The sequence below is a fragment of the Ictidomys tridecemlineatus genome, chromosome 10 (assembly GCF_052094955.1).
Source record: "Ictidomys tridecemlineatus isolate mIctTri1 chromosome 10, mIctTri1.hap1, whole genome shotgun sequence".
Taxonomy (NCBI): domain Eukaryota; kingdom Metazoa; phylum Chordata; class Mammalia; order Rodentia; family Sciuridae; genus Ictidomys; species Ictidomys tridecemlineatus.
In genome coordinates, this window is record NC_135486.1 from 10,799,844 (window position 1) to 10,921,739 (window position 121,896).

At 45.2% G+C, this 121,896-nt stretch overlaps 2 protein-coding genes and 2 long non-coding RNA genes across 8 annotated transcripts; 2 read left to right on the forward strand and 2 right to left on the reverse strand.

Annotated features, from left to right (window-relative positions):
• Positions 1 to 6,675: 6,675 nt before the first annotated feature.
• On the reverse strand, positions 6,676 to 52,152 carry Sec16b (SEC16 homolog B, endoplasmic reticulum export factor). Of its 2 annotated transcripts, XM_005319768.5 has the most exons (26): positions 52,046 to 52,152; positions 49,361 to 49,693; positions 47,632 to 47,744; positions 46,700 to 46,823; positions 45,711 to 45,819; positions 44,418 to 44,562; positions 43,247 to 43,398; positions 42,809 to 42,870; positions 41,364 to 41,499; positions 40,671 to 40,895; positions 36,494 to 36,591; positions 34,586 to 34,667; positions 30,983 to 31,100; positions 29,804 to 29,915; positions 20,276 to 20,381; positions 16,193 to 16,333; positions 14,987 to 15,100; positions 14,150 to 14,225; positions 12,296 to 12,607; positions 11,456 to 11,523; positions 10,392 to 10,544; positions 10,107 to 10,205; positions 9,552 to 9,651; positions 9,351 to 9,430; positions 8,334 to 8,429; positions 6,676 to 7,773 (listed from the first exon to the last, which is right to left on the reverse strand). In XM_005319768.5, the coding sequence occupies exons 1-26, from the start codon at positions 52,072 to 52,074 to the stop codon at positions 7,702 to 7,704; spliced, it is 3,255 nt and encodes a 1,084-aa protein (XP_005319825.3). In that variant the 5' UTR covers positions 52,075 to 52,152; the 3' UTR covers positions 6,676 to 7,701. The 2 variants fall into 2 exon arrangements, with proteins under 2 accessions (XP_005319825.3, XP_040132757.2); XM_040276823.2 differs by lacking the exons at positions 49,361 to 49,693; positions 52,046 to 52,152 and having other exon boundaries at positions 46,700 to 46,830.
• LOC144367122 (uncharacterized) lies at positions 50,588 to 59,484 on the forward strand. Its single transcript, XR_013426390.1, has 3 exons — positions 50,588 to 51,189; positions 52,109 to 52,227; positions 58,639 to 59,484. It is a non-coding gene; the product is annotated as an uncharacterized LOC144367122 (long non-coding RNA).
• LOC101956422 (quinone oxidoreductase-like protein 2) lies at positions 52,065 to 109,502 on the reverse strand. 4 transcript variants are annotated; one of them, XM_040276825.2, is made up of 11 exons: positions 109,363 to 109,502; positions 109,167 to 109,275; positions 106,969 to 107,065; positions 105,650 to 105,708; positions 105,093 to 105,158; positions 104,253 to 104,362; positions 103,313 to 103,394; positions 99,417 to 99,598; positions 96,157 to 96,385; positions 52,536 to 52,607; positions 52,065 to 52,147 (listed from the first exon to the last, which is right to left on the reverse strand). In XM_040276825.2, exons 1-10 carry the CDS (start codon positions 109,410 to 109,412, stop codon positions 52,572 to 52,574), a joined length of 1,020 nt encoding a protein of 339 aa, XP_040132759.2. In that variant the 5' UTR covers positions 109,413 to 109,502; the 3' UTR covers positions 52,065 to 52,147; positions 52,536 to 52,571. The 4 variants fall into 4 exon arrangements, with proteins under 4 accessions (XP_040132759.2, XP_040132760.2, XP_040132758.2 ...); XM_040276826.2 differs by having other exon boundaries at positions 52,065 to 52,168; XM_040276824.2 differs by lacking the exons at positions 52,065 to 52,147; positions 52,536 to 52,607 and adding an exon at positions 82,370 to 82,458 and having other exon boundaries at positions 109,363 to 109,501.
• Positions 109,503 to 112,437: 2,935 nt separating this feature from the next.
• Positions 112,438 to 117,678, forward strand: LOC144367123 (uncharacterized). Its single transcript, XR_013426391.1, has 3 exons — positions 112,438 to 112,619; positions 113,415 to 113,581; positions 114,647 to 117,678. It is a non-coding gene; the product is annotated as an uncharacterized LOC144367123 (long non-coding RNA).
• The last annotated feature ends 4,218 nt before the right edge of the window (positions 117,679 to 121,896 follow it).

A 121,896-nucleotide genomic window follows, 5' to 3' on the forward strand; every position in this document is an offset into this window, starting at 1 on the left:
TGTTTTCTTGGCAGATGGCTCACTTCTCCTTATTGGGGTGGCATGATGGGGAGGGAAGGGTGTAGCCCTAGGGGTACATTCTGCTAGATAAAAGTCAGATAATGGAAAGGTGGAGTTGTTGTTTTTTTAACACAGAGAGAGCAAAACTATATAATTTAAATGTGAAGAGACTTGGATCCTGCAATTATCCACGCAGTGCTTGAAAAAGAGTAGGATTTTCCTTCTAGAAGCTTTTCGATGACTCTTTTGGTGCACAAATCTCCTTTGGTCCAGTTCTGCTGAACCCCATCCCTACCCCATCCCCTAAAAGAGTGTCCATACAAGCTCTGGATGTCAATGTCTTGACCTTTAGAAATATGGAAGTTTCCTGGCAGAGCTGATAGTAGGGGGCCTCAGAATTGCAAATACAGCATTAAGTTAAAGCCACTGGTATAAAATGTGACCTAATGAAGACACTATGGGGCGAAGCATTCCAATAGCAATTACACAGGTTGTAAAGGGGTAAAGCACCTTTTAAAACCAAGAAATGCCTCTGCCAGAAGTAAGCACCCTGGAGAGTCAAATGAGGGGCTGTAAATGCAGACATCTTTTGTCTTGACCTTAAACAGGGTGCTTCTGTCACCTGCCACACAGGCTGCTGGCCTGGGATCGCTATGGTGAGCACAGGGCCCCCACTCCACAAGACCCCTCTTACTCCCTGTGGATATTTTCTCAGAAGCTTCTACAATCTTCTCAATCCTCTCCCTCTCCCTGTCCTCCCTTACCAAGCCATTTATTCATTTACATATTTTGTTTGAGCTTACTATATGCCTAGACCTATATCAGCTTCTAAAGATGCAGAGAAAGATCAACTTATAACGAGATGCACCCACTTGACCATCTCTAGGCCAGACGTCGTCTGTAGACTTTTTCCTGCAAGTAGCTGTGAGGCTCTCATTTGGCCAGATCGTTCACTGTCTTGACTGCTGAGCCCTCAGGAGGCACAGGCCCTGTGTGGTGGGGTTCTGGAAACACCGAGATGAGTGAGTTGTCATATCTCCCCCAGAAGTCACAAGTCTGGCAAAATATTAAATATATGCACAAACCCTCAAGATGACGAGCAGCATCCCTCGATAGCAGAAGGAAAAGAGGCACAGAGAACAGTCCTCCCTGAGATGGGGATAAGGCCAGGGGCCTGCTCCCACTGCAGACCAAGTGCACCCACCTGAGGAGGTAAAGGGTCAGCCTCAGAGGCCAAATTGGACAGGTCAGATCCCGGTCCTCCAGTTCCTGTGTAAGCTTGGGGAGGTCCTTAAATCCCTGAGCCTCCATGTCCCCACCTGCTAATTGAGGCTAAAATGCTTCAAGTTGTTCTCAGGATTAAGACGTCTGCACGTCACCTCACATGGGCTCCCCCAGCTCCATGGTTCGCCGTGCGGCGTTGGGAAAGCTATTTGAACCCTGTGTCTACGCGCCTTCAAAACATTTCACGGACTCTTTAAAAGAACTGAACAAGTAAACTTGTGAACTCTGGAAACAATACCTGGTGCAAAATCTTAGGGACTGTTACCGATGTTTTTATGACCACAAACACACTCTCAACATTATAATAAAATAATGTTTTACAATAAATCATGTTCTCACATTCAAAGAAAAAGACCATCAGCTTGGAAATCAAAACTTTAATTAAGGAGATTCAGGAAAATGGACTAACCTCTCAAGGCCAATTTTTTTTTTTTCATTGATAAATTTGCATGGTCCAGAATCCTCCAGATAGTCTCCCTCCCAGTTAGGCAGAGTTAGGGGCACATGACACACCAACAGCACCTGGGACAGCAGACTTGGTGGCTCTGTCACTTACTAGTCTCCCAGTTCATCTGTGAGCTCTTTCTCAAAGAGCTACGACTTTGTTCTCACCTATCAAGCCCCTGGGAGGTCCTTAAAAAAAAAAAAAAAAAAAAGTTGGATGACAGAATCCCCAGAATTTACCTGGGAAGTAAGGGGCACTAAGAGGGTCAATTAACTTAGAGTCACCAGGAGGAGTTGAGTATCTGGCACTGAAGTTCTTCCCAAGTAGTCCGCTTCTGCAGAGTGAGAAATTGGGAGTGATTGTTTTCCGTGTGTTTCAAATAATTCTTTGTTTTAAGGGCTTCACATCAATTACCTTTAAATTGCAAGCTATTCCGGTACATTCAAAAATTAATTTGATTTAGCAAATCTCAACGTATCTGCAACTTGTCAGTAATAGATCTGCTGCACAGAGCTGGATTCTGACTCGAGGTTTTAATTGATGTTCATCGTGAGGATGACTAACGCCATCTGTGGGCCGGGTTTGTTGTTGTTCTTATTTGCAAAATGCAGTTTAAAAATTAAGAGGCCATGACTGTGAGGCTCCAGGTTGTTTTTAAGTCATGGGTATTTATCTAAAATATCCAAAGGAGTAAGAATAAAATCTTGAGGCCCCAAACTCCAATAATTTCTATTCCTATACTTCGAGGTTTTCTCATGATCCCAAACGATGATTGTAGAACACAAAAGCAAGAGAGAAGCCACGATTATCTCTTGCATTGCAAAATGGCTCTGAAAACTCAAGACACCAGTTTTAAAAGCCAAGGCTGCTGGTTTCCAAGAACTCGGTGTGAGAAAATATAAAAAAAAGGAAATTAGCCAAAAGTTGGATTTATTGACATAGGATCTGATCCATCCTATTCTGCTAAGGGGGACTCCATGGGTGTGACTATCATTTGCAAGTAGTTTAAGTGTGTCCCCAAGGGTCTGGGTGTTGGAATCTGGGTCCCCTGTGTGGCAAAGAGGAAGCTGACGAAACCTTTAGAAGGTGGACACTCATAGGGGACGGTTCAGTCATTGGGAGCACTGCTCTGGGAACAGATTTAGGTGGTTCTCATGGACAAAGAGCAAGATGGGCCCCTCCTCTCTGATTTCCTGTATTGCCATGTGATCTCTTCTTATTACGTCACCATAGTTAATGCAACCACCAGATGGGGCCTTCACCAAAAGCCAAATAGGGGTATCTGATATTACATTTTTTGGTCTCCAAAAGTGTGAAATAAGGAAACCTCTTTAGACTTTATCCAGCCTCAGCTATTTTGTTATAGCAATGGAAGATAAACTAATACAGATGTCTTCATAGTAATAGCCATTTGGAAGATGTCTCACAGAGAGGATGTCCTCTGGATGCTCCTCTCTTGGGAGTAAAAAGTGATTGTGAGGAAAGGGAAATAAAAGAGGTCAGGGGTGGAGATGAGGTGAAAAGAGATACAATCTGAAGAGTGCCTTATGGGATGGTACTACATAAGTGAATAAAACCAAAATCACTCCCCATCTTGACCTCCCCCCTTCGGAGGAGCTCCATGGCTATATTCGTGATTTTTTTGCCACCTCCAAATGCTATAAAGGATAGGTTTAATGCAGGAAGGAATTCTGTGATGGCCGTTTGGCAAGTCTAAATCAGATTGTCCAGGAAAAAATTGTACTGCCTGACATACCATTCAATTATTTGATGAATAAGTGAACAAATGAACATATGTCCAGGCACAATATGGCTAAAGGCCCAGATTCTAAAGTCAGGCTGCATGGACTACAATTCCAGCTCCGTCCCTACCAACCGAGCAACCTTGGACCAGATAGGTACCCTCTGTCTTCACCCTGATTCCTCAGATGTAACATGCTGAAATAACGAGACTGTTTACCTCTCAAAATGCATACCGTGGGTCAATATTACCATTCTTATGGACATTCAGAATATCTGATCACCACAGCTTCCAAAAGACTCCAAGAATGTATCAGCTCAGTCCCCAACTCTCCTGACGAGAACCCCACTTGGCAGGACTTCACTTTAGGAGCTGAGGCATGAGTCAGGGGCCTTCCAAAGTGTGACGGAGTTCCAGGCACAGGTGGTGGGAAGCCGCTGAGAGTCTTAAAGAGCCACATGAGCCATTTGGGTACAAAGTATCAGGCACAGCTCCTTAATGTCTCAAGATGTGGCACCCAACCGCTAAACCTCCAGGAGAGCCGCGGAACCCCCTCCCAAGATACTTTCAAAGTTTGAATAGTTAAATTTGAGTGGTCTCTTCCTAAGATGGGCAGGGGCCAGGAAAGCATCTCACATTAAAATAACAAGCAGTTCTCACAGGTCAAATTGTGACCTTGTTCCAGAGAAGCACTATTACCTAGAGACGGAGATACCCGAGCGGAGGAAAGGGTGGAGAGCAGATTCCACAAAGTGAGAGCATTTTAACACGCTATTAATCTTCGTTGAAAATAACTGTACGTCTCACTAGGAAGCCATGTCTGAGGGGCCTGCGTGAGTGATGGCCAGGTGTGTCCTGAGAGCGGGCAGGATTCAAGGCCATATTTAGGGACAACCTCAGCTGAGTGCTGTCACTCGCAGACCACACCACCCGATATGCGATTTCCAGCCTAAAGCGAAAAGCAGAAAAGGGAAAAAGTCACTTCCACTCCTTGTGAGAATGGGTGGCGGGGAGTCAGGAAGCCTCATGAGACTGGAGAGGCCCAAAGAACATGTTTATTCTTCTTTTCAAGCAGAAGAGCATTGTGCATATTCCCTCTTGGGTAGAAAATATTCTGGCTTTAGTGAAGAGGTGGATGTAGTGTCTTGCTCTTCTTCTTGGTCACTCACAGGAAGGACCAAAAGGAAAGCCCCTGGAGGGTGGGGGGACGGGATGGCTAGCAGCGGCTTCCACGCTAGGCAACCTGAAGCCGAGCCAGGCCCGAAAGGGGCGCATGTGCCGGGGACTGAAGAATCGCGAGGCTCATTCAGAGTTTTATAGCCACTCACAGGGATTAGACAGAGGGCTGGAATGGTGGTGTGTGATAAAGACACTTAAATGGAATTTAACGGTTTGTTCTCTTTCAAATTATTGAACATTAAATTTAAATGTTTTCATATAAATATTACGTTATATGTATGTAGCAGAATGGCAAATTCGCACACTAGTGCTCGGGTTTTGTAAGGAAACCGTGGCTTCTCTATTTCCCATCACTGGTCTATTCTTCCTCCCAGTTCAAATTCCACTTAGAAGCACAGGAAAAAGCAAACTTGCCAACTAATAATATCTTATCTTCCCCTTGAAACAGAGTTTTAGGTGGTCCTTTTGTTTAGAGAGAGGGAATTCTATTCTCTATCCATTCCCTCCTGCAATGGCTTTTGGTGATGGGAAGGAGGACCTGGGCACCACAGCAGTGTGCTCTGTTCCTGGCTGGGGCTGGTCTGGCCCAGACCTCACCTGTTGCCTTCTGGGCCACTGCTTATCCATCAGGCCTTTTGGGACACTGTGCGGTTACTCCCTTCTGGAGTCCACACCACACCAGGCTGCAGGGAGCTGGGGCTCTGCCTCAGATCGTGGCCCTGGCCATCCCCCAAGACCAAGTGGCTGTGGCTCTCAGAACACATGGGACAGGTCCCCAAGCCAACATCAACTTCTCCCCAAGCCCTGCAGCCTCTCCCAGGATGTGGAAGAGCAGAGATGGGGCCTCTAACCCCAGCACATTCCCATTCCCTCTCTCTGCCTCAGCTTCCACCATACAAAGGCAGAGAGGGGAAGCACTTTTCTCTGACAGCTGCACATGCTTCATTTCACCATGACTGGGTTTTACCAGCTGAAGCTGTAAAATGACCATGACCTTTAGCAATGCAGGCACCAGCACCCAGCCAAAGATGATAAACAGCCAAGAACTTTATCAGACCCTTACCGGACCTAACGTGCCTGACCAATGACCAATGGAATTTGTTTTAACCAAGCATCTACAAATTAATGGCCACATTCTGACTTTGCCAGAGTGAAAACTCCTGAGGACAGATTAGCATAAACACCAGGAACCTGCTGCCTCTCCCGCAGAAACAGCCTACCTTTCCCTTCGTGGAAAACATGTTCACTGCCAGGTATTCTTTGCCTGGGAAGTGAGCGTGCTCAGAGCCTGCTGTGCTAAGCACTACAGCAGCCCCTTGCATGAGTCCTCCTGAGGAGGAGGAAGTGAGCTCCCAGGCATCTGATAGCTTTGTCCTGTTGGTCTTCACTCCCCTCCTTTGACGTGAGTGCTCTTTCTAGTGGGTAGGACTTGATTTGGTTAATCCTTGCAATGTCCTATTGCAGGTACTATTACTATTATCATCCTCTTTTACAGGTAAGACAAGTAAAGCATGGGACAGTGAGGTAGCCTTCCCCAAGGTTACAAGTGAACTGCATGTGACAGGATTCAAGTCTAGGCAGTTTGGCTCCTGTGAAACTCCACGCTACTGCCACAGAACTGCCACTAGGTGTCAGGATACCAAACAGAAGCAGCTGCAGCCTTTTTAAGGAAGAACAGGCACAGGCATTTACTGAGAGCCTTCTAGATGCAAAACACTTGGGCATGCATTTTCTAATTTAAGAGGTGACAAACTTTTTAAGGAGCAGAACATGCAACATTTAGTTAGTGAAGTGACTTGGTTTGTGTCAAAGGAGCTTTTGTCCATATTTTTTGAATTGAAAAAAAAATGATAATACTCGAGTAGACTTGGAAGTTTAAGAGGGCCAGTCCCTGGGTTCTTTGTTAACAAAAGGCTCTTTCCAGCTATTCACACCTGGCCACACAATAAGACCATTATTAGAAAGACTCAGGGAAGAGCCCATCAATGTATTTTCTCCCTCTGCAAAAATCAGCTAGAGACAAGCATTTTCTATAAAATTATCTGGGTTTAATTGCTATCAACATCAGAACTGTAGTACATTAAAGTACAAAACCTGTATGTACAATTACACACACAAAAAAAAACTGTTCTTTGTGAGGAGAAATTGTCAGCAAGTCTGACAAACAGCAAGAATCATTCCTATTTTGGGTCTGAAAGGAGAAATGGAAATTTCCAAGATATCCCCCCCACTCTCTGGCCCCAATGAACCTCCGAACATCAATTTGCAAAAGGCTGAGGTAGGAAGGGAGAATTAACAGTATCAGACACTCATTCCTCCCCTCTCATGGAGAGGATGAATTTTTAGGAAACGTTTTCCATCATTTATTATACTGATGTTCCATCCATCTGCATCATTAGGTTCAGTAGTTACCATGACAATATGATGCCTACAGCAATCTAACTTGATAGCCAGATGCCAGAATGTGAAAAAATAGGACCAGCTAAGAAAGTGAGAGGAAATATAATTAATCTGAACCACAGAGAAAATATGCAGAAAACTAGGACCAGGAGGAAAATTGCTGAAATGTCATTGAAGAGGGAATCCTTGAAGGGCAGCAGTGATCCAGTTGCAGTATAAAAACTTTGCAAACTGGAACACTGCACCCTCTATAACTAAGCCTGGGGAGGGGGTCAATGTGCTCTTGGAATGTTGCTCGGAGCCCCTGCTGCAGCACCCAGCGGGGTCACCAACGATGTGGGCCACAGGATTCTTGGGGACCTAACTTTTCCTGAGGTTCTCAAGGGCAGCTGCCATGACACTCTGCTCACTTCCCAGCTCCTCTTATACCCAGATTTTCCATCTGAGTTTCCACCGTGCTGAAGCTAGACTTAAGCCTGGAGTGAGCGGTCCCTTGGGGATCCTGTTCCCTTGCCACTAAGTGCCAGTGGAGGCAACAGGCTGGCATGGCTATCTTGAGGGCCTGGACGTGGCAGAGCGGATGGGGACCGAGGAAGGCAGAGCAATAGAAAAGCTGTGCTCCTGAGAGAGGAGCTGGAGACGAAGCTCCTTCTCAGCAAGGCTGAGTTGGGTAGCGGCGCTGAGCTAGGCGGCTGGGCTGACTCAGGCTGGGAGCCCTGGGGAGCTGAAAAAGAAGAACACACATTAGGCCAGAGCACAGCTCCCAGCACGACTCTGCTCAGGTCTGACACACAGGCACACACCCCGTGTCTATCTAGAATGTTCTGGCCGCAGGTGGCTTCCTAAGGTTGTATTCTCATGAACTACCCTCACCTCCCAAATACAGTGAAAAGAAATTTGATTGTATAAAGAGGGAGGCCAAATGCCACATTAGCATGAGTTAAGTCGATCCCAAGTCCCTAAGGAGCAGGGAGCTTGGCTTCCGTTACCCCAGGATGGAGGGATGGTATGCGCACACCACTGCTACCAGCACCAACTGTGGCTCTCACAAATTAAGCCCATTAAAGGTCAAGAGCAGTATTTCTAATGCCCTCATTTATTGAGCATCTTCTAGGTGCAAAGCACTTCACACTCACACCTGTGAGGTAGCTACTAATAATCCCCTACCTCAGACGCAGTAGCTGAGACGTAGGTCCCCACAGTAAGTGGTACAGCCGAAGAGAAACCCAGGCCTCCTGCATGCAAAACCTGTGCTCCTGACCCTCCTGCTGAGGGCGTCCTTACCTGGGGAACCTGAGATGGGTTGTAGAGCGGAACAGCCCCTTTCAAGGCAGGTGGAGGAAGAACGCCAGGTCTGGAATAGAGCTCAGAAGAGACACCCTGGGAAGGAACACAACGGAAACCCAGTGAGTGGCCCAAGTCGAGAACACCAAAGCCTTCCCTCAGCATCGACTTGGCATGAGACAACTGGAGAGGAAGGTTTCTCCTAAAACTCAAGAAATTGACAGCAAACAAACATGGCTCAAGTGGGCACAACCCACCCCCAGATCCGGCCAGCAATGCAGAGGCTCAGGTGCTGCTGTACCTGCAGCGAGCAGGCAGACAGAGCCAGAGTCAAAAGCACACCGCATCCTGCAGAAGGCCTAAAACACTCCAAAATGCTCTAATCAGGCTTCAAGGAACAAAACTGCTTTCCTAGCAACAGGCAGGAAATCCCTAGTGATGTGGAGGACTCATGAAGAACTGGTCACAGCCCTAGCCAAGGGCACCCGTGGATTCCAGCCCCAACCCTGGCAGGGAGAGAGGTGTCCTCCAGAACCCACCTAAGGAAACTGCATGAGCTATGTCCCTCCAAAGAGTCATGACAAAGCCCTGTCCCTGATATCTCAGAATGTGACTGTGCTGGAGAAGGCATCTTTAAAGGGGCCATGTGGCTGCCTAGCCCAGCATGACTGGGATCCTTAGAAAGAAAGGATTTTGAACACAGGCACACACAGGAGAGATCACGAGAAGACACGCGGAGAAGGCGGCCATCACCAAGCCAAGCAGCAAGGCTGCCCAAGAGCCGACACCTTGATCTTGTACTTCTAGTCTTCAGAACTGTGAGAAATCGATTCTGCTGTTTACGCCCTCCTGTCCGTGGGGCTTTGTCATATCAACCCAAGAAACTAATGCAGACTCTCTCTCACACTCCCCACAGGCCAGCCCGACGCAGGCGGCACACCCCCAGGCCACGCTGAAAGCCCAGGCTCACCCCCACACACAGCCCTGCGGAGGCCTCGGCTCCAGGGGGCTGCTCACCTCAAGCTCCGAGAACCCTCCAGTCCCAGTGCCCTCGGCTGTTGCCCCCCTGGACGAGGATCTTCCAAGGTCTCCCCCACCTAGAAGGCAAAGAGTCAGAGCCGTTCCCTGTGCTCAGGACTGGGGAGTCCCCACGCCCTGAAGGCACCTCCACCCCCAAGAGCACCATGACCCCACAGGCAGCCCAGAGGTCATAGGTACCTGTGCCCCTGGAGGAGGCGCCAGCACCAGGCAGAGGTGGAGACTCGAGAAGAGGCATGGGTGAGAGTCCCTGGTGGGGAGAGGACGCTCTGGGGGGCTCCTGCTTGGTGGAGAAAGGCAGCACTGAGGACACTGGTGGTTAACAAATTCAGGCAATGCGTCCCACACCAGCAACAGTGGTCACCACCTGCACCTGCCACTGGGTGCCCTCCCCAAAGGGCCACTCAGTAATTCAGATCAACTCCCTCCTGGGAGCTAGGACAGGTAGAGCAGGACAAACAGTCCCTCCTGCCCTCTCCTGGACCACACAGTCTCCAGGGAGCCACTGCAGGGCAGAGAAGTTAAAATCCTTTGTCCTGATCATGAAGACTTTTTGAAATCTGCCCTTGCCCTGCCAGAACCAATTTCTTTCCTACAATCACCTCCCAATGCAAAGACTCTGTTTCGTCCAGGCTGGGGTGGAGTCGGATGCAGCCCACAGCTCCACAGAGCTGGAGAGACGTCCTCTGGAAGGCCCACAGGGAGGGGACTCCCTTCCCCTCCCACGGAGGTTACCTCCGAGTCAGTGCTGTCTGAGGTGTCCTCCTCTCCAGAGGGCGACACGTTGCTCGCGGGCTTGGACCTAAACCAGCTGAACCAGCCAAATCCTGAGCTCTGGAAGGCAAAGAGGGATCTTTATGGCCTGTAGATTCCTTTCCCCCCAGTGGCTGTGAGATTAACTGCCCCCAGTGAGAGACAAAGGCTGGAAGGAAGGGGACACCAGACTCCTGTTCTGCCCACGATTCGGGAAGGAAGCAGAAGAGGAAGGAAGGATGGGAAGAGAAGGTCGAGCCCCTCCACCTTCGCGTTCTCCTTCACGTCCCCCGGCTTCTCTCTCTCTGCGGCACTGGGGGAAGGTTTCTGATCTGCTTCCTCAGAGGGCTCTTCCTGGTCTTCCTGGCCCACGTTGGTGGAACTCTCCGAGAAACTGTGCGCTCTGGGGGCCGGTGGGGCCTGGGTTTTGATAAAGACCCGGACTTCGCATAAGCACTTGGCAGGTCACACAGCATATTTCCACACACGCTCTCTCGCCCCACCTACTCAGTAAATCCAAGGGACAGTGTCTCGGGGGGTCGTATCTTACTGAGGAGGAAGCAAGCCTTAGCCATGAAAATACAAATGACTTGCTGAAGGTCTGGGGCCAGGCGGGTGTCAAATCCAGCCTTCGTGTCCCCCCACCCTGGGAGTCTGGGCTGCTCTGCTTCTGCTCTAGAACCACGCCAAGGCCTGCTGCAGGAGTCAGGGAAGCTACTACTGAAGACGAAGAGGGCCTGGAAACACCCACAGAGACCCCCAAGCCCAAGAAACGTGGCAACCAGAGAACCTGAGGCACTTAGAGCTCACTTCCTGACACAGCATCTGCAGTTTGTACCAAAGCTGCCCAATGCCCAGCGAAGGGGCACATTCAACCAGCAGCTGGATGGGATGATCAATTAGACATGGCCGCCTCCGTCACCCCCCAGACCCACCAAGGAGAAAAGACATCACAGGCACTGTCACAGCTGCCATAGGTCTTTCTTTGATATAAAGCAGGGTACAAATTAAAATAAGGAAATAGAAATCAAAGTCTCCTACAGGGGCGCAGGTTCTGAGAGCTTTGGGGAGGATGAGGCAGGAAAGGGACAGAGGTCCCAGGACAGAACTAAGCCAGCTGAGCTGCTCCCTCCTCCAGAGCACAGGTGGGTGGGGCTGAGCATAAGCAAGAACTCAGCCTCCCTCCAATGCCAGGACTGGGTGGAAAGAAACAGAAGAGACCAGGTGTGACGCGGAAGAGAACGTTCCCCTGGCCAGGGAGGAGCTGGAGTGTGGCCAAGCCCCAGGGCCATTGAGTAGGCATCGTCCTCACTCATGCTTCGTTCTTTCACCTGAGGTTTGGAAATGTCCTTTGGATCATCGAGTTGCCAAGAGGTGTCTTGGGATGCTGCGCTCTCTCCTGTAGCACCAAACAGAAACAAGGAGAGTGAGCCGCATTAGTGCTACCCACCCCCATCCTGAAGAAGGGAGATGATTTTCCCAGCAGAGCAACAAGGAGGTCGCCGGAAATGCAAAGCCCACTTGTGTGGCCAGCCACCCCAGGACACCCTGATCAACCTAACTCTACCCCACTGAACTCCAAGGCCGTTCCTTAGGGATTTGGGAAATCAGAGCAACGGGGAGCTAGAGACAGGGATCCCCCAGTCTCCGCTCCTTGGAAATCTCCATCTTGGCCAGGGTCTTATTTTAGAAGGTTCAAGAATCTCATCCTCCCCCGTGGCTCCCAGCACTGTGCGGGCATGACCCAGCATCGATCCCCCACACTCAGCCCCTGCTGTCCAAGGTCTCCTGGACCTGAAGAAACAGACTGGGACAGGGGCACAGGTCCCTGCCACAGTCCCTACCATGAGCTCTTGGGTGCAGGAGGACTCAGGGAGAGGGTCCGGCCTGGCCTGCCCTGTGGTGCCATGTGAAGGAGGCACGGGCGGCATTTTCCTTATTCTCTACCCTGCAGTGGCTCCGTGGAGACTCTGTGGTCCAGGAGAGGGCAGGAGGGACTATGTGTCCTGCTCTACCTGTCCCAGGGGAGAGGCAGCCTGGGATACATGCACACCCACACCCCTGCCTTCCCCAGCTCCAAGCCCACCTCCTCCCAGGCCCTGCGCCCCCTCACCAGCTTCCTCCCACCATAGCTGTGCTCCCAAGGCATCCACCTGGCCAGCAGGCCTTACCAGAGGGAGGGTGTGTCTGCAGTGCTTCCTCCCAGACCCTTCCTCCAGGAGCCCCTGTCACTGCCACACTGTCTCCGCCACTGTCACTGCTGGGCCCTTGGAGATGGGTCTCAGGAACCGAGTAGAGAGGCACCGGCGCCTCCGTGTGCCCTGAACCTCCTCCCACTGGGTAGGGGCCCTGATGCAGGGGGAAGGGCTGCTGTGGGCTGGGCTCGGGGAGGCCCGTCTGCTCAGGTGTTGGCCACAGAGCTGAGTGGTACCCAGGGACTTCTGAGTGGCCTTGATGTCCCAAAAGATCCTGGCAGGAAGTGTCTAAGGATGAAAGGCAAAGAAACGGTGAGACCTGAGAGCGGCATCTGCAGACGGATCACATCAGAAACTCCCCTGCCCTGTCCTCTGAGAATGCAGTCCCAAGGACCAGCCCTTGGCGTGGCTTCAGTGATGACTAGCAAAGCACAGAATGACTGTTCCACCTCTTGGTGCTGCTTAAAGGACTATCCTCCCCACTTCCTGGAAGGATCTCTGAGTCCTTAACCCAGGGATCAGGAGGAAAAAATGACCATCCCATCTAATGCCACACCTTTTAATTTTGGGATAAACTCTCTCCACTAAGGAGTTCCTAATGGACTTGGGTTTTGGAAACCCAGGAAACTTCTAGTTAAAAACCCAAATTTGGGGCCAGAAGTTGTAGCTCAGTGGTAGAGAGTTTGCCTCGCACGTATGAGGCCCTGAGTTTGATCCTCAGCACCACTTAAAAATATATATAGTGTCCATCTACAAAGTATAAAAAATATTTTTTAAAAACAAATTGGACCTTAGAAACCCCAACCTTACTTTTAAAGAATCAGAGCACATTTGCCCTGGAAGGGACCCTGCTGATAAGATACACCCCTAAGGTGTGGATGTGGGAAGTGAATGGGCCAAGGTCGGGGTCTGGGGTAGGCTGCTAGCCCACTGCTCCACTAGGCATCAGCAGACAGGGCTGCAGGAAGCAGCCATCCTCAGACACCAGCCTGGCTCTCCCCAGCCTGCACCTCCGCAGCCCTGTGGCTCATGGCAAATCCCAGAAGCAGAAAGCAAGGCCCTCCTCTCTCCCTCTTCCTCTCTCCCCACCCTCTGCTCTTCCCTGAAGGAAATGCCAAAGGCTGGACATGGCCAGGAGGGAAGCCACGAGAGCCCGTGCCTGACCCCACCAGGGTGGTAACTGGGGAAAAGGATATGGAGGTAACTGAGGGCATAACGCCTGCTGACCAGCCCTTCAGAGGCATCCTGAAGGAGGAACAGGGGTGACTTCCTTTGAAACACACTTATTTCATGGTGAGATGGCAACCAAGAGCTCCAAAATCTCCAGAGCGTCCAACGTCCCAGCAATCACCTTCGACACAGGTAACTATGATTTCTGGCCCCAAGAAACTACCCAGGTAGGAGAAGGCACTAATATAGGTGAAGCAACACGCATAAGAGGCACTTAAAAGCCTGACTGTGGGCTGGGCACAGTGGCAGGTGCCCGTGATCCCAAAGGCTTAGGAGGCTGAGGCGGTCACAAGTTCAAAGCCAGCCCCAGCCACTTAGTGAGGCCCTAAACAACCTAGTGAAGCCTGGTCCCAAAATAAAAAGGCCTGGGGATGGGGCTCAGGGGTGAAGCATCCCTGGGTTCAATCCCTGGTACCAGAATAAAGAAGCCTGACTATGAGACAGAAACGCTCTCAGTGCAGGGATTTAGAAGTGTCCGAGTATGAGACCCACAGAAGCCTATGGGGGAGCAGCTGGAGCCATGGGGACGCAAGGGTGGCACTTCCTAAGCTACCTCACCTACTACAGTCCCATCCAGTGTCCGTGCACCGTTTTGGATACCTGTGATTCTTCCTCTGGCTCCCGAAATATCTGAGCGAGCAGAAGGAGGATCTCCAATGTCTCCTGCTGCCTTTTGCTATTCAAAATAAAGTAAAATCCTTTTAAGCGGCCTAAGAACAACAAGGACAGGGGACAAGATCGTTGAAAAATTAAGTCAACAAGAAAATTCCAGTGGAAGTGATAAGGAAAGGGGACTACTGCGTGCTCAGGGCCCAGGACACTCGCTCCCAGGTCTCCCAACGCGGCTAGAGCAGCAGAGATGGCCGCAAACCAACACATCCATTCTCCCCAGAGTGAGGGGCAGACCGAAAGAACTAAATTGTAGGCCTCAGAGTCCGCAGCAGAAGGAGGAGGGAGAAAAGGCTGCATGCTTTTAAAAATCCACTTTGTCCTTTCTTCAGAGCAGAGTGGAAGAAAGAAAATGGGGGAGGCCCTGCTCCAATTACGGGTGTGATTACGGCCAGCAGCTTTTGCAATTGTCAGAACAAAGAGAAAAGGCCCGGAAGTCTTTTAAGCAATTGCCCTACATTACATGAAAGTGACACAGGTCCACTGTGATCCATTGTTCCTAGCAGAGATGGGGAAGCTTTGATGGTCACGAAACATTCTTTGGGACCTCAGAGAAGGGTGGCAAGAGTGGTTTGGAAGTGCGCCCCCTTGTGTCACATGCAGACATAGTTCAGACCAGGAAGAGAAGCAGCCACAGGTCCCTGGGAGTCCCACCCTTCCCAGAACACAGTCTGGGCAGCAGGGACGGTGGGAGGCTCCGCAGGCCCTTGGTGAGCTTACTCTATTTCTAGGGGAGTGAAGAGGGAAACTCAGCTCTTTCCTCCTCACCTCCAGCTCCCTGTGCCTCCTCCGCAGTTGAAGTAGCCAATCTGGCTCCTGGTCCCTGTCCCCACGGCGTCTTTCTAAAGCCAGAGGATCTGACAGCTTCAGTTTCTCCGCCAGCTGTGCCGGGTTTCCAGAAGGCCAGAAGGGCCAAGAAGAGAGGGGAAAATAGAAGACAGGGAAGAGGGTGGGAAAGGGGCGGAAAGGAGAAAGAGCCGTAAGTAACTTGCAAGTTCTGGTTTGAAAGAACAAGAAACAGGAAATCCAGCAGATGCCCTCCCAAAATGGCAGCACACTTAAAACAAGTGGCCCATGCTGGTGTTGGATACAACACAAGATATGATGAGAAACGGCTTCTGGACGCTTCTCTGTAAGAGGGCCTCTAAACTTCAGGGCCCACAGGAGTCACCCAGGACCTTGTTACAAAGGCTAATTCTGATTCCAGCCGCCTGGTGGGCCTGGGCCTGCACTTTAACCGCTCCCAGGTGACTGAGGTCACTGAGAGGCTTCATTCCATGACCGTGTCCCCAAACCCCAATCATCCATCCTGGGTCCCGAAGCCCCTTGCAATCAGAAACCTGTTGCCCAGAAACTTCGGGGAACAGGAAGTCAGCACCACAAGGTTTACCTGTTACAGAATCCAAAACGTGGGCCTCCTCTAAGCCAAAGCAAAACCTTAAGGACAAGCTGCCTTTTTTGCTCTACAGCTAATGGATTTTTCTTCAATTAATTGGAACAACTATTTGCCTGATTGTTGTTTACTTCCCCGGGAACTCAGGGTTGATATGTTTTTTTGTTTTCTTTTTAAATGTATCCCATATGTGATAAAATATTCCATGCGTTGAAAAGCATTTTAATAAGGATCATTTCCTGTTTTAATCAACTAAAATATATTTTCTAATGCTGGCTTTTGTGATTAGAACGACTCACAATGGCACACGGTTTTACTGTACCAGAAAAGCAGATGCAAGAATGAATTTCTCAAGGAGCACATGCCTGGTTTCCAGTCCCCATATCTCACCACCCCCCACCCAGCACATCCTTCTCTGCGCTTATCACATCGGGGCACGCTTATGTGGTCAAAGACAGCTGTGGGTTCCAATTTTGCAGCATGTTCAAAGAAGATGAAATGTGAAGTCTAAGCTGCTCAACAATAGCTTTCTCTGAACACTGAAGATAAAACTCCTGCAGAGGACCCTTTGAGACACTCACCTTGATGAGCTCCACTAATAGCACAGGGTGACTACTCTCTCCCTGGCTCAGGACAGCTGCGCAGATGGCTTCACAGTAATGCAGGGCCTGGGAGGCCAGGCCATAATCTGCCAGACGGGAAGCATAAAGGAGCTTATATACCTGTGAAGAGAAGGGGCTGGGGGTGAGTCCATCCAGGCAGGGACAGAGAGAAACGCAGATAAGACTTCTTGGAAGTCAGCTGATTGCTGGTTCTGCTAGCTCTGGCATCCAGATATCAAGGGCCCTGTGCCATCTGGGGCATTTTGTCTGTGCACGGGCACAGCTCCAAATCCAGCCAGTAGCTCCTACATTATAGAGCAAGAGATGGGGTCACCTCGGCTCACCCTCCCAGGCCCTGGTCGCTGGGGAAAGACACGGGAGGACAGACTTCTTCCCCAGCAGCCCACATCCCAGAGAGCCTAACACCAAGCTCAGGATACACAGGAAGAGGCAAAAACAGACCTCAGCACAATGGGCTTAGAGCCCACAGGTGCAGACAAGACAGGTGAGCTCTCACACAAGCACGAGGGCCAAGCAGGACCAAGCCCAAAGACTGGGTGCTAGAAGACCCAATCACAGCCAAGCTTGACGCAGGTGTGGAGCTTGGGCCTAGTTACCTACCATTTCCTTACTGCAGCATGGGGTTCGTCATGCCACCTACCCCTTTGGTCATTGTGAAAATTCAGTGAGATCACCCATATAAAGCCTTGCAACACACGGTATGTGAGAGAAGAGCATCGATAACATGTAATCCCTCTGCACCTCAGTTTCCTCTTTTGTAAACGGAGTGGGAGGGAGTTAACCTTGCCTTCCCCATAAGGTTAGAGATCACGCACAAGAAGCACCGTAGCAGGATGCCAGGCAGCTGGGACACCCAGGGCAACCAGCTGCTCTCATCACTATCAGCCCAGAGCAGAACCAAAACCACTGAGCACTGGGACAAATAAACAAGGGAAAGAAAAGAGGACAGAGAGCCCCCCCCCGCCTCCCCCCAACAGGGGAGTCATGGGAAGAGCTGATGGCAAGGTCTGCTGGGAGGGGTCGGTCTCTGGCAAGACTCTGAACAAAGAGGCAATACCCAAAGCATCATTTCTTTATAATAATACAGTCATTTGTTGCAAGGTTGTGTGTGTGTGTGTGTGTGTGTGTGTGCTGTTATTGTTGCTGTGCACACTCTCAATACCCAGCACTGAAGGAGACACAAGGAGTCAGCAGAAAAAGTTTCAATTCTTCCCTACCCACCCCGCACTGTGAATTAGCAGCCACATATCAGAGAAAACATTCAGCGTTTGCTTTTTGGAGATTGGCTTATTTCCCTTAGCATGATATTCTCCAGCTGCATCCATTAACCAGCAAATACCATAATTTCATTCTTTTTTAAAGCTGAGTAATAGTCCATCGTGTGTGTGTGTGTGTGTGTGTGTGCGTGTGTGTAAAACATTTTTTATCCATTCATCTATTGAGGACACCTAGGTTGTTCCATAGTTTAGCTATTGTGAGTTGAGCTCCTATAAACATTGATGTAGCTGCATCACTGTAGTTTACAGATTCTAAGTCCTTTGGGTATAAACTGAGAAGTGGGATAGCTGGTCAAAGGGTGGTGCCCTTCCAAGTTTTCTGAGGAATCTCCATACCGCTTTGCATAATGGTTGCACCAATTTGCAGTCCCACCAGCAGGGAGTGAAGCGAGGGGAGGGGGACAGGGGTAGGAAGGATAATAAAATGAATCAGACCTTATTACCCTACCTACATATATTCCTATGTGACAGTGGGATTCTACATAATGCATAACCAGAAGAATGAATATTTCATTATTTATGAGGTATCAAAGTGCATTCTACTATCATGTGTAACTAATTGAAACAAATATTTTTAAAAATTAAGAAAAGAAATAGTCTCTGCCTAAAGAAGACAATTCCAGCAGGGAAATTAGGTAGCTGCCATGTAAAGAAAATGAAGGCAAGGTGAGTTCAAGGTCAAAGGGAGGGGCTGGGGTGTGGCTCAGCGGCAGAGCCCTTGCCTCACAGGTGAGGCCTGGGTTCGATCCTCAGCACTGCATAAAAATAAATAAGTGAAATAAAGGTGTTGTGTCCAACTACAACTAAAAAAAAAAATGTTTAAAAAAAATGTCAAAGGGGGCCCTGGCTGTGGCTGCCATCGTCTGGACAGTGAGAGCAGTCCCTCTGGGTCCAGCACCGTTCCAGTGCACTACAGAAATGAACCAGCTCCAGCTCAGACCAGCTCCAGAGTGCAGGCACCATTGCACCCAAGCCACAGCCAAGGCCACGGAGGGCTGCACTACAGTCCACCAGCAGGAGGAAGAGAGGAAGCTTCATGGACCTGGGAGCACAGGAGGATGCGATTATCGTCTTTAGTCACCATGAATATAAGTGACGATGGACACCAAGTAGAGAAGGGGAGAAGAGAGAACAGAACCTCAGCATGGACCCCACCTGCCCACTGAAGCCCTCAGAGGGGAGAAGAAGGTTGAGGGCCAAGGACAGAGTGGGGAAGGAGGGCCAAGGGGCAGTGTAAGAAGGAGGGGAAGGGCAAGTGCCCTGGGTGGGCATCCAACTCCCTGGGCCTCCCTCTGGGCAGGTTGCTATGGAGGTGAGAAGGAGGAGGAGGAGGAGGAGAAGGAAGAAGAGGAGAAGGAGGAGGAGAACAAGGAGGAAGAAGAGGAGGAGGAGGAGGAGGAGAAGGAGGAGGAGGAGGAGGAGGAGGAGAAGGAGGAGGAAGGGAAGGAGGAGGAGTAGAAAGAGAAGGAGAAGGAGAAGGAAAAGGAGGAGGAGGAGAAGGAGGAGGAGGAGGGGAAGGAGGAGGAGGAGTAGAAAGAGAAGGAGAAGGAGAAGGGGGAAGAGAAGGAGGAGGAGAAAGAGGAGGAGGAGGAGGGGAGGAGGAGGAAGAGGATGAGGAGAAGGAGGAGGGGGAAGGAGGAGGAGGGGGGAAGGAAGAGGAGGAGGGGAAGGAGGAAGAGGAGTAGAAAGAGAAGGAGAAGGAAAAGGAGAAGGAGGAGGGGAAGGAGGAGGAGGAGTAGAAAGAGAAGGAGGAAGAGAAAGAGGAGGAGAAAGGAGGAGAAAGAGGAGGAGGAGGAGGAGGAGGGGGGAGGAAGAGGAGGAGGGGAAGGAGGAGGAGTAGTAGAAAGAGAAGGAGGAAGAGAAGGAGGAGGAGGAAAAAGAGGAGAAGGAGGAAGAGGAGGAGGAGGAGGGGAGGAGGAGGAAGAGGAGGAGGAGGAAGAGGAGGAGGAGAAAGAGGAGGAGGAGGAGAAAGAGGAGGAGAAGGAGAAAGGAGGAGGAGGAGAAAGAGGAGGAGGAGAAAGAGGAGGAGGAGGAGGAGAAAGAGGAGGAGGAGGAGGAGGAGTAGTAGAAAGAGAAGGAAGAGGAGGAGTAGAAAGAGAAGGAGGAGAAGAAAGAGGAGGAGGAGGAGAAGAAAGAGGAGGAGGAGGAGAAGAAAGGAGGAGGAGGAGGAGAAGAAAGAGGAAGAGGAGGAGAAGGAGGAGGAAGAGGAGGAGGAGGAGGGGGAAGGAGGAGGAGGAGGGGAAGGAAGAAGAGGAGTAGAAAGAGAAGGAGAAGGAGGAGTAGAAAGAGAAGGAGGAGGAGGAGTAGAAAGAGAAGGAGGAGGAGGAGAAGAAAGAGGAGGAGGAGAAGAAAGAGGAGGAGGAGAAGAAGAAAGAGGAGGAGGAGGAGAAGAAAGAGGAGGAGGAGGAGAAGAAAGAGGAGGAGGAGGAGAAGAAAGAGGAGGAGGAGGAGGAGGCAGCAAGAGAAGAGGAGAGAGGGCTGATGTGGGAGGAGGCGGGCCCAGAACTGCAAGCAGGATTCTCTTGTGCCTGGAGTGAGGCAGGAGCCTCCAGCAGAGAGGCATCTGCCAGGTTTCGCTTTCATATTGTAAAATGTAGACCTTTAGGGGACATGAAAAGAAATCCTAACCTCCCCATTCTCACACTAATGAGGAGAAACACAGTCGATGCCTTAGCCCCGGGAAGTATGTGCCAAACGCAAAGCTGGAAATCCAGCTGCCCAGAGCCTGCACAGCTCAGCTGTGCCCTCCACTGGGTTCCGTTACCTGAAAAGAAGGGATGAAGGACTTGGGGCGGCCCAGCATCTGGCAGTACTCGAAGATTTCCGTCCTCTGGATAGCCTCGGTTGTTGCGAATTTCAAAAACTCTTGGCTAAAACCAGAGAATAATAATAAAAGAGATTGGGGAGTGAGGGACAGAGCTAAGTCCTAGTAGACCCCAAACCAGCTGCATCCTCTGGTGGCAGAGCCTCGTCTGTTGAGAGCCACAGCCAAAGGGGCCCCAGCAAACTTCCAGCTGCCAGCAAGCTTCAGACTGCCCCAGCAACATCTAGCTGATTGGCTCCTCTGCGGTGATGTTCATTGGGCTGTTTCCCTGCCCTTCAGACTGCCAGCTGATGATTGGCTCACAGCTGCCCCAGCAACATCTAGCTGATTGGCTCCTCCACGGAGCTGCTCATTGGGTGACTTCTTTGGCTCTGCCCACGCAACCCAGCCAATCGGCCTCAAGAGGGGGAGGATTGTGGGAGGAAAAGGCTGGTGTGGGGGAGAGAGGCTTGTGGAAGCCGGTGGTGGCAGTTGGGCTCTGAGGGTTTTTCCCTGGAGCTGTTTTGTTTGGCGTTTGTAGTTCTAGAAATAAAGTTAGTTTCTTTTTGACAAGTGGCTCCTGATTTGTGCCAAGCCAGACTTCGGCATTTGGTGGCTCGCACGGGGAGCAACTGAGGGTAAGTAAACTGCTCGCCCCTGAGGGCAGGGCGAGAGGATGGGTAGCCATTCTAAGTTTACTCTTTTGTTTTGCTTCGTTTTTGTTTTAACTTGCCTGTCCCTGGAGATGAGTGAGAGGGAAGAAAAACCACTCACATCTGAGGAAAAACTATTTGCGTTTGAGGAACAGATAGGGAGAAAGGACGGATACATATGTCAGGAGGATAGAAAGGCTGTTATAATGATTTTGTGTGGTTCCCTTTTTATTGGATTCTGTCTCGGTTTTGTTTGGCGTCATCTTGTTGGGTTGTATTATAGTAGAAATACGGGATCAGCAATTAGTAAAAAACAAACCGAAAGAGTGTTAAGTAAATTGTTAGAGGAAGGAAGCTTCCCAGTAAAATCAAGAGCAGTCAGGGCATACGTTGATGTAATACAAGAATATAGCCCATGGCTTTTTAAGGAGGAGCTGTTAGATATATCACAATGGAACCATCACGGTGAAGATTTAAAAAGAATAGAAAAGAACAACCCAGGGACTCTGCCAGTTGGCACATTGTCATTGTGGACGTTGGTATCTAGTTTGCTTAGTCCAAAGCCTTCAGTTCAGACAGAGGTAGAGGAAGAAGAAGACATATTGATTCAAGTAGAAGAGGAAGTCTCTCAAGTTAGTCAGACAGAGGAAAAGATTCAAGTAAAAGCTCGAGCTAGTCAGAAAGAGGAAAAGATTCAAGTAAAAGAGAAGGTCTTTCGAGATAGTGAGACAGAGGAAGGAAGTTTAGAGCAGAAAAATCTATCAGGGGAAAAGTTAAAACAGGTGACTGCTAATAAGACCCTTTTATTAGAGAGCGTAAGTGTCCAACCAACAGCACCGCCTCTACAGGAGACTGCTACTAACAGCATTCTATCACCAGAGGGCGTAAGTGTTCAACCAACAGCGCCACCTCTACAGGAGACTGCTACTAACAGCACTCTATCACCAGAGGGCATAAGTGTCCAATCAACAGCACCACCTCCATATGCTAAGAGACTCCCAACCCCCGCAGTTGATAGTTTGGATCCTGAGACAGGATCTCAAGTATGCCCTGTATTTGAGGTAGGAGGGCAGCGAACTTACCAGGGTTTAAATTTCAAATCAGTGAAGGAGCTAAAAGAGGCTGTAACAACCTATGGTCCTCAAGCACCCTTCACTGTAAGCTTGGTCGAATCCATTACCAACTTAAGCATGACGCCAGCAGATTGGGCTAGTTTGTGTAAAGCTGTGCTAAATGGAGGACAATACCTGTTATGGAAGGTTGCCAATGAGGAATTTTGCAAGGAGACGGCTAGTCGAAATGCAGCAGCTGGTTATCCTCAGAGAAATCTAGATATGTTGTTAGGAAAGGGACCTTATGAGGATCGGCAGCAACAACTTGCATATGATCCTGGTGTATATTTACAAATTGCTGTAGATGCAGTTAGGGCATGGAAGTCTTTACAAGAACCTGGAGGTTTACAAGGTCAATTATCTAAGATAATACAAGGAGCTAATGAACCTTACGCTGAATTTGTAGATAGGCTTATTCAAACAGCTACCAGAGTTTTTGGGAATACAGAACAAGCAATGCCATTTATAAAACAACTGGCTTATGACCAAGCGAATCGTTGGTGTAGAGATATCATTAGACCATGGAAACATGAAGATTTAAACACATATATTAAATTATGTAGAGACATTAATGAACAAGGGCAAATTGTGGCAGCTGCAGTAAAACAAGCTTTAGATGCCAGAGACATTAATGAACAAGGGCAAATTGTGGCAGCTGCAGTAAAACAGGCTTTAGATGCCAGAGACATTAATGAACAAGGGCAAATTGTGGCAGCTGCAGTAAAACAGGTTTTGGATGCCAGAGACATTAATGAACAAGGGCAAATTGTGGCAGCTGCAGTAAAACAGGCTTTAGATGCCAGGCCAAGAACATGCTACAATTGTCAACAAACAGGACATTTTAAAAGGAATTGCCCCATAGGAGGAGGGTTTAACAAAACTAGGTATCAAACAAGTAGAATACCGGGTATTTGCCCACGATGCCGTAGAGGGAGACATTGGGCTAATGAATGCCGTTCTCAAACCACCATAGAGGGTACTCCATTATATTGGGCTAATGAATACCGTCCTCAAACCACCATAGAGGGTACTCCATTATCAAAAAACGAACAAGGACAAGGTGTTTATCCACAATATCGTGGACAAAGGCATCGGGCTCCGTTGCCAAAAAATGGACAGGGGGCCCCAATGCTCCGGGGCCCCAAACCACAAATATACGGAGCACTGGAGGAACCCAGCAACCCCAGCAACCCCATCAGGGTAGTGCCCAGCACATCAGATCCCTCATCAGACAAACCAGAGGGAGCGCAGGGTTGGACATCTGCGCCTCCACCAAATCAGTACTAACTCCAGAGATGGGAGTTCAAATCATTCCCACAGGGGTAAAAGGACCTCTTCCCAAAGGAACAGTAGGCTTATTATTGGGACGCAGCTCTTCTACTCTAAAAGGACTTTTGATAAGTCCTGGGGTAATTGATTCCAATTATGAAGGTGAAATAAAAATTATAGCCAGTTCTCCAAAGGGTATATCAGTAATTTCACCAGGAGATAGAATAGCACAGTTACTAATAATACCAAGCCTACATGATAAATTTTCCAGTCATGTTGTAGAAAGAGGTTCCAAGGGATTAGGCTCCACAGGTGTAGATTGGGCTATGCTTTCTTTAAATTTAGATTCTCGCCCCATGCTAAAACTAAATATTCAAGGACATGAATTTAATGGGCTACTGGATACAGGTGCAGATCTTAGCATCATCTCTCGTCAAGAATGGCCAAAACATTGGCCATTACAACAAGCCACTCAATCGCTTCGAGGCCTAGGAGTGGCGACTAATCCCGATAGAAGTGCAATGCTATTAGATTGGAAGGATCCTGAAGGATGTGAAGGAACTATACAGCCATATGTATTGGATCATCTTCCCGTAAATTTATGGGGACGAGATGTCTTAGATCAATTAGGTTTGACATTAACAAATAATATCAATCAAAATGCACCCACTATTATGGCTAGACAAGGTTTTAGGAAAGGAAAAAGATTAGAAAGACAAGAACAATGTATAGCAGCACCAATACAAATAGATCAAGGAACAGACAGACATGGGTTGGATTTTCACAAAGGGCCACTGAGACAATAAAAATTACATGGAAATCAGAAAGACCAGTATGGGTTCCTCAGTGGCCCTTGACTAAAGAAAAGACACAAGTAGCCCATGATCTGGTCAAACAACAATTAGCGGAAGGACATATACAACCTTCTGTATCTCCCCATAATACTCCCATTTTTGTCATCAAAAAGAAATCTGGTAAATGGAGATTACTGCAAGATTTAAGAGCCATTAACAATGAAATGGTCATTATGGGACCTGCTCAATCGGGGATTCCTCAATTGTCTGCTTTGCCAAAAACTTGGTATGTTTTAGTTATAGATATTAAAGATTGTTTTTTTTCAATTCCAATTCATCCTGAGGATAGTCCACGTTTTGCATTTACTATCCCTGCACTAAATCATGAAGGTCCTGATCAGAGATATGAATGGAAAGTACTCCCTCAAGGGATGGCTAACAGCCCAACTATGTGTCAAATTTATGTTAACAAAGTAATCCAGCCACTTAGAAATCAAAATCCTGAACTACAAATATTTCACTATATGGATGATGTGTTATTGGCACACAAAGCTAAAAACACATTGCTAGAATGTTATGCCACACTTACAAACTTATTAAAAAATTATAATCTAGAGATAGCAATAGATAAAGTGCAATTAAATTTTCCAATTAATTATTTAGGAGTTCTATTATCCTCAACCATGGTCCGTCCACCAAAAATTCAAATACGAGTAGATCAACTCAAATCACTTAATGACTTTCAAAAGTTATTAGGAGACATAAATTGGATAAGGCCTTATCTAGGTATTCCAACAGGAGAATTGGGACCTTTATTTGATATCCTAAAAGGTCCATCAGATCCAAATTCACCCCGAATGTTAACGCCTGAAGCAAGAAAGGCATTAAAAATCATTGAAACATATATGGAAAATATGCATTTGGATAGAATTGATATAAGTTTGCCTTTATTATTTATTGTATTACCAACAAAAAATATTCCTACAGGAGTATTTTGGCAAGAAGGTCATTATTATGGATACATTTATCTTATTCTCCTAACACTATTCTTACTAGATATCCTGAGGCTGTAGGACAATTAATACTCAAAGGAATAAAAACAGCAAAGGCAGTGTTTGGAATTTCTCCCCATAAAATTATTACTCCATATACTATGAATCAAATTGATGAATTAGCTAATGAGTTAAATACTTGGGCAATAATAATGTGCAAATCTAATGTTTCATTTGATAACCACTTACCATCTAATCCTTTATTGTCTTTTTGGTCATTGCATCCTGTAATTTTTCCAAAAATGACAAGAAAAACACCTATCATGAATGCTCCAAATATATTCACTGATGGGTCAAATAATGGTACAGCAGCAATAGTTACACCTGATCAAACTTTTACATTTTTAGTACCCAAACAATCAGCTCAAAAGGTAGAGCTTAATGCAGTATTACAAACTTTTGTGATGTTTAAAGATTCTGTATTTAATTTATTTTCTGATAGCCAGTATATAGTTAATGCTATAGTATCCCTTGAAGATGCTGGTAGAATTTCCCCTTCTTCTACTGTTTTCTCTTTGTTTTCCACTATACAAAGTTTAATCTGGGACAGAAAAGATCCATTCTTTATAGGACATATCAGGGCACATACAGGATTGCCTGGAGCCCTTAGTTTAGGCAATGATTTAGCAGATAAAACTACACGTGACATACATATTTTCTCTGTACTAGAAGAAGCTATAAATTTTCATGAAAGATTCCATGTCAATGCTAATACTTTACAAAAGCGTTTTAAAATAACTAAGGAACAAGCTAGACAAATAATAAAACAATGTCAAAATTGTGTGACCTTTTTACCACAAGTTAATCTTGGAGTCAATCCTAGAGGATTGATGCCTAACCATATTTGGCAGATGGACGTCACACACTTGCCAGAATTTGGAAAATTAAAATATTTGCATGTTACAGTTGATACTTCTTCTGGATTTTTGATGGGCTCCCTTCATGCCGGCGAAAAAACTAAAGATGTTATAGCTCATTGCTTACAAAATTTTGCCACTGTGGGCATTCCAAAACAGTTAAAAACAGATAATGCCCCTGGTTATACGTCTACTTCTTTTAAACAATTTTGCTCATCATTTGGCATTACTCATATAACAGGAATCCCATACAATCCACAGGGTCAAGGCATAGTTGAAAGAGCTCATCAAACTATTAAAATGTACTTATTAAAGCAAAAAGACGGAATTGGGAAGGGGTATATATTCCCCAAAGATAAACTTAAAATAACTCTTTTTACTCTAAACTTTTTAAATTTGGATTCATCAGGACTTAGTGCTGCAGAAAGGCATATGTGTCCAAAAAATGTACATAAGCCCAAGGTACTTTGGAAAGATATTCTAACAGGACAATGGAAAGGTCCTGACCCAGTAATTGTCTGGAATCGGGGGTCTGTTTGTGTGTTTCCACAGGAAGAACAGCAGCCGATTTGGATTCCAGAGAGATTAACCAAGGTTCTGACCCAGAACAGCAGCCGATTTGGATTTCAGAGAGATTAACCAAGGTTCTGACCCAGTGATTGTCTGGAGTCGGGGGCCTGTTTGTGTGTTTCCACAGGGAGAACAGCAGCTGATTTGGATTCCGGAGAGATTAACTAAAATCCTGACCCAGTGATTGTCTGGAGTCGGGGGTCTGTTTTTGTGTTTCCACAGAGAGAACAGCAGCCGATTTGGATTCCAGAGAGATTAACTAAAGCAATTTCTACAGACCAAAAAGAAGATGATTTAGCTCAAATCCATAATAGCTGATATCCAAAACTCCAATTTGGCTATCCTTACATCTGCGACAGAACCAGGATGCTTTTTTCAATATCTATTTTATTATTGCCCTTTCCCATATCATGAAGTTCTATTTTATTTTTTTTGAGCTCATACAGACCTAGGTTAATGTTTTGCTGATCAGTTCTATTTTTTTTTTTTTTTTTTTGACTATAGAGTTTTTAAACATTGCAATAGAGATTTTACCTGTAAAAAGTTATAAGGCCTTTACTATTGTGTTATGTGTTGTATGTATTATATTATGTGTGCACACTTGTGTTTTGTGTTATATGTTTGAATGTACGTATGTCCAATGTACATATTTCTATATATCATATATGATGAGCGCTCATGAAAAGATGGATCCAAATATTTTTTTTTTATTCACGTGATTTAAATGGTTTAATTTAAATTGGGTAAATAACTGTTAAGAATTGTTTTAATATGTAAACAAAAAGGAGGTTAACAGATCTGTTTGTTTACTCTCACCTTTAGTTTTCATTATATTTAATAATTCTCTTCACTATAATATAAATTGTTAAGAAAATTGTTTTCTTTTAAGAAAATTGTTTTCTTTTAGTGTCTTCTGGAATGTTACCTAATTTTTTCTTTAGTCATTATTGCCAGAATTCCTATCTTCATCCCTGTGCCGGTGAAGACAAAGATAAAACTAATCTACAGTTTCTGCAATAGCCATCACTGAACTGCTTACAGAACTTACACTGAACTGCTTACAGAACCGTCAATTGACTTGGTATATCTTCCTCCCTTCTGCTTGTCATGATCATTCAGCTAAAATTTGGGGGTCAACAGAGGTGAGGCAAAGAACCTCACCCCCCCCCCCCCGAGACCTCTCCACAGGTGTGGCTGTACTGGACCGGTAGTCAATGACGGGTAAGATCCAATTACAATGGTACCAACCTAAGACAGGAGGCTGACGCCCTGAGGTCAGCTCATCCGAAGACGGGTAAGGACCATATGTATTGGACAACCTAAGGCAGGCACGGTCCATAAGCCACATGCTTGTTGTTTAAACAGAGAGGGGGAGATGTTGAGAGCCACAGCCAAAGGGGCCCCAGCAAACTTCCAGCTGCCAGCAAGCTTCAGACTGCCCCAGCAACATCTAGCTGATTGGCTCCTCTGCGGTGATGTTCATTGGGCTGTTTCCCTGCCCTTCAGACTGCCAGCTGATGATTGGCTCACAGCTGCCCCAGCAACATCTAGCTGATTGGCTCCTCCACGGAGCTGCTCATTGGGTGACTTCTTTGGCTCTGCCCACGCAACCCAGCCAATCGGCCTCAAGAGGGGGAGGATTGTGGGAGGAAAAGGCTGGTGTGGGGGAGAGAGGCTTGTGGAAGCCGGTGGTGGCAGTTGGGCTCTGAGGGTTTTTCCCTGGAGCTGTTTTGTTTGGCGTTTGTAGTTCTAGAAATAAAGTTAGTTTCTTTTTGACAAGTGGCTCCTGATTTGTGCCAAGCCAGACTTCGGCACTCGTCCTGGGCTGATCCCAGGGCAGCTCCAAGAGATTGCAGGTCTGCTCTGGGATACAGAGCAGAGCTCTGCACCTGGACAGTAGGAGGCAGAGGCTGAGAGAGGAGGTCCTCCTCAGCCTTCTTTGCTGGAGAATAAGGTCCTGAGTCCTCTTCTTAAACCTACCAAGCACTGGTCTTTGTGCCCCAAACCCTGGCATGTCCCAGGAAAGTCACCCCAGCCTGCGCACAGGGGCACAGAAGAGGGAGCCATGGGGCCCTCCAGGTGCACTCAGGGAAGAAGGCCTGCCAGAGGACGGGGACAGCTGAGCCAGAGAGCAATGGCAGCCCTGCACTGGATGCTCATTCAGCGAGGAGGAGGACATGGTGAGTGTAATCTGAGGGGCCACCAGTGTCCCACATGCCCCTCAGATCACTCTTCCCTGAACAGCTTGCCATGGTGTCTGAAATCACAGTCACCAGGGTTATTCCTGGCGGTTAGAACATTGCCTCCAGAAATGTCCTCATTTATCATGAATATGGAAGGGGACATGTTAGTCCAAACACCCTTGTTGTCACATCTGGCCCTCTGATGAGCTAACTGTGCGTGGAGACCAGGGTCCCGAGAAACAGGCTATGATGTGGTTGCCGCTAAGGTGGCAGCAGCTGGGGGCAAGTGTCACAAGAGCAGACTTCGCAGCTGGCTGCCTGGACCCCACATCCAGCCTGGCATAGTGGCTGGGGCCAGCTCTTTAACTCCTTTGTGCCTTGGTTTCCCTCCTCCGTGAGACTGAAAATATACCCTCCTCTAGTGTAGATCTGTAACATGGGAAATAGTGCCCCAAGAGCTTCAGAAATCCTAACTGTTACTGCTAGGAACTCTAAGCTTGTCTGTCTGTCCATCTACTCATTCTCTAAAGGCTTGCTGAGGTTCCCCTGTGTGAAAAACCTGGTGTCACAGCCAACAGAGAATAATAAGCCCCCCAGTGGGCTCTGAGGGACAGTCATGGTAGGGGTGCTGGGGCTCCAAGGAGGGAACGTCAACTTCTTCCACTTCCCTATTTTTCCTGGGGTGGCCTCCTAGAAGCAGCCCAGGGGGGTTGTGGGTTGGGGTTTTGCTGTGGTTGAGTTTTCTTTAGAGAGGATCTCTGGTTGTGGAACCAGCGTGCCACCTAGTGTCCAGAGTGGCACAATACAACTCAAAGGCACCAGCTCGCCCTTTTCGCAGAGCAGCAGGACCTGAGGTCTGAGGCCCCCTGGTGGTGAGCCAGCTCAGCAGCAGCTAAAGTTCACAGGAAAAATCAACAGTGGCACCTTGAAACCCAGCAAGGGCTAAAACAGTCCCGCGGCAAACATCTTTGCGGTTCCCTTTCCCACGACGTCACATACCTGTGACTGCTGCCCAGCAAGGCCAGATGGTCTGTCTTCACGGTATAGTGGCCAAAGGGCACGTGAGCCACGAGATAGCAGAAGTGAGCGGCCTCCACCAGCCCTTTCCCCGCTGTGGGAGGAGCAGAACAAGACCCAGTCATGGAGCCCGCCGTGTGGGGTCCCGCCGTGTGGGTGGGAGAGAGAGAGAGATGCAAGAGTGGACTTGGGGGTCAGGGGAGAAGCCTCACGGGAGTAAATCAACAAGCTTCTCAGGCCAAGTCACAGCCCCTGCAGCGCCCCCCCCCCCTTCACTGACCCTGCTTCATGACCTCAGGTGTTACATTTCAGTTCTCTTCAGCCAGAATAAGGCCCTATTCTCATTCTCCCTAATGGATTTTCCATAGGAATTTTCTAAACACTTTAGTCCTTCATGATGATGTGGGGTGAGTAGGGATGTCTACACCTGAGCAAAGAAGTGGCCCTATGTAAGAAGCAATTCTTAAACCAGATGGAATGAATTCCAGTCCATCAAGTCCCTAGCAAGGTGCCTGGCTCAGGAGGGCCTCCACAAACATGGGTACCTCTCTTCCAGGGCGCTGAACAACCCCACCTCTTGGCAGCACCTGACGCGTGACTACTTCAGGTTTAACAGAGCAGCGTTCACAGAGTTCCACACTGAACACCAGGGTTTCTAGATGTTCTGCCCCTTGAGCAAATTAAAGAACCATTCATCTGGAACATTCACTAGCCTCTAAGTGCTCGCAAGGCTGTGTTTAGACAGAGATGACAGAAGTAAAGACTTCAGAGTAAAGACTAAAGGCTGCTATTATTATCGTGATTTTTAAAAGTAGTTCAGGCAAAAACAGAATTTCCTCACTGACTGAGCTGGGTCACTGAAGGACTAACAGCAGCAAGGAACATCGTCCTCTGTGCTTCTCCATGTACAGGGGGGTCACTAGGGACAAAGAAGAGACTGCAGAGAGGAGAGTCTGCAGCATCAGAACACCAAGTGTCGGGCTGGCCTGCTCTGGCTTGCCGTGGAAATTCTGGGGAACAGAGATGCAGGGAAGAACTGCAAAGCTCCTGAGCCTGCGACATAGACTGGCCTTCACAGAATCTCAGAATCTAGGGACAGGTATTTAAAGCAGGCCTGGAGATACCCTAGAGGAGCAGGGGGCAGCGCAGGCGTCCACTTACCCAAGGTGTCCCCCATGGTGACAATAGCACGTTGGTGCAGCTCCGGATCCCCAGCCTGATTTGACAGAATCACAGCCAAGTGGGGCCTCCAGTCCCCCCACTGCTTGTCCCCACAACACTGAAAAAGGGCAGAAGAATAATGAAGGCTTCCAGAGTCATTTAGTGCTGCCCAAAGTACAGGTTAACACAAAAGGCTGCTGTCTGTCTTTTGGTTTGGAGGAATTCAGGGGACACTCAGGATACTGACTGCCGTGCTACCAAATGTTGATCTAGAGTTCTCATTAAAAATAAATAAGAAGACAAAACTGCTAGAAAGATAGCCAGGCAGACAGACACACATAGACAATACATACAAGAATATGCATGTGCCCAAGAATATCAGGAGATAAACAAAATGACATTAGTCATTCACTAATTTTTAAATTCTTCCCAGGGCCTTACTTTCACCCCAAATAGCAGAAAACAAAACAAAACAAAACAGAAAAGAAAAACAAACTTTGATGTTTGCGTGGGAGAAGGAAAATCAAACATCTTTTTCTTATGAGTAGAAGAGACTGCATTAGCCTGTCACAGATGTCAGGGGGAACACTAGGCCACCTGATGTCTCACCACTGCTAATGTTTTCTGGTTTTACTAAGCCCCTTGACACACGTCATCATATCTAACCTTTGCAACAATCCTGTGAGGTGGGATTCTTACTACCGCTTTAGGGATATGAATAGCCAGTCCACCCGGCCAGTACTCAATCCCCAGTCACTTCCCTCCTGCCTTGGGAGGCTAAGGACTCCACCAGGGGGCAGCAGAGAAGTAGAAACGTGGGGAAAACCAACAGAAATGGTGCTTTCCCTGCGAGCTAGCCCAAGGGCCACTCTTCTCCCAAATGAGGGAAAAATTCAGGGAAGAAACTGTCGATAAACAATATGATGGTCCTAGAAAGAACACAGGCCCTGGATTTGACTTGATTCCTGCCTCATACTAGCTGTGACCCCGAGCAAGACTATTAATGTCTTTTAACCTTTGTTTCCTCATCTCTAAAATGGAGATCATAATTTCCACCTAACTGCATTATTGTTGATAATAAAATAAGGTAATATCCATATAAAGCATATAGCATAGTTGCTTCACTCTTGGTTCTTTTGTTGTTTGTACTGAGGATTGAACTAAGGAGGCACTTTAACACTGAACTACATCACCAGCCCTTTTAAAAAAAACAAACAAACAGGATCTCACTAAGTTGCTGAGGCTACCTCAGCTTACTGAAGTGCTAAGATTACAGGTGTGCATCACTGTGCCACTTTGGTTTTTACTTTATAAATTCCATAATCAGTATTAATACACACACACATACACACACACACAATGGTAAAAAAAAAAAAAAAAAAAAAAGCAAAGAGGCCAGTCCAACTCTAATTTGTTGCACAGATGAGTAGAGCAGATTGACAGTAATAACTAAGATTTGGACCTCAAAACTATTCACATTATTTGGTGTTTGTAATTATCCCAAGGAATAAAAGATGGTTTTATCCAACTCTATGTTATTCTTTCTCCCTGCTTATTTGGGCAATGCAATATAATACATTGATGATGAAAAATCAAAATAATAATAGTAGTTCTCATTTACCACCCTGGCTCAGGTATTGAATCATATCCTACACTAAGCATTTTCCTGCCAACAATCGTATGTGATAGGAATTATTATTGCCTAGAGTCAGGCCTCTTTTGCTGGATGTAAAGGAACCAGCAGAAAAGAAGAAAATCCCTTACTAAAAATAAGGGGGAAGGGAGAAAATTTGAATTCATTCTTCTGTCTATTCCTGTATGGTTTGTAACACATCTCTGCCAAGCAGATCTATGGAGTAAAGGGGAAAAGAAGAAACATTATTAACTAATTTCAATGGGCCAGGCATGGTGGATGATAGGTTCACAAATTCTCTCTTCTTCATTTTTCACAATAATCCTATTGGCTAGGTAACAAAATCACCACAAGGGTGAAAAACTGAGGCTTTGTGGGATTGTGTAATCAGACCAGGCTTGCACAGAGGTAACAGCAAAGTCAAGGTTAAACCTGTGATGAAACCTCATTTGCATGTCCCATTACCATGCCATTGCCTAAGCCACTCATCACATGTCACTCAATTCAGGCATTTCATGAGGATGCCAAGAAACTTCCACACTCCCAGAGCAAACCCTGCACCCACCCATCACCTCTCATGCCTCAGTTTTCTCACCCATGAGTAGGGAAAAGTAGCTAACTCTACTGCTGCAGTGAGACCCAGAGGACCCTAAGTTGATTCTACCATGTTCTGTAACAGTGCTCTTGTGGAGATGCGACTGCATTGCAGGGCACAGGCCATTCAGCTGAACTGAGAGGCACACTGCTCCAAAACAGTCTGTTGGTTTAACAATAGGTCACGGAAGTCATTGGGTCTCTTTTATTTTCTTAGAATTATCCACAGCAATAAGGACAAAAAAGTAAAAGTGTGATGTCCATTTTCCTTAAAACTGTTGTCAGGAAAAAACTCCAAGCTTCAAAATACAATAAAAGGTGTCAAAATTAATGGAGATTGAATGTAGATGCACCAGAAAGAAGCAGAGGGAAATCATGAAACAGTTGTTTCTATGAAGCAAGAGCATAAAGCTGAGTTACAAGAGCTCAGGAGAGAAATAGTGGGCAACGGAGACCTGCAGAAGTGGAGGGAAACATCAAAGAAATAAAGACAAAGATGGAAGGACACAAGAGCAAGAGACACTGGTGAAAGCACAGCAGGCAGAAATAGGAACGAAGGGACGGAGGGTGGGTGGGAGAGAAGAGTCTTAATTAAAGAGAAAATCATATACATTTATATACACATATATATCATGTACTTATATAGCTTATGCATTTGAGATGTATATACATGGAATTCCTGAAAACAAAACCATAGTAATGGAATGAGCAAATATAAATGAATAAACTTCAAGGAAATTCCCAGACTCTAATTTATGAATGGACATATTTAAAGGGTGTGCTAGGCCCCAAGGGGGAAGAAAACTGACCTAGACAGTCAACACTAGGATACATCCTAGTAGTTACTGGGCTTCGAAGCTAAGGATACTTTGGGGCAAAAAAATCAAGTCTATTATCATGGGAAAACGCGCAGGTAGGCCTCAGACTTCTCAGCCACATTCTGCTCCAAGAGAAGCGAAGTGCAGTGTGTCGGATCTGAGGACTGGTGCCCGGGGAAGAGCTTGCCCAGGGTAGGGAAGCACAGCCCAGCATGAGAGCCTGGAGAACTGCAGTGTGGGCTTTACTGCAAAGCAGGCAGCCGTAACATGGCGGGAAGGGCAAGGTCTTTAGGGTCAGACAGACCTGGGCCAAGAGTGACCCCACCATCTCTGTGACCCTGAGCCATGTACACCTTTGCACCTCAGTTTCCACATCCACAAAACAGAGATAACTCCTACCTCCACGCATTAAATGAAATAATATGCACCAAAGGGCTTAGCACAGGGCCAATAACTAACAGACTGTCATTGGTCCTGTCTCATCTAGAAAGCCATCGCTGCATTCCGGAGCCAGCAGTCCCCACCCACCCTGACCCTGGCAATGCTAAGGAACGGTACCGTGGCTGCTTGTGGAATCCTCCCCGACATGAGCTGGAAGAGGGTCTGCAGGGGGTCGTTGAGCGCCAGTGTGCTGGTGAAGCTGCAGGAGAGAAAGGTCAGTTGGGGGACCAGGCCCAGAAGTATTGGCCCATGGCCAAGTGCAAGGCCTCTCCGCTGGGTTTCAGTAGGTTCTTCTGGAGTGCGAGCATCTCTGCTCTGCTGGGCCTTCCCGTCCTCCTTTTGGGGGTGACAGAAACATCTTCATTGCCACACACACACACCCATAGACTTCCTGTGTAGGGATGCTTTCTGCACTTGGGCCCTAGCCCTCTAACTCTAGAGTGACCACTGTTATGGGCCTTCTTCTGTCAACAATATATCCCACCCTCACCTCAAGGGCCCCCAGAGAGCTGCAGAGTGACCTGGAAGCTCTTCCCTTCTCGTGGGCTCCTCTTCCCGGCCATCCTCCTCCACACCAAGCCCACGGCTCCGTGACATTTTTCTGATTCGCCCCAAGCCTGGGTCTGTATGGCTTTTACTCACAAGCACTAAATAGCCATTTTCAATAACCAAAGAGGCGTGGAACAGGGACCAGAAATGATCCTGCTCATGACAATCCATGGGATCTGCTTAACAAGGACATAATGAGCTCTACAGCCGATCTGAGACTTAAGCACACTCCGTAAGATATTTTTCACAATTCACTTGGCCCGATCAAAAATCAATGGCCCAAGGAAAAATAAAATCTGTAGCAGAAATATATGCCACAATGTGGGGTTGTGGGACGTTCATTTTCAAAACCCAGAGGAAAACTGTCCCTGCGAACACCGTCTTCTCCCCACAGCACCCTTGCCGCAGGAGCGCGGAGCACATTTCATAATTACCCCAGAGCTCTCCGACATTCCAGTGCTCAGCAGTATGACCTGTCCCCCAGGGAGACTGAGGCCGTGGTGGAGAACGGCTCCCGGCAGAGTGGCAGCCACGAGGAACACAGATTGAACTTAGAGTGGAGGGGTCCATCCACTCATCCAACCTGGCCCAACAGGATTTGTGGCCAATTCAAGCACAAACCAGGTTGGAGGCAGCTTCACAGCCTCAGCCAACAGTAGAAGATAAACACTAAAAGTGCCATCTTCTCACCAAGCCTGCTCCTTACAGACCCTCTCACCCCCAACCCCCGCCGCCCCAATGCCAGCTGGAGCCTGCAGGACCTATTCAGAAAGCCACCCCCACGCCACCACCTCCTCCCGATACTGATCCTCTTTTGCTATTTCGTCACCCTCGTTCCAGAAGGCCGGCCGTGCACCTTTCCCCCAATCCCTCTCCCATTCTGGTGTGGTTGTCCTTCCTGGTGCCCCTGGCCCCTGGGTGGGTCTCCGTTGCTGGTGTGACTTCTGACTGAGCACCTCCGCAGTCTCGGCAGCACCACTGCTGCAGATGTCGACTTGTGGATCTGACTCCCAGTCCCACGGGATCTTTTCCTGGTATCATGGTCCTGCTGCCCTAATACCTAGCCTACCTCTTGTCACCCACCTCCCCACTCAACACTTACCTGCATCAAAACCCTTGGTCCTATGGTTTTCTCAGTTAAGCTTAAGTCATATCTGTTCCCTCCCTAATGGAACTATCTAGAATAGCCCCTTCTCAGAGAAGACTACAGCAATGTAGAAACTACTTAATTTTTGGAAACTCAAAAATATGACTAAAATGTTTCATTCCACTCAACAGATAGAAAGAGCATCTCTGTGCCTGGGTTCTAAGATTCTGGAGAAAAGATGTGCTCAGGAAAAAAAAAAAAAAAAACGGAGGCTGCTTGGAGCATGGTCCTTCCCAGTGCCTTTGGCACTTCTCCCCACCCCCATCCCCACCCAGCCCTGGAGGGGAGGCCTCTCTGTGCCACTGGCCTCCTTTGTCAGCTGGACTCACCCACTCATGACCCAGTTGTAGGTCCGTGGGTCCATCTTGCTGGAGAGGAACAAAGCATGACCCCACAAGTGGTTCTTCATGGCCCACTCCAAGGCCTCCTGAAAACCAAAACGTCACATTCAGCAGTGCCTCGGCCACAGAAATAACACATTCCCACAGTGGGCACTGCTGCACCCTGAACCGTAGAGGCTGGGCCTCCAGAAACTCTTGGGCCTCATTATAAATGAGAAGAAGGAAGCGGGGAGGGAGGGGAGGGGGGCCTCTAATCAGCTTGGTATTTTCTCTAGATTGTCCACTTCTCCAGCCACCCATTATGCCATTTCCTTGACTTCTCTCAAACATGGTCACCAGGTAGCCATATCTTATTAGCAAGTTACAAAATACTTGTAAGAATCTACGTAACAAGATGTTACATAGATGTTACTTTGTCACCCAAAGAAAAGTCTCAAAATGCAAATAGCATAACAAGTATTCATGTTCGAGCCTGTTGAAGAACAGTGGCCTTTTCAACAGCTCAAGATCCATGCTCTCCTTCCTCTGTGAAGAGCTGGACTCAGTGAAGAGCTGGGGCCCGGGTGTGGCTGAGTCTACACCATGTAAAGGAAATGGAAGTGTTCTGGACCATAAAACCACCCACACCCGATCCTCCACCCCATCTGGCTGCTGGAATGCAGAGGACTCCCTGGTTGAGGAGGGAAGAGCTTCCTGCATCCTGAGTCCAACTGCAGGGAGAGGGGCTGCCCCATGGGTCCATCAACCTGTCCAGAGCTCTCAATGAACCAGAATAAACTGCTATAAGTTTAATCCAGTAAACACAGAAGTTAACCTACCTTCTAATGCTAAAAGCAATTGCTTGTTAACTGTCAAATGACTTCTCAGGCCAAAATAATACACAGACACATGTCTACTAACCTTTACATTCAGTTTTCCAGAAATATTTAGTAAGGAACTACCTCATATAGGAGGTTTTGAACTGGTATTAGTAACTTCCTACTGCCACAAGATGTGGTTTGGGGACAGGAATTCACTAATGAGGTAATTCTATCTCCAAGTTCTTTAATCGGCTCAACATCCCTCCATGATATCTTCTTGGGGGAGAAGGATAGCAAATTTAAATAGCCACAATTAGGGAAACCAGCCTCTCATACAGGGCAAGTGAAAAATGACATTAAAGGTCACTGTCTGTGTATATATTGATAATTTTGAAACCTTTTTTTTTTTTTTTTGTAAGGAAAGGAGTTACTAATGCTTGACTGGGAATTACAGATGATTCAAAAATCTGCCCGTCCAAAAATATAATTTAAGAACAAGTGAAAAGCCAGGCACGGTGGTGCACACCTGCAATCCCAGCAGCTCCGGAGGCTAAGGCAGGAGGACACGAGTTCAAAGCCAGCCTCAGCATCTTAAAGAGGCCCTAAGCAACTCATCAAGACCCTGTCTCTAAATAAAATATAAAAAGGGCTGAGGATGAGGTTCAGTGGTTAATTGTCCCTTGATTCAATCCCCAGTACCCAAAAAAAAACAGAACTAGTGAAGAAACTGAGAATTTATATCAAGGACACAAGTCTCACCCAATGCCAGAAATAAGACCCAGGCAAATATGAACAAGGGTTCTAAAGATGCTCTCCCTCCCGGCGCCTCGTCCATCACTCACATTCCATGAGTACCGCATCTCCCCCTCGCTTCCTCTCAGGTCCAGGTGTGAGGGAGGTTAGAAGCCCAGGTTCAGGCCCCTGCTCAACCCTCACTCTACCACTTACTAACATTTCTAATCCAAAAATACATAAAGCAAGGAGGGAAGCTAATGTAGTGTTTCTATGGCAATAAAGAAGACAATGCATGTAGGATGTTAAGCAATTGCCTGGAAGGTAGAAAATATTTTTTAAATCTGCTTTTGTTATTATAGTTGCTATGCTCGCTGCTTATCTTTCTTAAAGGAAGAGTTCGTATTTCATTTATCTCTGTACGCCTCACTGGGTTCAACGCCTTAGAAGTAGTAGCCGCTAATAAATGTTTATTGAATAAATGAATCACTGGGGAAACTCTCACTCCCTACTCCACAGGGAATAGACAGGGAATGGCTGCGACTTGATCCCACTGATTTTTACTGGGCATCATTGTCAAGCACTCACTTATAACCTCATACACCAAAATCCCAAGAGGTTAAATATTTAAATGTGAAAATGAAGTTACCAAAGTACTCCAACCTCATTTTTAGGAATTAATTTCAAAATAGGAAAAGGCTTCGGGAATATGATCCCTCAAAAGTTGTGATTTGGGACACATAGTCCAAAAACAAGGAAGAACTCCAACACATCAACTTGTGGTGATAAAAGACTGAAAGATGTGGAAAACCCTTGACCAGAAAACGCACAGATTAAAAGATAATCAACTTCACTCCTAATAACAGAAATGCAAATTAATAGTAAATGGTATTTCTTTACCTCTCTGATTGGCACATATCAAAAGTCTGCAAACACTTTTGGCTGGTGACATGGGGAGAATGTGGGGAGACACAAACTCTCATACATTGCTGAGGGGGTGAACTGATTTACAGCTCTAATGAGATTTTTCAACACCTATCAAAATTGTAAACCATTTACCCTTTGACCCAAGGCTTCCACTTCTGGAAATTTATCTTACATGTATTTTCTCACATTAGGCAAAATAACAATTTTAGCATTGTTTGTAATAGCAAAAGAAATAATCTAGATGTCAATCTATAGGAGCTTAGCTGAATTAATTATAAAATCCATAGAAAACTATGCAGCCATAAAAAATAATGAGGCAGTTATAATCAAAGAAGGTGATATATGTGCTATGAGAAAGAGAGCATGATAAAGGGGTAAGAGGTAGCAAATACACCAAAGGCCAAATCCAGTGTACTGCGTGTTCGGCATGGCCCAGTGCACAGCCTACAAGTTCAAAGAGTTTTTATCTTGTTTAATTATTTGAAAAAAATCAAAACAAAAATAATATTTCATTACACATGAAAATTATATATGATTCAAATTGCTATGTCCATAAATAAAGTTTGAAATGCAGCCATTCGTTCATTTATACATTGTCTGCGGCTGCTTTCATGCTCCAAGGGCTAAACTGAATACTGCAGCAAGACCTGAAGGCAGACAAAGCCAAAAATATATACTGCCTATCCCTTTATGGAAAAGGTTTACCAACTCCAAAGTTGTTTTCTAAATATTTAGAAAGGAAAGCACAGGCCTGACCCACAGTATGCTATAAGAAAAAAGAGAGAGAGAGAGAGGAAAATTATTATATATGCAAAAATATGTTTGGATGTTTCAGGGAAGAAATTGGGTGATTGGAGGGGGGAGGGGAATCATTCCTTCCTTACATTCCTTATTGTTTTATTTCATTAAATTGATTTTCAAAAAGATTCAAACATTTGAACTTATGACTTTTATAAAACACAAACACAGTTTCAAAATTAGACAAGACATCTCCCTCCATCTGCTAAATCACAGCATTCAATATTGGTAGGCAGAACTGTTACTTGTAAATGACGGTTCTAAAACTAATTTGGTGTGTATACGAAGAACCGCCTGGAAGGGCTTACTCTTGAACCCAGTAATCCCACATCTAGGAATCTATCCTAAAAAATAAACCAAGGATCAGCAGTGACATGTCATAAATGTTCAAATGGCATACTTTACAAGATGACACAATTGTAAATAGCCTATATATTCAAAAAATAGTTGAGTGATTAAACAAAGTAAGACTTTATTTCATGGTGCTATTGGCAAGTGGTAGGAAACTTGCCTGTGCCCCTGAGCTTAGTCTCCAGCACCACAAAAATAAATAAAATGGTGCTGTCAGTTTAATGCCATATGGTATTTCACCATGTGATCTTAAATGGAAAAAGAGAAACAATTGTATATGTAATTTGACTTCATTTTAATATACACATGGGAAAATTCTGGAGGTAAATTTATCTAGATGCTAACAGGTATTATCTTTAATAACAAGACTACACTCCCATCGTAGGTGTTAATGGTTAAAACTTATATTGGTGTTTTTATTTTCTTTGCCGTGCCTTTCTGAACTTCTCACTGGCTCTAAAATCAGTGTATGCCATTCATGTAATTGGAGGCAGGGTGTCAGAGGCGGGGACAGTGGTCACCCTTCTACAGGACGCCTGGGAGAAGGGCAGACTTGCCTTCTTCCTCCCATAGTACAGCAGCTTGGTGAATTTCTCCACGATCTGCGCAGGTGTCTCCACCGTCGGGGGGACCTCCCCAGTGAGCAGGTTGCGGGGCCCGGAGTTCACCGGCCAGGCCTCGTCGGTCAGGTTGATGAGGTTGGCCACGGGGGGCTGCTTCTTGTACTTCTCCAGCTTACAGTTTTGCATCAGCAGCTCAGCTATGTCAGACCCCACCATGGACTGCAAGGCAAAGAGGGTCATCCTGGGGGAGAAGGCCCTTGGTCCTCAAGCAGGCTGCCCAAGCTACAGAGAGCAGGCTCCAGGCACTTGCCCTCTGCACAAGGTACTTCACCACTCATGCACACACAGGCAGTCCCTCCTCAGATTACTGAATTTCAAACGTCAACTTCATTATCATGGATATTTTCTGGCTGTCAGGAGCCATGAAGCTTGCTGGAGCCAGTCCTAATTTCACAGGTGTTTAATCGGGCTGGTGCAGTAACCCCACAAGAGCACTGCGTTTCCCGTCCAGGGCAGGAGAGCATCAGAGGGAAAGTCTGCATTAGCAACCTGGTGCTAACACGTGAGCAGTGTTTCCCATAATGAGCAGTGCTTCTCATAATCACACCATACAGCAAACCTCATCTCTCTATGGCCTGAAACTCCACCCCGGCCTGCACCTGCCCGAGCATCCAAGCCATGACTTACCCCATTCTGGCGACAGAGGAGAACTAACAGTTGCCACAGTAGAGCTGAGTCTCTGCTTCCTGGGGTCTCGGACTTGAGCCTCTGAGCTGCTTTCTGCTGGCAAAATGTCATGATATCGACCTTGTGAACATCTTCCCTGCGAGAGATTTCAGGAAGCAAAGAGTGAGCAGGCAGACTTCTCCCACACTCAGGATGATCCTTGCTCTGCCTGTAGTATGTGGGCACCAGCAAGGTGAGGTTGGGCTTGAAGGCTGACAACCCAGGGTGGGGTAATAGTCTGTAGCCACAGGATGGTCATTTCCTTATAGAACAGGAAGGGACTTCAGAGACTCTCTTTTACACCCCTTCCACTTTACAGATGAGGAAGCTGAGGCCAGAGGCCTCGGTGAAGTGACAAAATACCAGCTAAGAGCACAGACTTTCAAGTCAGACGGTTCTGAGTCTAAATCTGGTCTGTCACTCTCAGTTTGGACAAGTTTCTGATCTCTTCTAAACCTGTTTTCCCCCTCCCTAAAATAAGGATAATGAAAGTAAATGCATGCATACGAAAAGAAACAAGCAGATTCTGTGGCATATACTAAGTTCTCGATAAATGGTTATTATTATTTGCTCCATATTATCCAACAAATTGAAGCCAAGTTGGGACTGATACCTAGAGTTTAATAGCCAACTCAGTTCTCTACTCTCATCTGTAGACCTGTGTGTAAGACATAGAGACAGCACTCATTTCACTTGAAGGAGCTGTCAGGAATAATAAGGGGATTTTCTTGGGCAGGGTAGCTTCAGGACAAGAATACATTTGAATAGTAGCAATGCTATTTAAAGGGCTTATACTGCGTAATCTCCCTTGAGGCTCACAGTCACCACCTGAACTGGCAGAGTGAGTATAACATCATTTCTCAGAGGAAAAAGTAATATGCAGAGGGTTAATTGGCCTGCCCACCATGGTACCCTTACTTAGTAGGATGCCTGAACCCAGGTCCTCTGACACCCAGCCAGGTCTTTCTGCACAACAAATGTACCCTGAATATTTATCAGCAACATGAATGGCGACTTGAAGGCAGTTCCAATTCAGGCCTGCAGAGGGCAGACCTGCACACTGTCCAGTAACTGGAACCCTGACAACATTCTTTGAGAAGTCACTTTTGGTAGTTTTTCCCTTGCGATCCACTTGAGGGTGACTTCCCAGTGCTCCACTTTTTTACTAACATCTATAAAGTATACAGAATGCTAAAACATCCTACCACGGAATATCTACAAAATGGAACTGATTGTTAAATTGTGAAGCTATTTTTTCTGTCTGTCCTTCAACTATCCAGTGGCTTATCAAAATGACTCAGGTCATATATATGGTTATATCTAGTAGAGAAACATTTTCTTCCAAAGACACCAAAACAAAGCCCCCAAATGCAAAAGTCCTTACTCAGTCTCTTAAAGTAATTTACCGGATCAGGGGTCCTGAGAAACTTCTCATTTCCTCTTGGTCTTCAGAATCATTAAGAATAACCTGGAACAGAAAGTCAGATTTGGTCTTTGAGACTTCCACCAAGTGCCCCCATTGGTCAAGTTTAGTGTCAGACCCCAGGGCTGTGGTCCATGGAGGTGGCTTAGGGCCTTGGGGAGGAAACAGAAGAATAAATGTGTTCTTCTTATTAAGATGAGCCCTAGCACCTAAGGGGAAACATAAGTCTAGCATGACTTCTTCCAGAGAAGAGCCCAGCCATTCCTGTGCCTCCTGTTCCAGGGGCCACATGGCCCAGTTCCTCACAAGCGTACCCCCCTTGGAGATGCCCAGGCTCAGGCAAAGGGAAGAGGGCAAGTATGCGGAGAGCAGTTTGGGGGTGCAGTGCGCCAGCATACCAGAGACACGGGATCCCGCTTACCTCCATGCTGTGTAGCTCCACAAGGGCCGTCTGCCCATCAGGGGGAGAGTTGGGACACACACACACCAGCTGACCTCCTGGACCAAAACTCACAGACACATGAGGGATGTAGAACTTCACGGGTGTGTTGGGACCTGCTGCTGAGACATCCCCTGACCAAGAGAACACAGATGGACCCTGTTAGCACTTCTTTTGCAGCTTTTCTTTAATTTAGAAATATGCCACAGACATATTCTGTCCAAATTTCACCTGGGACCAAGCTCAGATTCTGGGTGGGCTACGTAATTGGAAGAAGCCCATACTCCTTGCACCAGTCCAAGTTAAGCCTCTGAGAATATGTCAGAATAGAATGTAAGAATGTGTTAATTTGGTCCAAATGATAGTGCAGCCCAACCCAGATTCTCAGCCATAGTAAGAGGCCAGGAGCCTGTGGCTTCTATGCCCAGGGCAAGACTCCTACAATCAACAAAGCAATTATGCTTTGTGTCCTGCTTTTGCTTTTACCCCATTCTCTCTGTTTGTTCTTCACTTCTTTTTTTTTTCCCTGTAGAAAATCACCTCTTTATTACTTCATAAAACAGACAGATTAGAATACTGCAATTTTATCTTAATAATCTGCAGACTTTTATCTAATGTGTACTCATGTAGAGATTATTAAAAAACTTAAAACATAACTAATTAATAGGCATTTGATTACTCTTTTGATTTATTTCATTAAAATTTCTATTTCTATTTCTATTCTAATCATTTTTAAACTTGAGAAAACTGATTGAATCTTGGTTTTCCTGAATGTATTTTTAAGATCTATCTTCACAGTAGCCTGTAAACATTGCACATATCTGTTTTATTTTTAAATGTTTTTGCATTTAAAAATCTTGTGTATTTTTTTTTATTTTTATGTGTTTATTTATTTACATGAGCTCTCTTCTGATCTTCACTTCTTCATCTATTACTTGAAAACACTCCTGAGTGCCTTCTGGCCCAGTCTGCCCATGGCTAGGAGCAGTGTTCACTTCTAAGGGCCAGCCAGGATGCAATTTCCATTTCAATAGAAAAGGTGAGAAAAGAAGCCCATGCAGCCGACAAGGATTCATTTCTGGAAACACAGGCTAGGTGCAGCTTTCCAAGAGGCTCGCACCCACCTTTCAACAGTGCTCCCTCGAGTACCCACCTGCCTGACCTGGACTCCAAACTGCTGTCGCCCTAGGATCATACTGCTCAGGGGCATCCGCCATGTACTGACTGAGCTCATAGCTGCTGGAGCTGAGACCAGACTCGTGCTGCTGGACAAGGTTGGACTTGCTGGTCAGTGATGGCTGAAAGTCAAGAACCAGGAGACACGTGGGAAGGAATTTCAGGGAGCTGGGCTTCCCGAGGGTTCCTTCAAAGAAGCAAAATTCAAACTTTCCCAGAAATACAGAGAACGTGGCTATGTTGAAAGGAGAAGGGAGCATACCATCAACAGGTATTTGCTAAAGGGTGCATTATGACCCTGGGGTCAGGGGGACCCTGAAGTCAAGCCTCAGTTTTGATTCTAGTGCCCTGCTGCTGTGACCTCAGACAAGTGACTTTGGCCTTCTGAGATCAATAGCCTCATGTATGATAGAGATAAATGTACCCTCCCTGTACACTTCAACTACTTACCCACATATTTATTTACCTGCTGTTTAATGAACTCCTACTAAGCTCCAGGTGCAAGAGGATACATGAGAACAAGAAATTCATGGAACTACATTCTGGGCAAATATGAGTGAAATAATGGATTCAGAAGCTCTTTGTATGCTGTCGTGTGCTGTATACATGTGAGTGGCTGCAGTTATTGTGGTAGGGTTAGTCACAAAAACATATACCCTGCCCTGTTAAGCACTAAGTATGCAGAGAAGCTATTCTCAGGACTTACACAAAGTTAGTCAAGAAGACAAAATTAATACAAGACCATCAAAACGTAAGAGCTCATCTCTAGAGTATCTTTGCAACTTTTCCACAAATCTAAAATTATTCCAAAATAAAAAGGGTTATTAAAAAAAATTAAGAGCTCCATTTTGTGGCCCAGGAAGTACACTTTTAAGATTTTAGAGGAAAGAGATGAAAGTGTCAGGAAAGATTTCAAGCCCCGCTTTTCAAACCTGAGTTAAAAGATTCTAGCAACTTCCCATTTCTTGGGTAAACCAAATTGCTAGTGCCCTGAGGTGTCAGCCTCTTTCCTTCCCAGCACCTCAGAGTGACTTGGATGCTTCCAGTGTGACAAAAATACAAAGGGGCCAGATCAGGGTCTCCGATAGAGTGAAGCAGGAAGGCAGGCAGAGGAGGTGCGTGAGTAGGGCCCTGCTGTGGGAAGAGGAACAGGCCCTGCACGTGTCTGGCTGTTGGAGGCCCCCACCCCTAAGGGCTGGCCTGCCACTGCTGACAGGGTCATCTGTGATGCATGGCCATGGGCCTCCAGCCCCACGTCACTTGGAGTTACCTTATTCTTGCAGACACCAGTTAACCGACTCTCCGAAAACAGCTCCCCAGGCCGCTCCTGTGCAGAGCTGGAAGCAGGACTGTCTTTATAAGGGCTCCGGCTGATGGATCTGCAGTGAAATGACAGCAGGGCTGAGACGGGTCCTGGACAGGCCAAATAGGCCGAGGGGCCTCTTCTGGAGGTGTCCTGAATCTACGTGTGGCAGGTGGCAGGTCAGCCTGGGTGCCACAGAGAAAAGCACTTTCCTCCCGTGCCCCACCTCAGGTGCACTAGTACCAGGAAAACAGGAATGCTCGGTTCCACGCACCGCGGCAGGAAGTGGCCTCCGACCCAACAGAGGAGGTTGGCCTCCAGCCTGCGGTCCTGGAAGGCCTGGAGCAGAGCACTTGGGTTGCTGAATTCCAGGGCTAAGGGCACCAGGACAGAGGCCTGGGTGAAAGTCTCTTTCCTGCTCTGCTTCATGCCAGAGGAGTATCCCACTCTCAAGGTCCAGGAGTGGGCAGAGGAGCAGCTCTGCGCCCCAGGCAGGACCCAAGCATCAGAACTTCTGCTGGGCATGACAGCACATGCCTATAATCCCAGTGACTCGGGAGGCCAAGCAGGAGAATCACAAGTTCAAAGCCAGCCTCAGCAATTTAGCAAGGCCCTAAGCAACTTAGTGAGATCCTGTGTCAAAATTAAAAATAAAAATGTGCCAGGATTGTGGCTCAAGGGTCAAGTGCCCTGGGTTCAATCCCCAGTACCCTGCCCCCCCAAAAAAGAGTCTCTTCTCCCCAGGGCTTCCAGAGGTAGAGGACAACCACCAGAACCAGATGCCATAAGATTGACACCAAAATTCTATGTATAATTTATAATGCTCTAATAAAAGTAACTAAATAAATAAAAATAAAAGTACTCTATAATATTCTGTAAAAGAAAAGAAAAAGCTGGATCTAATGTAGACTGAGTGTGACCCAGTCCTGTGGGGTGGCCTCTCCCTTCACACTTACTGAAACTGGGTCTCACTGTTCATCCCAAATGAACTGTTCTGGTTTTCGCGATGGCGATCCCCACCGAGGTACTTCTGATCTCCATAGTCTTCATGCCAGATGTAAGGAGTCCCTTGCCTTGGCACTGCTCCCTCAGAGAAAACAGAATGAAGACAGGTCACTGGCTATTTCTGAAAGTTCTCTTCAGAAAGATGCTATGGAGCTGTCCAGCTGAGGTACTAGGGCACAGTAGGCATAAAAATGGATCAGTTCTGGAGACGTAGCTCAGTGGTAGAGCACTTGCCTAGGACAACACCATAGGTTTGGTTTCAAACATCATAAAAAATAAATTTTTTTTCTGGCCAAATTGAGTTAAATTTCAAATTTTAAAAAAAAAAAGCCCCAAGATACCTCTCTGAACCAGTTAGCATGGCTGCACACATGCACATGTGTGTGTGTGTGTGTGATTTCAACGTTGAAGCAGATTGTGTTTGGCGAGGGGGTCAGAAGCTGCCATTGGCACCCACCCTATACCTGTGAGTATAGGGTATAAAACCCCCATGGGTACATGTCCACCACCCTCAGGGTGAAGCAATGGTCAGACTCATTACAGCCCAGCCCAGCACACACCAAATGTCCTTAAGAACTGACTTCACTTTTACTTGATCAGTAATCATAACCTTGGCTATAGGAAGGAGTAGGAGGAAAAAAATGTAGATGAAGTAAAAACTATCCTCCGTATAAGTAACACAGAGATAGTTTCAGTACCATCGTCACTTGAAAAGAGAAGTTCCCTGCTCTCTTCTGCTCAGGAGATCCAGGGACAGGGTCTCTGTTGTGGTCTCACCTGCCCAAGGTGAGGCTCTGAACATGGTACCAATGGCTTCCGTCCTGCCTGCCAGGCCAGCTGCACCACCCCCAGTCCCCAAAGGCTTGTGGAGAGTACTCCATACCTCTTTCTTCCTGAAGCTGCTGCGGATGGCCACGGTAGTAATAACTCCCATAGGCATATTCTTCCCTCATAGTTGGAGAGTGATATCTCTGATAGGGATCCTCGAAGCCTGGCCTAAAACATCACAAGGAAGTCTAGTCACCTGAGGATGCATGCAGTAGAGAAACCCACGAAGGACTAGGCAAACTAAATGACTTCAGAGGACAGAGCGGCCACCCCAATCCAGAATCTGCCTGAAAGCTACAGTTCATTCTGGACCCTCTAAACACATCCAGAATCAGAGCAGGAGGAGGGCCCTTGCTATAAGGCAAGGTTGGGATTTTTGTAGTAAGATAGAAAACTTTTTTTTTATTTAAAAATCTTTGTTTAACTATTTTTATTTAGAACTCTTTTATTTTTATGGTAAAACTCTTACTCCCCAAATACATCCATTCTGTAGCTGTTATCTTAAAAAATTCTTCTCTGATACTATCTTAGAATAAGATGATAAGAGCCTACTACTTGGGGCTGGGGATGTGGCTCAAGCGGTAGCGTGCTTGCCTGGTTTGCGTGCAACCCGGGTTCGATCCTCAGCACCACATACCAACAAAGATGTTGTGTCCGCTGAGAACTGGAAAATAAATATTAAAAATTCTCTCTCTCACTCTCTCTCTCCTCTTCACTCTCTCTTTAAAAAAAAAAAAAAAAAAAAGAGAGAGAGCCTACTACTGGGGGTTGGAGCTATGGCTCAGCAGTACAGCGCTTGCCTGGGCCCTGGGTTCCATCCTCAGCCCCATACAAATGAATAAATAGAATAAAGGTATTTTTAAAAGATTTAAAGAAAAGAAATTAGTATTGTAATTTCTATGCATATTTCAGATAGAAATGATTTTTAAAATAATCTTAAATCTGATTATTTTTATTGTCTCTGTTCTTAACATACCTCCCTTTGGGAATCCAATAACCCAAAAAGACATGGAAAAGAAACATCATATCAGTTAATTTATCAGTTAATAATGCTTTAGTATTTACAATAGTTGTCATAATTTCAACCCAAATTTCAACCTATTAAGGTGAATAAATATCCTAACTGGAAAAGGCAAAGTAGAACATTCCAGAACATTGATGGCTTCCAACATTCCATGAACTATTTGGTACAATGTCATCGATTAGAACTGGAGGGAGCAGGAGTTCCAGACTCTCCGTCCTAAGGATCACCTCTCCGCAGCCTCTTCCTCCTGAACTTAGGGCTGGGAAGTCCAGATCTGGCTTTTCTAGGAAGCTGATTTTTCCCACAGCTCTCCTTCATTCACCACTGCTTTTGTGTGCCAGCACTAGGACTCTTCTTGGGGCTGGAGGTATCAGACTAACCCCAGGTTAGAACTGACCAAAGACTGTGAAGCCCTTCCTATGGCTCCTAAGGAAAGCTTTTCCAGCATCTCCATGTTGCTTTCTGGGATCCCAGAGCAAGACAGTCCCATCTGCTGCCTTGAATTCCCACCTGTACCCCTCCTCTGATGGCACTGTGATAGCTATTTTGTTTAAAAAGCTCCACTTGGGGACGGAGAGGAGGGAAATACTATCCTCTATCACCAAAAAACAGCTTGAAAGAGGGCAGGTTTTAGCTAAGGCAATATAGTAAGTGGGAAAAGAAAAACAGAGAGAAATAAAAGAGAAAGGAAGAAGGAAAAGAACAAACTGTTCATCCACATGTAGGAAAGTTGGGTCCATTCCAAACCCTGAAGCCATACCTGGAGTACCCCTGGCTGGGGTAGGCCCCGTCATAGTAGTCCACCCCAGACCTGGGTGCATGGGGGGGCTGCAGGTGGTCTGCCCGGGGGTCCTGCAGTGGCCGTGGGCTCCCACGGATGTCTTGCCATTGGTGGAATCCCTCTCCATTGTGCCGAGGGTGAGGAACAGGCAGATGAGGTCCACTTTGAAGCCCTCGGCTGGGGTCCTTTGGAGGTGCCATGGGCCTTCCCCGTGGCTGAGATGGCCGCAGGGGAGCCCAAGGTTCCATCCCTGACCCTCTGGATTTCTCTTGGGTTTGAGTCAGCTGTACAGTTGTTTTATTTCCCTGCACACTAAACAAAAAGGGGGAAAAATACTTGTCTTAAGCCTATATATAAACATGGTGGTTAATTAGGTTTTATGAAAAGAGCAACTAGAGTCCTCAAACCTTGTCTGAAACAAACCATATGGGCACGGATATAGAGAGATCTGAAGAAAAAAAAATCTCAAGCAGATACCCAAATAAATAACAGAGTAGACAATTATATTGATATTGCTTACAAAATTAAAAAGTACATATGGAATGGCAGATGTGGGAGGCAAGAGAGACAGATAACAGTAATAGATGCAACTAGGAATGCTATCAAGGAATCCCAATTAGTGTTTCTTCATTTATCCCATCAGCAAATATTTATACAACACTCAGGATGGACCTGCTGAGGCATCATAGAAACGAGTCAGCCTTGGAGGGAGCAAGATCCAAGTTCAAATACGGACTGCCACCTACTAGCTGGTTTTTAAGCCTCAATTTCCTACCCATAAAATGGAGAACACAGTAACCAGTCTGCAGAGGGGTTCCTGTTAGAAACACAGATAGGGCCTGGAAATCACCCAACACACTGCCTGGCAGATCGTGATTGATAAAGAACAGTGTTGCCAGAGGTAGAGACAAGGGTCACCTGATTAACCAAAACGATTTTCTAAACAAAAAGAAATTTAAAGTGACCTCTCCAAGAGACTCCTTTTCTGAATCCTGAATTAACCCTGTAGAAGAATGAGACCTTATACTATGGCCATTCGTGTTCTTATATTACAACCATTCTTCTCAAGTCTCCGAGTTCTTCCTAGCTAGAGACTTTTAGAACCTAGAAGACTCCTTTGAATCAAACTCATTTTTCCCACTTCATTCCTCAAAAATGGGATGTGGCTCCAGGGGATGATGGCCTTCCAAATTCTTCTGCCCCTATCCCAGAGGAGCATGCGCTCAGCCCTCACTCCTGCTCAGGGAGCCTCCAGCATACACAAGCCAGGTAGTTCCCACCTGTCTCGTCCCATGGGAACTGTCTTAGGTTGCAGGAGTCTGATCACATCTGTTCACTGTCTCCCACTGCTGAAGCTCCCAGTCTCATCTAAAAATTCATATCAGAACAAAAGGTCAAAAGAGTCCATGTGGAAACCAAGATGCCACTCTGCTGGAACACCACCGAGCCAGGGTCCAGAGCTGTGAGCCAAGAGCTGTGAGATAACAGAATGTACAAGCAGCACAGGGCCCGGGGGTACATGCCACCTCAAGGTCCGTCACAGCTCGGGGAACCTGTCTTCCTCTCCATGTCAGCTCATTTCCTTGAAAGAGCCAGGTGCCACGAGAGCCTTGGCCAGCAGATCCCAGAAGAGGCCAGAGGCATGGATCATCACCGTCGGGACACAAGTAAGTGGGACAAGAAGAAAGCTGCTTTCACCTGGTCCCCAGATGTTTTCACCAGGCAGCCTGTCCCCAAACTGCAAAGGCACAATTCCCAGTCTCTTCTCTGACATCACATCATCTTGTTGCCAAGAGACACCAGCTCCGGTAAGTCAGAGCAGTGGGGTTGTGATCAAGGATATCAAATTCAAAATGCCTAGGATTCTCAAAGTGGAGGAATTCTACCTGTGATGACAAATCACACTCTCGTATTCATATAAATGACCTTCCCTAGACCCCCTCCAGCCATGGTGCCCTCCCTAAGCTGACATCCCAGCAAGCACAACCAGAAGGGGAAGAAGGGGGCTGGTTCCCACACACCTGCTCAGCGGGCTTCCCACCTTCCTCCAGCGCCGCTCCGGGACCTGCCCAGATGGGCTTCCCTCTGCTCCTGGAGCTTGTCAAAGTCCAGGTGCCACATCCACCAGACTTACCTGGCCCTGGAATCTACAGCTAGTTAGTCACCTTTGCAACTGCCCAGCCTCCTGGGAGCTGATTCACGGGAGCAAAGTACAGCCCAGCCACCTTGGCCGGGAGGGTCCTGATATTTGTTCAGAATCTTGCCAGAGACTGGTGCTTCTGTTTGCCTGGCTATGGACTGAGCCAGGTTCACTCACATGAGAGGGCACCGAAACCCCTACAGCAAACTCAAAGAGAGACACCAGGAAGCGGAAACCCAGAGAGCCCTGGGGCAGCCTGGCTGTGCCAGAGAGCACCACCTCTGGGGTGTGGACTGTGCCTCTACCATTGGCTTACTCAGCCTCTCTGAGTCTCAGGGTTTTTTTCCTCTAAAACAGGAACGACAATATTTATCATATGAGGGCTATCATGAGGATTAAATGATAGTGACGAAGCATATGATATACCAATAAGTATTTTCTAAATATGAGTACTTTTTTAAAGAGATGAGCTAATTTTACTGGTTGAGATTGGGTGGGGGGACTCATAGGTGGGGAGTAAATACCTGGATTGCCTGGAATGTGTTTTTCTCATTCATGTTTCTCTCCATTTGGTTCTGGTTGTATAGCCCAGCACTGGAAGGCAATTTTCAAGACCCCGAACTGAACTGAAAGCATTGAGAAGTTTCCTATTATAACAAGAAAATAACTTCTCACGTTGGAAAAAATACAACTCTTCAGCATTAAGGTAAACATGAACTCATGTCTACTTTTGAATGCATATTTTTAAATTCACAATTTGCTCTATAAAAGCCCAATTGTTTATTCAACAAACTCTTAACTGGCTTCCAGAATTTGACACACATAAATATGAAAGACGCTGTCCTTGCCTTCAAAAAGCATGGAGAAAATTAGCCTCTCACATAGTTACTTGTCCAGGGAAACCCACCATTATTGGGTCTCACTGTCAGAGAAGTGAGGTATCTAAGCCTTAGGATCTTGCCTCAATCCTGCCGGTATCCTAGGACCCAGCAACTGTGGGTAATGGTTTCTTACCTCGCTGCTGGGCCATGAAGTTTGGTTCCCCAATGGCTACACTGCTGTTCTTAATCCCTCTGGGAAGAGATACTACAAAAGACACAAAGCATTGACAGCTGGAATCAGAACATGGTTGATTATGACACAGTATGATTATGACCACTTTATCAAATTATGTGTGCATTAATATCTCAGTGACAGTCATAAAATTCTGATGCAACTCTTTTTGGCTTATAACATGGTATCAGACTGGCCCTATAACACCAGCTGCATTACTGGAAATATAAACTTCAGAAAGGACCTTTTGGGATTATTTTTAATAATTTCACTTTTTTGATGATAAAACTAAGATCCACAGAATTGAAGTGATTTACCCAAGATCACAAAGCTAAATAGAAATGCGGTATGGATTCTTGGGGTATGTCCCAGCTGTCTTGCACAGAGCTTACAAAAGCTGATTATGAAATACTTAGGAATTGGGCTGGGGCTATAGCCCAGTGGCAGAGCATTTGCCTGGCACATGTGAGGCACTGGGTTCGATCCTTAGCATCACATAAAAAAATAAACTAAAGGCATTCTGTCCATATATAATTTTTAAAAAAGAAAGAAAAAAGAAATACTCAGGAATTGTGTGAGCTAGTTGTTAAACCAAGGGTAATATAAAATCCACCATGATGGGAATATCCACATTATAGAAACTGGCAAATTCCACAAAGCAAGGCTGTTTGTTTCTCAGAGAGCCAGTTTACCAGTATACTGAGTTCATCCCCAAACTCTTAGTACCTAATTCAGCATCCTTCAGTTACAGAATTATCCTCTGTTGCTACCTTTTACTGCACATTTCTGGTTTAAACATCTAGCCCACTTATTCCAAATGCTCCTTTTGTGACATCCCAAAGCATCTCTAATTATCTCAAGAGTTATTATGAAACTCTTCAAACACTCAGCAACCAAAATTAATTTTAATTAGCTTTAATTATGTTACAAAGACATATGGCATACAACAGTTATATGGGTCGCAGGATGAAGTAGACTGTGATGGGATCTCGCCACTCCAAAAGTTTGGGATTTATCAGTCCCTGCCTTCCCCAGCCCCCTATATCTACAGTTTACTAAGTCTTTCAACCTGAAAGCTCCAATCTTCCTGGATTCTCAACCAAATTTACCATCTTGACAGCACATTAGGAGCTACATCCCCAGCAGCCACTCTGAGCTCTGGTTGCAGTGTCCTTGCAGGATCCTATGGGCTCCCTCGTGTCCATACAGCTACAGCCTTCACACTATTCCTGTCCCAGTGTCCTTCTCTTGTACCTGATCCCTGCTGTGCATCTCCACTTTCCACCAGATTGGAGCCCGGAAAGCTTGCTAATTTATGTGAATTCCCATTTCCATAAATTCCTGTCCTCCTTTCCAAATGCTAGGCCACTGTCTAGGGTCTTGTTTCAAAGAGGAGTAACTACCTGCTAAAGACTGAATCTTTCCTCCCCAAATCCCTAAGTTGAAACCTCAACTCCCATTGGTGTTAGGAGGTGAGCAGTCATCAGTGGAGCCTTTAGAGTGGGATTAGTGTCCTTATAAAGAAACTCAAGAGAGCGTGCCTCCTCTTTCTGCTGTCTTCTAAGTATTCAACCATCTGCAGAACAAGGGGCAATCCCTCTACAGACACTTTGATTTTTGATTTCTAGCCTCCAGAACATGAGAAACAAATTCCTGTTGTTCAAGGCACCAAGTCTATGCTATTCTTTTATAGCAGTATAAACTAAGACACTAGCCTAGTCAGACACCTAAGAAGATATCATCACTACTAACAATGCTTCAAATCTCTCCAAGCAGATCAGTGCTGAAGGATGTGGAAACCCATCGGCCAGGTTTCCATGAATCCTTGAGCACTGTGATTTAACGATTGATTGCTCTCACAAAGGACAGCTTAGCAGACGAGACTTTGTCCCAGGTGTGAGCCTATTCCTTCACTGAAATTAAACATTTAGAAAACAATTTGAGAAGCTCTGTATCAACATGTTAACAGTAGTTATTTACTTTGGGGTAATAGGATTTTGGATGATTTTATTTTCCTCTTCTTATTTGTCCATATTTAATAACTTTCTCCAGTAAATGCATATTACTTTAAAAGACAAAATCAACTAACATTATTTTAAATCAACATTATATCCAAATAAGTTGTCACGTCAATAACTAATTGGCACCCAAGTAACTAAAGCAGGGCAGTGACTTCCCCCAAAACATCCAAGATGGATTAATTATGTTCAGTCCCATATTCTGCATAGAGTCTGAATCATTCATTCACAAAGCAAGGGTTTAAGCTACCTACTCTATGCCCAGCGCTACGACATGCAGTGGGAATGCAAAGATAAATAACGTGTGATCCTTCCTCGAAAGAACCTCTCAACCCAGAGGAGCAAGAGAAACTGAAATAGGCAATTATTTTTCTAGTTGATACATCACCGGTTTTTCTAATGAGAGGAAGCCCAGTACTAGAAAGAGTATGCGAGGCAATTTGACAGAGCTAGCAAGACAGATGAATGCCAACCAGAGCAGCTGCAGGAACCCATGGGAATTGGGGGAGAAGGGACACACACACACACACACACATGCACACACACACGTACACACATACAGAGAGATGTACAGAGGAGAGAATATGCTCTATAGACTATGATCAACATGAATTGATACTTGACGGTAGAAGATGGGAGAAGTCCCACCTCCAGGGACTGTGCCTTCTTTTGGATAGTATTCTTGGGAGAGCCAGTTTGGTGGGGGAGATGATAAAGTCAGTTTGGGACATGCTGCATGTGAGAGGCCTGTGGGACACAGAAGTAAGTGTGGCCAGTAAGTGGTGGATTCTAATGGTCTAGAGACCCAGAGAAGAGAGATGTGGTGGCAGAAGCCACAAAGGTGGACGCCATTGCCAAGAAACAATTAGAAGATGGGTCTGAAGGAGGAACCCTGAAGAAGAGCACCAACACTCACACAGCGAGAGGAGCCCAGGAAAGACAAGGAGGTGCCAGACCAACGGGCAGGAAAGCAGCAGAGGACAGTGTCCCAGAGGTCAGAGGAGTGTGGCTTCAGAAACAGGAGAGTGGTCAAAAATGTCCAAAGTGAGTGTTGAGAAAGGCAACAAGTAAAAGCAGGTGTCCCTGCATCACCAGATCTGACGGTGAGGGACTCTGGTGGCTTTAACCTGAACAGTTTCAGTGGAACTGTGGTCGAGGGAGGGAGGATGAGAGCCTCAGAATCATTTACGTAGCAAATAGCAAGTGCAGAAAAGCAGACAGCGAGAAGCGTAAACCACTCTTTATAGAAGCTTCGATGTGAGAAAAAGGGTTAGGGCCACCATGAGGAGCTCAGGTTGGAAGAACTGTTTAGGGAGAACAAAACTAAATCCCTCGCTGCTTTGTGTGGAAGATTGGAAACACATAAATGAAACAGCCACAGAAGGGACGACTCAGAGGAGACAGGACACGCAGAATCCGGGGAAAACCAAACCATGCTAAGAGGAGGGCACCTGTTCCTCTGAGAAAGGGAAAAAAAGGTGAAGGCAGGCACGGGCGGAGGCGAGTTTATACCCAGGGACTGGAAACAGCTGTCTGTGGATCAGAATGCCAAGGTCCTCCGGCTATCTCAGGAGTTAGGTTAGGGATTAATTTCTTTCTTTTTTTTTTTTTTTTTTGGTACCAGGGATTGAACCCAAGGGTGCTTAATCCCCCCCCCACCAACCCATCCCCAGCCCTTTTTGTGTTTTTTTTATTTTGAGACAAAGTCTCACCAAGTAGCTCAGTTCCTTACTAAATTGCTCAGGTGGCTTTGAACTTGCAATTTTCCTGCCTCAGCCTTCTGAGTCTCTGGAAGTACAGGTGTGCGCCACACGCCCAGCTTGGTTAGGGTCTTGAGAGGCACCATGAAGGTTTAGAATGGCCAGTGTGAAAAATGTGCATGTTTCAACTAGGAACACCTGAGACACAAATGAGACAGAAGCAGACATAAGTTCTCTGCATGTCTCATTACACTGAGATCCCTGGCTATAATGAAGAGACGGAGTCCAATAGGACAGTAAAAATTAAATTTAAAAAAAAATTTAAGTCACAAAAATAATTTTTAAAAGTGGGGCTAGTTAGGCACTGTGGCGCATGTGGCGCATGCCTATAATCCCAGCAGCTTGGGAGACTGAAGCAGGAGGATGGAAAGTTCAAAACCAGCCTCGGGGGCTGGGGATGTGGTTCAAGTGGTAGCGCGCTCGCATGGCATGCGTGCGGCCCGGGTTTGATCCTCACTACCACATACCAACAAGGATGTTGTGTCTGCCGAAAACTAAAAAAATAAATATTAAAAAATTCTCTCTTTCTCTCTCTCTCTCTCTCTCTCTCTCTCTCAAAAAAAAAAATCAGCCTCAGCAATTGTGCAAGGCACTGAGCAGCTCAGTGAGACCCTGTCTCTAAATAAAATACAAATAGGGCAGGGGATGTGGCTCAGGGGCCAAGTGCCCCCAAGTCCAATCCCTGGTACCAAAATAAATAAAGAAAATTGGGACTGACAGGCACTTCCCACACCTGCATTTCCAGTCACCCTTGATGTGCGGTGGCTGCTCTGAGGAGCAAGCATCTCATATCTCTACTCAGGAATGAGTCAAGGGATGAAGGTTGAGTGCAGAGCAGGAACCCTGTACATGAGCCCAGACAGAGGACTCCCTCCAATGCCACCCACACACAAACCTGCTGCCTGCAAGGGCGCCCTGCCGCCATCCCCCTCTGCAGCCAGGAGCTAGAGAAGCAGCACAGCATTCAGGAAGGACGGCTCCAGGCCACTGTCAGATTGCCACCCTCCCCACTTTATTGGTGTCCCCTGAATTGGAACGAGTGGGATGGCAAAGGAATGCTCCTGAGAGTTCTGACCCCACATGAAGCTCCAAAAGGCAGAGGAGACTCTTACACCAGCTACATGAAATAGCGGCAATGTTCTTGGGGTGTTCTCCCAGCTGCAGGCTGTCAGGGTGGAAATCCCACAGAGGAGAAGCCCAACACAGTGACCCTGGAATAAGGCCATCTGGATGTGACTCCTGCTTCACTATCTGCTGGCCATGTGACCGCACAAGTTATTCCTATCTTCTTTTCCTCGTCTGTAAAACTGGGTTCACGAGGGCTCCCTACCTCACAGAGTTAGTAGGAGGGTGAAAGTAGATCAAAAATCTACAAAATATTTGACACATAGCAAGTGCTCAATTAATATTAATAGCTATCATTTTCCTGGCAATACTGGAGAGTGCCTACCAAGAGCTCTGCAGGAGTCATGGGTGAAGAATGAGTTTATCCATTGCTGCTGTGAGGTGCACAACTGACATGGAGCCATGAGATCAGGAAATCGAGAAACTGTGTCACCTGACTACACAGGAAAAAAAAAAAACAGTGAGTATGAAGGTAGAAATAGCAGAATGAGTAACCTTAAGAAAATATAGTCCAGGGCTTCAACACAGAGGTACTCGTAGCCCCACAGACAATGCAGGACGCCACAGGATAAGCATCGAAATTCTTTTTAAGCAATAATAAAAGGTATTTTTCATCTTAAGCACATGTTTCAGAGCAAAATTCATCTTAATTTTTAAGATTAAGCAGAAGGCGTCAAAGAAAATTCATATTGGAATAAGACAGATGCGTGCGCGCACACCACACACACACGCACAGAAGTCATTTCAGGCCATTTGGTGGAAAAGTTTGAGAGACACATTCTGAACAAGAGCAGACATTCAGACACACAGAGGCAGTGAGCTGGAAAGAATCCATCCTTGCAGGTGAACAGTGTCCAAGTCAACAAGACACAGGCCGAGGCCCTCGCTCGCATCCAACTCTTTCACTTACAGACGGATTGTGGTACCAGCTCTCCATTGCTGGATAAAAATTCTGTTATGTAATATTCTACAGGGTCCCCAGGGGCTCAATGGTGCGCTCTCTCTCTCTCTCTCTCTCTCTCTTGCTTCACCTGGGACGGACAGTGCTTATTCTCTAGGGAAAGTGTGTTCCCAAGCTCCTCAGAGAAACATTTTAGGCTAGGGATGCTCTACACAATAGATAAGGCACGAATGTGACTCAGATTCTCATTTCAACTGCAGGAAGAAGGGAAACAGCCACCGTGCCACCGGGGAGGCTTCTCCTCTCCAGGTTACACATTCCCTTATAAAACTTCCTTTCTTGACCATTTTGGGGAGGAACCAAGATCCAGAGGAAAGAACACAGGAGTTGAAAGGTAGATTTAATTTTTGCTATGCTACTTCCCAGCCACCTGCCTTTGGAAAAATCATCCCGACTCTATGAACCTCAGATTCTTCATCTTCAAAAAGTTCTTCAAAGGGCTATAGTGAAATGAAACGGTAGATGCAAATCGCCAAGCGAAGTGCCTGTGAAACACAGAGTGGGTTTTCAATAAATCTTTGCCTTCCTCTCATCCAGGATCTTTAGCTCCTATTAAAGGTGTGGCCAGCTAAGCCACATACAGAGCTCACAAGTCACAAGTGGGGTACAGCGCACTGGTCAAGAGCTCCAGCTCTGCAGTCAGAACTGGATTTGAGGCCCATCTCCTCCGTGGAGACTTGAGGCAAGCTCTTCACCTCCCAGGCTGTGTCCCCCTTTGTTAAATGTCTGCATAATAATAGACATCTAATCTTCACAAGGTCATTGTAGAATAAAGAAGTACTGTTTGTGGCGTGAACATGGAGCAGATGCATAATTAAAATTTGATGGATTAATGAATGCACATTAATTTTTGGGAAAAGCACATAGCAAGTGCCTGCACATTGTAAGTGTTCAACAAAAGCTTGAGCATGGCAGAAGAGTCACTTTCTAGACTGTTCAGGGCACATGTTCTTATCTAGCTTTTATCATAGCAGCTCCTGTTGAACTTCTACCTTAACTAGCCTTCATTATGAGTTTATAATATAATATGAGGTTATTGTTTCTAATATTGATTCTGCCCTTTCTTTCATCATAATCTATTGCAATCATGGCTTGTCTTTCCCTGAGATGTGTGTCCTTGAATCCTTATTTTCAGTACCTAGCAGTGTCGGTAGAATTTGTCCACAAGATCAGAAAGGGTCAGAGATTTCACCAAACACACCCAGTGCTTCAATATTAGTCCGAAATGGAGGAAAATCAATCACACAACTATTATGTAATAGCCACATATTATATTTAACACAAAAATGCAATTATTTAAAAATCCATTGCATGTGAATACAATGATGGCAACCTTCAAAGGTATCAGCTCATATAAATAGATTCATTCAACCTGATGACAGATGGGTGGGTAGAGAGAGATTTAGTGATAAAAATAAGAGCACAAAGATTAATCTCTGTATTTTCTCCTCACCCCATTTGTCAGCCAACAAAGTTTCACACCAATTTGTGGCGTTCTGCTCGTCTGCCCACTGTTCCCCGTACAAAAATAGCCCCGTGTGCAGTGTGAATGCAAACGCGTGCTTTAGTGGGACTCACATCTCTCGTTCCCTCTGTCTGGAATAAGTGCCTGCAGCTAGAGCAATGCCCCCCTCCCGGGGCGGGGGGGTGGGGCTGTTCTAATACTGAATTTAGCACATCAGGGAAATTTCCATAGGAGCCATTTATGATGCCAAAAAACAAAGTTCAAACTTCAGTTTCTGGAGGACATTTAAGGGCACAACAAGATGATGGAGAAGTTTCTTTCCTAGGCATACGTGTCTGCAGGCATCACAGAGGAGGCTGCCAACGCTCACTGTTTCCTGGGAGCATCCCATCAATGAATGTCGTCGGTCGGCGGCCCGCAGAGTGAAGACTGGTGCCCTGCCTGACATTGCTCCTGAGATGCTGGCTACACATATTCAGTTTTACAGTAAGAAGACGCCTCCTAGGCCCTGTGACATTAATGACACCACGACATCATGTTCTAGTGTTGGTCAAAATGTCATTCATTGAATAAATGACATCACTAGCTGAATCCAGGATTGAGGTTTGAAAAAAGACCTCCTTCATTCAACAAATAATATTTTAGTCAAATATGAATTCACTTATTCTTTATAATAAAATGATTTTCCTCCCATATGAATGGACTCTCCATAACTCCTATAATAAGGCTGCTAAGCCCAAATCAGCTTTCGTGCTGTTTAATAAGCAAGAAATGGTAGGAGACTGTGCTTCATTTACTGGGTGTTTATTAAGTACCTACTATGCACAGAGCATTGTTCAGGTGTTGAGGCCCCAGGAAATGAATAAAGTGAATTTGTTCCTTGTCTTCTTGGAGTTCACTGCCTAATAGGACACGGACAAGGTAACAGGCAATTCTGCTGCTATGTACCAGGAAAGGGTGACAGTAAGCAGCAGCTGAGATGCATTACAAAGCATCAGCCCTAATCCAGAGGAGGCTTTTTGGCAGAATACAGTGCCAGCAGAGGCCGGAGGATAGAAAGTATTGTCCTGGCCGGAGGAGAAGGTAAGCCCTGCATAGGATGGAAAAGATAAGGGCTCGGAGGCGGGGGAAGGCCTGAGTGGTCACAGCATCAGCAGCCGGTTTTCTGCACTGTGGCTTGAACTTAGAATACAAAGAGAAGTGCTGAGGGCTGGCACTGAAGAGACCCTCCTAGCTGGCCTCACCCAGCCAAGAAGAGAGGAGCACAGCCCCGGCTGTCCCCAGGGCCACCGTAGTTTACACATACTTACGATGACTCTCTGCTACTTCTGCCTGCCCAGCAACCCATCCTCTGGCTTCTGACAATAAATCATCAATTTTCCTTTTGATAACTTTCCTGCCCCCTGTCTATCTATCATGGTGGATCAGCCCTACCTTTGCTCTAAGAAGGGGCACAAAAATTCAGACCTCAAGACCAATATTCTTGCATCTCCCTGACCATGTGACTGATTCAGCAGACAGCATGTGTCCAAAGACTCACACCCTGAACTTAGTCTGAACTACTGGGGAGGAAGAATGCTTCCCATTGGTGGACTGAGACAACAGAATGTCAACCCGGAGCTCCAGGCAGCCAACTGTTCCCCCGTTCACTCATTCAGTGACAGTTAAATAATTAGCTAGTATGTTCCTCATACTATAAGCCTTAGGAATACAGAAATAAAAAAACAATTCTGCTTCATAAGTTTTCACACTCAACTGGAGAAGCAAATACAATAACATCCTTGATAAGTGTTAGAGTAGAGGTTACGTAGATTATCATGTGTGCAGAGGGAAGGGCAGCAACTTGGCTTCCTGAGGGAGAAAGTGTTCATTGAACCTTGTCAGATAATTAAAATTTATTTGGGTAAGTTGGGGGAAGGGTCCAGAAGAAGAATCAGGAAGTGCCCAGGCATGGAGGGGGGTTCAGCTGAGTTCTGGTGATCTGCCACATTCAGTCCAGCTGGAGGGTGCTGCCATCCAGCCATATGGGAAAAAAAGACCCGTCAAGTCAGCACTGACTGAAACATGGAGGCTTCGGATCTCTGCGGAAGATTCAAAGCAGGGGGTAGCATGAAGATCACACAAGTCACAATGTAGATGGTTTCGGAATGTGAGGCTGCAGATAAGGTGAGCCTTAGGTCCCAATTACCATGGTCCTCCTTAAAACAGTGCTCAACCAAAGCACAGGTGAAAAGGGAGCAGACAGTGGGACAGACAGCAGGAAGAAGAATAAATAGGATGTAGAAGTTAGCTGGCCTACTACAGCTCTGGACTGGTGACTGTAGATGATAATGCCCCTGATGGAGTGAAATTCGGTTTATTGGGTGAATCAGGTTTTATGAGCAAAGGTAATTTCAGGTTGGGCCACAGTTAGTTGAGTTGTCCCCGGGACCATGTACTAGAGGTGGCTAGGCAGTGACTGTGAGTCAGGGACTCAGGGAGAAGTCTGAGGAGACATACACTTGGGGTGGGTGGTGTTCATCTCTTTATCCGTCGCCTCTTTCCTGAAGATCTGTATGGACTCTATGGAGTATGGTCAGCATGTGTCATAGTTAAAATCCTGGCTATGAATGAGGTTACCAAGGATGAGCACAGACTTCAAAATAAGAAAAGAACACATAAAGGTAAAAAGCAGAGAAAGATAGAGATGCCCAAAGACCAAGAAGGGAGTCAGAAGATCATCAGGGCAGCCAAGGAGGAGGGAGTGTCAGGAAAGAGGAAGAGACAAAAAGAACAGATTTAGTTAGAGATCAAGTCACATAAGAAGGAAACGTGTCCCCAGGAATCTATAAGGTTGGTGAAGGATCAGGAAAGGGAGAGGGTGGTGGGAAGGGATTGTGGGTTGCTTGGTTGGTTGGTATAAAATGAAAGACTCTTGAATGTGTTTTTACACAAGAAGGAAGAGCTGGCATAAAGGAGAGGCTGAGATGCAAGAGGAATAGCTGAGCAATGATCATGGTGGTCCCTGAGAGGCTGATAGGGATGGATGGTCAGGAGAAGGGCTGTGCCCCAGGTCGAGAAGTACACCTGTGCCTTTGAGAAGGGGGGAAGGCAGCAAGAGATAGGAGATTGGCCATGTAGATAATTGTGTGAGCTAGGCTAAGCAGGGTTGACGGGAAAACAGTAGGTATAAGAATCATGTTAAAGAAATCTGCTTCATCTATCATTCTCTTAAAATGTGAAACTCCCACAATTTCCATCAAAAATGACTAAGCTGATGGAGAGGGGTCTTGAAAAGCTAAGATGCACCACACGGTCACGTGGTGGGCAGATTCTATTCTATTTGAAACCACAGCCTGCCTTATTTTTTGACTCAAGTTAAATTTTTTTTTTCAAACATAAGCCTGTCGGTCATGCCTATTTTAAGCAATTTCATTTTCCTTGGTGTCGGGCTTTCTTATCTTTGTCCTTCAAATTCAGCATCAGAAGAGATACTCGTTCCAATCACTAACCATTTGAAAATAGAAGCCGGGCATTTAAGATGATTCGGTGGGGTTAGCTCCTTTAAGAATCTTTCTCAAAAGCAACCCTTTCTCCTACGAAAATCTTATTGTAAGTGGGCCCTTCAAGGAGGATTCTTTCAGTTTCTGTCACAGAATATCACCATCTGATGAGGCCTGGTTGGTGACAGGGGAGATCCATTGAGTAAGTAAAGCACCCCTCCCAAAATTGGATGTGGAGAAAATACAATGCTATTTGGAAGTTGTTCCTCAAGGGGAGACTCACACCAGGTGAAGAACCAACTACTGAAGAGGTGAGCCATTCCCATGCATCCGTTTTTCTAGCACATAAGCTACAGCCAGAGTGCCATATGGTTCATGGCATCCATGCCAGGACCCAAATCCAGGTCTGCAGCCTATCAGCCTCGTGTTCATTCCTCCTATCATAACACCTGTTTTTCCTGCTGGGACACAAACTCCACGGGAGCAGCAACCTCTTCATCTTATTCACTTAGGTGTACACAGCATGGAGGTGACAATCAGAAATAGCTGTTGGTCAATACATTAACTGCACCTGGGATGGAGCACCGGTGGTCATTTGTAAGGTTTCATGCAGCTCCGGACACCAAAGAGTCTCACCAGAAAGAAAAAAACATCACCAACCCATAAACACATGGTTTATGGACTCTGAAATGCCAGGAACTCTGGACATGACTTCCAGAGTGGAAGTCTTGGGAACAGCAGCCACAGAGCCACCTCTTAGTTACGGGATCTGTGCCAGGGTTTCATTTGTCATGGAGTTGGCAGGCATCAGGCCCCTAGTCATCCATATAGCTTGAGAACAGAAGTTTCCACATTGCTTCTAAGTCAGCTTTAACCAGTTTGAATCCTTCTTAAAATATTTAACAGGCCTCTCCTCTCCCCAAACACTGTAATTGCTAAGCCTCCTTTCATCTTACCATAATCAAACTTGCCTCAATTTTTATGTAATTTTTATGCACATTAGCCCTGCATTCCATCCCACAGGGGACAGCCCCTGCCAGGGTATGCGGGTGCTGTACAAAGTTAGGGTTTAAACACGGCATAGCCTATCTGAGGTTAGTTTTTACAAAAAAGATCCTGTTAAGTTCTTCGTTTTGCTGAAACCATGTGCTGGCTTAATGCCTTTCTTCTCTGGTTAAGACCTAAGACTTCTCAAAGGAATGTGCTAGAAGGGTCTCTAGTGGGAATTGTATTCCCTCTCAGCATTCTTCATTTGGGTTCCGTCTGGGTTAATTGGTTAATGGTGAAAATAAGTACTTACATCTTTTGCCACTAAATCAGGAGTTCCTGCTGCTGCTTCTGCTACATCCCCTCATGACAGCCTGCTATTACTCACAGCTGGCAGACACTGTAAAAAGTGATGCCACGTCAGCCACGCAGAACCTTTCTGCTTCATCCACAGTTTCCCAACGGAATGGTTTAGTATATAGTTCCCAAGGCTGGAAACACGACCTGACCACCATATTGAGAAGGTCTGAATTAAAGCAGACACTACTTGAAATTACAGAAAGAAATCACAAATACCTCTTAGGGTATCTAAGTGAAAACTCCAAGGAGAACATAAATATTACATTGACTTTTTAAATAATCATGACAGCAGGTTAATAACTGACCAAAAAAGGGGTATCTGGATTATAAATTTTAAAAAGAAAACTTAGGGACTTTTAGCATTATGGATGTTAGTTCATTAAAAAATTATGAGTTTGGGCTGGGATTGTGGCTCAGCAGTAGAGGGCTCACCTAGCATGTGTGAGGCACTGGGTTCAATCCTCAGCACCACATGAAAATAAATAAATAAATAAAGGTATTTTTAAAAAAGATTATATGTTAGTGTCTATGTATCCATACAGATAAATGGATATAAAAGTTACATACCTGGAAATTAATAATGCTTCCTTTGTTTGAGAGAGAAAATATGAAAGGGAATATTGATAGAGATGGAAATAACTTTTTAAAAGGCTTCAAAATGATCTTGTAAAAAATGAAAAATAAAAATAAAAAGGCTTGACAATGAAACAGTATTTATTACATCCTATTCCTGTAAAATGTCTCTGTGAAAGTTGTTTATGCTTAAAGTATGTATAAGTTTATAAAGGTGTTAATTAGCTATTTGAAAGTAGTGAGATGTCATATGACTTCTATTTTACTTTCTATATTTTTAAGTACATTTCAATTTTTTTCAAGGAAAATCATTTAGAGAATCAGAGAAAAACATAAAGGTGTTTTTATTTTGTTCAAATCATGGACAAGTGGTAACTTGCCTGAACTTATGTTTCTGAACCTTCTTCTAAATCTTAAGTAGACTTGGGGTTTTTTTCTCCCTCTGTTAAAAATGCACTCAATAATTCTAAAGATGGGCTGAGGTTGTGGCTCAGTGGTAGAGGACTTACCTAGCACATGTGAGGCACTGGGTTCGATACTCAGCACCACATAAAAACAAATAAATAAATAAAGGTACTGTGTCCATCTACAATTAAAAAAAAAAAAAAAAAAGATGCCCTTGTACTTCTCTGGAACAGACAGACTATGCCACAGAGAAACAGAAAACACTCTTTCAGTCCAGACGTCACACGGCCCTCCCAGCCTCCAGACTGTTGTCAGAGGTGGTCACGTCTTCATGCCCTCCCATGATCTGTGCCACACAGGGAGGGCCTCAGGGCAGAAGCCCACACAGAGATGGTGCAGACACTGGCCTTCAATCCACACAGCTAATGCCACCAGGGATGAATCAGGCATTTCCTCAAAATGCCATATGAGGAAAGGAGAAAGGATTTGGAAGTGACCAACCAATCCCTCTATTTCAGCTACGAGTCTAGAAAGTGAAAAATAAAAGCTCTTATTGACTAATGACCAAATACTATGTTCTACATAATTAGAACACAGGAGAGGTCACCATATTTTTTAATGTAAAAATGAAAGAGGGGTGTTACAGTCAGTTTTTTCACCACTGTAACCAAAAGACCTGACAAGAACAATAAGAGGAGGGAAAGTTTATTTGAGGGTTCAAGGTTTCAGAGGTCTCTGTCCACAGATGGCCAACTCCATTCTTCATGGCCGAGACAGAACATCATGCTGGAAGAGTGTAGGAGGAAAGCAGCCCAGGACCCGGTGGATGATCAGGAAGCAGAGAGAGAGAACTTAGCTCAACAAGGACATGATGTGCGTGTTATCTATAAAAACAGCACATGCTCCTAGAACACTTCTAATATCCAGGCTCTTAATAATAATATCGGGCCTTAGTTTACATTGGGACTTGTGACCCTGATCCTTTTAGACAATATTGCAATCTAATTTCCACGCATTTCACTTACTTAAAAAGAGGCACATTTGGGCTGAGGGTGGTGATATACACTTGTAATCCTAGTGACCCAGGAGGCTAAGGCAGGAAGATCACAAGTTTAAGGCCAGCCTCAGCAAATTAGGAAGGCCCTAAGCAAAAATTTTTTTTTAAAAAGTAAGAATTTTTTTAAAATGGCTGGGGATGTGGTTCAGAGGTAAAACAACCCTGGCTTCAATCATCCCAAGTATCCCTACCACCACCAAAAAAAAAAAAAGGCACATTTGGAAAATGCACACCAAACACGTATCCTCATGTTCATAGACCTGCATTTTGCTTTGCTAAGACATCTTGGGTAAGTTGACGAAGTTACCAGACTTGTCTGTGTATTACTAAACAGTGGAATAAAAGATTAAAAAATGCCGTGATTGATATGGTCCTAAATACTTAACTTGTGAATCTCATTGGTCCATTCCAAGCTCATCAGGAGACTGAGGTTGTAGCTCTGATTTTGCTGAACCAAAACTCATGGTAGAAAACTACAAGTATAAATACTTCTTCTTGAAAGAATTTTAAGATCTACTGCTTAAACTACCTTTTTAAAATTTTTTAGTTAGAGTTGGACACATACCTTTATTTTATTTATTTATTCTTATGTGATTCTGAGGATTGAACCCAGGGCCTTGCACTCACTAGGCAAGCACTCTACTGCTGAGCCACAACCCAACCCCTTAAACTACTTATTTTCAACAGACCAAAAATCTCATGTTTACCTACCACAAGATCGAGTCAAATGAGGGAAAAACATCTCCAACTCCCCAAACTTCTGTGACTGTAAGAGTGGGAAGCCCATTTTTAGACCAGAGGCCAGCAACTTACAACAGTTCCACACATGGCCTCTAAAGCCACCATCCAGACAGGGCTCCTGGCTCTGCCTCTCTCTGGCCTCACCATGACAGATCAATCACTGGATCTCACTGAACCTCAGTTTCCTCACCTGTAAAACGAGATTAATAGTAATGGAGTAAATCAAGAGTTATTGTGAAAAGTTAACAACTAGAAGCATTCCAAAAAAACCCTGCAGACTAATAATAATTATTCTATTCTTTAACATTTGTTGAGTGTATGTAACATGCCAGTTGTGCATTATTTATGTAATGCATGCAGCACTCCCATGGAATAGCTCCCATTATCTAGCCATTTTTATTTACAGATGAGAAAAGCTGAAACTCAGAGAAGCTGAGGACTTTGCTCCCAGTCCCACAGTTAGCAAGGAGAGGAGCAGACTTTGAATCCAGGTCTAGTATAGATGCAGACCTTCAAGCCTGAATCACTGTTCATAGGTCCTCCCAGGTCAGCAGGTCACAAGCACACACCACCTATCTATTCCTCTGTTCATCCCCCTCCCTGAGAGCTTGCTGGGTACCTGGTGCTGGGCATGCAGGCAGGAGGCAACCCAGAAGGAGCCTTCGCGGAGCCTGCATGCTAGCGAGGGGGAGAGACAAGCCAGAAACAAATCCATCTTATGATGCAGACAGTGGTAAGTGCCATGAATAAAGCAAGGGGGAGTCCGAGGGGGCGGGAGGCTGTGTTAGGTAGTGGGGTCAGAGACTCCCTCTCTGAGAAGGGGAGATGCACCCAGGGAGGTGTACATGGCCCCACTTGGGGCAGAGTGCCAGTCGAGTGACCGTGGGTGCAATCTTCTGAAGGCAGGAGCGAGCTCAGCCCTGGAGGAACGAGGGGGCCAGAAATACTGGAGAGAGTTGGTTTGGAGGGAGAAGGTGTGAGATCACCCCTTAAAGAGCAGGCAGTGGATTAACTGGGGAAATGAGGCAGCATTGAAAATCCACTCGAGTTCTGTGTTCATAAAACTAAGAGCAGCAAGCCAGCTGCGTGTCTTCCTTCAGGCACATCCTGAGATTTGGTGCTTGGACCCAGACGTGAATAGACAAGCAGAGATCTGTCAGGCTGGGGTTCGCCCAGAGAAGGTGTCAGAAGGACAGCAGGAGGCAGGGAGCAGAGCCTGGATCCTGGACTCAGGCTGGGAGGGCAGAAAGTGAGGCCCAAGGTCATGAGGACGGTGAAGAAGTGCAGGGGTGATGGGTCGTGGGCCTGATGAGGCTGAGGGGAGGAGCTGGGGTCCTAGGGGGAGTGATTGGAAGTGAGGAGGTGGACACCAGAATAGGGTGCTGGTACTAGCAATGACCACCAGGAGAGCACGTGAGAACGGCTGGCTCAGGTGGGAGAAAGCACTGCTGGAACCAAAGCGGTGAAGGATCTGGATCATCTACATGATGATTCTCGACTGAGCCACATACTAGAATGATCTGGGAGCTACGAAAGAAGTATGCCTGCCTCCCACTCCCAAAGATTCAGGGGGTAGGGGGAGTAATCCCAGAAAGAATGAGCTAAATGGGCAACTCAGCCACCAACAGAGGCCAGGAGGGTGGGGAAGAAGAGCATGGGAGCCAGCAGGACCACACAAGTTTCCCCAAGGGAGGGATGACACCCCCAGGCTGGCAGACGACCAGGCACGGCATGGGGTATGGGTGTTCTGATGGCCTGTGATTCAAAGCTGTGGAGGGGCAGAGGGGTAAGAAAGAACAGTATTCTGGGAGCAAAGGACACATACCCACCAGGAAGCCCCTGCTCACTTTAGGGTGTCCCCCATGATCCCAGGAAAGAACCAGGCATCACTCAACAAAATTTTTTAAAAAGTTATAAAAAAATAATGTTAAAAAAATACATAGTGACAACATGACCCATTTGGGCATTATCATCACCAAGTACTGTGTGCTGCAGGAAATCGCAGGAGCTATGCCTCAGACAACTGGCAGCTCAGTGGGTTTATTTAAACCAGCATCACTGCAGCCTCGTGAGCCGTGCACTGTGCTCCAGTGAGGCTTCAGTGGCTTTGAAGTCCCTGGGTGGTGGGGATTTTTCAGCTCCATTAGAATCACATGGGACCTGTGATATTTGTGGTCCACCATAGACCAAAACATCGTTCCATGGCACGTGGTTATAGTTTATTTAGACTCTTAGGCAGTGTGTTAGTTTCAGTGGCTGCCACAACAAATTACCACAAACTGTAGTGGCTTAAAACTCTTAAGAATTTATTCTCCCACACCTGTAATCCCAGTGTTTCGAGAAGCTAAAACAGGAAGATCACAAACTCAAAGCCAGCCTCGGCAACTTAGGGAGGCCCTGTCCCAAAATAAAAAATTAAAAGGGCTGGGGAGGTGCCACAGCAGTTAAGTGCCCCTGGGTTCAATCTCTGGTGCTTCCCAGAGACTTATTCTCTTACAGTTGGTAGAGGCCAGAAGCCCAAAGTCAGGTGTCAACAGGGCTGTGCTCACTCGGAAGGCTCTGGAGAAGAATCCTCCCCGCCTCTCCCTACCGTCTGGTGGCTCCCAACAATCCTGGGCCTTCCTCCAGCCATAGCTGCATCACTCCAACTGCTGCATCCATCTCCACAGGCCATCTGCCCTCCGCAAGTGTTCAAATCCCCACTCGTAAGAGCACCAGGCACTGATTTAGGGCCCATCCCAAGTCAATATGGCCTGATCACAACTGGATCACATCGGCAAAGACCCTCTGTGCAAACAAGGTCATGGTCCCAGGAACCAACAGTTAGGGTTTCGACATACATTTTAGGGGCTACAATTCAACCCACAACAGGCAGCTTAAGGAAGTGATGGAACAGCCTGATGTGATACTTTTACACAAAGAGCATAGGCTCTTGGGCCACTATTAAGCCCGAGAACTGGTCACCACCCCAGAAGAGGGTAGCAGTGGGGCCTGTTCTGTGTTTCCAGTCACCAGGCCCACTGGACCCTAATCCCTCAGCTCACTCCATGAGGTCCCAGCACCCCTGATTAGAGATGACGAAGCAAGGTTCAGGGACATGAAGTGACTCACCCAAGGGCAGACAGCTTGTGGGTCAGAGGGAACCCAAGTCTTTCATCCCCAAGTCCAGGACTTTTTCTGTAGCGCCCTGAAGGAGGCGCAGGGCTCAGGGAGGTAAGGAAAAACAAAAAGAGTGTTTCATGTGCGGGAAGTGGGATTAATATTTTATTATTATATTGAGCTCCTCGGCTCCTGAGAGCCGGCCCAGGTCCCCAGTTGAGAGGCTGCTGTCAGCCTCTTAAAATATCTGCTCTTAAACTATCTGGGTCAGTGAGAAGAGGATCACAAGGTCTCCTTGTGGTTATTTTAAACTTTTTTAAAAAGTACCCTTTAAAGGAGAGCATAAAAATTAAATAATAAATAAGTCAGAAATGTCACCAGCTGAAAAGGAAACCGCTCAATAGGAAGCACTAGGTTATTGACTCTGACATGGAAGCTGCAGGGCGGGGTCCTGGGGGTCCCAGAGGTTCCTGGCTCCGTGGGAACTGAGGAGGAGGCCTGGAATCTACACCAGAAAGCACGCCTGAGAGAAGCAGGACCCGAAGGCAGGAGGTAGGTGGGTTCCAGGACCGCTCCCCCAACCTGCCTGCAGAAAGACACTACCCTTGATGCTTCCTTCAGAGAAGAAAGGGCGGAGGAAGGTCAGCAGGCATGTCCAGCTCCTACCACTGACCCTTGCAATCTTCAGAGCAGAAGGAGAGAAAGGGGAGTCTTTTAAGCAATCACCCTGTGTGACATAAAAGTAGCACCAACTGACATGCGAAAGCTATTTTTCTTGAAAAAGAAAAGAGAACCATCAGCTGTAATACAAACTGTCCGCACAGCTCTCAAAATCAACACCAAGATACCAGGAATGACGGAGGAACTCTGGCACTTACAGATATGCCGAGCAGGACCTCAAAGTGAGAGGTCTGCACAAAGCACAAGGCGGCACATGAGAACCCGAGGTTTCCCTCAGGTCTGAGGCAAGACAGGCACCACCCTGCACTGGGCCCCAGGGAAATAGTGTCAGATAGAGGTGCTGCCTGTCAGGAGCCGACTTCCTGGTGGCATCTCTAACCCAGGACCTGGGTTAGTGTTCACTACGTGTCATTCAACATTGCTGAAGGATAAGACTGGCACATACAAAGACAACTTGCAAATCTATAGCTAAAGGCCAGACTCTGTAGCTAAGAGTTCTGAGAGAAAGATGCAGGTGGGCTTCACTGAGGAAATGGGCCTCCAGCGGGCCCTCAGTAGATACAACCAGCACAGAAAAGGAATGACCTAGAGCCGAGAGAGAGATCTGCTCCTCGGTGCTGCAGGCGTGCCACAGACACAGCAGAGCACATTCTGGTCCCTGCTGTCTCTGAGCTTGCAGTTTAGCAGTCTCCTCAAAGTAGAAGGTACTGGAGGCTCATGAAAAAGCTGACACTTAGATCTACAGTGTGCCAAGTGCTGTGCTGAATGCTTCACAAAAATCTCACTTGACCCTCACTGCAACTCAGTGGTAAGGGGAGAGCATAATCAACCGTCTTGTGCACTGGAAATTGAGACACAGCTTCTTAGCGATGAGGCCAAAATTCAAACCCAGGCCTGCTTGGTGCACGGCCACTCTCTTTCCAGTAGATCACATGGGAAATAAGGCTAGGCACTTGAAAGGCAGGTGACATAGTTCTTATGTGCCAAGGAGGACCGGGGCAGTATTTGTTAGTGGTTCTCTTCCTGCTGTTGCTGTACTCCACTGCCAGAGTCAGATTCCCAAAGATACACATGGAATTCAGAGGGTCCTCCAAGCAAGACATGGCCCCTCCTCAATCTCCATCAAGTCTCCTACCACAGGGAACTGCAATGGCCATCCTGAAGGGAAAATTCATGCCGTTGTTTTTCTCTCCCCCTTAAATCTTAAAACTAGGAGAAGTCATAAGAAACCATGTTCGCTTCTCATCGGGCCCTGGTACAGGCCTTTTTAGGGTTCCTAAAAGAAACCTCGGGTTCTCATGTGCTGCCTTTGTCCTGAGACATAGGGGTTGCTTTGTGCAGACCTCTCACTTTGAGGTCCTGCAAGGCATATTTGTAAGTGCCAGAGTTCCTCCGTCATTCCTGGAAAGTCACCCAGAGACCCACACACCCCCATCTTTTAGCGGGTATTTTACCACTATGTTAGTCAACTTTGTGTTGCTGTGACCAAAATGCCTGACAAGTACCAGAGAAGGAAAAGTTTATTTTTGCACATAGCTTCAGAGATTTAGTCCATGGTCAGCCAACTTCATCACTCTGGGCCCAGGGTGAGATAAGACAGAGGGCACCCTGGAAGACAGTGGTGTACCTCATGGCAGCCAGGAAGCAAAGAGGGGAAGGGGATCACAGGGAAGGTGTACCCTTCCAGGACACATGCCCTGGGATCTACAGCTTCCAGCCACAGCCCACCTGCATTCCGTTACCACCTGGTTAGTCCATCAAACTAGGATAGACTCATTAGGTTATGGTTATCATAATCTCATCGTTTACCTCTGAATACTACTGCATCAATACAGTAGCTTCTGGGGATACCTCCTATCCAAACCATAACATTTCACCCCTGACCCCCCAAAAGTTTATGCCCATCTCACAATGCAAAATGCATTTGGTCCATTTCCAAGAGTCCTCACAGTCTTAGCAGCTCCAGCATCGTCCAAGTCCAAAGTCTCATCTGAGACTCAAAGCAAACTCTTGACTGTGAGTCTCTGTAAAACTCAAAAGCAAAGTCAAGTTCTGTGGCTCATGCCTGTAACCCAGCAACTCAGGAGGCTGGGGCAGGTGAATTTCAAGCTCAAAGCCAGCCTCTGCAATTTAGCGAGACCCTGTCTCACATTAAAAAAAGTAAAAAGGGCTGGGGATGTAACTCAGTGATATAGTACCCCTGGGTTCCATCTCCAGCCTCCCCCGCCCCCCCCCCAAAAAAAAAGCAAAAGCAAATTACATATATTCAATAAACAATGGTACAGATAAACATTCCCATTCTAAAAGGGAAAAACAGGGGCATAAATAGAAGAAATGGAACCAAGACGAGATCAAAACCCAGCCAGGCAAATGTTTTCTGCACTCCATGTCTGGCACGTGGAGCATATGGTAGTGAGATATGATCTCCAAAGAGCTTGGGCAGCCACACCCCTTTGGCCTTGCTGGTTGCAGCCCATGTAGCCTATCTTTTAGGATAGCTTTGTCCATGGTCAGCAGTTTTCCTCTGCAGATGTCCCACATTGCTGGCATCTTTTAATCTTAGGGTTATTCACTACAGCTTGGGCTTCCTTCTCATAGCGTCACACACTGCCCTCTCAGGGGCATCCACAGGGATAACCCTGTCACACCTTGCCTAGCCTCCCAGGTCTTCCTTTGAAATCTTGGTAGAAGCTTTCATGACTCTTTAACTCAAGAATCCTGCTTTCTTGCAGAACCAGCACCACACGCATGATGCCAAGATCTGCCACCAGCTCAAGCAGTAGCTGAATGCCCTTTCACCACAGCTGCAGTGGCCTCTGAGTACCTGGTGAAACTGAGCATGGTAAGAAACTCCCTGGGCCTCTCTGTACAAAGTAATTTTTACATCTATACCCTTGGTCTCCTAAATTAATTAATTTTTTCTTCTATACCCTTGAGCCTATGATGGGTGTGGTCTGAGATGCTTCCAAGGTACATTTCCTGTTGCCTTTGTGCAAAGTACTTAGTGTCCCTTTAATGGCTGTAATCTCTTCAACAACCCCAGCTTCCCTGGCCCCAGTCTTACACACACTCTTCAGGCCAAACTGCAAGTTTGGTTTTTTTTTTTTAAATCCTCCTTCTCTGCTTATTGCTCCAAATTCTCACAGCCAGCTTGGTTAAATGCTGCCAACAATAATTATGCTGCTGTATGAATTCTGTGCTATCTTGATGTTTCCTCTACCAGGTTAATTAGTCCATCACCTTTAAATTTGGCCCCCAGAAAGTCTCAGGACAGGTAAAAAAAAAATGTAGACAAGTTCTTTGGCAGAATGAAACAGATGTGGCCTCCAGTCCAACTCCCAGTAGAGTTCTCACCTCCCTCTGAAACCTCATGAGCACAATCTTTACCGTCCTCATTCCTATTGGCATTCTGGTCTTCTGAGCTATCACCAGAATTGCCCATGGAGCTCAACTTAACATTCTAAGGCTTCTCAGGTCTGCATCTCCAAACTTCTCCTGCAAGCCAGTTCTAAAGACTTCTAAACCACATCATCAAGTTAATCTTATCAATGATGCCACCTCTTGGTACCAATTTCTGGGTTAGTCAGCTTTGCATCGGTGTGACCAAAATACCTGACAAGAACTACTTAGAGGAGGAAAAGTTTATTTTGGCTTGGTTTCAGAGATTTAGTTCATGGTCAGCTGACTTCATTGCTCTGGGTCCAAAGTGAGACAGAACATCATGACAGAAGTGCACCATAGAGGAAAATATGCACCATATGCACCATAGAGGAAAACTGCTCACCTCATGGCTGAAAGAAGTGGGAAGGCACCAAAGGGAATATGCACCTTCCAGGGCACACCCCCAGTGACCCACCTTCTCCAGACACACCCCACCTACCTACAGTTACCACCCAGTTAGTCCATCAAACTAGAATGGATGAGGTTACAACTCTCATGATCTAATAATTTCATCTCAGAATATTCCTGCATTAACACTGATGCCTTTGGGAACACCTCATATCCAAAGCATTAACACCACCATAACATCCAAAAGAGAAAAGAGATGTTTGCAAAGTTCTCCCTACCTTTAGTTCTCCCACCAGACCTTCCCCGAGGGGGAAAGGTGCTGAGAAAAGAGGTGTCTGTGTTCTCCACCTCCCTAGAAGACCAGGGGTTGTTCCCTGCCCTCTGTCCTCTCTTTCATTTTCAAGTTGGTAAATATGATCTCTGAGGAGATCAGAACAGGAAGCACAAGGTGAAGATCCACCCATCTGGAGGGCATAGAACTGGAAATGCTACAACAATAGGAAATTCTTGTGTCCATAAGGATAACATCTGTTGATCAATGACAAAACACTTCCAGAAACATCACCTCATTTGAACCTCTCACAATAGTTAGGCAGATTTTAATATTGTCGTCCCCCTCCACTTTTTAACAGATGAGGGATCTGAAGTACTTAGAGGTGACTCTCTAGGGTCACAGAGGTCATACTTGCACGCAGGACTTCTGACCCCAAATTCTGTGTCCCCTGCTCTCCAGCAGGTCCACTCAGGAATCCTGATTTGGACAAGGGATGCCAGAGACAGGAAAGCCTCCTGGCTCCTCTCTTGAATATCCTCCAAGACTAGGGAAAACTAGCCAAACGATTTTAAGTTTCTGCTATGAATTTATCTTCTCCAACAATATAAATCTTCCTCTTGTAATGTTTTATCTTGATCCCAGCAAAACTTTGAGAGTAGTTAGGTTCTACGTGTTTACTATTCCTGAGTGAAAAGTGCTATTTTTACTTTGCCCTAAAACTATTTCTTTAGCATGCTAAAGTTGTCGGCAGTTCTTATGCTCTGGGATTTAATAAGTTCATGTTTTTATCCTATGATTTTCATCGTTTTATAATTTTCAGTCATATCCCTCTCTTAGCCTGTGTCTTTCCAGAATCAAGAGCCCTATTTCTTTTATCATTCCTCAAAAAAGAAAAGAAAGAAAGAAAGAGCTCTCTGCCATCTTGATCAAATGAGGTGTCCTTCTCTAGACTTTGTCTGGCTCTATGTGTCTTTGAAGTACATCAGATCATCAGGCCCCCATCACTTTATCTATTATTATGTATAAAAGAGCAGACTGACCTCAGCTAAAAATGTAAAGATATTTGAGAGCCATCTTTAAAAATCAAACAATTCTTTTGCTCAGTGTCAGCTCAGCATATGCTGAAAAAATGTACAATTTTGCTTCAAATCTGAAATGAATTTAAACACACTGGTACAAGGTAACCTTGCTGTGATGGTCCAGACCTAAAATGTCCCCAAAAGCTCATGTGTTGGAAGGCTTGGTCCCCAGTGCAGCAGAGTTCAGAGGTGGGGCCTTTGGAAGGTGAATGGATCATGGGGGTCCAACCTCACTGGTGGATCAATCTGTGGGTGGATTCATAATTTACCATATGGTAGAAACTCAAGATAGGGCCTAGTTTGAGAAAGCAGATCCTTAAGGGCATCCCCTTGAACATTCTTTTCAACTCCTTCCCCTTCCTCTCACTCTCACTTTCTCCATCTCTACTTCTCTGCTTCCTGGATGCCCTGAGATGAGCTGCTTTGCTCTACCATGTGGTCCCTGCCATGATGTCCTGCCTCACCACAGGCCCAGAGACAATGAAGCCAAAGTGACCATGGACTGAAACCCCTGAAACTGTGAGCAAAAATAAATACGTTAGGGGGCTGGGGTTGTGGCTCAGTTATAGAAGGCTTGCCTCGCATGCATGGGGCACTGGGTTTGATCCTCAGCATCACACAAATAAATAAAATAAAGGCATTGTGTCCATCCATCTAGAACAAAAAATTTAAAAAAATAAATGCTTTCCTTTTAAGATGATTTCTTTCAGGTGTTTTTTCACAGCAGTAAAAAAAAAACTGACTAATGCATTTGTAATCCTTTATGAAATGACAACTTGCAAAGCACTTTCATGTACATCATCTCATCCACCCCTCATGAACCATGCAAGGCAGAAAGAAAAAAAAATTATATTACAGCTCATATGAAAAAAATAAATAAAAAGGTGAATGTAGTCCAAGGTCAAAGAGCTGGAATTAGAGCCAGGTCCCTGGTCCCCGATGATAGCTTAGCCACAGTGTGATGCATCCTTTCTTTTAATCACTTGTTACTTACTTTAAATCCCCAAACTTCCCCCTCTATACGTCTCTTTCAGCGTAGCCATGAAATAGTTGGCAGCTCTACTGAAAAGAGCAGATCATGACTGATCTACACCCTCTTCCTTTCTTACTCCACAAACTCTCAGCCACACCAAGGACATCAATATCACCGTGCAGATGACTCCCAAATAGGCAGCTCTAGGCACACCTCTCTCCTGAACACCAAGAGGATAGATCTTCCTTAACCTCCCCAAATTAAGACAACCCCCATTACCTCAAAACTTAAGTAAAAATGTACAAAACTTAAATCTTCTTCGTCATGATACTCTCTGCTGCCGAAACCCAATTCTCTTTTGCTATTTGTCCTCTCAGACACATCCAGGAAGAGTCATGTGGACACTTTCCTCGCCCCCTCCTCCTTGCCCTATCCCTAGTCTAACCTCAGGGCCCTTCATTCATCTCCTACATGGTTCTCCTTTCCGTCCACTTCTATCCTTTCCCATGACCACCATCAAAGTCCAAGCTCTGAAGATCTCTCATTGGACCTAAATGGATTCTTCATTGGTCTGCTCCTCTTCAATCCCTTTTCCCCACTATAGCTGGAGGGATTCTTCAAGAGATGGTCCTCAGAGAGAACTTCCTTGACCTCCACCCCCAAATTAAGACCCCCCATTATGATTTACCTTATTCCAGTTTAGCCTGGTTTTGTGTGATTGATTAACGTCTGTCTCTCCAACTAAATTTATACCTTCTGCTCACTATGTACCCCTATGCTGGGCTGAGTTTGACACATAAGTGTGTGCTTAGGTGAATAAGCCATAGGTAAGGATAGGATTACATACACTGTACATCCTCACTATGGAATACCAAGCAGGAGTTAAACAGACTGAGGTTGCTCTATATTTACTAACATCAATGACATCCATGATATATTATTGATCAAAAACAGCACATTAGGGCCAAAGATATAGCTCAGTGATAGAAAGTATGCTTAAATAAAAAGCCAGCGCGTTGTAGAACAGTGTGTACTATTTTTAAATCTATATAAAAACACATAGATCTTGATTTTAAAAAGAACCTCTATGGGGCTGGGGCCCAGTGGTAGAGCACTTGCCTAGCATGTGTTAGGCACTGGGTTCGATCCTCAGCACGTGTAAAAAATAAATAAAAGTATTATGTTCACCTACAACTAAAAAGATATTTTAAAAAAAAGAAAGAACCTCTGTGTGTAAAGTATGTATATGTATCAAAAGGCTTGCAAGACTAATACCAAACTGTTTACAGTGATTGCCTTGGAGAATGGGAATGAGAAAGGGTAGGGAAAACCAGGGTCCCGATTTGTACTCATCAACCTCTGGGTGGCTTGACTTTCTTCAGTGACTATGTGATATTATTGTCATTAAAATAAGGTTTTTAAAATAATGCTACAATTCACAAAAGCTCAGGAACCTGTCCACTTCTAAGAGCAGTTAACCAAAAGAGGGGGACCACATTTGTTTGAATTGCTCAACAATGATAAAGTTCCAGAAACCAGCGTCTGGCCGGCTCAGATTTCTGATTCAGCAATCAGCCCTGCTGATGAAGCACACAGCCGGAAATGCCAGGGTTGATTCAATTAGGCCTCGGCCTCGGGTGACTTTCGTAAACAAAACAGATTGTGAAAAATCACTGCTCTTTGATTCCCTTTTACCATCTCAGAAGGAAAAATAAGGAAATGGAATGACAACATGGGATTTTCCTGGTTTTCTCGTATTTTGGTGGTGGCTGTTAGGTGCAGGTGAGAGTGGGAAGGCCTCCCTATTTCCCTTCTCTGGCCAAATATCAAAGCTTTTATTGTCTCCACTGTAGCTCAAGATGGCTTTCTAAACTCGGAGATTTCAGAGGAAGGAGAGGACGGAACGTGCTGCCGAGGTGCAGATAGGCTCCCTCTGGTTGCCCAGAGAAGCAGGTGCAGTGGATGGGCCCACGGGTTCTGAAAAAGGCAAGGCAGGTGTGTGGGTGGGAGCCGGCAGCCAGCCTACCAGGAGGCTGGGGAAGTCTGTGAATTCAGAATAAATACTGTCACTGGGCGCCGCATTGATTCTTTTTTCAGACTAATAGCTCAGATGGTAGAGCCACCCAACAATGACTAAAATATGAGTCAAATGCCTTCAAATCAAACCATCCCATGAGACAGGAAGACAGGCGAGCCGAGAACCCGTCATGAGGGTTCTGGCCAGTGCTTGTTACCCCTGAAGAATTCACTCTCCTTCATGCCTGCCTCTTTTGATCTGAGTCATTCTGACACCAGTGAGCTGGGGACGTTCTATCTTTATTGCCTGTGACACCAGGGATCAGCTCAGCGCAGTGAAAAGGGGGGCCGCTGCCGGCCGGGCCCCCCAGAGCTCTCCCCAGTCCTGTTTGTCTTCCTTCTCTCCCAGGGTCCACCCCCATGTCTTCCTGGATGCCAGAGGGAGTTCCAAAATCACCCTCCAGTGGAGTTTCTTGAGATCTTTAAAAACCAACCTTCATTTAAATATAAAAAGAGTCCCATGAAGATGAAGTGGGGCTGGGAGAAGGCACAGGAGGAGAGTGGAATCACTCAAGGAGGGAGCAGGAGGAGAGTGGAGGGCAGGAGGGGGCAGGAGGGGGCAGCCAGTGCCCTGAGCCTCTGGGAAGCACCCCACGGAAGGACCACGTGGGCCCACGAGAGACAAGGGTTCCCCTGCCGTTTCCCCCTCCTCCTCCTGCAGTCGTCCAGATTTCAAATTCTTTCCCCAAATGTTCACCCTTATTTTGATTCTATTTAAAAAAAAAAAAAATCTCTTGGTAACAAGATCCTGAGAAGACAGGTGTTTTTAAATGGTCTGAGGCAAAAACTCACCACGTCCTCAAAAGTCCCCACAGGTCCCCACAGGGCTGCTGTGAGTGCCGCCTGTTTTGACCCCACCAGCTCCCTCCTCACCATCCTCACTCACGCAGTGGGAGGAACAGAGGGGCTCCTCAACTCACGCACCCATCCTTACTTGAAGCGTGGTCCAAGACCTAGGGATCATCAACCCAGCAGTGTGGCCATGGCTGCCCGCAGGGGGAAGGGGCCGCCTGGGACCTGGGACCAGCTGCCAGGCCCAGCATCACAAGGCAGCATCCCAGTGCTAGAGAGGGAGAAAGCCAAAATTCAAAGGCTTTCACCCCGCCATAAAGTGGGAACATCCAGGTCCGACCACCAAGGGCCCTCTGAGCACCCAGCAGGGTACAGGACCTCTCCCCGCAGACCAGGACATGGCCCAGACGGCAGCTTCCTGAACTCAGCACTCCGCACACACTCTGTCTTTCTGGAATCAATTCACTGGGAAGTCAGGGTAACATGTTCTCTTTTTAAACTTTTTAATATGATAAGACATAAAAATGGTTCAACTCGTTAATTTTACATTATTTATTTTAACCTTTTTTTTTCCATTTTAAGCATTTTTACATGTATAGTTCCCCGGCACTGAGTGCATTCCCACTGTCATGCCACCGTCACCACCATCAACCTCCAAAACCTCTTCCCCTTCCCACTCCAAAACTATATCCATTCAGTAACTCCCCATTTTTCCCCTCCTACTGGCAACCACCGTTTTACTTCCTGTCTGCCAAACTGACTCCACTAGGTTCTCATATAAGTGGAATCACAGAGTATTTGTCTATTTATTTCTGGCTTATTTCACATGTAACATTCTCAAGATTCATCTACGTGGTAGCAAGTATCCAAGTCTTGTTCTTTTTTAAGGCTGAATAATATTCCACAGTATGTCCATACTATATTTTACTTATCCATTCACCAACTGATGGACATTTGGGTTGTCTCCAGAGCAACATGTTTTTAATTTAATCCTATGATTTAAGAGCTTCAGGTCATTCAAATTCAGTTCAAAGTATTTCACATTTACCCAGGTTCAGTCATTATGGGAGATGGTGCGAGAAGTCAAAAAAAAAAAAGTGAATCAGACATGATACTTGTTCTCAAGGAGCTTACAATTTACTGGGAAAGGAGGAAAGAAAGAAATTAAGTAATCTGCTGATTATTTTCATTTTGCTAATCCCTTACTACCTACCAGGTGCACTCCCCTATCCCTGCCGGTGTTGCCCACAGTAGCTCTGGGAGGTAGACATTGTATGGAATAGCCCCTCTGCACTGAGAAAAATGAATGTAATACCTCCACAGTGGATTCAGACCCGCTTCTTGGCCCTTACCCAGGCCACACCCTATGACAGTCAGGATGTAACAGGATCCTGCAGGAGAAGCTACTGGAAGGCAGCAGAGGAAGAGGAAAGGGGCACAGGAGGCCTCAGGGGTCAGGGATCAGGACGGCCAGTGTTTGACAGAGTGAAGGAGAGAAGGGGCAAGATCAGGGACTGAGGAACTACAGACATGGGCTGGAAAACAGAGACGGCAAAATCACGGCCATAGTCCAATGCTGGTTCCAGGGCTCTGAACTGCACCGTGCAAGCCACAGTGAGCCACTGCAGGTTTCCTGAGGCAAGACGTAGAACCATGCATCAGGAAGACCACCATGGAGCAATGCATGACGCAGACGCAGAGGACAGGGTAGTTCAAAGGTAGGAAGCCAGTGAGAAGACTGAGGAAACAGCAGAGGAGTCGATTAGGACGGAAGGGAGGATCTGGAGGTGAGAGAGACCGCAGAGTGGGAATGCAGGACCAGCAGCGAGCACGTTTTGTACAGGGTGACCCTCCATCCTGCTGCCCAGGACGCCTTTTTCTGGTGCAATTACTAACAGCACCCTTCTACTCTCAGAAAGGTCCAAGTTTGGACAATACCCTCCATGGTCACATTAATTATGAGCAATAAGAAGCCATAACCACAGGCGACTTCGGATTTTAAACCTGGATTACTAAGAAAGGTGGTAACACCTTTAGAAACACAGGAGGAAATCAGGTTTTGGGGAAAGAATGCGAGTTTGGGTTTGGACATGCTGAATTTGCTGCAGAAGTAAGGATTTATTTAAGAGAAAGAAGAACCTTGCCCGTGGATTTGCGCTGTATCACGTGAAGGAAGGCATCATTGACCTAAAAATAAAACAAAAACTTGGTCAGACTTGCACATATGCATACTGCAACAAATGTCTCCTGATGGATTAAGTCCAAAACGGCTGAAGTATTCAGATGTGTCTCCAATAAACTATTCAGTGCTAAATAAATAATAATAATCACCATAAATACAAAGGATAATAATAATATCTATGAAAAACCTACCCTTGGTATCTCTCTCTATCATATTCTTTGGGGTTTGTTGTTTATTTCATTTTGCTTGTTTTTTTGGTACTGGGGATTGAACCCAGGGGCCCTTAACCACTGAGCCACATCCCTAGACCTTTTTTTATTTTTGTACTTTGAGACAGGGTCTCACTGAGTTGCTTAGAGACTTGCTAAGTTGCTGAGGCTGGCTTTGAACTTGCGACCCTCCTGCCTCAGCCTCCTAAGCCTTTGGGATTACAGGCACGCTCCATGGCCCCCAGCTCCCTATCATTTTCAGTGATGTCAGATAAGTGTTGGCAGATAAAGAGTCCACAGGCCAGCCCCCACTCACTGTGACAGCTCCATCCCAGCTGCCCCACTTCAGAAGTGTTCCAGCTTTTGAAAGAATGAAACCTCTGGCAGAAGAATAAAAACTATAATGTTTGGTGATTTTTTTTCTCTTTTATTAAAAGTGTCCTATTTCTTATGTAACTGAGATTAAAATCAACTGCGAATTTTTTTTTCCTCAAAAATGCAAGGTTATAAAACAAATTAAAAAGCAGTTACAGTGATCAAGACAGTGTGATACTGGTGAAAAGAATACAAAAATAAATTAATGGAACAGAAGAGACATCCCCAAAATAGGCCTGCACAAGTATAGTCAACTGATCTTTGACAGGAGTAAAAAAAAAAAACTTAATGGGGAAAGCATAGTCTTTCAAAATATAGCGCTGGAAAAACTGTATACTATACACACATGCAAAAAAAAAATTTTTTTAAATCTAGATACAGGCCTTATAGCCCTCCCAAAAATTACCTGGAAATGGATCAGAGACCTAAATTAAATGCAAAATTATAAAAATTTCCAGGAAAAAAAACAGAAAAAAAATTTAGGTCACCTTTGGCTCAGCAATAAGGTTTTGGATATAGCACCAAAAGCACAATACATGGCAGGGGAAGCGGGGATTTGGTAAATGGAATTTACAAACAAGGTCTCGACAGGGAGAAAAACTTTGCAAAAGACATATCTAACAAAGGATTTGTGTCTAAAATATACAGAGAATTCTTAAAATGCAAAAACAATACAATGAAACAAAAGGCAAAGATCTGAACAGACACCTCACCAAAGAAGACAGACAGATGGCAAATAAGCATATAAAAAGACGCTCAATGTAATACATCACTAGGGAATGGGAAATAAAACAGCAATGAGAGGCCACTGCCCTCCTATCAGAAGAGCTAAGATTCAAAACACTAACACCAAATGGTGGCGAGTATGTGGAGCAACAGGAGCACTCATTCACTGCTAGTGGGCATACAAGGTGGTACAACCACTTTGGAAGACAGCAGGCAATTTCCTACAAAACTGAGGATACCTTGAACCGTGCAATCCAGCCATCACACTCCTAGGTATTTACCCACAGGAATTGAAAACTTAGGTCCACACAAAAACATGTACCTGAATGTTACAGCAATTACCAATTGCCAAAACCTGGGGGTGGGAGACAAAATGTCTTTCAGTAGGTGGATGGAAAAGCAAACTCGTGTATCTATGCAATGGACTCATTCAGTAACAAGGAGAAGTGAACTATCAAAACACAAAATGACACGAAAAACACTGCTAAGTGAGAGATTGACTTCTTTCATTTAGCAATCTGCATGCAATCTGAAAAGGCTACATTTCATATGATTCCAACCATATGACATTTAGGAGAAAGCAAAACTGTGGAGGCACTAAAAACATCAGTGATTGACAGATCCAGGAGTGGAGATAAGGATGAACATATGGAGCTCAAGGGATCTCAGTGCAGTGAAGATATTCTGTGATATGTAATACTGGATACAGGACGTTATACATTTGGCAAAACCCACAGAAATGTACAAAGAGTGAACTCTAATGCAAACTATGGACTTTATTTAATACCATTAATGTATCAATATTGATTCATCGGTTACAACAAATGAATAATACCAGTGTAAAGTTCTCATAAGAGTGGAATCTTAGGGCATGGAAGAGGGAGTACATGAGAACTCTCAATACTCTTGATTTTTTCTTAAAACTGCTCAAAAAAGTCTACTCATTTTTTCAATAAAATAAATGATAAATGCAAAAAATGAAATTTATAAAAGAATAGAATATATAAAAGTATCATTATTTGCAAATAATGAAAATATAATTTCAGTTATGTAGGAATCAGAAAAGTTTTAATAAAAATCATAAAAAGTAGTATCATTATCAGGGCTGGGTTTGTGGCTCAGTGGTAGAGCGCTTGCCTCGCACATGCGAGACCCTGGGTTCAATCCTCAGCACCACATAAAAATAAACAAGTGAAATAAAGGTGTTATGTCCAACTACAACTAAATAAAATAAAATAAATATATAAAAAATAGTATCATTATCTATACAGAAAAGCTGTATAGAAAGGTCATCAAAACTATGAAATACAAAATTAGTTTATACGAAAAAATTCTTTCGCAGCAAAGGAAACAATCAAGAGTGTGAAGAGAGAGCTTACAGAATGGGAGAAAATCTTTACCACCTGCACCTCAAAACATTAATCTACAGGATATATACAGAACTCAAAACTTCACAGTCCAAAAACCAAAACCTAAAAACCCAATAAATAAATGGGCAAAGGAACTGAACAGGCACTTCCCAGAAGAAGAAATATGAATAGTTAATAAATATATGAAAAAATGTTCAACATCTCTAGCAATTAGAGAAATGCAAATTAAAACTCACTCAAGTCAGAATGGCAATTATCAAGAATACAAGTAACAATAAATGTCGGTGAGGATGTGGGGAAAAGACACTCATATTGCTGGTAGGACTACAAATCCATGCAACCACTCTGAAAAGCAGTATGGAGGTTCCTCTTAAAACTTGGACTGGAACCCCCATTTGACCCAGCTATCCCACTCCTCAGCATTTACCCAAAGAACTTAAAATCAGAATACTATAGTGGCACAGCACATCAATGTTTCTAGCAGCTCACTTCACAATATCTAAGCTATGGAACCAATCCATAAACCCTTCAACAAATGAATGGATAAAGAAAATGTGAAACACACACACACACACAACGGAATATGACTTAGTCATAAAGACAATGGAGCTATGCATTTGCTGATAAATGGCTGGAACTGTAGACTATCATGCTAAGTGAAATAAGCCAATAGCCAAAAACCAAAAGCCAAATGTACTCTCTGATATGCAGATGCTAACACCCAATAAGCGGGTGGGAGGGAAGAATAGAAGTACTTTGGATTAGACAATAATGTAATGAAGGGAATGGAGGGGAGATGGGAAGAGGAAAGACAGAATGAATCAGACCTCACTTTCCTTTGTTAGTACCAGTTTAACTCCACATCACGTACAACAACAAGAATGGGAACTTACACTCCATGTATGTATGATATGTCCAAATACATTCTACTTCTTGTATAACCAAAAAGAATTTAAACATTTTAAAAAATAGTTTATAAAAATTAATGACATTTCTCTATGTCAAAAACAATCAACTTAGAAATATAATAAGTAAAATATTGTTCTCAAAAGCAACAAAAACAAAATATTTGTAATAGATATAAAGAATAATAAAATCAAAACCTTATAGAGAAAAACTTTAAACCCATTAAGAGACATGAAAGATCTTAATAAATGGTGATTTATCCCTGTTGAAAGATGGGAGAAGTAAAAAAATATTAATTTCCTGTAAATGAGTATAAAAATAAATCAATAGTTTCATTCAAGATTTCAGTTAGAGTTGTTCAAGAAGCTAAACAGATTTACTGAAAATTCATTTAAAAAGACAAAGCTCCCCAAATAAGTCAAATTTGAAAGGAAAGAACAAAAGTATAAGAGTTACTCTTCCATATAACTTGGAATTTGCAATAAGACAAAGCATCACACATCAATGGAAAAACAGTGGGCTATTTGATACTGGGGAAAACGGCTTGCTATAAAGAAGAAAATTAAAATTAGGCTGGGGCTATAGCTCAGTTGGTAGAGTGCTTGCCTTGCATGCACAAGGCCCTGGGTTCGATCCCCAGCACCAAAAAAAGTAATAATAATAATAATCAATCTACCTGATGTACACCCAATGCAAAGGAGACTTCAGAAGCATTAAATCCTTAAGTGTGATATACAATTATGAAGGTAGCCAGGTGTGGCAATCAGTACCTAGAGTCCCATCTACTTGGAGGGTAAGGCAAGAGTATCCTTTGAATCCAGGAGCTCAAGGTCAGCCTAAGCAACATAGCAAGACCCTCATCTCACAAAAAAAAAAAAAAAAAAAAAAAAAAGAACCTACAAAGTTAGTAAAGAAGAAAGAAGAAAATCATTGTGACTCAGGGATAATGAAGGACTTCTGGAAAAGTCTCCAATAGCATAACCACACAGCAAAATGCTGGCATAAATACTTTTAACTCTAGACAAAAGTGGCAATAGTGTGACAAACTTAGAAGTGTTTTGCAAAGCCTCAAACTAACATCTAGAACTGGCTACTCAAAGGACCATCAGCTTTTGCACAATCTGGGGACTTATTAGATGTGTGGGATCTTTAGCTCCATCCAACCCTGACTGAATCACAATCAGAATCCTAATAAGATCCCCAGGTGATTTCCATGCATATCAGAGTTTGAGAAGCACAATTTACTCAAGGAACTTCTGAAAGTTACTAATAAACAGCTGAAACTCCCAAACAGAAAACTCCATGAGGAGACTAAATTGCAACTCAAAGCATGGAAAACTGAATGGCTAATATACCAGGGATTAAATCCAGGGTTTCACACACACTAGGCAGATGCTCTACTGCTAAGCTACATCCCCAGCCAGCTGGAAAATATATAGAGATGCTTAAACTCATTAGAAATAAGGGAAATTCAAATTAGAATAATAAAATGCCACTTTATGCTTTATCATTTGGGCAAAAAGCAGAAAGCTGGATAATGCTACATATCAACAGGGTGCCAAATAAACAAGAATTCTCGTGCACTGCTGGAAGGGACCTAAATTGCTCAAGTTAGCTAGAAAGCTACTGGCAATCAAATTAAATACACATTCATCCTGTGAACCAACAATCTACTCCTGGGAAAATAGCCCCAAAGCACCATTTGCACAAGTCCCTAAGTTTACATATATGAAGCTGTTCATTACCATACTGATTATGATGGTCAGAAATCTAATCCATCTCGGGGCTGGGGATGTGGCTCAAGCGGTAGCGCGCTTGCCTGGCATGCGAGCGGCCCAGTTCGATCCTCAGCACCACATACCAACAAAGATGTTGTGTCCACCGAAAACTAAAAAATAAATATTAAAAAATTCTCTCTCTCCCCTCTCTCTCTTAAAAAGAAAAAAAAAAGAAATCTAGTCCACCTCAAAGTTTGTCATTGGGGAATGGGTTTTTAAACTATGGTGGATGCACTCCATGTCCTATTATGCAGACGTGGGGAGCAGTGGACTAGCTGTGGGAACAGCAGCACAGACAGTCTTAAAGACAGCGCTGGGTGAAAAAAATCAAGAAACAGACCAAGGTCAAGACCAACCATGTAACCAAAAATAAATTCACACACAAAATGATTCTGTGTGTTTTACAAGGAAATAGAAATCCAAAAATATATATCAAACATGTTCCAGCGACTGGCTCAGAAGGGAGGATTAGAGTGGAGAGACCATGGAAAATGAAGGCAAAGGGAGAAAGTACATTCATTCCTAAGCAGACAGATGCAGAAGCAAAAGATGAGCCTGCATAGGCTGACAGTGAATATGGGCTTTGAAATGAGAATTATGGTTTACCCACCATTTCCATTTGAGATCCTCCAAAAAAGCACACCAAATAGATAACAAATAAATAATAAGCAGAGAAATAACCAATGGTGGCAATCTCTCTGCAGCACGAAATCCCTGGTTCCAAAAATATCTGCCTTGCAGGGTCTGCCTTATCTCTATAAGCATCTTCGATTCATCCAAGGAGAGGGAACAGTTCCAGGAGAGGTATCTGACACACCCAGCAGCCCCTGTTGATGATCTCCAGGTGACTCACCACGCCATCCCTCTCCCCGTCAGCTAGAAGGCACTTGTTCCCAGAGATCTGTCATAGCCCAACAACGGAAAAGACTTGAGAAAAATAAGTATTATTCGAGAGAGCGATACCTTCCACCCAGCCCCCTAGGGAAACGAAGGCTCTCCTTCAAATAAATGTTCACATAAAACAAAGTCATGCCTTCAAGTGCTAAAGCTTCTTATTTTAATCATTGACCAGAACTGGATTTTACTTCTTGATTTTTTTCTACTGGTGCATTACAATTATACATAATAGTAGAATTCGTTGTTTTAGCCATTTTGCATATGCATCTTTATAAAAATGTATCACATATATCTCTGGCTCCCTCAAAAGATAACACTGTGGGGAAAGCACGATCCTTCTATTCCATGACTTGAGAATCTCATAATGTTCTGTCACCTCTCCCTGTCCAGATGCCACTTCTGTTGTGATTGTTGCTGCTTCTAAAAATACCTCGACTCTGTCCCTTTCTACCTGGTGGTTTCTGCCTGGGCTGGGAAAACAGTCAGTGGGGTTAAGGCCAGGAAGCTTAACACCAGTGATAAGGCTCCAAGGGAGGGACCAGTCCTTTGAGAGCTACTTCAGAGGCCTAGGGACACTCTCCTCCTGTATTTCACAGGCTGCATTAGATACCAAGGCTGCATTAAATGGATGCCTAGATACAGGCTGTCCACAGCACTCTGGTCTCTGCCTTGAGGTGGATGAAGCCATAATTAAATTTGTCTCCAGAGATATGCAACCTGGAATTTGCAGCAGAATAAGGATATTGCTTTTGTTCTAGGAGGCGAAGGTTCTGCTATTGGAATTTTTAATTAGCTCATCAAGAAGGAATAATCAGAGTTCTTCGTTTCCTAAATATATCATGCTGATTCACGATTCCCATTAAAAATTGGCTCTTCCCCTATCATAGCACTATCCTGAGATCTTTCCAATTAAAACCTGAACTCCTTAAGTAATGGACTCTTAATTGTTATTGACAGCCATATGGAATGTACTCAGTGAAGGTTAGATGTATAAAATAAATTCATGAATGTATGAGTATATCTGAGACTGAGTGGGATGGCTTATAAAAAGGTAAAAACTTTGAATTAATGATTAACTGCTGTAGCTGAATTACATTCATCATATCATTACTCTAATACAAAATGATCCGAATCTTCTTTGAAAAGTCAAACAATGCATTTCACCAAAAAGGAGGTACAGATGGCAAATGAGCATATGAAATGATAGTTGAGATCACTGTTCACTAGGGAAATGCAAGCTAAACCCACAATAAGATGCCGCTACACACTTATTAAAATGCCCAAAATCAAAGAAAACAATACTAACTTCCAACATATGCAGAGTGACTAGAACGTTCAGGTATTGCCACTAGGAAGACAAAACTGTTTACAACCACTCTGGAAAACAGTCCGACAGTTTATTGAAAAGCTAAATATATAGTAGCAAATCAGCAGAAGCAAAAACCACAAAATCTGTATGTAAATGTGTATAGATTTATTCATAATCAACAAAAACTGAAAAATAACTGGTAAATGAAAACACAAGTTGTGGCACATCCATACAATGGAATACTATTCAGCAATAAAAAGGAACAGACTCCTGACACATTCAACAACCTGGATGAACTTTAGAAGCAAAGTAAAAGAAGCCAGACTCAACAGACCACAGACTGTAGTTGAGTGCAGTGGTGCACACCTGTATTCCCAGCTACTCAGGAGGCAGGAGGATTACAAATTTGGGGCCAGTTTCAGCAACTTAGTGAGAACTTGTCTCAAAGTTCTAAAATGTAAAAAGGGATGATGATATAGCTCAGTGGTACAGCACCCCAGGTTCAATCCCTGGTACTGCCAAAAGTAAAATTTAAAAAGGCTATGGGCTAAATGATTCCACTCACATGACATTCTGGAATAGGCAAAAGTAGAGAGAAAGGAAACAGATCAGTGGTTGGCAGGGTCGGACTAAGAGGCAAGAAAAGGGGATGGATTACCACGGGGCACAAGGGGATCTTCTGGGGCAGTGGAGACGTTCTTTTCTGGAAGTGCTGGGGAAAGTGAACCCAGGGGCACTACCACTGAGTCGCATCCCCAGCCCTTTATTTTTCCTCTTGAGGCAGGGTCTCATGAAGTCGCCCAGGCTGGGCTAGAATCTGCGATCCTCCTGCCTCAGCCACCTGAATAACTGGGATTACAGTCCTGAGCCACCATGCCTGGCAACGGAAATGTTCCCGTATCTTGATTGTGATGGAGTGGCTACACGACTCTATGTATTTGCCAAACCCAGAGAATCAGGTGCATTCACGAGTGCCTGTCCTCCCAGATCAGGAGACTGAGGCTGCAGGATCACTTAAGCCCAGGAGTTGAAGCCCAATCTGGGCAACACAGCGAGACCCCATTTTAAAAAACAGGGCTGGGGATGTAGTTCAGAGGTAGAGCCTGTGCCTTGCACAGGAGGCCCGGGGCCAATCCCGAGAACGGCCACAAACCTCGGAGAACTGTGTGTCTAAAAGGGGTGAATATTCTAAATGCAAATTGTACCTCAATAAACTTGACTTTAAAAAGAAACCAGGCAATGTGTTATTAAACCCAAACATGAAATTTTTAAAGCTAAGTGTCAGCCTGGATTCCTTAGAAAAGAACCCAATCAAAACTTATGCCCAGTGCTTCAGTGAGGCTGCAGTTCCCAGGAGCGAGGGGTAAAGGGAAGTCAATCAAGGGAAGAAAGGAACCACAAGGGGGCACGCTGCCCGTCCTGAAGTGGTCCTGGCTGTGGTTCTCATGGGACCTCTACCAAGAGGCCACTGAAACAGACCCTGGGGGAGAAGGGTGAGCAACTTATCTCCGTCTTTCATTCATCAAAGTTTCCCCAGTGAGCAAACTCCCACATTTCTGGGCTGCATTACCAGCCCTCACACACTTCTGGGGAAGCCGGGGCTTCGACAGGTCCATTTGGATCAGGCTCTGCTCCGGAGCTGCAGCAGCCCCAGATAAGAACCCAGTGAAAGCCCTGCCTCTAGGATCAGGCCTCACGCCAGGCAAGCGCGAGACAACCAGTGTTTTAAGAAGGTGCACCCTAGGGGCGGTGGTCTAGGCTATAGGACTGCAGGGAGCCACTACAGGAGCTGTCCCCAAAGAAGTGACAAGCAGCCAAGCACCCAAAGCCTGGGATGGGGGACCAGCTGATATGGAGAGTTCCATAAAATAGGTCTAGATAAGAGGTGATAATATACCATCTGAATTAAAAGAGCTGTTTCATTTTTAAGAACGTCATAGATACATAGAGAAAAGTTGAAGCAAACAGTTTCTACCTATTAATTCTGTTCATGTGGTGATCTCACCTGACCTTTGTTACATAGTTCAGGGAAACAGAAAAAGCTCAATCCTGTATCTTATAATAATGACATCCTGTGCATTAAAACTTAGTGAATTCACTATTCTATTTTTAATTTTTTTACGTATTTTAATTAGTTACACATGACAATAGAATGCATTTATGCACTTTGATATATCATACATAGATGGGATATGATTTCTCATTTTTCTGAGTTTATGTGTTGTAGCATCACATTAGTCACGCAGTTATATATATCATACATAAAATAATAACGTCTGCTTCATTCTACTATCCTATCCTTCCTATCCCCACGATCCCTCCCCTCCTCTCCCTTCCCCTCCCTTCATTTCACTCTACCTAATCTAAGGTAATGCTATTCTTCTCTAATGCCTCCTACCTTATTGTAAATTAGCATCCACATATTAGAGAAAACATTCAGTCTTTGGTTTTTTGGGATTGGCTTATTTTGCTTAGCATAATATTGTCCAACTCCTTCCATTTACTGGAAAATGCCATAATTTCATTATTCTTTAAAACTGAGTAATATTCCATTGCATATATATATATCACATTTTCTTTACCAGTCATCTATTGAAGGACAACTAGGTTGGTTCCATGGTTTAGCTATTGTGAATTGAAATGCTATAAACATTGATGTGGTCACATCACTGTAGTATTCTTTAAGTCCTTTGGTTATAAACCAAGGAGAGATTAGCTGGGTCAAACAGAATCTCCATACTGCTTTCCACAGTGATTATCCAATTTGCAGTCCCACCAGCACATACACCAATGGAACAGAATAAAGGACACAGAGACAAACCCACACAAATACTGTTATCTCGTTCTAGACAAAGGTGCCAAAAATATTCACAGGAAAAAAGATAGACTTTTCAACAAATAGTGCTGGCAAAACTGGAAATCTATATGTAGCAAAATGAAATTAAACCTCTATCTCTCACCCTGTACAAAAATTAAGTCAAAGTGGATCAAAGACTTAGGCACTAGAAAGAGACCCTGTGCCTAATAGATGAAAAGTAGGCCCAAATCTTCACCACGTCAGCTTAGGATGACTTCCTGAACAAGACCTCTAAAGCACAAGAAGTAAAATCAAGAATCAATAAATGGAATGGATTCAAATTAAAAAGCTTCTTCTCAGTAAAGGAAACAATGAGAGCCTACAGATTGGGAGAAAATCTTTACTACACACACCTACAATGAACCATTAATCTTTAGGATATATAAAGAATGCAAAAAACTTAACACCAAAAAAAAAAAAAACAAATAACCCAATCAATAAATGGACTAAGGAACTGAACAGAAGAAGAAATACAAATGATCAACAAATATATGAAAAAAATGTTCAAAATCTCTAGCAATTAGACAAATGCAAATCAAAACTACACTAAGATTTCATCTCACTCCAGTCCGAATGGCAATCATCAAGAATACAGGCAACAATAAATGTTGGCAAGGATGTGGAGAAAAGGGTACAATCATATATTGCTGTTCTTTTATATATATTGTCTTATTTAATCCTCATAAACACCCTGGGATTCAGGGTACATTACTGCCTATTACAGACAAGGACAAAGATGTCCAATCTGCCCGCAGCCAGCATCTGCACTCTGGTGGTGTGACCTCAGAGCTCAGTCATGCAGCAGAAATGTGGATTCCTGCAGTAACTGGAAATACAGAGGTGCTGGCCCCACCTGGCCCCACCTGTGTGGAGTTTATGCTTTTCGGGAGAGATGCGCATTGAACAAGTAACCCGCACACAGATGAAAGGGCAACAATGCTATGGATGTTCAGGGTGGCTTCGGCTATGGTGCCACCTCTGTGGTCACATTAGTATAAACTGTCAAGGTCAAATCTGCAAGACCATATATTTAGGAAAAAATAGAAGCCAGGAAGCACCAGAAAATACAAGCTAGGAAGAGCCAGCATTTCTGAGACTACATATATTTTGTAAGTTCAGTGATTATTTTTCAAGCCCAAACAGGTTCTCACAAATAATGTTTCCAGTATGTAATCTAATTTGCATGAAAAAATATTACCCAGGCTTTAAAGTTCAGTGAAATTAATTATGCATTTATGTCATCATCTTCATTTTAAAAGAACAAAATACATAAACCCTGGTTCTGCTCAGGAAAATACAAGAGTCCTGATCATTTTAATTAAAATATAGCTCTTTTGCATAGATAATTCTGTGATAGATGGACAAACGTCATCCTACAGAATAATCTTTGGAAGAAGTGACTTCACAGCATTCTTGAGAGAGTGTGACATAGCCGTAAGGAGCCCAGATTGGAGCATGAGGCCAGCAGGGCCTGGGTACCATCTCTGACACTTACTATGCATCATTGAGCAGATTTCTTAGCTTCTGAGAGTCTGATTTCTTCATCTGTAAAATGTGATAAAATGGTTCATACCTCAGAGTCCTTCTGAAGGTTAAATGAGATCATGCATGCAAAGTGCTTAGCATATTATTATGATTATTCCCCCAAGTAGTTTACATTTTAAAAGAAATAGAAAAATAAGAAATAGTGAGCGGATGGTGTGCGAGTGAGATGTTTGAAATGTGCCCAGAAGCCTGGCTCCAAAGGCCACCGATGACACTGAAGTTGGGGGAGTGGGAGGGACTCAAAAGCCCCAGTGCAGAGCCCTCAGAGGAGAGCCAAGGGCAGATGAGACAGGAGGTAAGTGGGGATACAGCTAGCTCACATGACAGAGAGCTTCGGTGTGGACAATTAAAGTGATAGTCCACCCCCAGCCTTCTTTTCCCCTGTCTGAGCACCACTGAAACCACGTGAGTGGGGACAGGAGACAATTCACAGCAACACTCCTCTCCGCTGCCACCCTGCCTGCTTGTCCTTCCCCTCGACAACAGGTGTCTGCAGCCTCAGGTACGCCCAACCTCGGCTACAGGTCACATGAAGATAAAAGCCACACGGCCCAAGGGACCTGGAAAGTATCCACAGTGGATACTTAATTAAAAAAAAAAAAAAAAAAAGCAGAGCTTTGCAGCTCTCTAGCCTTGGCGAGACGCAGTCCCTGGGTCCAGACAGCCCCAGTCCACACCTGCCCACTGCATCCCTCTGTGGCTCCTGACCCCTGCTCCAAGAGCCACCAGCAACATCCTCCCCCTTAATTCTAGAGCTGTGGAAACAGAAGGTCAAAAGAGTGAAGGGACTTGTCCAGAGTGACGGGAGGGGCAAAGCGGAGCCAGAATCAGCCAGCTTCCTGATGGCCGCTCAGGTCCTTTTCACCAACACACACTTTCTTTTTTGACTCACACACCGAAAAGATTAAAAAAGAAGTAAATTGAGTATGAAAATCAAAGGTGCCTCATCACAGGAAGAAAAAAAAACAAAACATTAAACTCAACTGTGGCACTGACCACTTGACCTCCACCGCATCTGCATTTAAACCAAACACCGGCTCCATCCACACCGACTCGAGCTACCAGTTTTTTGAACATTAAAACAAATTAAGGCAAAAAGTAATAAAGACTTCACAGTGAATGCCTAACAGATCTGCATTCAGAACCACGTTGCCAGTGCATGCACGCAATTACACTTTGGAGGAGGCTGAAACCACATTAATGAGACAGAGGGAGAAAGGAAAAATGGGAATGAATCGCAAAAAAAATTAACTACAGTGACTAAGGGATGATGTAAAGTCCAAGGATGCCAGGCATGACTGAGTGTTCTGCTCACAGAACCCCAGCATAGATCATCTGGCAGTACTTTCAAAGCGTCTATATTTGAAAATCAAAGGTCGAGTGGAGCGCTCCCTTCTTAGGCTTCTGTGTATGGAGTTCAAGGTTCACATCAACACATGTAAATTATTTCCTAAAGCACTGTACCATTCCTGCATTTGAGACACCAGCATACAGGTGAAGCACCTCAAAATTCAGTTTCACACTGTGCCGAGTTGACAGCCATCAACCCAGAAGACTGGCAGAAATCCTGTGGCCCAGAAGCCACGAAACCCACAATTCGGTGCCGTGTTTTCACCTATTCAGTCCATAAAAGGAGCATCTACAGCATCCAGAGGTCAATTGGCCAGCATTCAGCACAGACTGTTTCCTGGCCTTAGCCTCATCTGAACCACATGCCCAAAGCAGTCTCACCTCCTCCAGCTTAAACACCGACCCCACATACGGTCGGATGCGCCCTTGCTGGCAGTACTGGAGGGCCGAGGACAGGATCCTGGAGAAGACGGGGAAGTCCTGGTCTTGGTACCGACCCCAGTTCAGGCCCATGGCAGAGATGTTCTTCAGGAGCAGCAGGTTAGCTGGCACAGAGGCGATGTTTCCTCCAGCAAATCCCAGCACCACGATCCTGCCCTCCCACGCCAGGCTGAGGGGCAAAAAAGAACCATGAGATACAATAGCATTAAGAATAGGTGCAGCAATTCCACTTCCGGTATACACAAAGAAAAGTTAAAAGCAGGGTCTTTTTTTTTTTTTTTTTTTTTACTTTTTTGGTACCAGGGATTGAACCAAGGGTTACTTAAACACTGAGCCACATCCCCAGCCCTTTTTCAAATATTTTATTTAGAAACAGGGTCTCACTAAGTTGCTGAGGCTGACTTTGAACTTATGATCCTCCTGCCTCAAGCTGCTGGAATTACAGGCTGCACCACCAAGCCCAGCAAAAGCAGGGTCTTGAGATATTCACGCACCTGTGTTCATAGCAGCACTATTCACAAATGCCAAGGCACAGAAACAAACTAAGTATTGTCCCTTGACTGGTGAATGGATGTTGAGAGCCACAGCCAAAGCGGCCCCAGCAAACTTCCAGCTGATTGGCTCACAGCGGCCCCAGCAAACTTCCAGCTGATTGGCTCCTCTATGGTGATGCTCATTGGGCTGTTTCCCCACCCTTTCAGACCACAGAGCTGCTCATTGAGGGATTCTTTTGGCTCCGCCCATGCGACCCAGGCAATCGGCCTCAAGGGCGGGAAGAGTGCCGGTTGGTGTGCTCACAGGAAGATCCGGTGGTGGCAGTTGGGCTCTCAGGGAATTCCTGAAGAGCTCCCAGGTACAGCATGTGTTCTAAAAATAAAGTTCATTCCTGCTTGATAAGTGGCTCATGAATTGTGCCCTGCCAGACTGCAGCAAATGGATAAAGAAAATTTGGATATACATATAATGGAATATTTTTTAATTTTTTTTTTTTTTGGCTGTAGTTGGACACAATACCTTTATTTTATTTATTTATTTTTATGTGGTGCTGAGGATTGAACCCAGGGCCTGGCACGTGCTAAGCAAGCGCTCTACTGCTGAGCCACAACCCCAGCTCCACATATAATGGAATATTATTCAGCCTTCAAAAGGAAGGAAATCCTGTCACATGTTTAACTTGGATACCCTCTGGGACATTATGTTGAGTGAAATAAGTCAGACTCAAAAAGACAAATACTATATGATCATCTAAATGAGGTACCTGAAGTAGTTAAATTCATAGAAACAGAGAGTAGAATTGGGTTGCCAGGGTCTAGGGAGAGAAGGGAAGTGGAGAGTTGTTTAATGGGTGTAAGATTTCATATTTGCCAGACGAAAAGTTTTAGAGATCCATTGCAGAACAGTAAGAATGGACTTAACAACTGAACTGCACAAGAAAAAGAGGATAGGATGGGTAGATTTTTATCTTATATGTTCTTCACCCACAATTAAAAAAAAAAAAAAAAAAGGAGAACTAACACTGTCCACCAATCCCTAGAGACAAACCATAGAAGAAATGTCTCCAGGGCCTGGGGGAAGGGGAAAGAGGCAGTGCTGACTTAATGGGTCAGAGCCTGTGATGGGGGTCACAAACCCTGTGAGCACATATAGTTACACGGAACTGTACACTTATAAATGGCTAAAATGCTAAGCATTAGATTACACACGTTTCATCACGTTAAAGAAAAAAGCAATTTGTATTAAAACCATGGCTGGGAACTTCCGTTGACCTTGTAAGTTGGAAGACATGAACCAACCCTATACTATCTTGGATTCCTTAGGAGGAAAACTTTTAAATAAGCCGTGAGCAAGATATTAGGGGAATACACTTTCACAAGGGGCCCACTTTAGGATCAAGAATCTATTTAACCTCCTTGACTCGTTTGTGGGAGGAAACTGGGCAGAAGCAAATGTCCTCCCATGGGCTATACTTCAAGACCAGCTGGAGATTTTAAACTTAGGATCAGAAATGAAAGATCACACTTTACACAACCACTTATTGTACGACTCTAGTCATGGTGCTTCTTTGATGACTTCCGAATAATTTACAAAAATTCTCAAGTTTTCTACTCTCCACTATAAAAAGTACCACGCAGTGTACATACGTTACACAACAAGCCATTAAAAACAACTTCTGTAAACATCTTTGCCTTTTTGATCTTCTTCAGAAGAGAAAGGGAAGCTATTGTCAAAACACAATTATCCGAAGCAGGGCATAATGGTGCACACCTGTAACCCCAGGGACTTGGGAGGCTGAGATAGAGGCTTGCAAATCTGAGGCCAACCTGGGAAACTTAGCAAGACTCTGTCTCAAAATTTAAAAATAAGGCTGGGGGTGTAGCTTAGTGGCAGAGTGACCCTGATTCAATGCCCAGTACTAAATAAACAGACTCAATTATCCAGAGGACAAAGGGAAAAGAAGTGGGAGCTCATTTGGTCCACATTCTTCCTTTGCTTCCCCTCTAAACACAATACCAGGCACCATGCGGTGATCGTCAACATGTACGCTGCCCGCCTCTCCTCTACAGGTAGGATAATCTCTCTGCTTCTGTTTCTTTAGCTTTAAACTGAGAAAACCACAACATGATCTTTCCAGGATGACCTGAGAAATAAAACCAGCACTCCCACAATACTCCAAACACTCTGGTTGAAAACACAATGAGAACTGGTATGAAAAACAACAGACTTAGCCCCACTAAGTCTCCAGGATCATAATTTTTAATAGATCAAGGAAACCTTCAGAAGAGCCTGTCCCTTGGTTCACCGTGAACTGGGCAAAGGGAACTGCCACCCTGGGATGCCCACCCTGAACACGGCCTCCTCCGGGACCCTCCACATTCCCGCACATGCAGTAGTTAGCGGGGCCCACGGAGCGGAATTCACACATGTATAATTTCTAAAGCACTTGATGTTGCCAACTTGAGAGTCTGCAGTCATTTTTTGGATATTTTCCAGTTGGGTATTTTGTTTTCTGCTATATTTAAGATTTCCTGATTTTCTCTGCTTCTCTTCCCTGTCACCCACTCACTCGGCTATTCTCGTTGATGCTGACGCCCGAGGGGAGAAGCCAACAGCACACACGACAGAGGAGCAAGGCCAGGAGGAAGACAGGTGCGGGAAGGTCAGCTCAGGGGCCCTCTGGGTGGACCACTGCACGCACTTACCTGCGGAGGGCCTCCAGGAAGACCTCTCCTCCCACCATGTCAATGGCCACGTCCACCCCACGGCTGCCCGCCAGCCGCCTCACTGCCTCCTTCAGGCTGCCCTGGCTGTAGTTCACGCTGCTCTGCGCGCCCCTCTGCACTGCCAGCTTGCACTTGTCATCGCTTCCGGCCGCAGCGATTACCTGCACAAAGAACACAAGGTTCAGGATGGTCAGAACATGTTCCAGGAGGAGCACACGCCATCTCCCCAGCCTGCGGCCAAGGTGCAGTCACGGACACCAGCACCAGCTTGCTGCCCAAGCATCGGCCCGATCCCATGCGAGGCCCAACAAATACACTGTCCCCTCGGCCTCTCCATGCCCCACCGGCCATGGTGTCCATCTCTAGAAACTCTGGAACCCAACAGTTCTAGGTGGGAAGTAGCTCTAAAGACACTCCAAAAGTTCTCTCCAACTGCCAGTGAAAGCCACTGTCTACTGAGCACCCACCACGAGTCAGGTCACAAGGATACAAGTGGGACACCAAGCTCCATCAAGGGGATAAGGTCCAGCAGTGTGCTGGGGAGGGACACAAGGCTCCAGAAGTAAAAACAAGAGGTGTCCAATCTAGATCTAGATCAGGAAAGGCTTCCCAGAGGGTAAATCATGATTTGGTGGACAGACCTTGAAGTCAGAACTTGGTTCAAATCCTGGCTTTGCCACTTACTAGCCGTGTCACCTGGGGCAAATTAGTGAGAACTTACATACTTTGTCACCATTTGTCAAGCACCATTCCAAATGATTAACATAAATTAATAACTCATTTAATCATAATAGCCCCAAGGAAATGCTATTAATATCCCTGTTATAGACAGAAGCAAAGTAAGGGAAACCAGCTGTCTGAGGAAGGTCACACAGCCAACAGGAGGCACAACTGGGATCCACACCCCGGGAACCGTCTCCAGAGTCCTCACATCTAACCTGTGCAGCCTGTCTGCTTCTCCAGGTCTCAGTTACTGCATGGGTTGTTTTTTTTTTCTTAAAGACTTATTTTTAAAATTAAATGGAACATTGTGCATAAGGCACTTGGAAAACAAAGTGTGAGATAAATCGCTTCTGTTGTTACATGCAGGCAACCACGTATTCTTCTTAAGCCTCAGAAGAACTTTATGGAGGAAGTAGAATTACTTCACTCTATGGGCAGAAATAGGGACTCAGGGAGGGTCAATAATCAAGCAGGGTCATCCAGGAAGAAGATGGTAGAACAACAACTCAAAGTCAGGCCTTTCTTCAAAGCCCAGGCTTCCTACTCCATCATCCTAGGAGAAAATGGTACGTAAGGCCCAACATGGACAGCCAAGATGGCTGAGGGCCCTTTGCAGGAATTTCCAAAAGAGCTGCAAATAGTCAAGCATCAGCTACAGGTACCTCATCAGTGAGCAAGGCCACCAGCCTGACTACCTCACCCTCCAAATAATGCCCAGGACCTGCACAAACACCCCAAGAATATGGATGCCCTTAAAGAATTCCAAACTCACCTGTAACTATTGGAAACTAGAAGCTACCCTCAAAAGTTCCCTGGTAGTCTCCTCAAAATAGCACAGTTCACTGGGGGCTACGTGTGCACACTAGACTAGGGTCAGGCACCCGATTTCCATCCCAAGACTCTCACTGGGACTCCATGACACATGCAGTGAATTCTTTTCTCTCTTGGTGGCTCCTTCTCTTCATCTGTGAAACAGGGATAATAAACACTTATATTACCCCTCTCTCTGGGGTTTTCGAGTGTCAAGGGTAAGACAATTGCTGTGGAGGCACTCTGGGTGCATATGAAATGCTGTGGATGGAAGGTGTTATCAAAGCGACCTCTTCCAAGCAGGTGGTGTGGCAACATTGCTTTTACTTTTATTTTTGCTTACTTCTGTTGAGAACCATTCTCGCCGTGAAAGAAAATATAGCTCAGATTGATTTCAATATCTGAATTAAATCAATTTTTTTTCTATTTAATCTCTCAGAACTATTTGAAACAAATGGTATACAATTTCATCTTCCTAGAAATGTTAAATCATGGATGACTCTAGACAACGAGACTAATTACGGTCTCTCCCCTAAGAGGAGCTAAACACCCTTCCTGCTCACACAGGATGTGTTCACATTTCAAGAGCCTCAAACTAGTATCCAAGATTGCTCTCCAGATGCACAGGTCCTTCCCAAAGGAACTTCATAGGAAAGGAGAGACACCACCTAAAGAAGCTCCAGTCCAATCCAATTACTTCCAAATTTGTCTAACTGCTACCTCAATATTCCAATCACATGCTCCACGGGAGCCTTGCACTCAACACACCCAAACCGAACTCCCCATTTCCTTCAGGGTTCTCAGGCGCTTTTGTGGCAAGCCCACACGCTAACCTACTTTGCTCCTTCCCACTGAATGCCTAATAATATTTCTTATTAGACATTCATTAGGATTCATTTTTAAAAGATTCTTAATGACAGGCCACACCTTCAGATAGGAGCACTGCACGTGTCATTCTCAATATTCCCACAGTTATTTTATAAAAGAGGAAACGGATGCTATTAAGAGCTGGAATGAGAACCTCCAGGGGGCCACCTTTGAAAGCTTTTGTTCTTGGACTCCTTGGATGCTCTCTAGTCACCAATCTGTTTTTTCCCACTTGAGTACGACTCACTTCATGACCTCCACTGCCTGGGTTATTCCAGAAGCCCACCTGCTCCCTGCCTCCATTACCTCTGACCTCGTCCCATCCCTCCTCCCCATGGCTACCAAGTAAAATGCAAAGATGATCCTGTCGCTTCCTTACCCGAAATTCTCAATAGCTCCCAACAGCTTCCAATAAACGTTCAAAGTTTTCAGTTCCGTGCTAGCTCAGACCTCCTCTCCGCCCACGTTGCTAGAGTCACCTTCCACCACCCCACCCCAAGTCCTTAGTTTGCGATTCTCTAAAATGTATGGTGCCAGTTCCTACTTCTTGATCTTCTAAAAATGTCCCCCACCACTAGGATAAGGCTCTTCCTCCATTCTTCCTCTATTCAACTGCTGCCAGACCTCTGGAAGTTGTCTTAAACGTCTCCCTCCTCCAAAAAGCACTCCTTCTCTGATACCCGCAGCCTCAGAGAGATGCCCCTATGGAAACTGGATTCCTTCCTTCATTCTTTTCTCGATTCATTCATTGTTCATTCATTCAAAAAAATAGTTCCTGAATGCTTACCAAGTTCCAAGTACCACGTGAGGTACTAGTGCACAGTGATGAACCACACAGACACTTCCCTGCCTTCTTGGGGTTACAGTCCGGTAGGAAGAGACATTAATCCAATAATAACATGAGAAAAGGTAACCATGCAGTGAGGTGTGTATGAAGAAAGAGAAGTGCAGGGTGTAGTGAGATCACAAACAGTGGGGACAGGAGCCTGACCCAGCCTGAGGACAGAGAATACTTCTCTGAAAAGATAACACATGAGTTTAGATCTGAATTGCAGGGGGGATGATAGGTAGAGAAGATAGCATCTGCAAGGCAGCCCTCGCCAGGTTCCAGTAATTGAAAGGACAAGCAATGTACTACTAGGCTGCTCACCAGGCTAAGCAAACAGATGGCCAGACCCCACTCCCAATTGCTTGATCTCCTCAGTGCACTGCATATGATTTTTAATAAGTTAAGGAATATATCCCATGTCTAAAACTGAAGGTAGGTTTTTTCATTTTGTTTAATTTTGGTTTTGATTTTTATTTATTATTTATTTTTTAGTTGTAGTTGGACACAATACCTTTATTTATTTTTATGTGGTGCTGAGGATCAAATCCAGGGTGCACGCACATGCTAGGCGAGCGCTCTACCACTGAGCCACAACCCCAGCCCTGTTTTGTTTTGTTTTAAAGTAAAGGCTCCAACATGTAAATACCTTGGCCTGAAGAACATTTGTTGCCACATCTATCACTGCAAGGCCCGTGGCTCCAGCTGCTGCAGTTACTAAAACAGTTTCTCTGTGCCAAAGAAAGATGAGTGTTACTACAGACACCTTCAAGACTTGTCCAGTAATGACTTCAGGAACGTTCTGGAACTAAACATTTTAAAGCAAGAACATTAAGAGAGCATTTCATTCAAACCTTCCTATACATATGTTCCCCAGCCTTGAGGAGTGGATTACGTATGTGACTTTTAGATCAGTGCTAATCTGATCCAGTTCTGAAGATTCCCCAGGAAAAAGATTCCCCAGTCTCTCTAGGTCGCCTCCCCTACTCCTGTCAGGGGCAACTGCTCGTTTGAGCAACCAGTCCAATATATGCTTCAGAAACTCTGCCCTGAAATCATGCTCATATACTAAACACTGCCCAATTTGATGAGGGTCAAGTCATGGCTACCACTCACTCGGACCCACCAGTCAGGAGCAGTTCTGAGGGTCAGCTCTCTGAAAAGATCAAGAGGCAGCTTCCCAGGTAACACCAGAAATTTCAGCACTGGAGTCTAAAATACTCCACTTGGCACACAGCACCCAGCCTTACACCCCCACGGGCCTCCAGTAAACCCCTGTGAAGTGAGTTTAAACAAACCAACTCTCCCAATTCTAAGGTTTTCTTTGAAGTGCTCTTACACTCAGGTTTAAGAAAGCTGTGCTTCCAAATTCACACCGGCCAAGTTCACCATCTACCATTCCCTCTCAAAATGATGCCCTCACAGTCACCATACCACAGTGTCCAGTGGTTACCTCCTTTGGCCTTTTCCTCAGCCAAAGAGAAGATGAGCTGAAGGAAAGGGAGAGGAAAGGAAAGAAGGGGCGGGAAGGAGAGAGAAGGGAAGGGACTGGGGAAGGTCCAACCCCCTACTGGCTACACAGTCCTTACCCAGGCTGGGTATGGGCCCGATGCTCTAGAGCCAAAATAGCAGTGCCATAAGACACAGGTAGGACAGCAGCTTCTTGCAGGGAGACCTTTTCTGGAACCCGCCACAAGGTCTATAAAGAGATAACAGTGGCTTAGGGATTAGGCACATGTACCTGCAAAGGCTACTCAGGAAATGCTGTGGTTGGAGTGACTGACTTGAAATGGGAATAACCAGTGGAAGTCAACACCAGAGTCCAGGACTTGGTGCATCAGACCTCAAAACCCTAAGGCTGGCACCTGGCTCAAAAAGAGCCAATTTATGGAGAACAGACCACAACTCGCTGTACTGTAATAGGTGAATTGTACGGTACATAAATTTCACCTCAATAAAGCCACGGCGGGGGATCGTGTACTATACACCATTTGGGGGCACTATCCACATCTTGCTCCACCACACAAGGCCACCATGGCTGGCTGCGTTCCCAGGGCTATCTCTTTCATAAGCTTTGTGGGGGGAAGATGCCCATTATAGCCAGCTCAATGCACCCAACCAGTTTTTCTACCAAAACTACCTATGTTCCAACTGGACTGCCAGCCAATTGCTCAGGCACTCCAGAAACAAAGTGCCCTTCTTCATGAAAACACTCCACACAAACAAAGCTCTGTGCAAGGGTTGTCAAACCAATAAAGAGAAGGGATTTAGCACTGGAGGAAAAAAAATAAAAGTAGTTGGCTGAGAAACAAGACCAAACAAATGCAAAGAAATGGAGAGTGAGGAAGATGAGGAAGGGGTGGAAATTAAAGGAAACAAAGGAGGAAAACCCTCCAACCCTCCAAGCATTGATCTGGAGAGAGGGCTACCTTCTGGTCAACGATGCATTCTTCAGCCATCCCATTAAAGCCACTCACACCAATGACTCGATCTCCCTGAACGGAAAACAACATCAGGGTATGTTCAAATGCATGGCCTTACATTCACCTCTTCCTGAATCAGTCAAAGTATAAAAGAAAAATGCCCATCTCTGGCCCACAAGACACAGGCTGGCCTTCCTGTCTATTCAGAGTTAATGTTTAGTAAATAAAACAACAGCTCTCTCAATGCTGCCACCCAGTTGCCAAGCCAAGCTGAGCACATTCTGGACAAGAATGGGGTATGGTAAAGAAAAGGTGGGTATGAATTAGAATCCCCGTGTGAACGTCTTTCACGTGAGGCTCAAACTTGAGAATTCATAATGAAGAGTTTAATGAAGCCAGAAACTTCCACCCAACTCCTTCCCCCCAGTTCAGAACTCTCTCTGTTTTCTTACAGTGTCTGCTGACAAAGGCCAGGAGAAGCAAGACCTTTGGGGCACAAATGAGATTAGCACATTTCTCATAGCTACATACACAGCCGATTCTCTGGATTTCGACTCATTTACCTCTTTCACTGAGCTGACATCCGCGCCTGTCTCCAGTACTGTCCCGGAGAACTCCATTCCTAAAACATGGTTGAAAGATTAGGTTATCTGTAAAACTCAGCCCCATGGCATTGAGAAGACCTTGATTATCAGGCCATCCATCAGCTTTTAGGAACTGGTAAGGTCTTAAGTACTATTACTTTTACCTAGCAGTGTGAAAAGCATACTCAAAGCATGGGAAAGTGAGCATGAGATGTCATTATCACACCCTGGAAACCTGTGGCAGTCCCAGGCTTGACTGTGATGTGGAAAGCACAGAGTGTCAGTATCGCAGGTACACAGCAACTTCTGACCCTGATCACTGGGGCCTCAGGCTCCTAGAGCTCCCAGTTACCGTGTTTATCATATCTTATTTATCTGTTTCTACGTCTCCTTTGCTGGTGTGTGGCCCTCCAGGACATGAACTGTTTATTCAGACAACACTGGCTCAACTGGATGAATCAGTGTTGCGTGCCCTTTCTTCTCCCACATCTGATATTTCTGAATTTAATGATCATGCATTTCCTACCTGACCTGCCAGGAAATAACTCAATTGTGTATGACATCTTTCCCCTATTCAGCATTTTAGCTAATACCAACAAAAGGAAATGGTTCCAAATGTTAAGGCAAAATCCAATACCTTCAGACCGAAACATGGCAACTATTTTGCAATCACTGAACTCTTAATAATATGTATATACATAAGATAGATGTAAATAGGCTAAGCTCTACCCGTAACTCTTTAAATCAACTTGAACAACAAAAATCAGTCATTGTCCATATGTAGGATCTAGAAGTAATGAGATTGGGAATCGTGAAAATCAGACACTAGGCCACTAAGCAGGGTAAACTGTTTTTCTTCTTTTTGATCCTCTCGCATTAGGTTGAAAGTCTTAGATGCTTGTGTCATTCAATGAAAAAAACAAGAGGCACTGTCAAGGAAGGGATGAGAATGATGAGGGGAATCAATGTTTCTCATGAGCAGAATTCTGGTGGACATAATGACGTGTAAACATTCATTTGTTCATTTGTTCATTTTAAATAAATGAACTGAGCATCTACTCTGAGCCAGGTACACAATGGTCCCTAAGCTAGGGACACAATGTTGAGCAAGACAGATATAGAAACTACCCTGGGGGGGGGGGGTACACTCTAGTGGTTTCAGCAATGATGCTGACATATCTTAACAGAACCTCACCAAGGACAGGCAAACACCACAAGAGCAGTGTCTGGGAAGATGCATGGGGTTCTGAAAACCCTCCGAATCTTCTCTTCTTGAGGCAGCAGTCCCCCATACTCACCAGGTGTGAAGGGAAGAGGGGGCTTCTCCTGATATTGGCCACGACAGACCAAAATGTCAGCAAAGTTGACTCCACAGAAATGGACCTCAACTCTGACCTGCAAAGGGAACAAAGCAGCAAAACAGAGCAGGACACATTCTGGAGACAAAGTTCACTTGATTATTCAAACAGATTTACTGAAGAAATAAAAGCTGTATGCAGGCACTGAGCCAGAGGACAATCACGAGGTGAAACAGACAAGTTTCTGCCTTCAGGGAGCAAAAAGGATAGTAAAGAAGACATGAGGATGATATTGTTATATTGTGTGCATGTATGAATATGTAACAACAAATCCCACCATCATGTACAACTATAATTCACTCATTTAAAATGTGGGGAAAAAAACATATGAGACAAAATCATAATGAAGCCATGTGTCAAATCATAACTCAACACAAAGTGTTAAAAGGAATAATATGTAATGCTGAGAAAGTCTATACTGGCAGGATTTGACTTCTTGGGGAAATCAAGAAAATTTTAAAAAAATAATCCTTGAGCTAATTAACAACTCAGAGTTAACTGTTCAAAGCAGGAGGAAAAAAGGTTGGCAAAACAAAAGCAATGACTTGTGCAAAGGGCCTGCATCAGAGACAAAAAACAGCAAACTTAGAGCACAAAGAGTTGGAGGGAAGCATAGAAAGGGAAGAAAAAGGAAGAGAGAAAAAAAGACCACACCACACAAATGTTTGAAGGTTTATATTGAGGATTTCGGCCTTCGTTCTAAGAGCAGCAGAAAACCATTAAAATGTCTGAATAGAAAATTAACACGACAGCCTATCCTATCATGTCAGAATCTGGAATCCTGGAGGCTGGCCTACACACACACACACACCCTCCTGTCTTCTATGGCAGCCCCATAACTGAGGCAGAACTACAGGGGCGAGCCAGTGGTTCTCAAAAGGTGGCTCAGGGCCACCAGCATCAACATCACCTGGAAACCTGTCAGAAATTCCTATTCTTAGGCCCCATCCCCAGATCCTGCCAAAGCAGAGACTCTGGAGACAAAGCCCAGCAATCTGTTTTAACAAGCCCCAGGTGGTTCTGATGCACCCTGGGGAACTACTGTGGTAGGCAACACATCCCAACAGGGGTTGGAAACGGAGGAGGAAATGAAGGCTGAGACACCAAATCAATATGTATCTGTGTGTTTAAATTTAGCACAGAGGTTGCCCTATTGGTGAGAAGACATTTTTATCTTCAAAAAAAAAAATTCATTCATTCAGCAATCTAAGCATCTGCCACATGCCAAGCACCATTCTACAGTAAAGAGATTTAATGGTGGATAAAAATAACATAATTGCAGGTCTCATGAGCTAATGCCTTACAAAGTAATGTCTGGACAAACAGAACAAAGGAACCCAGCCCTCAGCCTGCACACACTGCGTGCATGACACATTAGTTATTGACAAGCATCCTGCACACGTGCTCCTCAAAGCCACTCCACATTGATCTGAGACTGACCCAAGGATGAGCTCTCTCAGCATGAGAATCCCAGGAAGCAGTCTGGCTGCCATCTCCGGATCCTCCAAATAATCCATTTAGCCGCAGGCTCCACCTTAGAGTCGCTTCAGCCCTGCAGCTGCCTTTCTCCCCCCTACTCGTGGTCCCCAGACACTGAGGCTCACCACTGGTTTCCCCCTGGCACAGATTCTCATGCTCCACAGTAGTAACATTATGTTACCAGAATGGCCAACAGGCAAGGCCAAAGAGACTTCCACATTTCAGTGAAACTGCCCTCCGGCCTTAACTAATCCATCCCAAATCACTGCAGTACCCCAGAGAGGAGCAGAAGGGTTTGGGGTAGATGGAAGGGCAGTTAATTTGACAGGACACTGAAAAGGAACAAAGGACAAGAGAGAGTCCGTTTATCTGTTACATCAGTAACTGGCAGGTGTTTGTGCAGTCGTGCAAATCAGTTTTCTGTTTCTAAGGAAACAGATGTGGAATCTTCAGAAAGAGGCCTACACGTGTGTTCTGGGGAACAATCTTCCTTAGGGCTTTGACCCTTTCGTGAACCTTGCAGGGCTTGACCTTCTAGCCCTGGGACCAAGCTGCGCTGCAGTCTCTCGGTCGCCCCCTAGCTTGGGAACTGGGAACCTGACTCAGGCAGGGCGCTTGCCGTGTGTCACGGGGTCCCAGGGACTGGCCAGCCACCCTACCTCGTGAGGTCGGACAGGGCGGCGGGCCACCTCTTCTATGGCCAGAGGCTGCTTCAGCTCGGCGCAAAGCGCGGCGCGGTAGTGCCGGCCACAGCCCTGCCCAGCTCTCCTGCATCAGGGAACAGGGGCTGGTCACTCAGGCCGCCCTCGGGCGCACCCCGGGGCTGCCTGTAGGGTGGGGGAGTCAGCACGGCACCTGCAGAGCCACGTCCGAGGGAGTGACCGTCTGCAAAGCAGCGCCGCCATGGCCCGCAGACTGGACGCTAGAGGGAGTGGCCAGAGCGCTGCAGGAAGACCGGACACTGCGGCCACGCCCCGCCCCGGGAGCGGAAGGCGTCCGGGACACGCCCCGCGCCCGCCGGGACTCCAGCGGGCGGGGCGGTGGCCGTGGCTCCGCAGTTTTCCGCCTGTAGCTGGGGCGTCCTAGTCCCTTCTTCCCCCAGGCCTCCCTGAACTTGGAGCCCGCCAGAGGGGAAAATGGAAAAAACGAGCAGAAGAGTTCGGTCATCCTTCGTTGTCATTTTCGTTGCAGATTTGGGAGAATTTTTAAAATCACATTTGGCAACAGTTAATTAGCGATTCTTGGGTCCTCTGCACGAAAGAAATCCCAAATTCACAGCTGCGCGCGCTGCCGCACGCCCGCGATCCCAATTATGGGGATTGCTGAGGTTGAAGCAGAAGGATTGCAATTTTGAGGCCAGTCTCAGCAATTAAGCGAGACTCTATCTCAAAAATAAAATTTTAAAAAGGGGTGAGGATATAGCTCAGAGACAGAACACTTCTAACGTTGATTCTCCAGTACCACAAAAGATAAGGAAACTCTGAATTCATAGGTAAAGCCTTTGATGTTTGCATTCCAACACCTTGCTAGGGTTCAATTCTTGTTACTTATTTTCTCACACAGGATCAATTACACTAAAACTTAACTGTTACTAATGATCAGATATTGAATAAACCTACACAAATTCAAAGAATATTACCAATTAATGTCAGGCTAAAATCTAGAGATTTTCACGTTCCCAAAGCCTATGTCTGCACTTAGTAGACGCTCAGTAAATATTGATTCAGTGACCACCTAGATGAAGAGGCACACTCTTGGAAACTAAAACAAAAGCATTATCTGTGAAGTATTAAAATTAAGTGGACCTCTGTTCTAACAGTAATCAACTATTTATATATTAGCAATATATAAAAGGCACATGCTTATCACTAGACTAGCATTTAAAGATAGCATGTCTTTAAAAGACATCTGGTCAAAGGGTATATGGATGGTAGGTTCAGGTTCAAATCCAGCTCTCTATTTGTGTGGTTTTGGCATTGACCCTTGGTGATTTTGGTGGGGGGATGGGGAGGGACCAGGGGTACTGGTGATTGAACCCAGGATTTGCTTTACCACTTAACTACATTCCTAGCCCTTTATATTTTTTATCTGGAGACAAGGTATTGCTACTTTGTTAAGACTGGCCTTGAACTTGGGATCCTCCCAGGCTGCTAGATTTCTGGACATATGCAATAGCATCTGGCTACCCTCTGTGACTCTTGATGACCTCAGTAACTCTTCCATGAAAGGATGCACTGGGGTTGTAGCTCAGTGGTACAGCGCTTGCCTCAAATGCATGAGGCCCTGGGTTTGGTCCCCAGCACCACATAAAACATAAGTAAACCAATAAAAATAATGTGTCCATCTACAACTAAAAAAAATAAAGAAAAAGGATGCACTGGGCAGGCATGATCAGGAATGGACTAAAGGAAAAAGGTCACAAATGAAGGAGAAATGACTTCCAAAGATTATGGCCTAAAGGCTTTGAGGGCAGTGAATCTAAGAGCAAGTACCCACTTTGGTTATATAGTAGGAGTTATTTTTATTTTAAAAGCACTCCCAGGGAGTTTGAGGAGTCATTTTAACCTCCGCTGCAAGAGAAAAGAAACAGTGACTAGAGGTGAGATGAAAAACACTTCAGTTCACAATTCAACATGAAAGCATTTTCATTTTGTAAACTGTTAATCATTAAGCACCTGAAATGAAACCAGGGAGTTGGGTTTGTGGCTCAGTGACAGAACCCTTTCCTAGCACACCTGAGGCCTTGGGTTCCATCCACGGCATGGTAGAATGGAGAAATCAGGAGGAATAATGGAAACATACTAACACTGTCAAATCAAAATGAACATCCTTGGGTTGGGGTGTAGCTCAGTGGCCGAACACTTGCCTAGCATATGTGAGGCCCTGAGTTCAGAACCTAAGGCCCCAGCATTCTGGTATCCAAACAATGAGCAACAAGAAATCTCAACTTTATGACCTATGAAACTACAGTTGATTGTTCTAAGAATGAAATGAGTTGTTACTTATGGAAAGTGTTTTGTGAAATATTTAGATATATTAATACCTTATTAAGAATGTTAATATAAGGATAAAGCAAGAATATTTAATTGAGCTCCTTAAAAGCAGCAACTATTTCTTAATCTCCTGTATGTTTATAGTATTTGCATAATACCTGACACTTTTAGGCATTTAATAGATATTCTCTTATGAAGTGTTAATGAGTGTTCAATTACCTAGTATTAATTTTCCAGATAATTGGAGGTATCTTTAAGCATCAAGTCTTTTATTTTTAATTAAATGTTTTTATAGAAAAAACATGATTTTCAGAATAAACTTCTCATTCTCTGGGAATGTGAAAGATCAATATGCGTGGAAAAAAAAATCAATACTTCATTCTACATTTATGAAAATATCTGAAGAACATAGTAAAAATCCCTTTAAAAAGGATCTTGAAGGGAGATGAAAGTATTTTAAGTAATTGAGGTGATTTAAGCATTTATATGCAAAACAAATTTCACAGTTTCAAAGAGCAGTCCAAGGCAAGTGACAAGGTATTTAATAGTAGTTGCTATAGTAGCAAAAGAAATATTTAGCTTATCCATCAAAGTGCTGCCACCACACCTGACTGCCTACTTTTGGTCATTGTTCCTGGCTATTTGGTTTTATTGAGGGATGGAAAGTGGAGACAGAACAAATAAAATTTGAATTCTGGAAGGAACTAAGCTCAAGCAGCTACATCAGGACTGATCAGTTCTCTGGAAAGGAAAAAAAAAAGTAAAAAGGGATCAATAGCCGCCCTGCAAACCAGCTTGAGGGCTCATTAAGGAAGTAAAAGAGTAACAGATGAGTCTTCCTTCTGGTACAACTCACATGGAGAGATAATATTTAACATCCAGAAGCTGCTGGAGGGCGGAGGGTGGAGAAGCCAGCCAAAGCTGAATACACAAACAGCTATGTTTTCACAGAATAGTAGACAAACGACACAGAAACAATATAAGCACCATACAGAACCGCACTGGGAATGTGCACGTATCCTCGACCATTAAATCCTTCACCAGTAGAAGCTCAGCTCCTTCAGAAGAGAAGCTATCTCCATAGCCTCCCAGTTCACCGTGGAGACTAGCACACAGCAGGTACTCAGTAGTGGTTAGGAAGGTTAGGAAGCAAGGAGCCCTAAAAACTGTAGAGGAGAGGTGTCAGTGCTACGTAACTATCCAAAGCCACAAATCCAAAAAACTGCTGAGGTTTCTTACACTTATTTCCTTAAATTTACAGTCACTGAGCATAATCTGATCTTCCTTTGATCTAAGTCAGTATTGCCATTGGAGGCAATATTTTTTAACTTCAGAGACATATTTTAGCCATTGATCTACATAATAATGCCTATTGACCTACCTTCTCCATTCCAGGAACCGTAAGATTTGCTGCGAGTTATTTGTTCCAATAGTCACGGATTCAGAATTTCTGAGTTGGGTTGGATCTTCAAGATCATCTAGTCAAAGTGCTTCATTTAAAAAGAAAGGAAGGAAGGAAAGAAAAAGCAAAGGCTCAGAGAGAGAGAGAAGAGAAAGTAGGGACAGGGGTTGCCCAAGATCACGCTGCTAGATGGTAGCAGATGTGGCATTAGATTAATTAATATTGGACTGTTTTTTAATTTTTAGTTCCCTGCTCTTTCTACCATGCTTGTTGGATCTCACTCCTCAGCAGTGTACTCAAGAATAATATTTCGTGTTTTCACAGTGTTTCAGAGGTTTCAAATCACTGTCACCAAATTCCTTCATCCTGCTAATGATGAGAGTAATAATAATTGTCATCACAACTAGCACCTGTGGTTACAAGCCAGTTAGTTATGGAGTACTTTTGCATGATTTCTTTAATCCTCACAAAGCTCCTATAACTAGGATACTATTTTTTTCACCCTCTTATAGATCAGGAATATACGCTTAAGGAGGTTAAGTAACTTGCCGAAGGCCACACAGCTAGGAAATGGATCAGTTTAGCATCATCCTAATTGCCTGGTGCCAGAGCTCCTCCAACAGTATCCGGCCGCCCACTGTGCTTCCCTCACAAATGCCCTCCGGAGCAGACAAAGAAGGTATTATACAATACATTTTAAAGCCTTTCTTTCCTTGTAGGTTTAAGCTTAATTTTCTGGGAATTTTACAGTCACTCATGCCTAGAAAATAGATTAATTCCCTGAAGGAGAGAATGGAGAAAGCCGTCTCCAGGGAGGCTCCCAGTGAAGGGACAAGGGCAGGAAGAGTTGCTAACACATAATTAGGAGCTCCTGACCCATTCCATATAGCCATGAGCCTGAAAGTGCATTGATTTCACTTAAATTTAAAGTATATTATATGAGATTAAAAATGTGATTATGTAAAGTAGTTTTCACATATGCACACGCACACAAATATGATTTTAATGAACCAATATGCTGACTCGGTTGCCTGGTTACTAGTTGTCACTTATGCAGGTACCAGCAGGCATTTGGAGCTAAAATTCTGGCACCCAGATGGGACAATTTGGAAACGGTGGTGACCTGGGGAATGGCTGTGGTGGCCCTAAAGCTAACCACCAGTATTTGATGCAGGAAACTATTTTCTACCTTGAACCTTCATTTTGGAACCAGTTCACAAATCCCTAAGCATTCTGGCAACTTTATGAACCCTTTCCAGCTCTCACCTCCCCCAGAGGGAACAAATTCTTCCCTTCCATATGTCCCCAAGAGAACTTTATACAAACCTGTATTAGCTCACTAATTGTTCAGGTAGCATTCATCTGTTATCTCTATCTCCACAGCTAAGCTGTGAGCATCATGGATGGCTCCGAGGATAGCATACCAAAGCAAAAGGAATTTGGGCTGCAGAATCAGATATACCTACATTCAAGCCCTGGCTTAGCTACCTATTCTTGTGATCTTGGGAAAATTATTTCTGAGAACCTCCATTTCCTCATCTGTAAAACAGGCATAGTAATCCCCATCTTGCTTGGTGGTGGTGAGGACTAATCTAGGTGAGCAAATACATGGCACACTCAAAATAGCAGCTATTAGTAAAAAGACCCAGTCCTTCCCTACCCTGAACTTCTTCCCGTCTAGCAAAGCGAGGCATGTGGAAACAGGCTTCTATGATGTCTGTGATATTTGTCTGTCTGTTTTAAGGTGATGGAGGCTGCAAAAGGGGCTGTGGGAACACAGAAGATCAACCCCAGCCACAGAGTATCATTTCAGGAAAGCATAAGAAATGTAAAGAAGAATTAAGCCAGAGGGCACAGCTAAAAGTGCACCAGGCAAAGGACAGCGTGAGAGAGAATGTGGTACGTTCAAAGAATTTTAGAAATTATGGCTTAAGCCAGAGAATGATAAGGGAGAAGGCTGGCGTAGAAAGAGTGTAAGTTCTGGAGTCAGGTGATTGGGAGGAACTTTATCACTTTGCAGTCATACATCCTCACTCAAATGACTTCTGAGTCTTAGCTTGTGGAATTTTACTAATGGGGAACCTATGTATATAAAGTGCCCAGCACATACTATACTTTTTTTTTTTTTTAATTGAGAGTGTGTGCTTTAGGTCCGTTTATCCACGATAAGCTCAGTGATTGGCCCATATCATGCACATGTTTTCTATGGAAGGATGGATGGTTGAATTCATTCACTTAATGCCTATTTATTAGAAGCCACCATGTGGTGCCAGACACAGATCTAGACACTGGGGCTACAACAGTGAACAAAAGGAATAGAGCTCTGCCCTGGTGTGACTTAAGAGTTCCTAAACTGAGATGGGAAAGGGGGCCACAGGTGTGCTTAAGAGGACAGTCTACTTCATGGCCCCCTGGCTCCTTAGTTCCCTGCTGAAAAGCTTATTAGCTGGTTCCCAAGAGGTCTGGATGGTAGTCCCACTTCGTTAGGAACAATGAGAAGCTCTTGTCCCTCTCCCTTAATCACATCTCACTTATCAAGTCCTGGCTTCCTGTTGTGATCCAGGGGAACTGGTGAGTTGTGTTGTTTGGCAGGAAGGAACGTCAAGGAGGTCTCAAGTCATTCTTGGGCTCTAAGGACTGAAGTGGGGGCGAGAGGAAATAGGAAAGCAGCACACACAAAAAGGTTACAGAGAGGGAGATTTGCTATCTCATAGGCCAGGTGATAAGTGAGCTCAAATGCCTTGTGATAACTGCATGGGGCTTTTTTATTTCAGCAGCAGGATAATCCTACTTCACATGGGTATACCTCTTTAAGAAAGGGTTCACCGTGGGGATCTCCTTTAATCCACAGAGGACTCTGTGAGATAGAAATTAACCCCTTTTAATCCCATCTCCCTCTTCTGTATATTAACTCCTCCCTTTCCACCGCCTCCTTCCCTGTGGCTTCAAACTGTTCCGGTAGCTGTCATAAACAGAAACAACAAAAATCATATTGCATTCCTTTTCCCTCCCAATGCCCCATTCACCTCCTCCTCACAGCCAAGTCCACTAAACTTTAAGAATATGCGTGTTAGTTCCCCTTCCTGTGACTCATTGCCCTGTGATCCTCTCCCAAAGGCCACGGAAATCGTTCTTGCTGAACAGACCAGCGACCTCCGTTTTGCCCTCGGGGGAGGCTGCAGTTCCCTCCTGTGGAGGTCTCCTTCTGAAGCTGCTCAGTGCTGATTCTCCTCCTGCTCCTGAGCCTACTCCTCCTCAGGTTTTTCCCTCTCAGCCTTCTCCCAGGAGTCTTCCCGTGGGGGAGGAGGAGGGGAGTGTATCCACGCATGCAGGTGTGCATACACACCTATCTGTCTCCTTCTAAGTGAAGTCTCTCTTTCTTCAAAATCCCAGGCTTCCCATTTGTGATCTCTTCCCTAACAGTTGGTCCCCCCACCCCCACCTCTCACCATCTCATTCTTCTCCCCAGGTTCAAAAACATGCACAATCCCCCCACCCTCCCTTGCTTTCATGGTAACCCTTCCACAGACTCAGTAAGCACTTGCCACAGTGTTGGGTGGTGGCTTATGAGTTTGGCTTCCCTAGAGATGATGAAAACCTACAGGTGGAGAGAGGGACTTCAGTTTTGCATTCCCTGTGCCTGGCTCAGTACCTGGACATGGAGGATGCTGAGATTTAGAGGTGTTTGGCAGATTCTCGGGAGTCAAGGGTAGGGACTAAACCCTAGTCTTCTGACTTGCAAGTGTGTCATCGCTCCACCTCCACACAGACAAGAGCCACGTTACAAGTACCTAACGAAAGCACCTTGACCCCAGGGAGTTCTACGATTCAAGGACAAGATGGGAAAAGGATTTCCTTTTCCCCACAAACACTGCCCAGCTACCAGGTGTGGACAAATTGTTTGGGATTTGTAGCCTTTCTTTTGCACACCCGAGGATAAGAAGGAAAAAAAAAAAAAAGGCCAAACTCCCATCTCTTCCTCCCAGTGGACAGACACCCCCCATCACTTCCTCTTCAGCCTGGAGGCAGGAAGCCTAGAAGAGATCCTGAAACTCCCGGTTTGCCTCAGATTTCCTCTCGGAGGAGGGGTCTAGGTAGCGATTTAATAAGATACCTTGGGCTGAGCCAGCCTCGTCTCTACCATCCTGAAGTCGTATTCCTCAAAAAAAATCTTCACAAAATGGTCAGAGATGCACCAGAAAGCTTTGCCTTCCCCAGGGGTAAACAAGCTTTCTAGGGAGAGGCTGTGAAATCAGACAATGTACGCATTCGCCAATTACAAGCTCAAGTTCCACCCAAATACACACCATCAAAGGCTTTACCAAGGCCCTCATTACATGTACCGGGCCCTCCTGCTGCTTGGGCAACATTTTAGTGCGGCAGTGAAGCAAGATAAATGTCATCGAAGCAGCGAGGTAAAGACAGAGCCAGGCGGCAGTGCTTGTGTTCGACCTGATGACTCACTTCACCTTGTCATTTATAATGCTGCAGCCGCAGCCCGGGAGGGGGAGAAGGAAATGAAGAGGACAAGAGTGGGCTGTGTGGTGCATGTAATTTGTTTCACCGTTTCAGACGGCTTTTTAATGAGCTTTCTCATTAAGGGCTCTGTGAGTCTATGCTCAAAGTTTTCTGGACAAGCCAATAAGCAGGACTGAAATCGGATGGCATCAGCCCAGCGCCTTGTGGTTTGTTTTTAGAAGGAGGGAGGGGGCTAAGAGAAATTTGCTACCTATTGTGCCAGGGAGTTTGAAAATCAACAATTTGTTCTTAGCCGACCATTAGTATGAAAGTACTAATTATGTTCATTCATTTTTAGAATATTAGCAGCATCTGTGATAGCATTTCTCCATTCAACTGGTTCTGGGGAGAGAGGTCGATTGTCCTGTGCTATCCTAGCTCTGGGTTCCTATTTCCAGTGGAGGACCCATCACATAGCATCAGAGATGATGTCCTCTCTAGGCTCTGACCCAGGTGGGATCGGCACCCACCTTTCCCTCCTTTGTATTCCAGATCCAACACACTATCCAGAAACATGGTACACTAAGTGGGGTTATACCATTTAACTGGATTCATGAGGTGCAATTAGTACATGAAAAGGTACATTAAAAAATAGACTTGAATAGTAGAGTACACATCAGTAATTTATCACCTTGCAAGGTTCAACAAACATTTCAATGTGCTAACAACCCCTAATTAAAGCAGCAGCTTCAGTTGAAATTGTCAAGAGGAAGGAAGAAAAGTACCAGTGGGGTTTCAAAATGGCAATTTCTTTGTCATTTATGGGCATTGTCTGTTGAGTTTATGTGCATGAATTGGCCCCTTATTTTTAGTGGGTTTTTTTAGTTGTAGTTTGAACACAATACCTTTAATTTATTTATTTATTTTTATGTGATGCTGAGGATCGAACCCAACACCTCGAACCTGCCAGGCAAGCACTCTACCATGAAGTCACAACCCCAGCCCAAATTGGCCCTTCCTTTTCTTTTCTTTTTCTTTTTTTTTTTAATGTAGATGTAGATGGACAAATACCTTTATTTTGCTTATTTATTTTTATTTGGTACTGAGGATCAAACCCAGGGCTCCGCACGTGCTAGATAAGCACTCTACCACTGAGCCACAACCTCAGCCCCCAAATTGGTCCTTTCTATGGTAGAGAAAAGGATGTGGGTTTGGCTTTATTTATCATCCCAGTTTCCTTAACAGAACATAAGTATAGACATACGAAGGTGAATCCTACCTGTTGCCCATGCTTGAGCCAACTGTCCAGTAATCCCTCTCTTTATTAGTGCTCCACTGGATTGGAGATAGACATCACAACAGGTGTTCACAAGATCCTCTAAATATTTGCTCAGTGGTCCAGCTTTTTGCTGCTGAATGTTCTTGTATGTCCAGACTGGAAGTGGAGGCCATCTCTATCTGTCTCTCACTCAAGTCCACACTTTAGCAAGGAGTCAGTGATCCACACCTAGGAGCAGAAGGAGCCTGGTGTTTGCAGATGGATGTATCCAAAAAAGTTTTTTTTCTGATAAACATTACCTAAGCCATATTTCACAAAATATGATCAGAGAACTTCGTGCCTCAGATCCCTAAAGATGCTGATTAAAAGGATTGATCTCAGCTGGGCGTAGTGGCGCACACCTGAAATCCCAGTGATTGGGCTGATATAGGAGGGTTGCAAGTTCAAGGATGGCCTGGGTAATTTAGATTCTGTCTCAAAATAACAAAAAGGGTTAGGGTGTAGTTCAGTGGTAGGATACCTCTGGTTCAATCCTAGTACTGGAGGAAAAAAAAGAAGTATTTCCCAGCTGGCATGGAACCCCGGCATCTAGAGTTTTATCAGGCTCCCCTGATGAGTCTGTTTCTTGCTGAAGTTCAAGAGCCTCTGGCCCTGGCTTCTGACCTAGTGGCACCATGGATCACTAGAGGGCACCCTGAACAACATTTTTCCCAGGCTGTGGCTTCCTGCTCATGCCAACCGGCCAGCACTGTGGCGCCCACGTAGCTCTGGGCCGCAGCTTCCAAGCTCATTCTGGAACCACAGTTTCCTTTCAGAAACAGCCCAATTGCCACATCACCAAATATGTCTTGCATGCATTTCCACAATGGCACTGTAATAAATTCAATTTCTAAAGAAAAATCAGACTTTAAGTCATCTTATCTTTATTCATTACACACTTACAAATTGTATACCATGAAAACATTAGGTATTACAAGAATTGAAGACATTTTTTTACTACTCCCAAGGAAAATGTGGGAAAGAAGACAAAATTGGAAAGTCACTTAAAATAAGTGCATCTGGGCTGGGGCTGTAGCTCAGTGGCAGAGCACTCGCCTAGCACATGTGAGGCACTGGGTTCGATCCTCAGCACCAAATAAAAATAAAACAAAGGAATAAATAAAATAAAGGAATTCTGTCCATCTACAAGTACAAAAAATAAGTGCAATTAATAATCTTTTCAAATTAATAGTAAAAATGCAATAAATTAAGTGAACCAGACATAGATGCTAGTATATGCACAAAGAGCTTCATGTGTGGGCCTCACCCTGACAAGGAACTACAGGCTGAGATCCCTAAGAAAGGGTCCTGGAAAAGGTGGGACCTTGGAACAATCAAAGGGAGGAGAGATCAGGCCAGTCTGGCTGCAACCATGTCTTTCAAATTTGAGGCCCTTCCTTGTATCTTAGCAGGTATTTAAATAGGCAAATGCCAACCTGGAAAGCGTCACTGGTGGTCAATTGTCCTGTGGGCATGGTGTTCACTTATTTAATGAACATTTTCTTGCAGAGTGCTCCCATGTATCTGGGATGGGTCAAGCACCGGGAATACAACAGCACACGCCTTGTGCTGCCCTCAGGTGTTTACAATCCAATAGGGGAGACAAGTAATTACAAAACTGTGGGTTAAGTGAAAGGAAAAATAGGTTTGTGGATCCTTATAGGAGAGAAACCCAACCCAGAGCCAGGGTAGTGAAGCAAACCTTCCGTGTCCAATGGAAGCACTCACAGGAGTAAGAAGCAGAGAGAAAAAGTGTTTGAAGCTGGGGAGGAGAGGCAGCAGAGACCACCTGAGGAACTGGAAGAAATGCAAGGGTAGAGGATGTTAAGCAGTGTGGGCGGCCAAAGTGGGCAGGGGCCAGCTCACATGGAGCCTCCTCTTCTAATGGGGATGTCTGAATGTAAACCTCAGGTTTGCTGATGTGAGAAATAGAAAGTCTGGTGGTCCATTTTCAATATATGGTATTCAGCTTTAATTGGATCCAATTGTAGCCATTTTAACATAGCCCTTCCCTTTTTCCAGCCCTAATTTTAAAATTAGCCAGTCATTTAGAAGGTACCCATGAGTTCTCCAATCAGGGTGAAGGACAGCACTGTGTTCTGTATATAAACCAGCCTGCACTTACTGGCCGGGTTCTTTAGCACGCTCTTCTATCAGGAGTAGGATCTTGTCTTGACTTCCCACTTTCAAACTCCAGTGTGACTTCCTTTGTTCTCTGGGAAATCTGGTCCCTGGGTATTTCTAATGCTGGGAAGCCTTTGAAGGGTCAAGAGTAGGGGTAGTTTCTAACAACGTGGTGAGACCCTGCCTCGAAGTTTTTTTTTTTTAAAAAAAAAAAAAGGAGGGGGGGATAGGGACGTGGCTCGGTGGTCAAGTGCCTCTGGGTTCAATCCCTGGTAGGGAAAAAAGAGTAGTGGTGCCATGATGAACGTGCATATTCGGAAGACCTGCCTGGGCCAGGGTCAGTGCTACCTTGGAATATTAACAAACAAGCCGACAGGGGAATTGGCCTCTCCCTTTAACTGTACCTTTCTGGTTTCTTTCCTCTATCCCCTTTCACCAGCTTCCCTTGAAACCTTGTCAAAGCAGAAAACTCTTCTTAAGCTCAGCTTCACATGCCAGAGAGCAGGGGAGGAAAGAGAGCCTGAAAAATGGGACTCTCACAAAGCCCAACGGCCTGCCCCCCTCACCCTGAAGTTCTCCTGGGAGTAGGGTGGGGGGCAGCTCCGGCAAAGTGCAGAGGGAGGCAAAGCCACAGAGGATGGAAAGGAAGCGTCCTCCTAACCCCACTCCCTAGGCTGAGTATCCTCAGCGCTTACCCTTCTGTGAAGAAAGAGGCAAAGCCAAAGCTCTGGCATTCTGCGGGACACTTCCACTAAGTTACAAAGAGAGGCTTTCTCTACCTGCGTAACAGCTGCTGTTCCTCTTATTTCTGACTTATGACTTTCACTTGGCCCACACATCAAACTGTAGAACTCTAAATCAGGACTCCAGTGCTTATCTACATGGTAGCAGAGAGGCAGGTGATGGCCACGTACTCTAATGACCAGGAGCAAGATATTAATGCAGCCGTTTCAACCTTCCAACTTAATTAAAGTCTGGTTCCATGTTTGTTTGCTTAAATAATAATCACAGGAGCCTTTTTTCTTTTTTTATGCAACTCCACCCCTGGCAGCCTGTGCTACATCCCCATTTCCTAAAATGGAAGCCCTATGGAG

Bases quoted from the DNA above. Each gene is read 5' to 3' on its own strand.
- Sec16b (XM_005319768.5), bottom strand. From the start codon at position 52,074: ATGAGAAAAACACATTCCAGGCAATCCAG. The intron at 12,608-14,149 runs GTATCCAAAACG...TTTCATCCTTAG, and splicing joins AGCCAGAGGAAGAATCACAG to ACACTTCCTGCCAGGATCTT. The intron at 11,524-12,295 runs GTAAGGCCTGCT...TTGGTGCTACAG, and splicing joins GCAGACACACCCTCCCTCTG to GAGAGAGCGCAGCATCCCAA.
- LOC101956422 (XM_040276824.2), bottom strand. From the start codon at position 109,412: ATGGCGGCGCTGCTTTGCAGACGGTCACTCCCTCGGACGTGGCTCTGC. The intron at 105,709-106,968 runs GTGAGTATGGGG...ACCATGTTTTAG, and splicing joins CCCTCTTCCCTTCACACCTG to GAATGGAGTTCTCCGGGACA. The intron at 104,363-105,092 runs GTAGCCCTCTCT...ATCTCTTTATAG, and splicing joins AATGCATCGTTGACCAGAAG to ACCTTGTGGCGGGTTCCAGA.